This window comes from Micromys minutus, assembly GCF_963924665.1.
Source record: "Micromys minutus genome assembly, chromosome: 7".
Taxonomy (NCBI): Eukaryota; Metazoa; Chordata; class Mammalia; order Rodentia; family Muridae; genus Micromys; species Micromys minutus.
Genome location: NC_137976.1, coordinates 44,315,434 through 44,459,612, shown reverse-complemented (window position 1 = coordinate 44,459,612; position 144,179 = coordinate 44,315,434). Strand labels below are relative to the sequence as shown.

At 39.4% G+C, this 144,179-nt stretch overlaps 1 protein-coding gene and 1 pseudogene across 2 annotated transcripts; both read left to right on the top strand.

Annotated features, from left to right (window-relative positions):
* Window positions 1-6,424: 6,424 nt before the first annotated feature.
* Window positions 6,425-7,695, top strand: LOC308422682 (ribosome biogenesis protein WDR12-like; annotated as a pseudogene). Its single transcript has one exon. The product of its transcript is annotated as a ribosome biogenesis protein WDR12-like (transcript).
* Window positions 7,696-59,560: 51,865 nt separating this feature from the next.
* On the top strand, window positions 59,561-119,854 carry IFT57 (intraflagellar transport 57; the record flags this gene model as incomplete). Its single annotated transcript, XM_080918727.1, has 11 exons — window positions 59,561-59,772; window positions 61,413-61,575; window positions 62,684-62,802; window positions 67,051-67,141; window positions 72,455-72,523; window positions 86,588-86,710; window positions 113,415-113,486; window positions 115,165-115,296; window positions 116,768-116,830; window positions 118,399-118,465; window positions 119,534-119,854. The coding sequence occupies 11 exons, from the start codon at window positions 59,561-59,563 to the stop codon at window positions 119,710-119,712; spliced, it is 1,290 nt and encodes a 429-aa protein (XP_080774853.1). The 3' UTR covers window positions 119,713-119,854.
* Window positions 119,855-144,179: the final 24,325 nt, after the last annotated feature.

Below are 144,179 nucleotides of genomic sequence, written 5' to 3'. Positions count from 1 at the left end.
CGAATTTTGCATTTTTAAGGTATTTTACCCCTGAAGGCAATTTATAAACTGTATAACTGCTTCTTCTCAGTGTAAGGCTTATTTTCCTTTTAAATATCAAAACCAGGGATAAAATAATTCCTCCTGGCTTAGCTAGACTTTCTCTAGAAAAGTAAATCACTCCTTCTCTGGCTGGATTAGATGGGGTCAGTATGCCAAGCCGCAGGTAGCAAACTGCAAAGAAGGAAAAGCAACACAGTGCTAAGTTTTTGAGAAGTGGAAACAGTGACCAAAGGGTTTGGACCTTCACCTGATCCCTAATGGCCAAAGCTGGAAATTACAATCAGCCAAATAAGTTGTAGCATTAGATTGTAGTGATACGAATATTTGGTAGGGCGGACTGCTTCTCTCACTAAATAATTCCAGAGAATGTTTACTCCTAATGGTAAGTGAAGCTTAGTAGCTGGCTTTTTGAAGTGGGTTAACATTACCCATGACAGTGTCATGATGCAATCATGTATATTATGCATGTATTAAGAGTCCATGATAATGTCATGATGAGACCATCTACTACATTATACAAATGTACCACATCTGTGAGTATTCTGCCACAAACACACAGCCTCATTCTCCCCATAGAAAAACTATAATTCAAAGCCACATTTTACCTATAAATTACCCAACCAATATACCCTCCAACTGTCAAGGTAATAAAAACCAAAGCAAGACTAAAAACTTGAAGCTTAGAGAAGACTAAAGAGACAGAGCTGTTAAGCCTATTGAAGGATTCTGATTGGGTCCTAACACACATGGAAAAAAAATCTGGAGAAAATGGATGAAATTCAAACAAAATTGATGGTGTAGGCATCTATGTTGTTGTATCCTAACTATTGTATTGTGCTGTCCCATGTAAATGTCGTAAAGTGTTAGGAATGCAACATGAATGTTAGATGTGGGGAAAACCTGGAAAAGGTAAAGAGAATATTATTGTGTTCTTGTAGATTTGTCTGATCCTCAAATTTAAAACCATTGAAGAACTTAGAGTTAAAATAAAAAGAGAGAGAGAAAATAAAAATACTGGGTATGCAAATAGGCAAATAACAACTCTTTATGTGACATTGAGGAATTGTGTGGATGGCTAAACCAGGACTCAGCTGTGGCACCCATCCCCCCCCAACCCTCGAAGAACCAAAGCAACATCTATGGAATTGCATACTGGGTTGGCTTCAAGAGACTAGGAACACAACAGTAGAGAGAAGAAAGTTTTTTTTTTTCTTTCAGAAACACAACGACAGTAAGATGGATGAAAAGCAAATGCAGCAATCTTCAAAGACACAATCCACCATGAGTGTGCTCCTCCAAGAAGCCTACTCCAGGACAGAAAATTCTGCAATGAGCTCTCTTGGGGCAAATTCCACTCAGGAAATTCCTTGGAGGGCTAAGGTTGCTTAAAAGGAAGCAAACGCAGCCTTCCACCAGTGTTGTTAAAGAAGGGAAGAAGAGGAGGTATAGAATAAACCACTACTCAGGGAGCCTTTGTGCCTGCCAGCCTTCAGAGGGGTCCTGCAGCACTGAGTCCGTGATTAGCATCGTCACTGGCCTCAGAGGTAGAGGAAATCACTGAGGTTCAGCATCAGCTGACAGGCTCAGGGCTCAAGGATGGTGACAGATCTAAGAAGCAACAAATGGGTTTCCAGTCACTTATTCTTCAGCCTGACATCTGACCCCATTTCATGGCTGTCCAGAGTAATAAAGTTGCATTTTTCTAGGAGGGTCAAAAAAGGTTTAGTGTTAGAAAGATTTATAAATATGATTGACCACCTTGCATGCAAATCTCATGAGCCTCTTTAGATTGCATTGTCTCAACTGCTTTATTAACTGACGGTAATTGTGAGGAGCCATTCGTACTGAGTGCCAGGCCATTTTCTCTGAACATCACTTCAGAGCTAAGCCATTTAGCCCCACACCTGGAGAGCCTGGCTCGTCCTCATATTTCTGGAGTGAAATGAAACCCTTTACTGCAGAACTTGGGACATGGCATCCTGAACTGCCATCAAAGGGACTAGATGGTGAATTCTGAATATATAGGATAGTTTAGCTCTGCATGCTAAATCTGTATGTATATGTGTATATGGGATGCATGTAGGGATGTGTGTTGAAACACATGTGCATGCACGTGTGCGCACATACAAACACACACACACACACACACACACACACACACACACACATTACATAATGTGAATTCAGGCATGCCTGAGGACTTCAAAGGAGGTCATCAGCCATGCCAATCTTCCCCTTCTAGGGAGGGTTTCTCTCATTTTCCTACATTGTATTGAAGACTAGCTGGCTTTCAAGTTTCTGGATATTCTCTTCTGTCTGCCTCCTGTCTCCCATTAGACTGCTGGAATTATACATGCTAGAACTATGTCTCTAGAAAGCTAGAGCTTTCTTCTACATGGGTTCTGGGGGTTCCAGAACAAGACCTCATGCTTGCACAACAAGGGCTTCTAGCCACGGAACCATCTCCAGCAGCTGCAGAGTAAATACTAAATTAATAGGTGTGGCAGGCGAAGTCCTTCTCTGCCTGCCATTCCTCATCCTCATGAGATGCAGCTCTCTATTCAGTCTCTAAAAATGTCCATCATTCTGAGCAAATGTAACTGTCTGCCGCAAAAGTTTCCAAGTCTCCTCTCCACTGCTCATGAAGAAGTAACCAACATGAAAGCCCATCTCTCTCAGAGCCACCCATCCTACCTCACTGCTGTCTTTTCTGTTTCAGGTTCTCACCTTCAACATGAAAGGTCAGCATTTTAATCCTTGCCTCGGGTTCATTTTTTGTTTTAGAGAGAGAAAATACAGGCTCATAATTGAACAGTTTATAATTGAAAACCAATCATCTGAATATGTGCAGAAAAACTAAGTTTGAAAAAATAATTATCTTAACCCCATTATATGAGAAAGTACATTTTAATAGGATAAAAGCTAAATCTTTAAAAACTGAAACAAAGTTAGATGTAGGGAATTAGTAGAAATGCTATAGGTCAAGGACATAGACTTAGACATGAGTCCTAGTTTGGCAGCAAATATAATAACTCATTGGGTTATTATAAATGACAAGGACAGACATGTACTTCAGTAGTATAACTCACCAAACACAGTGAGCTGCTAAATTTGACCTTAAGAATTTCTTTGGGACTGGGAGTATGAGTTGATACCTGATGTATATAAACTCAATTATGGACACATGCACACAAATAAATAAAAGTAAAAGGTTTAGGATAAAGCAAAGCAAAAGCAACCAAAATATTCTGTTGGCATATTAAGAAAAGTAACATGAATGATGCTCTACCCCCAAAGGTAAAGATAAGAGGAGCAGACTCTAGCAGTCTAGACTGAAAGAATAATTTACCATATCCACAGGCAATGGAAGTTTGCAGGGTGGATTTCTAGGAGAGGGTTTTAATGAACACTCAGACCTAGTAGGTTTCTGGTTTGTTGACAAGTCTTAAAATTTTTTCCTAATGCATGTTAGGGTGACTTGGATCCGACCATCTTAAGGTCATATATAGAAGATAGAAACTTTGTGAAAGAGAAGAGAGTAAGGTCTGAGAGATTATCCTGGGTTTAATTGTGCCTTAAATCCCATTGAGAGTCAGAAAAAGAATATATAGACACACTGGAAGAAAGGTCATGAGAAGATAGAGATTGGCACTAGAATTATACTGCCACAACTCAGAATTATCAGGACACACCAGAATCAAGAAGAGGAAAGCAAGAATTCTCATCTGGAGCTTTTGGAAAGACTGTGTGCCCTAATGAACTAAGATTAGACATTAGAGTTTCAGAGTTGTAAAACAATGTGTACATTATTTTAATTTATCACATTCCTGGGGTCCCAGGAACCTCTACAGAACCTATATTTGGAACATTTGGAGAGTAATTTTTTTCTATCTAGAGTATGAAGTATCTTAAAACAAGATGAAATATGGACCATTGAGCTGACTCTAATCCAAGTATAGCTTACACTTAATACTATGCCTCAAACTTGGGGAAATCAAACAAAGTCCTAATAAACCACAGACACTACCCATAAAAAATGGTCTAAACACAAAAATGTGTTTTTAGTACATACTAAAAAGAAAATTTAATCTAGTTACTTCACATTAACCACACACTGCTTAATATCCACCCAAGACACCTAATTCAGGCTAAGAGGGATATAACAAAACATTAGCCCACAGAGTACTGTGGTATATGGGGAGGAGAGCGATTAAGGTTATCTTCATGAGTTTTAAAGTTTCAAATGCAGTGCCAAAAACAATTTAGGATAAGTTTATCACATGTATACTATATCAAACCAACTTGGGTATTTTAAGCAAAGATAACCATAGTCTATAAAAGCAGACATTTAAGAGAGCGTTACTGGAAAGTAATGGGAAGAACGTATACACAACCAAGGACTAAATCCAAGCCTAACAAAACAGTAAGTTAGGAGAGCATTGACAAGCCAAAGAAATGATCATTTTAATGGTAACCAGTGTGAATACATAACTTGAAAAACACAGAAGATACCCTGTTGGAAGCCACTCTTGAAATAGGAAGTTTGAGCTAGCCTGGTGAATTCAGAAGAACCGGATCAATTAGGTTTATCTTTAGGACACAAATGTGAATCTTAAAGTAAAAAAGCCATCAAATGGAGCAACTGAAATGCAAATAAGATAGAAATAGCCCTTAAAGTAAAAATAAAATAAAATCCTTTTACTCAAAGTAAGTCTGTCTTTCAGTAAAAGTCAATCCAGCATGCTCAGGACCAAAACAAGTACTAGTTAAACATTTGAACATCAAAAAGAAGAGGAGGAGAAAGAGGAAGAAAAAGAGGAGGAGGAGGAGGAGGAGGACGGTTTTCCATTGGAAGAAAAAGAAAAAATAACCTTTGGCTTCCACATAGAAGACAGTGGTGTTGCTGATGCTGTGACCAATACTCCATTCTGCTTTCATAGAGGGAGCAAGCACCAGAAAGAAAAAGCAGCACCTGAAGAAACTGTATACAAAGTGAAATCATTTCTTTCTCTGCCTTTACTGACCCAGCTATACAATACCTTTAGTGAAGCCTCAAACTGGAAACACAAACATATCACACAAACCCAACAACAACAACACAACAACAACAACAACAACAAAAAAAAAAAAAACTCCTCAAAACTGAAACCAAACAAACAAACAAAACAAATAATTAAAAAAAAACTGGAGGAACAGACATTATCCTAAAGTTGTAACCACTTTTAAAAATTCCATGTGACCAGAAAAATACTAAGGATGTTACAGTGACTTAATCTGAAGGAACTTAATATGGAATTGGAATTCAAAGACAGATGTATGGCTGGGAAGGCTTTCTCACTTGCCTTGGACAGAGTGAAGGGCATTGACTGTCAGAACCCAGGACTCCTCACCAGTAACCTGGAACAAATCAAAGTAAAGTTGGCAAGGCAAAAAGTTTTGTCAGATGGCTGATAAAGCATCTGCATCTGTCAACATTCTTGCAGTAAAACAGTGGAAGGGAGGCTAAATTCAGGATAGTGAAATATTTACTAGATTTCTAGTTACTCTTGGGTTGACACTTGCAGATCTGAAATAAATAATTAACCATACTCATCCATGAAAATAAAGTCAATGGAGATGATTTTTCTTTGGATCTCAAGTTACCATAAAGGCCAGGTTGCTATAACATTATATTAACATTCATCTCCCAATTAGAAAAACTACCACAACATAGTTATTAAGTGTTTGATTGTGTATACCATGAGCATATTAGACAGCTAGGGCAAAAATAAAATCTCTGCTTGTTAGGTGTCTGTTTCCTCAACCTACAATACAATTCAATAGTCTCCTGAATGAGAATATTAAACTAGCTTCTGAATGAGCAGCCAACACAGTGACTACTGAACTCACTGTGAAGGGAGGTGTGCTCAGAAATAAAACTCATTCAAATTGGGTCAAGAGAAGTAATAGAAGAAGGGTTACTGTAGGAAACTTAGAGAAAAGGGAATAATGTGCACTGCTTACTTGCAAGAAATGCAAGATTTACTCACCTTGAGGCTGTTGGAGTTGATGGAGACAGAACTCTTATAGAAAATAAAATTGCAAGACTTTATCAAACAGAGTGAAGCCATGCTAGGTCACCATCAAAATCCCCCAAAGAGAAGGAGGAGCAACACAGCCTTTCACATCAACAACCCCTCCCCAAAAAATAGGGATGTGAAAATCAAGAGGACTTGAAAATCTGAAGTGGCGCATCTCAACTTGTTTTTTTAAAAAAGACAGGAAACCCCAGGAAGATAACTGAAGCCTAGCTTCTGCTGCGCTTGTGGCACAGTCTACCTTAGAGCTACTTGATTATCGACACATACATTTTTGTGGAGAAGCCTTGTGTGCACTTTCCGCCATGGCACAACTCCAGGCACGCTTCTACACCGAGAACAAGAAATACGCAGTGGATGGTGTTCCTTTCTCAATCCCTGCCACCTCGGAAGTTGCTGAACTTAGTAACATTATCGATAAATTGCTGGAGACCAAAAATGAACTCCACAAACATGTCGAGTTTGATTTCCTTATCAAGGGCCAGTTTCTTCGAATGATCTTGGTCAAACACGTGGAACTGGAGGACATTTCATCCGAAAAGGCTGTGGAACTGGAATATGTGGAAAAATACACGGCACCCCAGCCAGAGCAGTGCATGTTCCATGATGACTGGATCGGCTCAGTCAGAGGGGCAGAAGAATGGATCCTGTCTGGTTCTTATGATAAGACTTCTCGGATCTGGTCCTTGGAAGGAAAGTCAATAATGACCATTGTGGGACATACAGATGCTGTAAAGAATGTGGCTTGGGTGAAAAAAGACAGCTTGTCCTGACTGCTGACGGCCTCCATGGACCAGACCGTTCTCTTATGGGAGTGGAACGCAGAGAGGAACAAAGTGAAAGCTCTGCACTGCTGCCGAGGGCATGCTGGGAGTGTGGACTCCATAGCTGTCGATAGCTCAGGAGCCAAGTTTTGCAGTGGTTCCTGGGATAAGATGCTAAAGATCTGGTCTGCAGTCCCTACAGATGAAGAAGATGAAATAGAAGAACCCACAAATCGACCAAGAAAGAAGCAAAAAAAACAGAACAGTTGGGACTAACAAGAACCTTCTTGGTGACACTCTCTGGCCACACAGAAGCAATTTCCTCAGTACTTTGGTCGGATGCTGACGAAATCTGCAGTGCATCTTGGGATCACACGATCAGAGTGTGGGATGATGAGTCTGGCAGTCTTAAGTCGACTCTGACAGGAAATAAGGTGTTTAATTGAATTTCCTATTCCCCTCTTTGTAAACGTTTGGCATCTGGAAGAACAGACAGGCACATTAGACTGTGGGATCCCCGAACTAAAGATGGTTCTTTGGTGTCGCTGTCCCTCACCTCACATACAGGCTGGGTAACGTCAGTGAAGTGGTCTCCTACCCATGAACAGCAGCTGATCTCAGGCTCTTTAGATAACATTGTGAAGCTATGGGATACAAGAAGTTGTAAGGCTCCTCTCTACGATCTGGCTGCTCATGAAGACAAAGTTCTGAGTGTGGACTGGACAGACACAGAGCTACTTCTCAGGGGAGGAGCAGACAATAAATTGTATTCCTACAGATACTCCCCTACCACGTCCCACGTGGGGGCTTGAAAATGAATGGCTGATAAGAAACTTTGTTGTTGGTTTTGTTTTAATTCTCAGTGTCTCACTGTTATGTCATAAACTCTGAATGAAGTTGGGGGAAAAAAAGACAGTTTTTTTTTTTTAATTTTTGAATGGGAGATACCTTAGGAAAAAAGACTGCAAAAGTATAACTCTAGGAAAAAACAAACATATTGAAAATATGTGTAGAATTCTCAAAAATTAGTCTAGAGGGATGGCTTAAACAGTTATGAGTATATACTGCTCTTGAAGAGGACCCAAGTTTGGTTCCAAGCACCCATGTCAGGTGATTCACAAATGCCCCTGCCTCCAGCTCTAGAGGATCCAATGACCTTTTCAGACCTCGGAGGGCACATCTCACTCATGTGTGTGTAATCAACCACACACACACAGAGATACACATAATTAAAAACAAAGTAAACGTTTTAAAAAAACACATGATAAAAGGAAAAAGAATCAGTGAGATGACTCTCAATATGTAAAGCAGCCTGCTGTCAACTGAGCCTGCCCACTTGTGTTATATCCCTAGGATAAATAACAAACCCTGTACTGTAACCAGATAAGTACAGAATATACCTCCTGAAATCAGAAGTCCTCCAATAACTTTTAAACAAGCATTATTTACCCCTGCCTTCTGTATTTTATCAGAACATTAAGACTTTTTATTTTTCTATTTAAAATAACCAGTAGTGTCTACCATGGTCTACCATGGTCTACAATGATCTTCCATGGTCTACCATGCCAACTTTCTACTGTCTGTTTTGTGATACACACACACACACACACACACACACACACACACACACACACACGTGATTTTAAAAGCCAATCAAATTTTGCCTAACATAAAATTAAAGTGTTAAGTAAAACAATATACATTTGATTTGATGGAATCAGGCTGAACTCTAGTGTTTAGATATAAACAGAATAGAAAGAAAGCTCATCCTTGGTCAGAATTCCATACCTTCTAGTAAAATGCTGGGCAATCCATGGTGCAAATGTCCAATGCATAACTAACAAGGTATAATGATGAATGAAAAGTGTTAGCCTAAAATCTCCTCTTCTTGGAATTTCACCCTTGCTCTTAGTCACTTTGAATCCAAAGTGAAATTCCAACAGTGACATCACAGGAAGCAAAAGGGTGCATCCACAAGATTGCATTTTGTTTCTCCTGCTATATGATATATTATCAGAACAACACAACATCTTGCAGCAGGCTGCTTGATAAACATCATGTCTATCGCAAAGATGACTACCTTGATACAGAATGATTTTAAAAGCTGCAATTCAGTGGCTCATAGTCCTATGTAAAAGAATCAGAACCCTACATCACCCACACCCACACCTATAACCTTTATTGCTTTCCTGATTGCTAGAATGTACAAGCTTAGCATATCACTTCATCTTATATGTCTTATCGTAGCAAAGCCTTCTCCATAAAAAATTCTCCCTCAGCTTGATGTAGAACTCATAGCACTGTGTTTTCTTTATACTAATGGTTCTCAATTTTTCTAATGCTGTGACTATTTAGTACAGTTTCAAATGCTGTGGTGACCTCCGTCCATAAAATTATTTCATTGCTACTTCATAACTATAACTTTGTTACTGTTACAAATCATAATGTAAATATCTGATATGCAGGATATCTCATATGTGATCACCAAAATGGTTGCAATCAAATAGGTTAAAAACCACTGTCCTCTACTATCTGCACTCTCACATCAGTGATAGTTATAATTTTCTTTCACTGAGACTCACTCTGTGTCTCTCTTTGTCTCTGTCTATCTGTGTGTCTTGGTGTCTGTGTGTCTGTGCATACTGTAGTGTCACATGTGTGCATCTCCACAATACACAAGAGTAGTCATGATCACTCAGACCGATTCCCTCAGCAGCTACCCTTGTGTTACAATGCTTACAACATAACTAGCATGCTGCAGATTATCAATCCACTTGCCTGTGGATTGCATGGGAGAAAAGTCACAAAAGCTGCAAAGTGAACCAAAAAAAAAAAAGTGTGAAGACAAGCACCTGGAGTCTTCTATCTGCACCAAGCCTCATGATGGCACACAATTCTCTTTGTCTCATGACTTCACCTTTGCACATCACTGACTACTCACTTTATCCACCTGCCACATAAGGCAGAGGACAGGTAGACATGAGAAACTCCTCTCTCTTCTCATTCAGCTCTCTCTCCACAACTCCATCCTGAAATCATCTGTACTAAGCTTTCCATTACCAACTGAACACTGATGTAGACGTTTCCGAGTCCCCACAGCCATCCACTCCAACTTTCATCATTCCTTATGATCTGTTATGGCACAAGATCAAACTGGAACTTCCTTGAAGGCTGCAGACTCTCCTAGCTTCCACTTCTGAATCCTTATGAACCATGTAGTTCCTGATACATCACAGCTACTCTTGAGTTAGTTTAGGGAATAATTAAGACCTTAAAGTATTAAAGTGTCAGCACAAGGCAAACACTTACATGGAATCTCAAACTAGAAGAACTAGATGTTCTTTGAAGATGTTTGAAGTTTTAGAATGAAATACTGTATTTATCCAGAGATATTTAATATACAAAGATTGTTCAGACTGAGGCTAAAAACAGAACTAACACTTTTAAAAACACCAATGGTTGAGTGATAAATCAGTTCATGCCAATGTTGATGACTAAGTTGGCAGCTTCAGGGTTTCTGCCTTTCCCTTGTAAGGTGTTTGCCACAACCACCCCAGTAAATGGTACCTGAGGAGAAGTGAGATGGACCATTAGGGAACTGGTTGTTAGCCACTGAAGTCCATTATCATTTCAAACATCTGTTTGAGTTCTCTTCTGCAAAGTAGCTCTTTGAGCCCTTCAAGGAGTGCCATATGCAATATTGTTAACTGTGATTATATCTATAATGTACGTACACCTATACCTATATGCCAGGGGAAGAATTTACAGAAACATTAGTGTTTAACCTTCATTAAATATATAAAACATATTAAGGAATGAAAGCATACTGTCATGCAACTTGAGGAGGGCTAGGAAGCTGCTGGCTGATGTCTCAGTGATCCTAATGGGCTGAAATTAATCATGTAACTGGAGGCTTCCAATTGTCAAGGCACGGCAGAAGAAAGCGAGTCTGGAGTCTGAGGCTGAGAAGGGGAATCATTGCTAAAATGCAGATCTTAAGTGGGTCTGAGGCGCGCAGGTTCCTCTTCATGTATTAGCCACTTGAAAGGTACATAGCAATTAATATTAATTCTACAAAGAAACATTCTCCTTCTATTCAAATTAATAAAAGAAACATGATGTGTCATAATTGCACATTTGCCTCCCCAAATGCTAAATGTGATGTTGTTAACACTTGTATGTATCCTGTGTCCTGGTCCATTGCTGTTTTGGAACTGCCACAGTAAGGCAGGTGTCCCCAAGGCCTTCTCCGTGCTTTCTCTCAGCTTTTCCCTGTTTTATGGCTACAGCTTGGGTCTACAATATCCCTAGAAGTTTTTAAGTTTGTAATGGGTTTTCTGTCAAACATTTTCGCAATGCTTTTGAGGGGAACCGCTGTGATAAACAAGCAGGGCAAAAGACCCTCCTGCGCCTTTTGGGGTGATAAATAAGACTGAGTGGGCATGATACTCATAACGAATAACTGTTGGTGTTTATTGGGCATTCTACTCGATATCTTCATACCCCATCACATTCCCTTGAGGCAAGTCTTGGCTTTACCTATTATTGAGTCAACTAACTCCACTGGAATTCCTGACATCTCAGCTCTATAGTGTGATTTTCCCGCTTTTTGTCCAGTGCATTCTTTTCTTCATAAGAGGACTCTTGAGAAGATGACATCGATGTTGATATCCTCTGCCATTGACGTCAGCCTATGGAGTCAGATTGCTCCTTATTTTGTGTCTCTAGTCAACAGTCCTCAAGGGTATTTTATGTGATTTGCCCATGGGGATAGCCAACTCAGCAACACACCCTTTGATTAGGTCTCCTCTTATACTGAAAGTTTTCCCTCTAGTCCCTGGATTCACTTCCCAAAAAACTGTACTTTTATGAAAGGTATATCCTGACCATGTTTCTTGGAGCACCCTCATTGAAACTGGGATACAATATTGTTTCAATTTCCCAATCCATTTTTCTTATTACCCTAACAATCCCCAGAGCTAAAGATCAATGCTTATTATATCCATTCCAGTCTCAGAAAAGACTACGTGATTTAATATTTAAACATGAAGCATTTACTCTCTTTATGTCCTGTATCCTTTGCATATATTAGGTGCCTAACTATAGAAAACTGTGGTTACCTTTAAGGCAAGCATTGCCCAGGAAGAAGAATGCGTGTATAAAAGCAGAGCCTGTCTGGAGACAACTCAAGAGAGCTGGAGTAGCTATCTTTACCCTGTGACATTTCAGTCTATAAAGCTTCCTGGCAAGCTCCTTTTTATCTCGAGTTTTCTAATAAGAAGTTAGACTTTTATTCTTATGGCTTCTTATTTTAGATGTGCATGGCTTATTTTAAGCAGCCTCACTGAACAGAGAAAAACATAAAAATATCTTTATAGATCTAAGGCTTATAATAGAAATAACATCAACATTTAGCAGCTGTAATAATATACACGCATGTGTATTTATTGAGATTTGCCCCCTCAAAGTTTTACTGGTAGGACATGGGCACTTGTGGTTGTCTGTTTCTTGTACAAAAAAAATTGAGAAATATTAACAGAACATCTAAAGTGAAATATCATATTGACATCAGCATGTTGTATAGCAAAGGAATGAAAAAGCCCTAACTGCTATTCTTGAGTTAGAAAGGATAAATTTAAATATAATAGAGCAAAATTCATTATGCTGGCTATCAAGGTTAGTTGGTCACACTACTTCTGAGATAAGAGCTCTTAAAGGTCACTCAGGATTCACACATTTGTTCACAAGAGTGGGAGGTTATATTTGAAGTAAAAATCACGAGGAAAGAAACAGGACTCCTGAATCTCAGCTATATTAACTAAAGTGTCTGTTATTCTAATATAACAGTCTATACTTACTCTGTGATTTCCCCCAAAAGTGTCAATCTCTATAGAATAAATAACTAGTATTTTACCAGAACATAATAGCAAATTATTTTACTTGTAAAAAGGGGCAAAATAAATTTTGGTTGTCTGCATGTTTGTTGATAGTACTAAGAACTGACCCTAGAGTCTTTAACTTTTCATTGAAATCCACCCCCAGTTCTCTTTTTACTTTGATGCAGGGTTTCATTACATTTCCAGAGCTGATTTAATTTACTCAGGAGCCCAGGCAGGTCTTGAACCTGTGATCCTCTTGACTCAGTCTATAAAATTGCTGGAGTTTACAGGCCTGCACCACTGGATCCGTCTGAACTTGTTTTACAAGAGAAATTGTTCCTACCTCTTTTTCTCCCTAGCTGCGTGGGGATCTGCAGCCATTTTAAACAACACAGTAGTTATGTGGTGCAGAAATTCATGGCCTACCAACTACCCCATTGAAACCACTGATGGTTGACAGCTTTTTACCACAGTGGGGCAATGATACTTAAGACAATATTTTTTGGAAAACAAGCCAAAATGTATAGACTATCCCAGGTAACATTTTTGAAACTGAACTCAGAGCTCATTTTAGTGGTGGCCAGACAATGAATAGCCTTCGATGTTATTTATGACTGGCTACCTGGACTGTGCAAAGAAAAATGTGTCAAACACTGACTTGCAAGGTTCTGGCTTGTGTGAGAATAAATCCCTTTGAGAAAGCAGAGGTAGAATAGAGGGGATCCGGGGGATATCAGAAGCCAGCGGGGCCGCCAGCAATGAGCAGAAATAAAAATTTTATGATGACTTTATCCATGGTAATTGTGTAAAAAACTATTCATAAGTGGATTGAAAACTACAAAGAGCGTGTGTTGGAAATTGACCTTGAGCTGGAGAGCTGGTTCAGTATATAAAGCACTTGATACATGAGCATAAAGACCTGGGTTGGTTTTCCAGAATCTACGTAGAGAATCTGAGGTGGATGCAGCAGACTGAGGAGGTGAAGACTGACAGATTCCTAGAGCTTCTTGGTCATCCAATTTGGCCAAAATGGTCGGTTTGGGGACAATAAAATGTTCTATGGCTGAAACTAGTAGCCAGCACCTAGATAATGTCACCTAAGGTTGAATGTTGGACTTCTTGCATACTAACTCATTAATGCAAACACATACAAGCACACACGTGCACACACATTTGCACACACAGTCTTTGAATACGTTTATTTCTGTAAGTCTACTCCCCAACCAATTTTATGTTCTATTACAATGGAAGTTCTCATACTTATCATGGCTGTCCATAGTCTCCAGCATTATTATTAAAATTTAATTGCTGTTTTCATGAACGTTGTGGCAAAGGCAAAGTTGTGATAGTATTTTCATCAGTGTGATTAAAATTATACATACTGAATTGTCACTAGTCACTAGCAATATATATATATATATATATATATATATATATATATATATATATATATGAGAGACAGTGACAGAAAGTGAATAGTAGGTCTGACAAATGGCTTCAGCTGCTGGGCAGCTTCAAGTGCTGCAGATGAACAATGAGAATCAACAGGATCCAGCAGGATCAACAGTGGGAAAAAAAATCTCTTTCAAACTCAAATTAAGCCTAAGATGTCAAGTAGTGGCAGACAGGGTGGACTTTATTGGATATGCATTATGAAGTCTTCATTCTGTGGGAAATTATATACTTGCTCTAGAAACAGGGCAATTATGTGAAAAGTTAATGAATACGTTCACACAAAAGAGGTGTCAAAATAGCAAAGTGGGATAGGATTTTATGAGGAGGTTAATTTATCAAGTCAGCAAAATCTTAACAATGTCAGAGTTACCTCTGAAACTTTCTTATGGAAATCTCTTCCTACATGTCCAGACAGAAGCAAAAGTCTATATATTTAAAAATTATTGTTTTCTTTCATACGTGTGTGTGTATGTATACAATGCACTGATGTATATTGTATAATATTTAGGTAAATATAAAATGATTCACTGAGGCTTTATCAAACGACCTTGGTGGGTTGCTATTCTTCTCACCCAAGTCCCCTGACCTATGGTCCCTTTATACTTCCTGGTTTCTGCTTATATGCAAATCTGAGAATTTAAGGTAGGAACTGGAGACAAACGAGAGCATGAGACATTTGTCTTTCTGGGTCTGGGTTACCTGACTCAATATAATTTTTTCTAGGTCAGTCTATTCATTTAACTGAGAATTTCAGGATTTTATCTTTGTTTACAGCCAAATAGTATTCTACTGTGTGATATATACACATTTTCATTACACATTTATTTATTAGTGGCCATTTAGGTTGTTTTCATTTTCTGGCTCTAATGAATAGGGGCAATAGACATCTGTGTGGGCATATTTCAGGGAGTGGTAGAGTTAGTAGTTAGTTTTAGTTAATATATATTAAATATTATATATTGTTGATATATATAAGACATGTACAAATATATACTTAAGACATATGTGATATATGTGTACATATAATATGTGCATGTATATGTATATTATATCATAGTTAAGACACTTGGGCTGAGAGTGCTCCCTACAAGAATCACAGAGGAACAAAAAGCTAAGCACCAGGCATGAGAAATCTTCTTTCAGATGATTGCTCATTTAGTTCAAGTGAATCCCAAAACCAAATGTTATAGATGAAGCTTTTTGGGCTAAGTGTTAGGCCCTACTGAAGAAGATACTACATGTTTAGGACACAGGACCTGTACAATAAAAGTTGACCTGACCTAAAAGCCTCTTTTCTGTAGCCTAGCTTCTATGGTTCCAGAAAATACTACAGAGACTTGCAAGGGAGGAAGCCATTAATTATTCCTATCCAGCTGCAACATCTATGAACCATGGCCTTTGCCAGTATGACAAGATATACATAAAGGTGCAATCAGTGATATTTGCAAGTGTGTGTGTCAACTAGCATCTGCTTCATTGGGCTTATGGCCCACTCAACAGGAGGAGAAGCATAGGTACTGGGAAAGCATAGGTACTGGAAAACTAGCCAGTTTCCTGGGACTAAGGAGGTCTTGGACCTTAGGAATGAATGCTACCACTTTACTAGATCAGCATAATTCCTAAATATATTCTAAGTTTTATCTTTATACCCACAAGTAAATATAGCTACCACCCCTCATCAAAGAAGCCTCAGTTTAGCAAATCTGATAGTCTACAGCAAATGCAGACTATCACAGAAAACTACAGCTGGACAAAATGCAGAGGCCAGTTGATCATGTAGAGCCCAGGCCAATGAATACATCTATATCATAACTCCGGAATCTAAGGCTCAGGGCACATGGTGGAAGAGAGGGTGGAAATCCCATAAGAGCCAGAATACTAGGACGTCTGTTGTGTCTTCCCCACAACTGATGACATAGACAGAAACAAAACAACTGCTTATTGATGGACATGTTAGCAGAAGTTAGCATGGGTTTGTTTGGGTTCCCAAGCCTGACCTAAGAACTACAGGCAATGGCTGATGGCTGAGCAAAGAATCAGTGTCTCCTGGGGAAAGGACAAGCCTCTTTGCGTGTTGTCCAGTGCAGAGCGGTCAGTCTTGAAATCATTTCCATGAAAATTACAAAAACAGACTTGGAAAGTTCTATTTCTATATATTTGTACACACACACACACATCCATATACACTTTCATATTGACATGCATTTGTATGTAATAATAATGAAGGAAAAGGCCACCAACTTGAGAGTAAAGAGAACCTAGAAGGGGTTGGAAGGAGGGTATCTGGGAGGGACTGGAGAGAGGAAAGGGAGGGGATTGTCCTGTTATTCTGGTTCAATAGAAAAAGGAATTGAGTAGGAAAGAAAGAAATTACTATTTTCTCGGGTGAAGTCTTGACGTGATTGACTTTCATTTAGGGGCTCTGCAGTACCAGAATACCTAATTTAAAAGCAGTATTCCTCTAATTACTATAAAATGACATCACTCAAAATTGTTCAGTGTGATTTTTAGGGAGAAAAAAATCAGAACATGATATGGTGCCAATTGCCAAAGATTGTTAAGAGTTTTCCTACAGACGAGAATGACAAGCAGATGCCACTCCCGACACCGACTTCTGAGTCTGAAAACCTGGGTCATTATTCCATGGACAGCGGCAACCAGTAAGTTCTGACCCACAATAAGGAATATCAGAAGGCTCGTAGAATTCTACAACTGGACCTCTCAGAGCTAGGACTCTAGGTCGTAACTCATGGCCGTCTCCTAAGTGAAGACACACTTCAAGTCATTGCTGGAGCTTCAGAATGAAGGATCCTTTAACATGGGAGCAGGTCAAAGTCTTAGGACCAGTTTGAGCAAATGCTTTCTCAGCAGACTTACATTTGAATCCTCTGAACACGTTGAACATGTATTTTGAAGGTACCCTGAGCCTCTTTGCCATGCAGTTGGCCCTGCAGTGTGGTGGCCAACAAGTCATTGACCAAGGCCCTAACCCTCACACGTGGAGGCACGCAGAGGAATGGGAACTTTATCAGGTGGAGGGGTGGTACTGGCTTCCTCCCAGACTTCAGCCTGAAGCTGGGCATGGAGCTCCTCGGCCCCTGTGGTTTTTCCTCAGCATCCTCAGTACCCCTTGGTTCTTCATCTTTCCGGCTGCCCAATAAGCAAGTGAGTGTTCAGTTCACTTGCAACTAGTGGTCCCTTCATCCAGAAGGCTGAGCAGACTGAAATCTATCCTGCATCTGTTCAGACGCACATCTTGCTTGCTTGTCCTGGGGACCTCAGCAGTCGGTTCTGTCCTTTAGCAGCCTGAAGCCACAGAAACATCCATTGCCAGACCTTTCAGAAATACCAGGTGTCCCACAGGGGACCTGACATAGCAATCCATGGGATGCAGATCCAGTATTTACACCAAGAATTTGCTGAAGGTCAGTTCCCAGATTGGCAGAAAGTTTAATGTCAGCATGGGTGTTACCTACCAACACAAAAGTTACCAACGAATTTAAAAGGTAAATTTGTATCCTTTTTGGACCAGAATCTGAAGAAGGATCAAAAGGTCCTTAAGAAAGCAGCTCTTGGAGTCTGAGGCTGCAGGACTCTGCAGATTGCTGAGAGCACTCCCTACAGGTCACTCTGAGGCTGGCCCTCTGCTGACACTGGAGAAGAAGCCTCATTTAAAAGACAGACAGGCAACACAGCACTGACAGCCATAGTCAGACTCCACTGTAATAATACACTGGGGACCTAAGAGAAGAAAGACAGGAAGCCCAGGCCTAGAGGAAAGCTTTCTGCCTTCCTATCCCTGCAGCCTTCGGTCATCAGAGATAACTGCAGGACTCCCCTGGAGATTGTGAGACCACCAGACAACAGACAGTGATGGATTTGCCAAGTGATGAGCTACTGCTGGAGAGCTAAAGACAGCATCAAAATAGCGTGGGGGATGCTGAGGTCCTCTGAGAGCAAAGAGAACCTCCTGTGCAGACACAGAGCCTGAACCTGACCAGTGGGGATGCTGAGCAAGTAAGTGCATTGAAATTGACAAGATCTGGACACATGAATGAGCCACCTCGGCATTAGAGGCAGTGATGCACCAGAACAGTGGCCAGTAACCTGTAGGGATGGATTCAAGTTTTCTCACATTCAGTTCCCAGGACCACGAACCCCTATGGCTCTTCAATACTCATTCGTGCTGCTTGCACTTGCTCTTGCTGAAAGCCTGTGTTTCATGTGCTATTAAGAGTTTCTGTGGTGCTTGCACATACTGCGTGGTGGAAGAAGGGAAGTTTGCCTTCTCGCTTCATTTTCCTCTCCATCTCTGGGCTCTAGCAGCTGTGGAGTTGCTTGTCATTCGGGCCTTTCCCCTCTTTTCAAAATAAACTGAAATGTAACAGTTTAAACATTGTATAGGCAACATCTCAGGTACTCTTTATCCAGTTTTTCCGGCAAGCTCCAAACTGTAATGGAGTATCCTAACAGTCTATTCATTCCCTTTGCTCTAGCAAAGGACCAAGGGCTGACTGACGGGAACAAAATGTCTCAAAATTGTCAATACTAGACGTCCAAACACAAGATGTCGGAGAGGTTATTTCTTCTGAGACATTCTTGGGTTTGCAGGTGACTGTTTTATCATGTAACCCACAGCATTGCTCTGTGCCTGTCCATCAAAATCACTCTTCTTCCAAGAAACGCAGTCATATTAGACAATGGCCCACCCCAAAGACTATTTTTCAGTTTCAATATCTCATTAAAGATATATATGGTTCCATTCTGATTTGCAGGGATTGGGGGATGAGGGGAGACATGGTTTATCCCAGAACACCTAGGTTACTGCTGGTCATACAGCAAAGACACAGGCCTTTCCATCACTATAGAGACACTCAAGTTGACCTTGGGTAGCTTCACTTCCTTCTTCCCCTCAACCCATTCAAACCTCAGCAATCATTCATCCGCTCCTCATGATTATAATTTTATCATTTCCACGCTATCTTTTAAATAGTATCCCAGTACTTAACGTTTTGAGAAAGGCTTTTTATCTAACTCAGTAAAACTGTCAAGAGACTCATCCAGGTTGCTGTCTGCGCACATCAGTGGTTCTGTTCTTCTTCTGGCTGGGTGGTGTTCCATGATCCCCTTCTCTTTCATCATCTATGAACTGAAGGACATTGGACTAGCTTCAGAGTTTGGAAATATGAGTCCTGATGTCATAAATATCTGTGTACAGGCTTCTGAGTGAATATATATCTTTTTTATTTCTCTCTGGGAAAAATGCCCAGGTGTACAATTGTTTTGATATCTAGTGTTTTAAAGAACAGGCCAAACTGTTTTTCCAGAATCCTGTACGATTTAAACTCTCACCAACAATACACAAAATCCACCAATAATTGGAGCAATCCGACTTTAAAAGCCCTCACCAGGATTTGATATTGTCGTTATTTTTTATTTTAGTCATTCTGTTAAGTGTGTAGTGATATCTTGTTGTGGTTGTAATTTGCATTTCCCTAATGTCTAATAATGTCGAACATCTTTTCATGTGCGTATTCACCATCTGTATGTGCTTTTGGGTGAAATGTCTCTGCATGTCTTTTGCCCATTTCCTAATTGGATTGTCTTCATACTGTTGAGAATTGAAGGTTCTTTATATACTCCAGATTTCATCCTTTGGCAGATACAAGAGTTTGCAAATATTTTGTCTCATTCTATAGTTTGTGTTTATATTCTTTTAACAGAGAGTTTTGCAGAGCAAAACCAGTTAATTTAAGAGACTCTGGCAGTTATTTTTACATTGTATTTCAGCTGCCTTTTTCTGACATAGCTCCAGCAGGGGAAGAACAAGAAGGCATTTGATTACTGCATACTGCAGGCAGACATCCAGATCCCTAGTGTAGTCTCCATCAATGCCCTGTAGAGGTCTGGAGAGCATAGGGTTCTTGTTACTACCTGGGGTGGGTTATAAAAGACCAGAATCTCCATTCAGCCTCCTGTACCACCAGCCTTGAGAGTGGGCACATCCTTGTAGCTGCCAGAAGAGAGAAATTGAAGCTCTCCAGCTGAACATCAAAGGCACCAATAGCCACTGCAATAAGATCTCATCTTTACCGGCATTTTTTGGTTTCTCTTATTTCCTGTTCCACAGCAAAGAACAGCTGGGAATCATGAAGACAAGCAGAACAGGAGTAGAAAGAATTGGCAATAGAGTCCAGGACTATGTTGCAAGAGAAGCATAGCCACCATAGGACAACTAAGGACCCCATTTTGACGTCATGACCCTTTAAATTTGAATAGGGATACATAGCCAGTATATTGTAGAGCTATAAAGCCATATGTCTCTAGGTTGAACTACTGAGTTAGAGCTACACATAAAGCAAATAGAAGCTAATATTCCAAAAGAATATACCTTCTACCCTATTCTCCCACCACACTGCCATGGGCAGATAGATGTGTCAGATACCCCTCAGCATTCCTGTTTCCCGTTTCTCTCTCTCAAGTTGGGAGTGTATTTCTTTTGTCTCCAGCGATGTGAAGGTTGTCTCAGTCACATGGAACCTATTTATCTCTCTTCATTTCGTGAAGAATACTTGTTTTAATGAGACCTCTATGATGGTGGTGTACATGTGATATGCTTTGAAAAGTATTAAATAATCGTTTCTTATTAAATGATTTTAAAGAGTTCAGAGTCTTGAAACTAGGGAACTGTAAGGCATATGATCACAACTCTGAGAATCATTTCTGGATTCTAACAAGTTCACAAAAATCTCAGGGGAAGATTCTATCACACATTGGCAAAATGCTGGGTAGGCATTTGATTACTACACTGGTCATCATATTTTAATATCTAATTTTTTCATAAATAATAAAAAAACCATACATGTGACCTTGTTTTATTTAAGTTGGAAATTTACTGTAGTCTCTTTCCATACTTTGAAAATTGAAAGATAAGATTCTATGAGAATGCTGTGGTTTACACAGAGCTCAGACACGAATGGTCTCCGTTACTACATGTTGAAGAGGCAATTTTGATGTTTAGAAATGTAGTCTTACTGACAGTCACTAAAAATGGCTGATCTTGGTACGTGGTGAGTGCTTACAGGAAATTCCAGGTTCTTGTGTCTGGCATAAAGAAGCAAATTAGAGAAGGGTAAACAAGGTAAGAAAGCAGAATTAGAAAAGATTATCCTCCAAGGAAGAAGGTAGGCCCAGGACAGAGAAAGTGTAAGATCTCAAGTGTTCATTTTTTTGTGAAAAGAGTCGTGTGTCTATGTCCCAAAAGTCCAAACTCTTGTCTTATTTGCATTGTCTTTTTTAGTTCATGTTTTGTTACATTCAAACGCTTTATACAACTTGTAGTTCTGCCCAAAAATATTTCATGGCTTCTTCTCAGATACTTAGAAGTGCCTCTGAGTCTGCACCAGCCATACACGTGCCAGGGGTGCCAGCCAGGTTTAGTTGACCATTGGCAGGGATGTTTGAGCCTTCCTCTGTGCCAAGTTGTAAGGCTATGCAAGTGGCCTTTTCACCTTAGCCCTCTACTTAATCTCCTACCACACTGCCACCTGCAGATGGGTCTGATAACCTTTGATGTTTTTGTCTCCCTATTCCTCTCTAGTGAGCAAATTCACATCCAGGTGGGAGTCTGCTTCTCTGGTTCCCAGTGGATGTAAACAATTTCTCAGTCACATGGAACTCATTTCCCTTTAATTTGTTTAGCAGACCTCTTCCAGAAAAAGGGTCTTACTTAGTCACCAGTGCCACCCTAGCACCATGGCTCACTGGCAGTCACTGGCATGAATTGGATGAAATAAATGTCAAAAAAAAAAAGTCCAGGTTTCCTCATCTCATCACGATAGATTGTATCAAGTTGACATAAATCAAGCCAACACTGGGGAATTCTAGAGTGTTTAGTTAGTAGAGTGTTTAGTCCCTCTTACCTGTTAAGATTCTGAGAAGTCTTAATTTCTTCTTTTCCTCTTTTTAATTGTATATTTTATATATTTACATTTCAAACGTCATCCCCTTTCTGCACTCAGCCCATTGTGGGTGATTCTGATCCTGAGCCAGTGGTCCTCGTCTTGTGTTATATAAGGAATCAGTCTGAGAAAGACTTGCATCTCAAGCCAGTAAGCAGCACCTCTCATGGCCTCTGCATTAGCTCCTGCTTCCAGGTTCCTGCCCTGTTTCAGTTCCTGCCCTGACTTCCTTCAGTGATGGACTACAATGTGAAAGTGTAAACCAAATAAACCCTTTTCCTCCCTCTCCACCCAAAAAAGAAAAGAAAGAACAAAAGTGGTTCACAGGAACACTGTGGCATTAGAATGTGGAGGAAACGCCTCAGAATCATCAGACACAGCCAAGGCAGATGAGTTGCGTAAGCTTGATAAGAAGGGATCTTTGGCAAAGGTCTTCTGATGGGAATATGTGGAAAGTTTTTAGTCCTTCAGCAGCATTTACTGGGATAGGATAAACATGAGCCTTAGAAACACATGTGCCCACTTTCCAGTGGACCTAATCCTGCTGTAAGAGCCTTCCGTGTGGTCTAAAATTGGTGCTCTTGGGAGCATGGAGAGAAAAAGAAAAGAAACACGGAGGCAGTAGCAGAATGCAATATGAGTCAACCAGAAAAGGATGAAACACAGCAAAGGCAAGGAGCAAGACAGCTCTGAGAAGGCAATGAGAAAAATAATACAATGTACATTGTGATATCAATTTTGTTTATTGGGTTCTATTTTTATCCATGCTGTCATTTTCATCCACAGAGGGCTTTTCCAATTTGGGGTAAGATGGTGTATTAATTAGTTCTATTAAAGTACCCATTTCTCAAATGGTTAGTAGGAAACACTTGGGAAATTTTGGCATAATAATAGTTACTAATATTTATTTTTGTACTAATATGATAGATTAAAGACCCTAAGCAATTTGTTTCAATTAAATATAAGAAAGTGAGTAGAAACATTAAAAAAATCACTCATGAGCTATCAATAAAAAGGTACAAAATTAAAGAATATGAAAATTTCTTAATCATTTACAATAAAGAACAGGACAATAAGATGGTTCCATAATAGATTTAACAGTCTCTGCAGACCTCTGAAGGTTCCTGGTATTTTGTGTGTGTGTGTGTGTGTGTGTGTGTGTGTGTGTGTGTGTGCTCTAATATGAGTGAGGGAGCTAACGAAGCCCCATGCCCAGTGCAGTTGGAGAACCCAATAGAAAGGCCTTGACTAAAATACCGATACCTTTAAGATATAAAAAGAAAGAATGCCGAGAAAGAAAAGATAAAATCAAGAAAACATACATCCTCAAACTTAGTTGTAGGGAACAAGTGCACCATGTACACAAGTTTGCCGCTGACTAGAGCCATACCAAGGACACACGTGCCTCAACCCACTAAGAGTATCAAGGGTTTCCCTTGGTACAAATATTGACTGCGTGGATAGGAAGTGTTGTCAGCAGCTTCTTCTAACGGAGATGACTGTAGCTGGGGCTGCTTCCCTACAAAGATGCCCTCCCAAGATTAGTGAACATGCCTTCTCCTTCGGCTGCCAGGACATTTCTCCAAGGCTGCTGCAGCTGAATCAGTTCACATGAACCCAGGGGTCTTTTTTTTTTTTTTTTTTTTTTTTTTTTTTTTTTTTTGTATGTGTCTTTGTTGGGCTCTGTCTCAAAGCTGTGCAGGTCATAAAACTAAACAGAAGTGCATTCCTCCCTGAGAACACATAACTACAAATTAGCCCTTTGGATCACAGGAGAAATTCAGGTCATCCGTGTTATGGAAGAAAATCCCAAGTACAGACTTTAATTAGTTACTGTCCTGGATAAGTCTACCTCTTGATGCTGATAAAACAAGCATCGGTTCTCTCAGAAGAGCTGACAGCTAGCTTAATAAGTCTACAAGTAAAATTCCAGAGAAGTTGAACACACACACAAACACACATCAAGGGGAAAAAATGGTAGTGGAAGTGTGCTATGAACTAAAACTGGGAGTTAGAATTATCAGTCAGAATGAAAGGTAAAGAGATTCTAAAAAGTAAGCTGGTAATCTATTGTATAGATAGAAATAGAACCAACATATTTAACACACAACCATAAGTGATGTGAGCAAAATTGGAATTTTTTTGGCAAATTCAGAGTAAGAACTTGACAAGGTTGATTAATTTTATTTTCTTACTGTGTATTCTTGAAGCATACTTTGAGGAGAGTTCCAATACTTACCTGGGAAGAATGATACACACATATAAAAGAGAAGCTACAGTTAATAGACTGAAATCCCTGCAAATGTCCAACTCAGGTTCCAAAGGAACATAAGAACTGGAGGAAGAGAGACAGAGAAAAAAGACAGCGGGTAACAGAAATACGTGCTGAACACAGCACAAAAGATAGTGTGATGCGGTTAGAGGGAGAAAAGAGAGTAATCTATATCTAGAGACATTCTAAGGAAAGAAGAAATGTGTACAAGGAAGCTGGAGCATCCTTAAGAACAGAGCCTTTCTCTGCTCTTGAGTGTTCTTTAACTCAGAATTGGGATGCTGGACTTGATGTTGTATCAGTGGCAGCCTCCAGGTTGGTAAGTGTCTTATCACAGCAATATAAATGGTGACTAAGACAGGAAAAGACCTGCTGGTTAGTCTGGTTGGCCTAGCCATTGAGGTATCCAGGGGCCTTCTTTCAGTTTTACTACTCAGACATTGTTTCCAGGCAAAAGGAAGAGATAACAAAGAACCAGGAAACATAACTCTCCTCTAGCACTCCTGGTCTCCACAGAGGATATTATAAGAACTGGTACCTTGAGGTCCCTGGACCTGATCCGTTTTATCTCTGTTTTGCATTGTTAAGAAGAACTCTGCTAGGGGCTGGAGAAGTAGCTCAGTAGTTAGAAACACTGGCTACTCTTCCAGAGGACCTGGGTCAATCTTAGCAACCACATGGCAGCTCACAACTATGTAACTACAGTTCCAGAGGGTCCAACACCTTCACACGGACAAAAATGCAGGCAAAACACCAATAGACACAAAATTTTAAAAAGTAGTTTTAAAAAAGAAGAGTTTTAGTGTATGAAGCTAAATAAATACCATTCAATGGGGTGGGAAACAGTTCTAGGTATAAAAATACCATAATGGTAGACATAATGCCCATAGCTAGATTGGCAACATAAACATCCAAATGTGTGTTGTTGAGGTCTCTCTTTAAGACAAAATCAGTGTGGTTTGTTAACAAGCTTTGCTCTGTGCCTTTATGATCTATTGGTGTTTGAGTGATGATAGCTCCTCCAAAGAATCCCAAACCAATAACTTAAAACAACATGGAACAGAAATACGGTATACTGCTCACTTTTCCTCATAAGGGTCACAGGTATCACCAACAATAGGACAAGTTTTTTTTTTTCATTTCTGTGGCTTCATCCTTGAAGATAAAACCCATTTCCATGGCTCTCCAGAGTAATTCTAGAGAGTGGGTAGTAAGAGGTTTGGGTCCAAGCTTCCGGTGAACAGGAGGCTGAGTTATCATTCCTTTGTGTTATGTGAGACAATAGTAATCCTTCACTGAAGTGGGACAACTTGAGCACTTAAAATTCATTATAGCTAGGCAGACAAGGAAAGCAGAATTGGCTGGCTACTGCAAAGTAGTATCTATGATCTAACTATGGGGGCAGGGGTAGTAAATGAGGCCACAGGGCAGTTTCAAAGTTGATAACCAGTATGAAACCCTAAGGTCCTGTTTTGGGAGAAGTGACAGAAATGGATGTCCTTGAAGGCTGTGACTCTGAGGACATTCTGAATCAAAGCCTATTAAGATCGTCCAACCCTTCCTCTTGAACAACGATTTTGACCTCTTGAAAGGAGGTGTTGCTTTTCATTAAGGGAAGCATGCTCTGAAGGATACAAAGGCTTTGTCCCATAAAGCATTTAGTAACTACATCACCCAAAGCCCCAGGGTTTAGGATTTTAGGATGACAATTAGGGAAATCATAGCACAAGGCAGCTGAGTGATACTGACAGGCTTGTTAAGGACTGGTGGAGAGTCGTTCCCCAGAGAACGCCTGAGAATCCGCAGACTTGCTCTAACAAGGACAAGGTGAGTCTCCTCGTGGCACGCCATCCTTTATTCAGAAATGTCATTCTTATTTTCTCCCAATCCCCTGGGAAAGTGTGAGATTCCCAGTGACTCCGAACCATTATAGACCTCACAGTGATATTCTCCAGGAAATCTTTAGGTCAGCTAATGCCATCAAGCAATTAGTTCAATTAACTTCAATTTCTAGAGTTTAATCCTCCTCCTCACTGTGGCATATGTGAGATAACTGGACAGACAGGGCACCGAGGCAGAAAGGTCGATGAAGCTACTCTCAATTCCTAGGTATTCCATGGAAAGTGATTATACTAAAATAGAAACTCCCTCTGAGAAGTAGGCACAAGCCTTTCTGATGGCCCCTAATTGAACCTAGTAACATCTTGCTGGTCATTAGATTAAGAGATGAGACTTGAGAATTCTTTAAGCAGAAACAAATAGTACTAAAAAATCCAAACAGAACTAGATCCTGGGCTGCCTTGAAACTAAAGGGAGCAATACTCATTGTGAGTGAGGCTGGTATGCACACTTCTCTCATGACTGCTGTATGCTACCCCAAGGAATCAGGTCTTTCTTGACCCTAAGAATTGCATGAGACCCAACCTACTTTATAGCACATGCACCAACCAGCCTCAAACCCTGTACACCACTGCTAGGAATGGTGTATGCAAGAAGGTGAAAAAGTAGCAGGCAAAAAAACCTCACAGAAGAGAGCTAAAGACCAAAGGCACATAAACCAGAGCACAGAACCCTAGCAGGCTTTCACTCAGAGTTGTTATGTATTAGATGTTAAGACAAAGATTATTGCTAGCACATATCAAAACAGGACAATAACAATAAAATGAATGCCACAGACATTAAACAAGTCACACAAATTTTTACACAAATTTGCTTAAGATTTGAGGGTCTTTGTCCTTGATATTTGCCTTAAGAATCACTAACATTGGAAAGATGTCTCAGCAGTTAAGAGCACTGGGTACTTACTCTTCAGAGGACCTAGGTTTGCTTTCCAGCACCCATTTGGCAGCTCATAACCATCTATATATTACTGAGCATCCAATGCCTTCTTTTGACCTTCACATATACTGAATTCATGTAACACAGATACACACAGCTAAAACAGCTGTACAAACAGAATAAAAGTAGCTCCATCTTGTTCATAGTAACCTTATTTATAATAGCCAGAAGCTGGAAAGAATCCAGATGTCCTTCAACAGAGGAATGGATACAGAAACTGTGGTACATATACACAATGGAATGCTACTCAGCTATTAAAAACAATGACTTCATGAAATTCCCAGGTAAATGGATGGAACTTGAAGCTATCATCCTAAGTGAGGTAACCCAGCCACAAAAAACACTCATGGCACATACTTACTTGTAAGTGGATACTAGCCCAAAAGGCTTGAATAACCAAGAAACAATTCACAGAACTTATGAAGCTCAAAGAGAAGAAAGGCCAAAAGTTGGATGCCTCAGTTCTTCTTAGAAGGGAGGGAAAAAAAGCTCTAGAAAGGAAATAAAGGGACAAATAGAGGAGAAAGAATTGGAGAAAAGATTATCCAAAGATTTCCTCACCAGGGGATCCACCCCATATGCAGCCACTAAACCCAAGCACTATTGCTGATGCCAAGTAGTTCTTACTGGCAGGAACCTGATATGGATGCCTCCTTAGAGGCTTTGTCAGAGCCATACTGATACAGAGGAGGATGCTTACAGCTAGCCATCAGACTGCACATGAGAACCCCTATGAAGAAGCTAGAGAAAGGACTGAAGGAGCTGAACGGGTCTGCAACCCCATGGAAAGAACAAAATTATCAACTATCCAAACCCACCACATCTCCCAGGGACTAAAACACCAACCAATGAGTTCACATGGAGTGATCCATGGCCCTAGGTGCATATGCAGCAGAGGATAGGATTTTCTCACATCAATGGGAGAAGAGGCCTTTTTGGTCCAGTGAAAGTTCATTTTCCAAGTTTCGGGGAAAGCCAAGGTGCTGAGGTGGGAGAGGGTGGTTAGAAGAGGGAGCACCTTCATGGAGGCAGTGGGAGGGGGAGGAGTAGGGATGGGATTGGGTGAAAGGCAATAATATCTGAAATGTAAAAACAGAATATCCAATAAAATAATCAACAGCAAATATAAAACATTTTGAAATTCATTTTTATAATTGAACTCAATGTTTTTAAAAAATTAAATGTTTCCAATAATTATAATGAATTTCCTGTCTTTTTTTCTTATAGTGTCTTTTTTTTCCAACCATTGATAAACATAATATTGATAATAAGCTTTAGTGGATTTGGTATCATCAGTATTGGCTTAAATCGCACACATTCTTCAGAGTCTACAAGAACTACTGGGCTAGTCAGCTTTGTCAGTGTGACTAAATTCCAATCTAGATAACAGAGTATTTTGTGGGTCCTGTGCCCACATCAGATCAAGCACTGTGCACCTGAGGCCTCAGGATGCAGATGCAGAGGAGGCAGAGGATGTGGAGAGCAGGGTCTCTGGTAATAGTGACGACAGAGGGTCCAAACAACACAGCAGACTGTTGCTTGTTGAACTAGTTTATTGAGATAACTAGCAGATCTAGCTAATATAGCATGAATTGGGGAAAAGGAGGGTAAAAGGGCACAGGAAGAATTGTTGCAGTGGGGACATGGGCCTTCCAAATTTATCAGCTAGACATAAACTGCTGGTTACATGGCTTCTGAGAAGCCAACTCTCTGGCAGGCAAACAGAGCCTAAATGGCATTTTTATGACATTGTAGGTCTTCAGAGAGTTGAGTAAGACCAAGCCTGATTTGGGGAGGGAGCAACCCCATACCTACTGTGCTCTCTGAATGATGTCCAGGGTATGGGCAATGCTGTACTGTTTTGGGAATCTGCAATACTGGCTCGGGTTGGTGATTTAGGGGCTACTGGAACTTGATCTTCTTGCTTTGAGGTTTGCAATAAACATAAACATTATGGTGAGAAGTTTGAGGTGGTAAAACGATGCTCACCCATGGTAGTCAATACACACACACACACACACACTGTCTCCCTCTTTCACACACACATACATACAGCCCACCCTTTTAGCAAATTCACAGGCTCGAAATCAAGTCTTGTATATTTGAAGACTTTGAAGGACATTTGAGATCCAAACTTTAACAATTACTCAAACAAATATTTTTTAAAAATCACAATCTTGTCTGTGTTGAATGTGGAGATGAAGAAAGAAATCTGGGAACTGTGAGGCAACTTTATCTCTTCTCATCTGTTCAGATACACACATGGAGAAGAGATGAATTAAATGAGCAGTATGCAAACTTGACAGCCGGAGGTGACACCAGCAGAGAGATTGTATGCTCGGTGCCTCTAATTCCACTGGCTGTTGTCCAAGCATCTCTGTATGCCAGGTGCAGATTTGAAAGCCAAGTTGCAAATAACATAATGGAAACCCTTTTTCTATAACCAGTTTCATCTTAGTGCTGGATCCCCCTGACTGCCCGGATACAGAAAAAAAAAAGTCATCCAATTCAGTAATTATTTCCAGCCAACTTCAAAATCACCTAATTGCATTCCTGTTTAAAGATCCAATTTGAAGGGCTTCTCCTCATTCTTGAGTTTCTCAGAAATGATGTCACTCATGGGGTAAAAGAGGAAGAAAAAAAGAAACGTTTATTTTCTGGCTCTCTCTTCGTAGCTGGTAGAGTCTAAGGGTAGTCTCCTAACGGGCATTCCATCTTATAGAGTGAGGGTTTTTCAGTACCACCCCTTTCCTTCCTTGTAGTTTCCCATTTTCCAGTGTCCTATGAAGACCTGGAAGAATTAAACTATAGCTTGGCTCTTGACTACATCCCAAAGGCCTAGGTGTTAATGATTGATCCATATAAAAACTGGAGACCTGGAGACATTAACTCCATCTTATTCTCTTTTGCTTCCTGGCCATGCGGTAAGCAGCTTTTTTTTTTTTTTTCTTTCTTTCTTTCTTTCTTTCTGTCACATGCTCTTGACATGGTTTGTATATGGCTGGAAATAATGGGATCACTCAATCCTAAACCGGATTTTCCAAAAATTAAAATTGGCTAAAACAAACTTCTTCCCCTTCAGAATCTATTATATAGGGTACCGTGTCACGGCAACAAATAACAACCTAATACATCAGGGTTAGGTAGCTCATGGCCAAGTGTGATCTATAACCTGACTTCGTATGTTTACTCTGCTGAGAATTAGAAAAAAAAATACAGAGAGGGAAACAAAGAAACCATATGTCTGCAAAAACTGAAGATAAAATTTTGTCTCCTTTTTCCTCCCAGTCCCTCTCAGGTTCAATTCTAGGGAACTGGTATTGTAATTCCTGATTATTAATGTTAACTCCTGAATTATTAGAGATTTCCTGAGTTTTCTTGATGTCAAACCCATTGCTGTATTAATTAGGGAAAAATGGACCCTCTCTAGCTAACCTAGGCTTATTTACCATTCCATCTGCCGTCTTTGCCTGAAAGAGCTGCATTAGATCTGACTGCTTAATAGACTCTAGAGCCCACCTTCGCTAAGAAAGCACCCACTGTCTACTGTAATCCCTAGAATAGAAGGGCATCATCTGTTTCTCTTATCTCTTATAGGCTCTACTCTAGTGCATGACTGTGGAGGGTTACTCAAGAGTTTCTCAAAAATAAAAGAAATGTAAAGCTAGACCTATTGCAGTCTCATTGTAGCTCCTTGAAAACTTCTGATTCTTCAAGTACATTTGACAAAAGTCAGATATGATCAAGTTACCCATCCTTTATACAAGTATAAAAAATGATAGGAACATCATATCAAGAAATTTCTTGATTTGCTACAATCTTGGTTTTAGATGCTAATGACTTCAATCTAGGTAGTGGTCTAATTATAGTTTGACTCTCTCCCTCTTCCCTTACCCCTCTCCCTCTCTGTCATAGAAAAATACTATACGGTTCAGGAAGACTTTATACTTATCTGCTACATTCAGCATCCATCCTAGGTAAAAAAAATATCTAGCTCGTGTTTTAAATAAAGATGAGCTAACTAAAAATTTAAATTACTTGTCATTGGCCAGCATCTAGGCAACAGGACAATAAATTTTGGATCATGGAAAAGTAAGAGTTCATAATGTAGTGTAGTGAGACCCGCCTTAAAATTGCCACTTGTGACATCATGGATACTTTTAGACAATGTAGGTGTTGATAAAATTGCATCTGTTGGGAAAAGGTTGAAAATAAAATAGTGTTTACCATTGTCTGCACTTGTTAATGCATAAGGAATCAATAACTTGAGAAAATATTGACTGACTTGTCAAAGTGATAAAAGAAAGAGAGAACTCTGGGAGTCTGGGAGCTGTAGGGTCAGGAAGTCACTTTTTATCTCAAGTTGGTAAACAGTAAAGACAGAAGTGGGGCCTTCTTAGAATTTACTGTCGCAGAAAAACTAAATCAGTGGTCAATTATTTCAGAACAGAAGTCGTTTTCAGTGAAAAGACATGATGACTTAGATTCTGACACCCAAATCCACATTCAAGCCAAGCACTTTCTTAGCTGAAGGCAGCCCAACTTTAAGAATGACTGTGCACATGTCTGTCTGCACAAGATGCTGCTTGGACTCAAACAAATGAGAACCAAGTTACTGTAGTGGACCTGGGAATGTGTTTGTTCACTCTTCTAAGGACTGAAGCATCTGCACTTTGTTCTTTCTTCTTGAGTTTCATGTAGTCTGTGAATTGTATCTTGGGTAATTAGAGCATTTGGTCTAGTATCCACTGATCAGTGAATGAATACTATGTGTGTGTTTTTTATGATTGTGTTACCTTACTCAGGATAATATTTTCCTGTTCCATCCATTTGTCTAAGAATTTAATGAAGTCATTATTTTTATTAGCTGAGTAGTACTTCAGGAAATAGAGAGACAATGTTTGAGCAGAGACTGAAGCAAACACCATCCAGAGACTGCCCCACCTGTAGATCTATCCCATATACAGCCACCAAACCCAGACAATATGCTGATGCCAAGAAGTACATTCTGACAGAATCCTGATATCGCTGTTTCCTGAGAGGCTCTGCCAGAGCATGTCAAATACAGAGGTGGAGGCTCACAGCCAACTGAGAATGTGGTCCCCAATAGAGGAGTTAGAGAAAGGATTGAAGAAGCTGAATAGGTTTGTAACTCCATAAGAAAACAATACCAACCAACCAGAGCTCCCAGGAACTAAACCCAAAGAGTACCTATAGAAAGATCCATGGCTCCAGCTGCATATGTAGCTGCATATGGCTTTGTTGGCCATCAATGGGAGGAGAAGCCCTTGGTCCTGCCAAAGCTTGATGATTCCCAATTGTTGGGGAATGTCAGGGTGTGGAGGCAGGAGAAAATGGGTGGGTGGGGGAGCACCCTCATAGAAGCATGGGGAGTGGAGATGGAATAGGTGTTTTATGTATGGGAAACTTGGAAAGGAGATAACATTTGAAATGTAAATAAAATATATCAAATATCAAAAAAAAAAATTGGTGGCTACTTGAACCTGAACAACTCACATGGTCTTTAAAGTTTGAGAAAGCTTTCAACTGTAAAATGGAGACATAATCTTCAACAGTCTTCTCATGTGTGGCCAGGATGACAAGGAAAAAAGACAAAATTTCCCAATGGTAAAGCCGGGGCAGCAGATCAGGCCCCCAGGACCCCAGGATGTGTCACCGAGTATCAATTAGAAACTGCCACCTCTGCCTCCGGGACCCCTTGAATTCCCCATTGATATTAGGATTATGAATTACTCTAGACCATGTTCCACCCTTTCCCACCTGAGCCATTTCTTACTAAAGCCACTTCTTTTCCGGATTCTTCAAGGTGCCCTGGTCATGGGAGCAGTTGGTAATTAGTCATCTTTCCTTACAGCTCTCCAGATAATAATTATCATTCAGAGATGCAGGAACTTCCACTTTGATAAACTGATTTGAATCGGTTTTTAGATACTATGTCTAAAAGAAAATGGCAACAATTTCTCATTTGCAAGCAAAAAGTTAATCTCCGGTATAAGCTCTATGGGGTTAACATTAGTGCTTTCCTTGTGTGACCATTTTCAAAAGAAATGGTGGGATTTTGTTTCCCTGCCCTTTTAGAAATCGGCAAAGGCATCATGACACCTCTTAGACAGAAAGTTGTTGGCAAAACCTATCATTTCCGGGCCAACCAATTAATTTTTACACCAGTACCTTCGAGGTTCTCTTCCCTTTGTCTCTGCAGTGCTTACATTAATAGCTTATCCATCAGGCCCTGAGTGACCATGACAGGCAGAAACCCTGTGTTGATCCATAGTTGACATGCTCATTTCTCACCCAAATGTGCAGCCAGTTTGAAGCCATAAAAATCTGGGAGATGTTTGCTACTGCAACATAGTCTAATCAATCTTGACTGATAAAAGAGGCAGATGAGGATCATAGAAAAGAAAGAAATGAGCACATCGAACTTATAAAATTATTGTCTTCAGATACATGGCTAGATAACAAAGACCTTTAATTTATTTTCTCTCTGATACTTGCAGTAGGAGATATTGATAAGAAATTAATATCTTAAAGGTATAATAAAAAGACAGGAACTCCAAGGGAGAAATAAAACTATACCAAGAATATACTGACAGAAAATTTATGGAAGAAAACCCAAAGGCTAGCAAGAATATAAAATGATCCCCGAGCTCATTAATAACCAGAGAAATGTAAATTAGGAAAAGATATCACTTTACACCCATTAGCCTGGAAATGGAAAGCAAAATTAATTATTAAAGGCTGGTAAGATTGTGACAAATGGGAATCCTTTTGCTGAAGGGGATGGATGATGGGAAACTTGACTGATCCAATCTTCCCAGGAGACAATTGGTCACCAGTAATAATCAAGTTAAGAATAGTTAAAACTATTTTTTGGTAATAAAATATGAAATAGAGTAAGCCAGACCATTTCTGTGAGTGAACAGATATGTGTTGAGCAGTACATATTTTATAAGGGTACTGAACAATCATTCAAATCAATGTCAGTAGAAGACAATAGTAGTTAAAATGAAGATCTGCTCAAATAATAAAAGACTTAAAATAATAAGGCACAGGGTAATGGACACCACCCTCTGCCCTTGAAATTTTCCTGAAAGGAAGCAATGTGTTTTCTTCCCTCACCTTAAAACCATAATTGTCATATGGCCAAGTGTTTTATGTAACTGAAAGAAATCCTAATAAATCCAAGATCCCTTAAGCATATAAGTAAATAAATCTCAGTGGCCGCAGTGGAATAAGTTAATTTTTAAACCCTAGTCTACTGATAAATATTTAACAATTGCATCTGGTTGAGGGAGTGTGGGTTTTGTTTGCAGGATTTGCTGATTTCTGTGGTATAACTATTCTTGTCCTGGCTGATTTTATACTCTCTATCATTGTATTAACCGATGGCAAAGCTCTTAAAATTGCAGAGGGAACTTTGCTGAGCTTCTAGGAGTGTGTTCCCACATGCTACCATTGAGGATCCTGAGTCAGAGCTGATTTAAACACAGATCATGCAAGGGTGTTGCATAAAACAAACACTTAGACGTTTTCTGTACACAGGCTCTCAGAAAGCACTTTATTTCCTTTGCACCGAATCTTTAATCTGAGCTAAGGGGACCTTCTTCCATCTTTCAAGTTGAAACATTTAACTGTTGTGTGTGTGTAAATCTCTTTATTAAATGGGAGCCAAGTGACAGCTGCAGTTGGGTCACAAATCCTGAGCCTTGAGTGGTACACTTGTTCCTAGAAGCAAAAAGGAAGAAGCAAGACTAAACTGTTGAATATTCCTCCAAGTTGGACAAGGGACCTGAAACAAGGTGAGGAGACAGAATGCCTGTATCTCACAAATGCCTTGCATTTTCAAAAACACAGGCACACATCAACGTATCAATAGTGCTCACGACTGACCTGTTCCCCAATATTCATAACCACAGCAATTCCACAAGGTCTCCAATGTGTAATTTTTATTCCTTGTTCTTTTGACACAGTTTTTTTGTCTTCCAACAATCTCTTCTTCTACTAAGTGATTATTACATAAGGACAGTAAAATCTTCTGAGACCTATTATGAAGATTAGAGGGGAAATCATCAAGATACCTTTTGGCATATATAGTACATGCTTACACAGCAGTTTCTTTTTTCTTGGTTTTCTCATTATAAGCAAGGTTACAACAACAACAAAACCCCAACAATACAAGAACAATATAAGATCTAAGTTAAGTTTTTTTACTCGGCTGACATAATCTTTGTGAATAATTAACATACTCCTCAAGGACCTTTACCATGCCACCCTGTATAATTTTTATCACCTCTCTTGCTGCCACCAGAAGTTATCAGAGAACATACATATGCAGTGTTAACAGACTGAAAAGCCAAACTCACAATTTGGCTTCTCCCCAGGAATGAGCGGGAACATGGATACAAACTGTGGGACCATCAGCAAGTCAGGCTTTGTAAATTAGGGAACATCTTGTTATCTTAGGAACATTACCTGTTTTCTGATAATTGGTGGTAAAGACATGGAAACTCAGACATTTGGTGAGTAGAAGACTAAGCACTTCATGTATTCTAATACCTACAAGAAAATCTCAACTAAGAAAATACTCTTGTACATGTTTTGGGTTTTTCTCTGGGGTAGGGTGTAGGGGGTGAGGTCCCCTAGGGTATCAAATCCACTACAAAATAAATCAATACTTTATTAAATAAAATACTGAAAATTTACATATATGCTTACAAAATGTCAATGTAAGTTAAGAGACTATTTCACAGTGAAAAGCTTAAGTGGAGTAAAGACATTATTTTTAAACTATTGGATAATTGACTTTCTTTCTGGTTTCTACCTACTCAATGTAGCATAGCACTTCCAAGCACATATTAGTTAAAAGTGCAGATGTGCAATTACTGCAGGAATTACAGGCAGATTGCAAATGTATCATAGATTTGGAACTCCCTTTAAGCGACTAGATGCCAAATATTATCAAATTAGGGGAACATATGGAAAGCTTACTGCATTTCACTACAAAAAGTGCATTAAAATTTTATATCCTTAGCCATCTTACATTGTTTTGCTTAGTACAAGAATAAAACTTTATGCTGTGAAAATAACAATACCAATTTTTTTTGGAGTTGTTTATTTTTCAGCGATTACTTCAACACAATTTCCAACCATTTAACAACCAATATTTTAAGTGTTTTATTTTGATTCACTCGAGAGTCCCAGTGGCTTACAGATAGATGAATATGGCTTTCTCTGGGTTGGTATATGGGACTAAATGTGTGCCCCAATATTTAGTAGAATTTCAAAACAGGAAACTTGACAATTTGTCACCATCATATCATGTATTGTAGTGTAAAAATCATGCCTCATATACACACTGCTCTCATCTTTAAGAACCTTATATTCTTGTCGAGTCTATCCCCGAAACAGTTGGCTTGGCATGTTACTTCTACTTCTGCTGAGGCAATGCCCTTACTTAGCATAAAAAAACAATAACAATAATGTCTTTTGCACATGCACAAGATCACAAGATGAGCATATTTATTTTTGTATCTACCCATCCTGATTGTGAAGGCTTTCTCAGAAATGTCTGTCAAAACCCAAATCCCAACCCGATGCACTGGTGTGAGCCTCTGGGAAATAATTTAAGAGGAGAAAGTATAATCCTCATTAACAGTATTAATGGCCTCATAAAAGAGAGCAAAAGGACCCTCTGGCCCTCTTTCAGCATGTGAGCACACAACAAGAAATTTTATTCTTTAACTTAAAAGGAATCCTTAGCATCCAACTGTACTGACATTCTCATCAGAAACTTCAAGCCTTTGGGAATAGGGGAAGTAAATGTTTAAGCCACTCAGTGGTCACTGCAGACTGGGGTGGTATAGCTTCAGCACCCTTGTCTTGCATGGAGTAGTGTTGGCTATTTTTACTTTCTTGATCAAGACAAAGGTATTGATATCTGATTGCTGTATTGTCTTTAATGTAATTAGAACTGGATATATACACACAGCCATGTTGAATTAATTCTAACATTTACATCTTTCCTTTAATGTAATAAAGCATTGTATTGTTATTTAAAACTCATGCACCCAGGCACATTATATATGAACTTCATGTTGATATACAAACATTTGTGATAAGGGAACACTGCAAACATGGGTTTGCATGAGTCTTGAAGTCATTCTTTGCAGTGAGGGTAATCATCATTCTAAAAGGCCAAACACCTGCCTATAAGTAGCTAAACAGAACTTTTCATTTTCCATCCTGCTGAACCGCCTACAGAAACAGCTGTCTTCCAGTTGATTTTTCACAATTAAAATGTAAGAGCTTCACACCAATTACAATGGCAAAAAAAAAAAAAAAAAAAAAAAATCCTAACAATAGTAAAGTAAAAAATAGTAACCACTACTGAAGACATAGAAGAAAACAAACACTTACTTGTTGGTGGTGGAAATGCAGAAAAGTATAGTCACTATAGAAAACAGTTTGACATCCTCTTACAAAGCTAAATATAGTTTGACCGTATAACCGAGCAATCAGGCTTGTAGATGCTTACTCAAATGATTTGCATATTCATGTTTACACAACAGTCTACTTGTCAGTGTCTATTGCAGCTTTAATCACAGTTAGAAAAAGGCTGGAAGAAGCCAATCTATTCCTCAAAAGGTTGTTAGGTAAAGCACCATGGTGGGTGACAGTGCAGCACTAATCAGGTTCTAAAAGAACTGATCTGTCACACACCACAGAATGTCGTGATGCATCACTAAAACCTAGAAGAAGATAGCCCAAAAAGCTACATAGTTGTGATGCAAGTTATAAGACCCAAATAATGCAGATCATAAAGAAAACCGCAGTCACCCCGCAAAGGCAGAAGGATACATGGGTGAAATATAGAACACGTTTTGTTTTCTAGGCGCCAATTATGCATAATTTTAATTATAGGTGCTCATCATTACATTTGTAAAGCTCACAGAAATTTATAGCACAAACAAGCATACACAAGTATTTACAAGGTCCAGTTGTCTCTGCATAGAATGCAGATTGTACAGAGAGCCTAAAATGTGCTGCTAATGTACCAAACAACTTCACTGAGGAGAGTGGGCGGTGACTCAGGAAATGAGTGGACCAACGCTAGTATAAAACACACACATAACCAAAATACAAATACATAATACAAAACCAGCACCTATTACTCTTGTTCATAAAGTTCATTCCCCACAATAAGGCTAAGAACAGGAACCAGGTCTCTTTATTAAGAGTGTGCACACAAAGTTAAAAGACTAGAACCACCTGTGTGTTAACAGACCAGACCATAGTTTGATATGTCATAATAAAAAAAGACTTTCCACCAGGACGAGATGTAGAAGGATAGCAAAGGACATCACTGATCCATGACCCTGGTCTGGTGATAGCCTAAAGATGACATGTTTTGTGTTAGCCTTAAAAAATATGCTAAAAATATAACCATTAAAATATTGAACTAGAAAAAAAAAGTCTGTGGATTAGGAAATAACAAAGGATGGTCTGTGCATACCTGTAAGTCGTGTTTGTGTTTTAAATAGCCACTATGTGTCAGACCGTTGAAATATAAATGTTTATGAAGCCAAAATATATAGTAAACCAAAGTTAGCTTACTACTGAAGGAACATTTGTTTATAAACGTTCAGCGCGTATAATGTACAGTGTATATAAAGTCTACTCACTGAGCACAGCAATGTCCTAGGTTTCCTGCTCACCATTCACGTGCTCCAACACTCATGATGATTTCTAGTCGTGGAAACCCCATTCTTCATAACCGTCCTAGCACATGTAGTAGTTTTTAAAACCCCTCTTCCATATATTTTCTCTACCTTTTCTTTCCCTGGGTACAGAAATATTCAGCATTGCCTGCAGTTTCCAGTGCAGGAGAACATTGTAAGATCTATATCATGAGAGCAATGAGCTATACTAGACAGTTCGAGTACCAGAAGCTGTACCACCTAGGCTTGTGTTCACCTTCTGATGTTTTCACAGTGATGAAATTTCTTAATAACACATATTTTTCTCAAATGTGTAATCCCATCATAATGAGGCATAATTTCATAAGATGTAAAATTGTAATGCTTTTAGTGTAAAGAGTTTGAAAGACGTCTTTAGTATCACAGATAAAAGTTTCTTAGATTGGACACTGAAATTATGATCCAGAAAAGAAAAATATTGTGATTTTGGGCTTTGTTAACATGTAAAACCTTCAGTCAGAGAAAGAATATAGTTGGAGACAAAGAAAAAGTATTTCTCTGTAGACCACTTACCTGGTGAAGGACTTGCATCTGGAATATCACATTTCAACAATAAAAAGCAATGAACATAATATTACAAAGGGCAAAATACACAGAGACATTTCTTAAAGGAGAACTAAGAAATTTTGTATGAGAAGATCCTCATCATTATTGGATATATGAGCTATCACCATACACCAAACAAAATGAGTATTATAAAAACAAATGACAACTCTATGGGGCAAAGATACTGTGAGACTGGGTTATTTGTACAGTACTGATAAAGATGTCTAAAAGCGTTTTTGCTAGTTTTTGTAAGAACAAACATACAACTATGATACTACTTAATAATCACCCCTAAAATTCAATCCTAAACTGACAGTTGTACAAAAACCTATACAACCATAGCATAGAGGCTTCAATAATCATAGTCCAAACCTGAAAACAATGTACATAATCCTTTAGGGGAACACAACTCAGCAACAGAAGTGAACCAACAATTTCTACATGCAACAGTATACGTGAGTGTCCGGGGAGCAAATTTCAGTTTTAAGACCTAGTCCCCAAAGATTTCCTACTGCGTGATTATATCCAGGCAGCATTCAACATTATGTTACACAACTGGAGTAAGTCTGAAGTCCCCAGGGATTAAGAGGAACGTGGACAAAGTTAGGAAAGGTCAAAATGAAGAACCCCTGTGGTGATGGATACGCTCTGTATCTGGACCATATCAATGATGGTACCTTAGTGATGATCTTGTGCCAGGTTTGTACAACATTAGTTACTGTGGGATATAGTGCGTAAAGAGATACTGAATCCTTACTATTTTTACAAGTGCATGTGTATCTATACTAATATCAAAATAGAAAGTAAAATTCAATTGAAAAATGCCTCATTAAGGGGCAATAAAATAACAGGCTGCTACTTTATTTTAGTTTGGCTTACGGTGAAAAGATTATGAGTTTGTCATTAGAGGTGCTGGATAAAGACCTATAGCATACCAACCTGTGCCTTTGGGCAATATGAACCTAGACTCTACATTTACAAAGTACTAAATACTTGTTAAGTTCAGCATGAGATCGTGCCTAAATTTGATACATAAAGAACTGAGTACTCCTACCCCTGGGGGCTGTGTCTGACGTACAGTTAGATTCAAATGCTAGCTAGCAGGGAATCAAAAGAATTACTTAGGAAGCAATGGTCTTCTCTGTCCTTTTCATTATCTTTGATAGTTGAGACTTGAATAGGTTTTAGAGCCAGGTATAAAAATAAAAGAGAAATCTAACCAGGAAGACAACCAAAGATGGAGATATATGTATCCACAATAAAAATGATCAAATACAGTTTTCTTATATTTAAAATACTGAATAGTTATAAGGTATTTAGAAAATGAGATACAAAGCGCAAATACCACAATAATCTGATGGTAATGCAGCTGCTAACACGCTCATCTTGTTATATTTCTAGAAGACTGACATTGTTCTCTTTGCACACTCGTGAAACCCTCTTTGTGATTGCATGAGCATTTTTCCTTGTCATTAAGTATCCCAAAGCATCTCTTCCAATGTTGTGTAAGTAAGCACCATATATTCAATGGAATATTAACTATGTACGACTGGACATGCTATTTGGTTCCAATTATTTTTCCATTGTACAAACTAATAGAAAAATTCTATTTACATAAAACTTTGCATTGACGTTGATGTAGCAATGTTTTAGGCAGAGGGGTTGTTGAAGGAAAAAGATATACACTAAATTCTTGATTTGCCTGATGAATTCTTCTGAAAAGAAAGAAGCAGAATTTTTTTAAAGCTTCCTTTAAAAATGGGGGGGGGTGCTTTTTCTTCCTAAATTAAATTTACTTTGTGGACAAATTACTTCATTTGGAAGAGAATAAAAACTCTGAAAAAAAAAAAAGAAGAAAAGAAACAAACAACCAAATCTATTGAAATCCCACCCAAAAAATGTCAAGAGTGTTGCAAAGTGTACCAAGTACTAAGGAGGTTTATTTCAAAACAGCATATTTCAATTGCAGACATCTCACTGTGGTGTGAGCCAGTCTGAACTAGTGGAAGGTTCAACTACACCTCAGAAGCATAAAGACAGGCTAAACAAACAATGCAGATGTAGTTTCAAGGAACTAGCTATTACTAAAACCAATAAAAGGCTTCTTCAGGAAGTTAAACTTAGAGTTGCAGAAATAGCAATAAAGACAAAACAGATCCCACAGCTCCAAGAATAAGATGTTTTAAAAAGCCGTCGAGTGAAAGAAGGCAGAAGCACTTAATTTTGTTTTTGAGTTCTTTCTTCATAAAAAAAAAAAGTGTTTTACTGTAAGGTGGAAAGTTAAAAACTGATGGAGCAAATTGATCATTCCGGGAAGAAAATTTACATCTTGTGCAACACAGAACTGGGAGGCCAAACAAACAAGCTGTATTCCTGAACAGGATGGTAGTTATGATTTCTTATCCATAACTGCAAGATGCTAGACAGAGGCAGTAATGTTCTTGGGAGAATGGTATAACTCCTAGCTACATATGGGACTCAGATATAGAAACTTTAAACATACATTTATCAGCCTCCATCCAAACATTGTAATTTAGAAGATCCTTATTCAGACATTTGCATAGCAAACAGACACTTAGCCTGCATGTTTAAGAAGACAGAAAGAACCTAAGCCCTTGGGGCTCTCAGAGACTGAACCACTAACCAAAGAGCATACAGGCTAGACAACACACAAACATGTAGCAGATCCGTAGCTCATTCTTCGAGTGTGTCCTGAACAATGGGGACAATCCCAAAAGCTGTTGCCTGTCTTAGGATATGTTCTTTTAGCTGGGCTGCCCTGTCTGTCCTTAGTGCAACAGAATGCCTGTAGCCCTGCTGAGACTTGATGTTCCAGGGTTGGGGGATACCCAGAGAGGACCTGCACCCTCTCAGAGGAAAAGAGAATGGTGGAGATAGGGAAGGGATTGTGGGGTGAGGGTATGACCAGGAAAAGAGCAGCAATCTGGATGTAAAATGAATAAATACATTTTAAAAGAAAATGTATAGGCAGAAAAAGATGATAAAGAGGAACACCAAGGAACACCAAAGGCTGGTTTAAGTACCTAAAAGGCTTCTTGGCTAATTATACTTCTACAGTTAGGACCTGAGATGTACCCCCAAACACTCACATTTTAAGCACTAGCTTCCTGGCTGATAGCACTGTTGTGGGACATGTTGGCCCAATAGAAGGTCGGGCCAGGCCAGATGAAGTGCACTCCTAGCAGCAGACCTCTGAACTGAAAATGACCAGTGCACACTCATTCCAGACACTGTTTCCCAACCTTTGACAGGCTGCCACAGACTCCACACACTGACAGAACTGTCCCACCTGTGTACCTTCTCTGTCATAGTGAGATCTCACTAAAGCCAGACCCCAAAAAATTATTTCTCCCTTCAGCTTGTGGCAGGTAGTTTTGTTCATGGTCACATAGTAACTGGTTCATACACCAGCACTGTTCCTAGAGATGCTGTGGACTGAATCAATAAATTTATATACTTCTAAGTATACACACCATGACTGCACTATCAAGAACTCCCCAAATTCTCAAATCTTCTTTTCTTTCTCATAGACCACACCAAAGCCAGATGTAGCTGTCCTGTTTCCTTTCTCCTCATAGCTTAGAATTCATATCTAACCAAGATGTTTCTGCCCAACCGGATCTTTCTGGATTCATTGCATTATTCGCTATGATTTTAAGTTGTTGCTTCAGTAGCATTTGTGCTAAAACAATGAAAATTTATGTTTTGTCCCCATGAGATATTTTCTCTCTGCCTAGACCACTCAAAGTGAGGTAGAGGGATGGAGAATGTGGGTCCCTTCATTTTATTCAAGTCTAGCTATGAAAAAAAAACAAAAACTCAGATGACAGCACATGCTGGCAAGGATGCAAGCTAGAGGAACACTCCTCCACTATTGGTGGGGTTGTAAACTGGTACAACCACTCTGGAAATCAGTCTGGTGGGTCCTCTGAAAATTGGACATAGTACTACCTGAAGATCCAGTTATTATACTTCTGGAGATATACCCCAAAGATGCTCCAACATACAATAAGGACACATGCTCCACCATGTTCATAGCAGCTTTGTTTATAATAGCCAGAAGCTGGAAAGAACCCAGGTGTTCTTCAGTAGATGAATGGATATAGAAAATGTGGTATATTTACACAACGGAGTACTACTCAGCTATTAGAAACAAGGACTTTATTAAATTCCTAGGAAAATGAATGTATCTTGGGAATATCATCCTGAGTGAGGTAACCCAGTCACAAAAGAACAGACTTAATATGCAGTCACTGATAACTGGTAATTCAGAAAGCTCTGAATACCCAAGAAAACAATTCACAAACTATATGAAGCTCAAAACAACAGAAAGACCAAAATGTGGAAGCCTCAGTCCTTCTTAGTAAAAATAATAATAATAAGTGTATCACACCCTCTCAGAGTGGGGTACACCTATACTTGAAACCATTGATAACTCAAGAGCTAAGAAGATAGCCTTGTGGCAATTTTTGGTTGTTAAAAATCATTATGTTTAATCTTTACATACCAAAAAATTTTGACTATTTCTATGTTACATTTTGTTTTACATATACTTTCTGATCTTTGTAAATAGTAAGATTCCAACACATATTATCTAACCTTAAAAAAAAAACAAGTACTGTGAAAAATATATTTGTATATATTTATGCAAAAATGTTTTTAATAATTTGTATATGTATCTCTGTTTTTTTAAATAAAGTTGAAAAAAAAAAAAAAACAGAAGCATGTGGCAGGTAACTCCTGATCCCACAAGTGATCCCAAGATCTCAAAACAGAGAAGCCAGAGTTCAAACATTAGATCCTGTACACTATAAAGTAAACCTACTAGTTTATTAAATCAATAATAAAAAGCCAGACTGGTATGAAAATTATTGTTTTCTAACGCCAATGCATCTTTCTCTTTAAAACTCTATGCATTTCTTCAATTACTAAACAATGACAATTGTCGCCAGAAAATCAAAATAGTAAGTAACTCAAGTCTTTTTTTTTCCCACTAAGATGCGGATTTTATCTTTACTGATAAGACAAAGCTAAGTTTCCAATAAGGATTTAATTTATGATATAGCTCCGTCCTGAGTTTTAGCGAGTCCCTGAGCCAATTTATTTTAAGTGGTGGATTTTCTTATCTTCCCAACTAATTTTACTTTGGAAAAACTGGCTTCACTCTGATACCTCTGAGTTCTCTAAACAATATTGCAAATTAGTCGGCTCTTCAAGTATAAATGACATGAAGATTAAGCAAATTGAAGGCTGATTTGGTGCACAGTCACGAGGTGTATTTTGGGTTGTTCTTGTTCATCTCTCTTTGTTTCTTCTGATGCATTGCATTTTAACTCCCAATCAGACAGGAATTAAATACTTTAATCTGTGTCGTTATCTTATGCCCATTTATACTTAGGTAAGATTTCTAAAGGAAAATGAGACGATTGCAAGGCCCACTACAATTAGTGTCCTTCAGGACAGAATCTTTTCCTTTTCTCACTCGGGGTTAGGGCATTGCTCTGTAATACACCAAGGAAGCTATCTCAAAACCTAGTTACCTGTTGAAGGCCATTTAATTGCTTTTGGATAGGAACTCAGCTCCCCAGTTCCCATTTCGAAAAGGCCATTTCAGAAGGCAAATTTGGATTTTATTATTTTGGAATTATATGTCAGCCTAGAGTTGAAATGTTAATCAACCATTTCAGAGGGAAGAAAAGAACCCCCAAAACAGCTCCCTGTGATTTGTTTTGGGGGTAATTCTTGCTTTTCATCAACCCGTATTTAATAGAAATGAGAAGAAAGGAAAGTTAACTCTTATGTTACTCGCTGAACCACATCAACTTTTTAATTTTATTGTCCTAAATTGTATATAATGATATGTAAATTAGTAGAAAGACCAGATGGCAGGATGCCTCTTAAACACCTCAGAAACAGATGAAGCAGAACATAGAAGGCAGAAACAAAAGTAAATGAAAAGTATCAGTGTTAATCATCATACATGTAAATCCAGGATGCTAATAGCAAAGCGCTGTAGAGCAACAAAGGCCCTTTTCTTCTAAAATAATGCCTACATGCATACAAGCCCACATCACACAAGCAGGAGTCAGGGCGTTACCCTCAGAACTGAATCCTGATAGTGCTTGATCAAGGCAGTCAGAATATATAATTCAGTATGTAAGGACTCACTAACATGGGGATTCTTAAGACTTGTGATTTAGTATTCAGGCAAGAACCTTAGAATGGCTAACTTACAGCTGCTGTAGTTCCTAGAAGTCTGACCAATGCTCAACCACATAGAAACACCTAAGATGCCCTAGCAGAAAGTAGGTGAAGGAATGAAAAAGCTAAGGAAAGTTGATGCGTGGAACAGATATATGGTAAAAGGCCAGAAGACTGATATTATTATGTCTCTCGGGAGGACTCTGAGACCACACCCTTCACAAACATTATCAAGAGTGTGGTATAGGGCAGAAACAAATAATTCTGGGATGCGCCTTCCACAGGCCAGAGACTATAATCCTAGAAATAGCCATGTAAGAGTGATTAACATCTATGAAGATGATGAGGTTTTCAGGTATTAGAAGCCTGATATCAGTATTTATCCTGTGTGTTCCAGGTGCTTGCACTTATCACAATCACTGGCAAAGCTTTGGCCTACAGGGAGTGGTAGAAATGGTTAATTCAGCGTAGATATCTACAGAACAGCCTGGCAGAGCACAAGCATGCTGTTCAACAGCCAGAAGACAAGAACAGATGAGAGGGAGCCGAGAGCAAATCCCTGGCACAGCCCTAATCGCCTGCTCAGTCCTCAGACCATGACACCTTTTCACATCTGTGACCCACTGACTAAACAAAGAGATGGGGCTAGGAGGAAAGACTGCAGAGTTCCTAAAAGCACCCATTCCAATTTAGACAACGAACAGGTGGAATGGTCCGTCATCATGCTCTGAGCCGGTGAAGAGCTCTCATAATGGAGAGAGCTCTAAAACTTTAAACCACAGATAATACATTGTCTCACGAAGAGATGTGGCAAAATAAATTAATAAGAGGTGTATCTTCGCTGCATAGTTCAGAGATACAAATGCTGGGTCCCGTGGGGGTTCTTGTCATTGGTTAATATGCTACCCCAGTTTCTTCACAAACCAGACCGATCTGGAAAGTTATTGTAGACTATCACAAATGTAGCTTAGAAGTATCATAGATTGTAGCTTCTGTGATATGGGGTGGTATGGTTGATAGAATAAATTGATGTAGTCTCAGATACACAATAGGCAGTTGTGTGTCTGGGGAATGCATCCTATCTAATCTCAACCGAGAAAGGCAAAAAGAAAGAAAAATCAGTTAAGAGCTTACATTCACACGGATGGAGAGCAACCTTCATTTAAAGTATTTCCTCTGCATATTTTAAGTAGGCAAGCCATACAGAGAACAAAGGATTCTAAACCTCAGGACACTGTAGAGAATGTCTAGTTGATCTATCACATTCATGAAATATTGCTGATAGAAAGGGGGCAAGAGGTTGTCGTGAGACTGGAGATGTGCTAAGATGCATACACAAGGGAGGGAGAGAGACTGAGCTATAAAAATGCGTACCAGTCATATCAGTAGAGTGTTAAGGATCCTGTGATTAGGAACATGCTGATACAACCCCCTCCCCAAGTAAAAGGTCAGTTTATTTGTTTTTCGTGTATAAGTATACTAGCATGTGTGTGGGTACATGTATGTGAATGTAGAGATCAGAAGTTAGTATGGTGTATTTGCCTCCGTTGTTCTCTGCTTTGTTTACTGAGGCAGGGTCTTTCTCTCTCTCTCTCTCTCTCTCTCTCTCTCTCTCTCTCTCTCTCTCTCTCTCTCTCTGTGTGTGTGTGTGTGTGTGTGTGTCTGTGTCTGTGTGTGTCTGTGTGTGTGTTGTGTGTCTGACTGTCTCTCTCTGTCTCTCTCTGTCTGTGTGTGTGTGTGAAAGAGAGAGAGAGAGACAGAGACAGAGATTGTCTCTGAATTTGGAGCGCATGAGTCTTGCTATTCTAGACAACCAGCTTGCTCCAAGGATGCCCTTTCTCTGCCTCCTATTACTAGGATTATAGAAAAGCTACCAAGCCCACCTGCCTTGCTTCTCTGTGCATACTAGGGATTGGAACACCCATTCTCATGCTAGTCAGGCAGGCAGTTTTCTACTGAGCCATCTCCCCAACCTCTGCAAAATACAAATTTCTGAATCTTAACATCTTACATGAAAGAAGACATTTAGAAAATCTCTTTTGCTTCTGGAGGCTGCACATTCCAAACTCAGGTATATTAATTTGGTGGGCATATGAGATGACATGTAAGGCTTCCATCTCTAAATGAGGTCATTAAACCTCCTGGCACCACAGAGTCTCTTCTCTCCAAACTTCCTTCTTTTAATTCTTCTCTTGGCATTCCTGTTGTACCAGGGTCTGACTGCTGTCCTAGGCTTTGCCAACTTCTTTCCCATTTCCTATCTCAGGCATACAGCCTAATAAAATTCTTATGTGTCTAATCCCATTTTTGGCCTCTGCTTCTTGGAGGGCTCAAGCTAGCATAAATACTTTAGAGAAAAATCACCACAGAAATAAGAAATCCACTGTTCATTTTAAAAAGGAGTCTGCAGAGAAAAACCAACGGGGGACCAGGAGTCAGCGAATGAAGAATGGATATTTATATGGGGGAAGAAAGATTATGACAAAATAGCTCTAGCAACTCCTGCCATTAAATCCTCTCCAGCCACAAGTGGGGAAAAGCTAGACCCTTTGGTATGAGGGACATAACCAGTGGCCCTGTCAGCATGTTGTTAGCTGTGTTAACTACATAGCCAGAAAAAACTGTAAAGAGATATCAAACCCAATCAACCACCATTAAAGTTTTACCGAGAATGTGGTTCATCAGAACAGGAAAACTCTTAGAATATTTCTTCGAGAGAGTGTTGAGTAGGTGAAAGAAGTTAGCTACCAGAGTGGCATGTAGTGACCTTATGTTGTAGAGACATAATTAAATTGATTCTATTCAAGTAAGCTGAGGGTTAAACCTATTTGAAATCAGTGTAGATGGAAAATGATGGACCCAATAGCTCCTCTCTAAAGGTAACTGTAAGAATGATCCAGGATATTTCTTTCCAATTAGAGAGAAATTCCCTGGATGAACTCAGCCATCACAATGCTTGACTTTAGTCAGCAATATCTGGGCTATCGTGAAGTCTAGCTTGTCAATTACTCTAGCCTCCATTATCTTCTTCATTCTGCTCATTATTTATTGATCCCGTAACCTCAGCTCATTTGAGATAATTAAGAGATTCCCTTAATAGAGAAAATATACCAGGAGACTGGTGGAATTAATACCTTAAGGAGGCTCATCCTTAGAAAAAAAACAGCCCTTTCAAAAACCTGGAAGCTGAATTAGAATTCAAAAGTTTGTAATTTTTTTTCTTATAATTCCTACCCTCTGCTGTATGAGCTTCAGGCCTCACAAAGCCCGAATTTGTCCCAGGAGACTTATATAACAAGCTAAGAAATTTGGCCGATGTTCTGTCCTGAATAGAGGGACCATGAAATGTGAGGAACAAGCCCACATTTGCATTTGCAGGAAGATTACTTTGGGGACAATGCAGACAAAAGACTAAAAGAGGATCAGATCTGGAGGAAAAAGTATGAGGAAGTCATCACTGTATTTCAAGTGAGAATAAAGACCTTTTTGCTTTTTATTCGACAAAGGGAGCCGATGTTTCCTTTGAACCAGCCTACTCCTCTGGGGGATTTCTAATATGACTTAGGAAAGCACTCCTCCCTCAACCCTATTTAGGAAGTGTTATACTTCCTCAAAGAACCTGAGTAAAGACTCTGAGAGTCAGCCTTTGCCTTCCAAAAGTAAAGTGTGAAATTTTCAAACTCAACACTGCTACCTTAAAGGAAATAGTGTCTGTCTTAAAATAGGAAACAAGCAAGTTTTTCAGTGGCTTTTCACTGATGTCAAATGAGAGACAGATAGTTTAAGTTATGCATTCTGGGTGGTAAATTAAATTTCTTTAAATGTATATTTATAAAACATGTTTTAACATTTATTAAAGTGGCTTCTTCAGGATGAATAGATGTTGAATATCAAGAAGACAGAGCACTGAAGAGGTAGGTTTTTCTACCAGACATTTAATCTTATTTTAAAGTTACAAAGAATAACCACTGGGACACACACACACACACACACACACACACACACACACACAAAGTTTTACAGACCTCAGCCAAAAAATTCACTGAAGTTAACTCAGATTTGAACTCTGCAAATGGACTAAATAAGTGTAAACATTCAAAAAATAAATAAATAAAAGTAGTCAAGGCTTACAGTTCAGAAATGCTTTTTATAGTTAGATGATTTTCAAAAATGTCAGAAATCCATAATTATGACATTTAACATTATTTATCTTTTGTTGAGACATATCTGCTCCTTACAGTTCCCCTTTGGTGGACTTAACAAAGAAATTGAGCATCTCTACCTCTAGGTGAGGTATACTTTGTGGCTAGGCAGCTGCTGGGCAGAAACTTCCGATTTTGTCTACAGACTAATACTGTCCAGAAAGGGACACATTATGCAGAATAGTCAACTGATAATTTTTGCTGAGCCAAAATTATTAGCCCTTCAAGATTTCTGCATTTCAAAGTTGGACATTGATCCTGGGCCAGAAGGCCAATGACTTACTCTCACATGCTGCTAACAGGGGAATGCTAGTGGAGATTTGTCTCTACAATCTGCCTCAGCTCTGGAAACCGTATTAGGCTTTCTGTGATTTTAGATATTTGGCCACTCTGATGGAGTTGAGACTAATTTAGTTTTATAGCTTACCCATGATAATTAACACAGTCACTTAGAATATTTTCAGATTGTAATAGTTGTACACAGCTTACATTTAAAGGTAAAGTTTTGTTTTTTTAAGTAAACAGAAAGAGCAATGTGTAAATTTATGTTAAGGTGATACATGATTGGACAGGAGAGAGGTAGGCAGAAAAAGGTCTAGGAAAGCGGAAGAGGAGGCAGGAGACAGAGATGGAGAGGATTCCAGGAGGAACGGAGATGGAGGCAAATGTGTATATTTCTCTTGGTGCATCTCTAGCTTGATAAGGTTGTTATTACTATTTCTAAGGGTTTCTCATATAAAAGGATAGTTTATATCTTTGTCCATTGGTTGTAAGCTTATTGTGTAGAGGGTTGTAGGATTGGTAATTTAATATATAAACGTTTTTGATAAGTTACCGGGCTGTGGAGTGATGCTTGTACTGGGCGGTGAAGGGAAGGAACACACTGGGGCAGTCTTATCCACCTGGGAAAAAGCAACAGGGACAGTGGAGTGAACCACACCAGAGTTTATAGAGGCCACATAAGGCTTCCAAGTTAGATATCCCCGTAGTGCCAGATGGCCGCATTGGAACAGGGTTCCAGACTCAAAGAGAGACAGCTGAGAGAGTGTGGGGACAGAAAGTGTGTGCTCACCTTTGCAATAGAGTGGCATCCTCGGAGTGACACCCCAGGGCCTGGCAAAAGTTTAAGCAATCCTTTTAATATTTACTGCAACAACATTCACATTAATTTTTTTTTTTAAAAAAAGGATGAGCTGGTAAATGCTTAGCTAATTGTTAGCACTATAGGGTGAAGAAAAAGCCATCTACCATTGCTTCATGGGTGGAAAAGCTGTCCAGTCTTCCCAGGGCTTTAGATAGCCACACAATCTATATACAACTAACTGTAAAAATTCTTCTTCTCAATGTATTTCTACCTGGGGTGTCATGGAGAAGAGAGATCCTAAGCAGGGGTTATGAGTATGCCCATGAAGTTTGCATTATAGTTTTTCCAAGTGAATGCTTGGCATATAGAGCGTGCCAAAGAAATATTGAGCAAAAGGGACAAGTGTTGTTATGAATTTGCAATAAGAGATGTTTATGATTCTCATTTGGGGCTATTATGGAGAATTTTCTTTAGAATATACTTAAACACACTTCCGTTTGAATTATCAGTGGCTAGATCAAGCAAGTCCTGCCATTTCTAGGTGACAGAACTACCTGGCTGAATATGCTGCATTGTTTACTGAAGGTGACAGATGCACAAAAACAAGTCAGCTCATGGCCCCACATCAGAAGCTGGAGGGCATCCCTTTTCCCCTTGGTGGGCATGTAATGGTGGATCCAGGAACTTGGCTCTGAAGTTTGACTCTGGATTCCCTCTAACTGTTCTCATCCTTTGGAAATAAGAACAAATACTGAGATTATTAATGGAGATCATATCCCAAGACATGAGAATAGAATGGAAGAACAGCCAACTCTTTTGTGGAGAGCTAAGGTAAAATATTCCCCAAATTTGGCTTACTCCTCCACACATTATTACAAATGCAATTTCCAGCAAGATATGTCTCCACAATAAAAAATGACTTTTGGGCACAGAGACCAGGCAGATGAGTTTTTGTATGGTTCATCCCCAGTGCTTAACATGTTATCTGTATCCAAATATTTGTTGTGAAATACAACAATGCTAAAAAAAAAAAAAAAAAAAAAGAAAGATTCTCTGTTGGTGTCAAAAAGCAACTGAGTGAGAGTGCATGCATGTGTTTTGATTCCAACACCCACATCTTCATCATTGCAGAACTCGTTTTTATTCATAAACTGTTTAAGTATAGAGTAAGTCAATATTCACTAAAGATAAAGGAACAGAATTAAGCATTTAAATTCAACATTTTACTATTATGTGATAGCTTGGAAACAGACTCTAAAACCCAAGACTAGATGTCAATTACTGTTTGTAAAACGGGCAAGCAGAAAGGCCTGCATACTGAGCGCTGAGGTAGAGTTGAACTATGAAGGTGTGTAATTCCATGTGAGGGAGCATCTAGTAGACATTTTTATTAGGCTCTAGGGAGCCTCATTAAGAAATGTTCCTACGATGGCATTTATTATTTACTCCTCAGTTTAAATTAATTTTTCCCAGAGTCAAACCACTGTCCCTGGCTATAAAGTAATTGGATCTTTTAAATCCACCTCTTGAGAAATAAATGAGTTCCTATTTAACCTTCAGTACGCTGACAAATCATATCAATCCCTGTTAGCACCCAATATATATCAAATCAAAGTGCTACTATCATTTGTGGTGGATTGGAAGTCTCATTGGACCTTTAAAATGAATATTTGAATATTTGGAGAGTTGTTTGATGTGCTCTTTCTGTCTGACAGTTTATAACTTATCTTTTTTCTTTATACATACAAGAATATCTACTTTGATGGGTATATATCCTCCCTCCTTTCATTCCTTCCTTCCTTTCTTCCTTCCCTTCTTCTTTTTTGATTTGAGCCAGATCCTCACTGTGTACCTCTGGCTGGCCTGGAATGCAATATATGGACCAGGCTGACCTGGAATTCTCAAGATATTCTCTTGCCTCTCCATTTTGAATAATAGAAATATGTTGCCAACTACTGGAGCCATAGACACAGTCCAGTAGTGAAGATTATGTTCTGTCCTTGCAGAGAATCCAAGTTCACATCCCAGGATAAGATGTCTTGAGATAAGATGTCTTCTTGTGGACACTGTAGGCATCTGCACTCAAATGCATACATTCCCACATGCAGACATATATACATGCACATAACAAAACATTGACCTAAATCTTTAATACCAGCCGCTGTCTTAAACGTTGACATCAGCTTCTTTCACTAGGGTCCTGTTGCCATTCCCCAGCTATTAAGAGCATTGCATGATGTGTTCATAACTGCATCTTTCTTATCCACGAGTCACCTAACAGAGGTGCTTGGGAAAGCTCAAAGCATCCAAGGGGACAAAGCCATAAAAATTAGCTGGTTTGAACATTTGAAACCACAAAGAGCATCCCTAATGATATGTTTGCTCCAACGAAGCCATATGTACTCTAAGAAGGGCATACCTCTTAATCCATGTCAAGTGGAGCCACTCCCTAATGGCCAAGCATCCAAATCTATGACCCTATGGTGACCATTCTTATTCAAACCACCACACATTATATAAGAAAAAGTTATAATAGAAAAATACATCTGAAAAAAGTCATCTATCTTAAGTCGTTCTCCCTGACACACACACACACACACACACACACACACACACACAAGGGAGGGGAGAGAGAGAGAGAGAGAGAGAGAGAGAGAGAGAGAGAGAGAGAAAGAGAGAGAGAGAGAGACCCTACTTGAATTCCTTAAATAATCATTTCCATAACTATACAGATGTTACATACTCAGCGCTTCACACCTATGGTTCATTTTCCCATAAGAAAATTAAATCATTGAACCCATCAAAGCATTGAAGAATATGACGCAACTGGGTGATATTTGCTCACCTTGAGAGTTAAAATTAGTTGACACAGTTAAGTGTAATCTTAATGGGGTTAGAAAAATTCCATTAGAAGAAAACAACTGCCTGCAGATTAAGTAAGCCCAAGGGAATGGGTTATAAAATTATTTCCCTGCCTAGCACAGGGAAATAGAGCATGTTAGGGCTTGGTGCTTTGTGGGAGAATCTATTCTACATTCAAACCAGGACTCTGAACACACTGAATGCGAAACTCTTAAAGTCGCAGTTTAAGATGACAATTTATTTTCAAGATTGGGCGTATTTCATTCATGGAAAGTTATGACAACAAATACAATAATAATAAAAATCAAACACATAGTAGGGATGATTATGCTAAGAATTATCTGTGAATAATTAATATCAAACTTTTTGTGGTGTCAAAATGCATTTTGGACAGTGGTGCTCAACCAGAAATGACCCCACCCCCAACCCGCACTAAACACACACCCTTAAAGGCTAATTCACAATATCTAAAGACATTTTTGGTCATCAAAACAAGTGTAGGTGTTACTGTAGTCTAATGGGTAGTAGCCAGATATATTTTCAAAAGTCCACAGAACAGAGTAATTCCCACACAGGTACACAAAACAAAAAACTATCAGTCTAAAATGTTCATGATATCAAATCCATAAAACTCAAATCTAGATCACACAGGTCCCTTAACATGAATTTGTAAATGATCACTTTATGTGCTTTAGAGACTAATGTATGGACATCTTCTTTCTATGTGGGTCACAAATACCTTTCTTCTGTGATTATTACCTATTCCAATTTTCATACTTTTGACACTAAGTTATAATGCATTTGCCTTTTCAATTTTTATACACTTTTAAAATTGTTATAAAATCCTTCATCAAAGGTAACAATTCCCTGGCTTCCTCTCATATAACAAATATACTTTATAACGGTGTCTTCAATACAAGGGGGATTTAAAAGATGGGATTTAGAAATAAAATGTGACTGTTTCTATTTGGATGGCCCATAGCTTCTCACTGTGTTGTGACTAAGTTCCTCTCTCCCGTCCTCACCAGTGGATTTCCATGGAGAGCCATGTCTTTTTCCAGGCCATTCCCTCCTTACCCCTGTGATAAAAAGTTTCACTTTTATTAAGCAACTAATTCCTTCCTTGCATTCCTCTAACATATACTTTCATGTATAAAGCACCAATTCATGTTCTTTGAGTGACATGGAGTTTATAAAACTTGGCAATACCACTGTTTTTTCTCAATCATAAAAACTGTATTGTGCATTTAGATTTCTGTAAGGTTTAAGCCTTTTCCCCATAAAAAATAATAGATTTATTTCCAGACTTGTACATTTTTCCCCTTTAGTCTGTCTATGATACATGGGAAACTCTGAGCTCTCTCTGTAGTTTCTTTCTACATGCTTTGGATTCCCATGCTCCCGTTATCTGCGGGTCCAGTTGGAGGACACTGACTATGTGCTTTCATCCTGCTTAAGGGGATCATTCTAACGTTCACATTTGAATATGACCTTTTTCCTTTCGAGAATTTTCACAGCACTTACCAGACTGAAGGAACTGAAAACTTTCTGCCCACATACTGATGTGGAATATTGATTGGCTTGAGTGGGTGGCACTTGAGAAATATCAGACACAGGCACTCTCTCTCTGACCTCAGTTACTACTTAACAGCAGATCTGAAATTTCCCACGAGACAGTTTCTACCCCATACTAAGAGAATTGTGCTTTTATTATTGCACATCAGAAGTTGCTGCTGAAATGAATGTGTATGGAAAAAAATATTACAACAGCATTTATCTTTCATTAGTTTTAAACACATATTTCCTTATCCTACAATTTATCACCCTTAGAAGCTTAAATTAATTTTCCTTTGTCTTACAACTTTGTTGCAAATATATCATTCACATTTGTATTAATGAAAAAATTAGAGAGTATATATGTTTTTATCTCAACTGCTTATTTCTAAGCAGGATTCCATATGCACAGATTGCTATTAAATAAAATGTGTGTGCCTTTTCTTCTGTTAAGCTATCAGTGTGTAACTTAATTCTCCAGCCTAGGCCTAGTCACATAACCCAAGAGGGACCAAAAACATAAAGAATTAAAAGTTTTCAGCCTTATAGTTTCAATTAGAAAGACATTTTGTTTAATTCGTGATTTTTCTGATATTTTTGAATTTCCAATGGGTGGTACTGAGCATTTTCTGGGGGAAATAAAAGGTATTTTTGTTTAGTAGATCCCTGTTGATGTAACAGAGCAGCTGAGATTAAGAAACTTATAAAAATTGATTGTGGAGTCTGGGATGTCCAGGAGGATGGCATACCTGTTTAAGCAGCTTCTTGTGAAGATCTCTGGGTTTGCCAATTCATGGCAGAAGTCAGAAGTCAAACAGAGCATATGCAGAAGAGAGAATGGATTGAATTCCCACTCTAGCTAATCTATGCCTCAGTTAAGACCATTATTACAGTCAGGAGAGCTCTTTCTTCGGGACCCAAAACCCTCCCACTAGGCTGGCTTAACAAAGAAAGAGTTTGTTTTTTAAGCCTGCCCAATCTTGCAGGACTTATTCCCTGAATTGGGAGGCTCACCAGGAAAGCCTCCTTCCATCTTTCAACTTCTCCCTTTTGCTATCAGCTTTACTAAGCACCTTTCACGGAAATCCATTTAGCTTAAACCAGCTTTGGCTGGGATTCTGTTGAGTTTTCTGAGATTAGCTTGCATAGAGACATAGAAAGGCTTTCTCAATGTCTTATAAACTACTCCCAATCATTTCATAGATAGTGTATAAGAAACGAAATGATCTCAAGCCTGACCACAAATAGTGGTCAAGAGGGCTGTGAGGATAAGTCTGTGTAGGAAGTATGCACTTCCCGCCACATTCCAATATCCTGAAGCTCAATCTAACCCCTTAGTCAAAGGGTCAGTCTTGCAGAAAAAATAAACTATTTAAAATGCGGTATGAGACTTCCACGTGGCTGAGAATATGAGTGGATTCAACTACTTCCATCAGGAAAAGGGCTGTTGGCTGTTGGCAGCTCTCACAGATAAATAAGAAAATGTGAAAACATTTGGGCTTATTAAAGTTGAATGATGTCTCTCTGCTCTTTCTTGTTTTCCCTCTGTGGGAAACCATAATGTGGTGAAGAAGAATTGGATGTTTGCTTTTTATTGTCTATGTGCTGGAGTTATTGGGGATAGTTTATACTTTAGTCCTTCCTTCCTTACCTCCTTCCCTCTTTTCTTTTTCTCCTTCCTCCCTTTCTTTTTTTTTTTTTCTTTCTTCACATTTTTGATATAAAACTAATTCTTTACCTATTTGCAAACGAGGCCAAATCATGGAAGGAAATGGCTGAATTCTGGGGGAAAAAAGTATTATTTCCCCCTAAGTCAAAACACATATAGAAAGCCATCCAGAAAGCAGCATTTCACTGTTTCCTCCGGTGGCACATGACCTTGCAAAAGTGTCAGGACATCTTATGTAGGCAGCATGCTCTGAGTGAACACCCACCCCTACTATCCCAGATCCTTTAGAGAATCATTTAAAAAGCCATGAAACGCTTGTTGTTGTTTGTATGAATATTTGTGGCTCTTATTTTATTTCTAAAAGGCTTCATCTCCATCTTGTAACAAACATTGTCAACATCCATATGTGGTCATTGGATATGGTCTTATCTGGGGGTAATCACTGTTGTAGGATAGCTAAGAAAATTGAGGCCTAATTTGACAGGGGGATAGAAGCAAACTCAATTTTGCCATTTGTCCTAACTAATAGCCACTAGCTCATGACTTACAAACAAACGTTATTTAAAAAGCAATTTTTAGGTTATGGCTACAGCTACGTGGGTAAATATTATGCTACGGGTATATATACAAGTTATGTTCTCCAGAACCTATATAAAGATGAGGACTATAGTGTGGGTTTATAGTCCTACAGAAATATAAAAAGCAGAGATGGGAGAATTCCCCCAGACAAGTGGCTCTCATAGTGCTAAGACCCTTTAATACACTTCCTCATATTGTACTGAAGAACCATGTCATTGTTTTTACTGCTACTTCATATCTGTAATTTTGCTACTGTTATGAATCATAATATAAATATCTGATATGAAGGATATCTGATATATGACCCCACATACCTAAAAGGGGTCTTGTGACCCATAGGGCTGAGAACTGCTGCCTTAGAAGTTTACAGAAAAGTGGTCTGTCTCAAGGTAGTAGTTGAGGGCAGATACAGAAGGCTGTCCTCTGACCTCCACGTGTGAACCATTGCATGTGCATACCCTACTCACATATGAACATACACACACATTCACTACGGAGGGGGGGAGAGGAGAGGTGGGGGAAATTCAAAAGAAATAACATTATCCACTTATCCTCAGACCTCTTCCCTTTATTTTATTTTCTATATAAATCAGTAGTTTTATGTGTGTCTTTTATTTGATGAATAACATTTTCATTTGGATAACTTTATTAGCATTAGAAACAAGGCTGATTAGATAAACTCTTCATTTTATCACAAGGGTTTTACAAATATGTTTCAGATTTTAGTTAATCCGACAAATGCTTGACCTCTTGCTTCTGAGTTCTCTTAAGAAGTACCTGGGCTCTTCGCCTCACTTCCTACTTTTGACTGTTAGGTAAATTGCCTGATGCAGTACTTTTCTTAGAATTGTAAGCATAAGTCACATCTGTGGTCATTTATGTCTCCATGTGTTTTCTAGGTCGTCAATACCTGCAGATGTAATAGAAAAACATGTTATCTGATGGGACTGCTGCAATTCAGAACTTCCTTTCCAGATACTATATTTGGTCGGATTTCATTAGTACTCAAGAGTGTACATCTGGATGGGTGGGAACAGATGAAAAGGGTGATGTGTGGGCAGTATAAATCCTTTCCAATGCCACCCTCTTCCAAGCAACCAGTTTCCTAATACTGGAGTGATATAAGATCCTTGTAAAACTTCAAGTCTTATTCAGAATATACTAGTAAGTCTAGCACTACCTAACAAACGATTAAGTTGAGAAATAGACAAGCAGTCTTGTGGATGAAATTTCTGAGGTAAAATGAACCTAAGGACAGTGAGTTTTACCACAACTATATAACTTTCTACGTGAGAAAATAAAACAAGAATCACTGAGCAAGCAGAGCCTCCAACACCCTGCCCGCTTCGTTTCAGTCCTTTGAACTGCTACCTAAATGATCAGCTGTCGGTTCAGTCAGGAGCCCTGAGCAGAATCCCAGGCCCTGAGCTCCACATGGCTGTACTGAGCATACAGAGCAAAACAGCCCAGGCCTTTAAGACAAACATTAGAGTCGTTGAAGGGGCGGGGGAAGGGACGCCACACCCATAGGGCGGAGCTACCGCCTAGGCCAGGGACGGACTTGGCGTGACGTCACGTAGGAATCCAGCTTTGGTTGGCGAGAATTTAGAGAGGCCGGCTGAGCGCAAAGGAGGCGGGGTCTGGTTGTCATGGTGACTGTCTGCCTTGCGGTCGCCTGGTAACGGTGGCGACTGTGCAGTCTGCGGGGTGCGGGTGGGGGAGGCCTCAGAGGTCCTATCCCGAGCTCAGCCGGGCCCTGTGGGTCTGAGCAGCGATGGCTGCCGCGGCCGCAGTGATCCCGCCGTCAGGCTTGGACGATGGGGTGTCTCGGGCTCGCGGGGAAGGTGCAGGGGAGGCGGTGGTGGAGCGCGGACCGGGAGCGGCCTACCACATGTTCGTGGTGATGGAAGACCTAGTGGAGAAGCTGAAGCTGCTCCGCTACGAGGAGGAGCTACTCCGAAAGAACAATCTGAAGCCCCTGTCCAGGTGCGTGCTTTGCCCCAGCGCGGGGTGCTGGCTGGGCCCCAGGGGGACGCTCCCCCTAGGTGAGGCGAAGATCCCGCGCCGGGATCTGCACATCCCTTCCTCTGTCTTCACTGCTCAGGAAGTGAACTTCTGCACGGAGGAAGGTGGAGTGTTTTCAGACTTGGTCATTTTGTGGAGAAAGTAAACAAGTTTTGAAATGGCAGGGAGGCCTGGGGAAGACAGCCTGTCCATTCTTTAAAACAGACACGCACCATCTACCAAACACAAATCTTGTTTTAAACATGATAAAATACCCATAGTAGAAAAATTAGAGAAACCTATCTCTGAAGAGGAGTGGCCTTATCATTTAGATCTCTTTCTAGTTTTTGTTGTGCTTCGCTAGACTTTGTAAACTAACAACTGTGAATACTTAGGACCTTGCGGAGGAGCACTATTTATGTAGTAAGTAAACTTGTGGGCTAATTGCCATGGTTCAAACGACTAAATGCTTTTGCAACAATACTCTCAGAAACTAGAAAGTGGAAAAGGCAAATGAAATAAGTGTTGGAATGGCCCTCATTAGAGGACCTGAAGTTCTGTACTTGCAGCGGTGGGAAAAGTTTGGAAGAGCCATTAGTTGCCAAGAGTGATAGACAAAACAGCCTGATGTAATCATGGTAGCTGAGTGATAACTGTGTTTTATTGCTTTTCCTTCACTTTAAAGCTTATGTTTGTTTTATACTGTAAGAAGAAATTAAAAAGAATTATCTATTGTACTTTCTTTTACCATCTATAGGTAGGCTCACATTATTTCTGTTGGCAGTTTTGAGCTCTTACTCTCTTCCAGACTCGTGTGTGTGTGTGTGTGTGTGTGTGTGTGTGTGTGTGTGTGTGTACTGTGTGTGTACAAAACATAAGTTATTAATCTCTTAAATTCATATGTATGTATATTAGTAATAATGATAACTACATAAAGACTGCAAGGCAGATCTCTGATTCTACTTTTTGAATGCTGCTACTTGTTTGTACCTTTTATGTCCTCCATATTTCTGTATAAATCATATCTAGTACAGTAATGGAATTAGCAAATTTAGCAGGGTGATGCAGGGGGACATGAGAGAGGTTCTCGTTCTTTTCTGCAATCCTGGACCATCTAAGCTGGAAGCCTCTGAAATACCTGTGTTGGGTTCCATTCCCAAAGTTATCGGTGTGCAGGACTTAGGGAGGCTCCTGGCAGCACTTTACGGAGTTGACTTGAATATGCAGCAGAGAACACCTGCTTGACATAACTGTTAGTCTACAAACAGTAAAAACACGATAAGTTATTAGTCACTTTAAGATTCTCATAATCCACAGTTGCCACTTGTAGGGGACCATTGATGACCAGTTAATTTTGACCAAAGCTTCATGTCATTCTCAAAAATGGCTGCCTTCCATTCCCGGGTTGTAGAGGTTTTAATCAAACATTTTTGTGTATTGTAGTGATTGTCCCTTGACACTGGTTCAAAATTTTGTGGGTGCCGTGAATCACTAGGTTGATAGAGTTCAAGAGTACTGATGCAGGCTGCTCGAGAGGAAAATTAGTAACTTCAGACTGTGTGACGTTTTCACTGTTGGTTTGCTTTACCTCATCCATCCCATCCTCCCTCGCTTTGGAACAGACACTACTTCGCTCTGCCTACCAACCCCGGTGAGCAGTTCTACATGTTCTGCACTCTTGCTGCGTGGCTAATCAACAGAACCGGCCGAGCCTTTGAGCAGCCTCAAGAATACGACGATCCCAATGCAACTATATCTAATATACTGTCTGAGCTCCGCTCCTTTGTAAGTGACATGCCCTCTTCTCTGTGCTCTCAAACTGGAGGTCACTAGTAACAGCTCAGTGACAGGTGCTAGCCTTTTAGAGGACTCTTTTGAAAGAGTGGACAGACGGACCGATAATTGACTGATATGAGTGACTTTTTAATTTATCTTAAAGTTAAGACCTTTCCAGAATGGTTGATATTATATGTAGATATTCCCCTTCTAGAAATGTGATAGACTCTGTTTATGTCAGATTAATAATAATTTTCTTAATTTTTGTAAACCATAAAAGTAAATTCTTAGGTAGTTGGTCAGCTCTTCCCCTCAAGGGAGGATTCAGAGTATAAAGAAACCAACTTACTTAGAAAGGATTTGGGGTTTGCTAGGAATTCTCACTTTTCCTTTCATTTCTGACTTCTCCAGGGGAAAGGCAATAAGACAGTTTTGACACAGGTTGCTAACTTTCAATAACTGGATTACTGTAACCATTTTAAAATATGCATTTACCATGTCAGTTGTTTTGCTGATAAATTTTTCAGTACTGATTATTTTTTCCCTGATGAAACTGCCTTTATTTATATTTTAGAAATTACAGAAAGTTGGGTCTTTAGTCCTGTATGTAGGTAGGCTACAGTACATCCTTTAAAGCAGAGAAAATAAGTTAAGATACTAAAAAATGACAGGAAAGATTTGCTGGCTTCTAGATTGAAATGGTTTCAGAGACCACCCCTCCAGCCTGCCTCTGCATGTTTCTCAGGTGTGATGGGGGAACACAAAGCAGAGTCTTCTCCACACACAGCAGTCTAGCTGGTTATGTGACTCCTGGTTCTTAATGAAGCTGGGCCTGAGCTGGTCACAGGGGTGGGCTGGGGGTGCAAGGACCTGAGAGGTCTGGGAAGCATGTATGATGGGGTTTACGTGCCTTTTAATTTGGCACTTTGAACATAAACTATCTGTACTTTGTGTAAATATATCAGTGGACTGAAAAGACTTAAGAAATGAATTCCCAAAGGAACGACCGTTACCTTGTCAGTTGAAAAGTGGAAAGATTATACATGTGCTCCATAGGTCTTTGCTGGAACAATCTTGACCTCTGGAATGCAACTAACAAATGTCTTTATCTTTTCAGGGGAGAACTGCAGATTTTCCTCCTTCAAAATTAAAGTCTGGTTATGGAGAGCATGTATGCTATGTTCTTGATTGTTTAGCTGAAGAAGCATTAAAATATGTTGGCTTCACTTGGAAAAGGTAACTATTACCTCACAAACAATACTGAGATTACGGGAATAATGGGTTTTGTTGTTTGTTTGTCTGTTTGTGAAGTGCAGAGCTGTTTCATTAAACTGGCACGAGCTGACTGATCTAAACTAAAGTGTCACTAAAGATTAACTATAGACAAAATTCGAATGCTTTCCAAATCCATTCTGAAACAGTCATCCACTCCAGCACCTTTCCTGTTCGTAATCATTGTAATCCTTGCCAACTTAGAAAAACATCCCAAAGTTCTCTCTGTGCCTGTATTTATCTATAACCACAGCTATTCTGTGTGCATATCGAGGTAACCGAAAGCCTCATAGTTAAGTGGAAAAGGAAAATAACATAGTACTGAGTGTGGAACTTTCTTTTCCCCTTGTTCAGTGACAAGAATAACACTGAAGAAGCCACTTAAAATCCTCTTGGACGGTGTCCATTGCTTTTCTCTGATCTGAAAGTACATTGTTATTTTTTTCTGAAATTAAAATAACGTATTTATAGGTATAGCTTTGTTGCTACAAATCTTGCCAATCATTCATCATATGTATTCTTTGGTATTAGCATTGTACTTAGTTTGTCATATATTTTTGGCAAAATTGATGAATAAATAAAATCAGAAACTATTGGCTTTATAGGGAGGGTATGATAAGATATATACATTCATCTTTTGAAAGCTGATAGGTTAGATTTTATTTACTGATTTTTAGATATTATTTATTCATAGGTGAGAATTTAAAAGACTATACAAATACAATATGACTTAAAATTGGATTTTAGATTTGAATAAACTGCTGAAGCTAGAAAGAGGGATATATTATTCTACATTAATATAGTAATACATACACAATTGCATTTATGTAGAAATCCACTTCCTTTAGTAAGTACTTCTAAAACGTTTGAAAATGTGTGTGCGCGTGTTTGTGCGTTTGTGTGTGTGTGTGTGTGTGTGTGTGTTGGTGTATATATACAAGAAGCATACAGACTGAACAAGCCATTTATGAGTGTTTGGAAATACTTATGCACATATGTATGTAACAACAATGGAAGAAAAGGTGGCAATGATTCTGAAAGAGAACAAGGAAGGTTTTGAGGGAAGAAGGAGGAGGGGAATGGTATGATCTCAAAAAATATTAAAACTTACATGATTTAAGCATATTCAATAACCAATATCCATTTACTTTCAAGGTAAAACATGGCAGTTCCCTTTGCTTCAACCCAAACATTCCCATTCGGTTCCTTTTAAAGAATGGCTCTACCGTCCCTAACACTGTTGGTTAGATTTCAAGGAAAGACGAATTACATGACTTGCTGTCCTAGCTTGTCGGTCACTAAGTCCACAGCTCGGTCTGTCACTGCCGCACTGCAGGTTATTACTGTTCCAACCACCATTCAGCCTACACTTCCTTCGTTTCCAGCATGGTCTTTGTCTTGGCCTATGGGTTTTGACTTGGATAATTTGTAGGAAATTATATACATGGAAGAAGAAAGAAAAACATTTGACAAGTAATAAACTTTGGAAACTGTCACTTGTAATATATACATTACATAGAACATTCTTATTTATAAAAGATTTTTATTCCTAACTATGTCAAACAATTTTTGGAAAAACTTTGTTTCGGAGATAGTTTTCTAATTCTAACTCATAAAAATTGGAAAATCTATTATACAAGATTGGTTTGGTTGATAATACTTTTTCTTTCTATTACATGTTAATCTGTACTTTTTGTTAAACTATGTGTGATATGTGTTTTTAGAATTGGTTTTCACAATAAATGCAAATATGTCTGGGTATTTTTTAATGTGGAAATAAGTACATCTTAAGAAGGAAATGGTTGAGTTAGAACCACTAATTGGACTTTAGAAATAAGAATCAAGCTTACTATCTCTATAAAAATAAACTGCGTATTTGAGCTATATGAATTAAAAATTAAAAGTATAGACATACTAAAAGATCAGAGAGACATAGAGAGGTGTGGCTCAAATAAATGCTTTAAATATATAATATTAAATCAAAGGTATGGACAGGAAAATGTTGCCAAATCTATCTAGTAATAATTATAACAGTCTTTACTATTCATGATTCTAAGTAGTGAAACTAGGGGACCAATTAGATTAGATAAACATTAATTTTCTTTTTTTTTACACTGGTCAGTTACATGGTTTATTATCAAATATTATATAACCATGCTTACACAGTTGGCTAATTACAATGTTTACATCAGCTTTACCACAGACATATGACGTGACCAATAAATTTCTCACACAACATGAGAACTTTGGGCTTCATGTCAATCTTCTGGGATTATCAAGAGTGTATAAAGTACTAGCTAACCTAAATCTGTCTTTATATCTGGTATTAATCATACCACTTAACTCCATTGATTGAACATCTGTCACCTCAGACCCTACTTACCCCTGGTCACTCTCACAAATATGTTTAAGATCTGGGGTGTTTGAGGATTGATGCCCATCTCTGTTTTGCATAGATATTTGCATTTCTTCTGGACAGTTTCAGTGTTGCTTAATAGTCCTGTGTCTACGTCACTCACATCGAATGGTCCAGCAAGCATCAGCTATTGTCTTTTTTTAATTAATCATTCCATTCGTTTACATCTCAAATGATATCCCACCTCCCGGTTACCCCCTCCCTCAAACCCCCATCCCATGATATTTCACTTCCCAGTTACCCCTCCACCAGCCCCCAGATCCCACATCTACCCTCACCTTTGCCTGTGTGAGTGTTCTCCCCCACCCACCCACACTCTCGCGCCCCACAGCTCCAGCATAGGGGTATGCTGGGGCATCAAGCCTTCCCAGGACCAAGGGCCTCCCCTTCCATTGCTATCAGGCGAGGCCATCCTCTGCTGCCTATATATCTGGAACCATGTATCCCTCCAGCTACACTCCTTGGTTGGTGATCTAGACTCTGGGAGAAGTGGGTGGTCAGGCCAGACTATGTTGTTCTCTGATCCTTCAGTCCTTCGCCAGCTCCCTTACCAGGTTCCCAGAGTCTGATGGTTGTTTCCAAGCATCCACATCTGCATTGGTCAGTTGCTGGCCGGACTTCCTCTGGAACCGCCACACTAGGTTCTTGTCAGCAAGTAACTCTTGACCACGGCAACAGTGTTGGGTTTGGTGTCTGCAGACAAGATGGGTCCCCAGGTGGGGGAGTCCCTGGTTGGCCCTTCCTTTGTTCCAGTTTTTGTTCCTGTTCTTCCTTTGGACAGGAACATTTCTGGGTTAAAAACTTTGAGGTGGGTGGGCCACCCACTCGATCGGGGCCGTGCCTATCTGCTGGAGGTGGTCTCTACCGGATCTACCTGACCTTCTCTGCGCGTTTCAGCTAAAGTCCTTCCCGTTGGGGCCTGGGAGCCTCACGTTTCCCTGGTGTCCAGTGGCTACCCCAGTTCCTGACCCCTAGTACATATTTCTGTTTCTGCATCTCTCACATCTCCTCCGAGTCCTGATGCAGCCACCCTTGTTTCCTCCTCCTTTCTCCCTCCCCGGTCCCCCTAACCCTCCATTTCCCACAATCGTCCTGTCCCCCCCTCGATGCAGTTTAAGTATGCAAATGTGTGTTTTCACTTAAAAAAAAAGTATCATCCATTAAAGTATATAAAGTTGCTCAATCACTTTTATACTTAAGAAATTTAAAGAAACACAATGATATTTTCACTCGTTTCATTGGCACACATTATTTTTCGCATATTGATAAAAATATTGAAACAGATGCCATCCCTCAGTATTCTTGGGAGTATAAATTAGGATAGCATTTTCTAGGCCAATTTTGACAATTCATTAAAAACAACAAGTAACATGGAAAAAGTTGTCAATATAGCCATTCCATATGGACACATTTATTTTTAGAAAATCTGCCTAGTAATTTACAAATATGCTCTTTACAGCATTATATAGTAAACAATAGAAATGACCCTAATGTTTTAGTCATAGGCTGAGAGTTTAATTCTAGAACTGCTGTCCAGTGGGATGCAATGCATATGATGTTATATGTGTGTATGTGTGAATGAATGTGTTAGATAACAACATATATAGTTTCAATTTATTTTTGTAAATGTGCTTTTTTACATTTAGTGGTGGATATCTTTGCTTTTTTTTAACATTGCAATTTACTGGAGGTTAACAAAGGAAACAGTCCCATATGAAAGCATCTTTCCCATTCCTCACAAGACATTTTTGTCTTACTAAGAGTTTCTAAGCATTCGATAAATCTTGTTATTTCAGGCCATCATACCCAGTGGAAGAATTAGAAGAAGAAACTGTCCCGGAAGATGATGCCGAGCTAACCTTAAGTAAAGTGGATGAAGAATTTGTGGTAAGTGTATAGCTGAGCTGCCCCACAGCCTTGCCTGTGGTTGCTTTCCCTCTGCTATCTATCTCTCCTACTTTGTGTTTCTGGAATGTGTTTTGTTTCTAAGTGCAGTGCCGTGGTCAGTCCTTAGGCCTTTGCGTAAGTTGATATTTGTGATCTTGAGTCAGTTTTGGAAGAGGTTCTAAATGTGTGTATGATTATCACCAGGTATATGAATAATGCTTATTAACAAAAAGCCATATCTTGCAAAACATTTAGGACAGAAAAATAACACTCAGTTCATGTTTGGCTGAATGTGAGGGCGCATACTTGTGATCCCCAATTTTGGAGTCAGAGTTGATCTGAGTGCTTTAGAATGTGTCCACATAATCTGAACTGGACACACCTGGGGCAAAGAACTTAGTGTTTTTTCAGTCACAAACTAAAAGAAGATTTCATGTTTTTTCATCAATAGGCAATCTACTCCACATTTCAGAATTAATAAGCTAGTACAAGCTATACATTGGCTGGTTGCTGGATTATCTTAATATTACAAGTTAGTATCTGAGCATAAATAAATTGGATTATATCTAAACAAAATCTTATGAAGCTGATACAAGTTATTTACAGACAATAATGCCATGAGAGTGACAGTTTGTGCTTTGTTTTACAAAATTAGCTGTCATCATGACATCATGACCATTACCATGTAAAATATGTAATAGTGTCAGTATATTAATATTTGTTATAAATAGAACAATTATGGTAGGCTCTGTTTAATATGTCCTCGTATTTGAAAGTATTTACATATATACTTTATTGGAAGTATTGAGAATACTGTTAACCATATTAAGATACATGACTCTACATGACTTTGCTCATTGTTTTAGCCCCAAGGATGATCTCACCGTACCTAGGCTAGCCTAAGACACTCACTATATAGCCATAGTCAAGTCTGGCCCTTGGTTCACAATGTAGACCCAATCAAACCAGGCAGGTGTTTTTAAATATTCTTAGCATGATAAAACTTGCAAGTCGAGGTAAAAACCGCAGTCTTCAGTTCTGCATGCAGCTATTGAAGCCCTGTGTGGAGGAGACAGTAGAGAGCTCATGTTCTATAACCTGAAAGCAAGAAGGTGCTTTGTGTGACCCAGGAACTTTGAGAAAATCACAGCTTGTGGAGATGAGTCAGGTATAGCTTCAGATAAACTGGAGAGATAATTTGGGCATTTAAAGAGGTTTAAACTTTATTGTTCAATAGACTTTCCACTCAGGATCAGAAAAAAGATATCCTTATACATTCTCATTTATGTAGCCATTTCCCCATTTACTTAGCTATTTCTATTGTCCTTTTAATACAATTAATGTATCAGTCTATACTTGGTCCTAGTATGCCAACACTTAACTTCAAAATTGTCCCTCAAAAGTACCCATCAAAAGAGAGGATAAAGACTATTCACCGGGAGGGTAAGCCAAGCCGATGCGTCTCACCTTGCTCTGTCATGGCCCCGTTACTGTGCTTCATTTGATAGGTGTCAGGTTTTCCTTGTTTGGCATAGAATCTCTCAGGATATTGTGCAACTTCTCGAAATCTTAGCTATTTTTTCCTTTGTGTCTTTTAAATTTCAAAGCAGAATTGTTGTGTTTATATAATTAGGGAAAAAGCTAGACAGCAGTCTTTTTATGCTGTTCTTGCAAACCAAAAGGTAAAGACCAAACCGCAGGCCTCCCTCAGAGCAGGGCGCCTCTGGAACGTTTGTTTGCTTTTGTCAAGCTACTTGACATGTCCTCAATTTTCTTCCACCGCCTCATCCTAAGCTGACGTCTTCTCTCTTCTTCCCCCACCATTGCTGCTAAGAAAAGCTGGGTTGGTGCCTACAGCCTTGCAAGGAACCCACTACGAATCCTGTTTCAGAGCTGATTGGGTGGGTCAAGGATGGTAAAGATCATTTGTGACAAACTTTTGTTTTTATAGAAACTAGCGACCTTCAGCTAGAAAGTGCCAAATCAAAATAAAGTCACATTGGCAATGTTTTTTTAAATTGATAATGATGCAGAGTATTTTTGCTTTATACGATCATATCTTTAGTAACAAGCAGGAAGGGAATTAGTGTCAATTAAACAAGGAGATGGTAAGAATTGTGCTTTCTGAATTATGGAGATAAACCTTTAGGAATTCTAACTTGTTTTAAGGTCTTTTCTTCTAAGCATATGCTTGAATTCTCTGAGTGTTCTCATCGTACTATTTAGTAAATGAGGTTCTTTTTCTACATGTTAGTCTAGATTCTCTATAAAGCAGGACCAGTAAGACACACATGCGTGTGCACACACACACACACACACACACACAAACACACACACACACACACACACACACATCTTTAGAAAGAAAGTCTTTGGCTTTGCTCTTTTTTCTTTTCTGGAGCACTGGGAATTGAACTGGGGCCCACACCTCACACATACCGTTTGAGTATTCTCCCCTGAGCTGAGCTAGGGCCTTTGTGACATGGACTTTTTCCAAGTTACCCAGACATAAGTTGACCTTAAACACATGGTCAAGACAAGCCTTAAGCTTTTGATAGTCCTCATCAGCTTCTTGGTCTAGCTGGAATCACAAGTCTGCACTACAAGTTTGGCTGAGAAAAAGTGTTTATGTAGAACTGAGTCATGTGGCTATAGGGGCCATGGAGGACCAAGGTCTGCTTCTGACAAGACCCCAGGATAACAGATAATATAGTTACCGTGTGAACATGAGCACTGCAGGGAGAGCAATGCTTCCAAGTCTCTGTCTGCATTTTATACCTCAGGCAAGACAAGACTAACGTTCTGGTTTCTAGGAAGGTACAGGCAGGAGCATCTGCTGGAGTGCTCCTTGCTTTTCCTGCTTGGGCCTTTCAGGCAGGATGAGACACGTCTATTTTGAAAAATTCAGTCCACTTTACTCAATTCTATTGATTCTAATATTTATTCCACCTAGAAATACCCTCAAAGACACATGAATAATATTTAATAAATTATTTCGGCATCCCATGTTCAATCAAATTGATAAATTAACCATCCTGCTTCAATCCCTTGTCAGCTTGGCACCCTTTAAATCACATTTAATCTCCATAAAGGCAATAGCAGGATCATAATTCTGCTTAATTATATGAAACAGTCAAAGTATCTTTTATGAAAAAGGTGATAAAAAAGAAAAATATGTTTGCAAACAACTATGGAAGAAATATGAATGGCATAGAAGTTGTGTAGTTCCAAACTACTGTTTATTACTACCTTCATCCACCACATGGTCGGTATTCTCTTTGCTGTCAGCACCTCAGCTGACAGTAGTTATTTACCTGGTGACTTAGCCAACCTTCATTCCTAAAGCGTCTGAGTCATCAGAAGTCTGTCTGTATTAGGTCATAGTGTATAGAGTAGTTTTCCACTGAGGGTAACCACAGAGTGTGGCAGTACTGAAGGATACAGTGAAGGGTTACCTGTTTTCCAGACATCCTCAGTCATACTTCTGTGGTAATATCAGTCATTCCAGCCAGCACAGTGACTCTTCTCTTGCCTATTGATTCAGAAGTGTGAGGAGCCCAAAGTATCCAATTAGTGTTCAAGCATGCAACTCAGTAGAGCCATCATATGTTTCCTGGTAGAAGTGTTCTTCCATTTGGAACAAGGACCTATAAGCTAACAGAATAATAAAGTCACAGGAACCAGAAGCAAAGATTTTGCCAATGGCTAATTAGAAGTAGTGGTGCCACTAATGTTTGTGGCCCTTAATTCCTGACCCTGCGAGTTCGGGCTTTGAGAGAAACATTACCATATACTGATGATGGCTCGTGCTAGGTCTGCTATTAAAGCTTTGTCCTGCTAGTGTTCAATAAAGTACAAGTATTGGCTGATCGCCTATGTAAACAGTATATGATGAGGTCATGGTAACTTTTCTGTAACCTTGTTTCTTCACAGAGCAGTGAGTCATTAGCATTTTAATGAATTACTCTGGTTATTACATAGTACAAACACAGAATACACTCATGCCACTTTTCAGAAGTATCAATATTTACTTGACTCCATATATAAACAAGTGAGCTGTGTCTGTTCCTCTGTGCCCCAGTGTTTCCTACCCTAAGAAAAACACATGTTACCCAAGCGTACAGAGTCTATCTACACTGTCTTCTGTGTTGCTGAACTTGCCATTCTTCAAGGCTGAGGGCCACAGTTCTCAAGTCTTGCCGTAGTGGGATAGATCTCGGATGGGTCCTTACACTTTCCATTCCAGCACGTTCCTGGGCCATGCTTTTGTTACTGATCTCAGAGTCACATTTCGAGACCACTGGCTTACATTCTCAAATCTGAAGGTTAGGGTTATCTTTGAACTCTCCCACTGCAACTTTGAATAGTCCTACTTGTGGAACCGTTTGCTCTCTGATACTCACTTTTTTGCCTGGTTTGTGTTTCTGTTTACAAGATCATATTACTCGAGGTCCGAATTTTGAATTTTGTTTACATTATTATATTCAGTGTCCATACAATTGAGATATTCTTGTTAGATTATTTTACCTACTATGTCACCACACTGGCATTTGTTTTATATGCTAACAGACCCTCCTGCTTATTTTCTGTGTATAGCAGATTGAATCTCAAAGGGTCACTTCCTATCCACACCCCCACAGCCAACTGTACTCAGGTGAGGATGACGTTGTAATCTCTTTGGTTTGTCCTAAATGGATGTGAGGGCTGTGCACCACACATTACTATTATTGGTTACCTTAACAAGCTTGAGCACCTAGTGTGTGTCACACACAGTGTGACAAATGCATCTTCAGTGCTGGAGAATTTGTTCTATGGCTAAAACCTTGATGTTCTTTCCAGAGACCTGACATCCAACGTTCTGCCTCCTGTGAGCCCTGGAACACGTGTAGCATGCACAGGCACACATACAGATACAAGCACATAAGTGAACATTGTTCCTTCATTTTGTTTGCATGTCCCTCTGCTTGCTCAGAATTCCATAAACTTGTACTATTTCATACATGCCACTCGGGCCTATTTGTCTATTTTTATGTTCATCAATGAACTGTAGCAATTACTCCTTCCCCTGCCTTTTCCTCCCTCCTTTTTTCAGTGTCTGCAGAAACAGGTTTTTTAAATGGCACCATCAAAACTTCAAAGAACATATGAGCTGTTAATAATTGTGAGCCCTACTTTATGCATATTTATTAGACTTTTAAATATGCTTTACTGAGTCAGTCATATTAAGCTCAGCATACCTTAAGATATTATGTATTTAGAAATCTATATTTAAATGATAGGTTTTTTAATTTGAAATATTTTTATTTTTCAAAGGAAGAGGAGACAGATAATGAAGAAAACTTTATTGATCTCAACGTTTTAAAGGCCCAGACCTATCACTTGGTAAGTGTCACTGGGTAAACAATAAGCTAACATGTTCTGCTGAAAATCTGGCCATTTGCCAGACAATATTCTCTGTGTCGCTTGCAAATCAGTTATAAAAATTGTTTTCTTATATATAAAATGTTACAATTATAACAAACATAAAACCCGGAAGGGTGAGTGAGGCTGCCTCCTGCCCATGGAAACCCACACAGTGCCTCTGGGCAAACTGAAACGTATTTGCTGGATGGCATTTTTAATTATGGGAAGCTATGAATTGTTTTGTTTCAAGGTATTACTGAATTAGACTAGGAATAGATGATTTTGTTTGTAGGAAAATACTTGTTATATTTCTATGAAATAAAATAAATTTTGTTCCATTGTCAGGCATTGCTTTCTGAAAGTTTCTCTCTGTTATGACTACAAAATAAATCTAGTCTGTAATAGTATACTTACTGCCACTGAGCTATTTTAAATGAACATTGTGGCACTTTGCCTTTTAAATGTCTATCATATTTCCATAATGTCCATTCCTACACACTCTCGAAAAACTGTACCTGCAATATATTCTTATTGGTCCTCGATTTTCATGTCTGAATCCGAAAAGCCAGTTTAGATCTAGTTTTTGTTTCATTTGAAAACTTCCTTGAGCTACCACAAGATGATCTCTTTATATATTACGTTCTGCCTTGGTGTTCATTGATTTTTCAGTAGTTTTAACCCCTGTGTGTGTGTATGTATGTGTGTGTGCATGTGGGTTCACATGTATGTGTATGCACATATGTGTATGTGTCCCAGCTTAAAAGGAGATGTAATATTGTGCCAAGTGTATAGCTTAAGCTCTATATTTTACTATGATTCTAAACTTGGGCAAATTTCCAAGCTTCTTGGTAATGTTAACCTGTTTTTAAGTTGCTATGATTTTAAGTTAGATGCCAAGCATTATGAAAGTAGCATCTGTCACATAGAAATGTTTACTAGATGCTGGCTAAAAGCATTGTTAGTTATCTTCATGTTTCCTTTGCAGCTCTGATTTGTAAGTTCCCTCCTGACAGGGATAATTGTCTTTTTTCACATTTCTCATAATATAAAATGCAAAGTACTGAATAAATACTTCTTTTATAAATGAATATACTATAAACTTATTTTTAATTTTTTAACTTAAAATATAATTATATTGTTTACCTCCATTTACTTTACTTCTTCCTCCAACTCCTCCTGTGCCTTTTATCCTTAGCTCCCTCTCAAATATTTGCCTCTTCTGTGTTATTCACACACACACACACACACACACACACACACACACACAGAGAGAGAGAGAGAGAGAGAGAGAGAGAGAGAGAGAGAGAGAGAGAGAGAGCTTTAAATACAACCTTCTGAGTCCCTTAAGTCTTACTTGTATATAAAATACTTTAAGAATGGTCACTTACTATTGCATAGCCAATAAGCAAGCTTCTCCCTTAGTTTCCTGTAACTATTTGTCTAAGGGTGGCAATCTGTGAGATTTCCCCTCCCACGTTAACACATCTGTGGATGTTGTCCTTGTTTGGGTCTCATTTGGGTAGTCATATTGAAGTGTTATGTATGACGCTTTCCTGTCATTTCTAGAAAACATTTCACAGCAGACTTCCTGGTCCTCTGGCTCTTACAGTTTCTGTGTCTCCTATTCTGCAGTGTTACTCTGCCTTAGGTGCAGGAGTTATGTTGTAGATGTATCCACAGGGCTGGTACTCTGATCAGTTGTCTGCACTTTGGTTGTGATGGTCTGTAATGGTCTCTGTCTGTTGTAAAGAAACCTTCTTTAGTGAGGGTTGAGAACTACAGTAATCTGTGAGTACAAGGATTAGTACTTAGGATGCAGTTAGAATTTATGCTAGTTTAGTGAAGTGATAGTAGTAAGTTCTCCTAAAATCAATGACTTCACAAACCTCAGATAGTTTGCTAGGTTTCCAGTATCAGGCATGATATTTTTCCTATTTTGTGGACCTTAAATCCAATTAGAGAGCTGTTGGGTACTGCCAAGATATGAGTGCTACTCTTAGATTTTTAGGGACATCTTGCCATGTTGGTTATTGTGGTTCACAGTCATGGCATCTGGTGAAAACCATTGGATTTTTTTTTTCCTCTCTTGGCAGTAAACAAACATTCTTTGTCTTATATTTCCTCCTTTCTTTCTCACCTTCTGTTATGGCTTTCCTCCCCTTTCTTAATTAAAGCCCCCAATTTCCCCATTTCCCTCTGAATAAGGGTACTTAAATTTTAACAATTAAAAATTATACTACCTAAGTATACAATGTGCCTTCAAAGTCCAGGTCTTTTGCGCTCTCTATGATAATAATGGGTTTAGCAAAGTTTAAACATGGTGTGATTCTTACCTGGAGCAAGTACACTGTGGTCCTAGTGTTTGGTTGGTGTATATATTGGAGATGATGACACTTGATTATAAAATAAGGAAAACAAAGTGGAGATGAACTCACAGTTGCTCTTAGAAACTGATTTGTGTTGTTTATGTCTGTGGATAGGTAAATAGTCTGTGAAGGTGGAATTTCCCTTTGAACAGATGTTGAGAAGGACAAAAATATCTTAAATTTGCTTCTGCCACTAATTTATTTTGTCACTAAAATTAGGACATATGAAGAAGGGTTCCCTCTTCCTATATGTGAGCTTATCAATTATTTAAATATTAGCTCGTTTGGCAAAGATTGTATAATATATATTCTTTGGAATTAAAACTATGTGACATTTTCATGGAAGGCAGAAGTCTAAACACCAGGTGTTTGTGGATGGTCAACCATGAAGTACTAATGAGACAGAAAAACCCTTTCAGATTTTGAGAAACCTGGCATGCTTATCATATTGCCCACTAAAGCCATCTGCCTGGGACAGCTGTGACTGACTCCAGCTTCTAATGGCTCAGGCTGTTCTTTCCCCAAGACAGAATTACTGTGTAGGTTAGTAATATAGATTTAATATCGTATGTTTAATGCAGCAGGTGGACTCACAACACAATAGAAATACTCTTTCAGTAAACTTGATGATCTGCATACCAGCAAAAGAAAAAACAATTTACCAAATGTGTGTGTGACTGCATTCTGGGAAGGTGTGGGTGACAATCTTTACCTGTGACTTTAAAATAGTGGCTGCTTCTAACATCATTCTTTATCTTCTCATACTGCCTTCTTTTTTAAGAGACCCGATATCCTATTTTAGTGATTACTGACCTGTTGTTCATTGTATATCTCATCTTCAGAATGCCTACTACTCTATAGCCGGGGAGCTCATTACTGCGTTGTTTTAAAACCTGTGCCTGGTGTGTGAAAGCTATTCAGTAATCAATAATACCGAGTGAACATGTGCTGAGTGTATAACATATATGGAATTGTGTAGGCAAGATGTAACTTAGTTTTCATAAATGTACTATGTATGAAACGCAGAGAGAAAGGTGTGTGTGCGTTTGCATGTGCACATGTGGTGTGTGTGTGTGTGTGTGTGTGTGTGTGTTCCTTTTACTAAGTAAAATGAAGCCTAGACCCTAAAGGTGTACTAAGTAGCACAGTTCCAGGATCTGGAAACCTGTCAAGTTTTGGTCAGATGAAGCAAGAGGAAAGGCCAACAAGAAGGACATGTCAGAGGTCATTTTCTCAAGATGTAGTCAGTGAGGACAGAGACGAGATGCTCATTCGATTAAAATGATGAAAAGTGATGAAAAGAAGGGGCAGAGAAAGGAGTCTAATTGTGGTACATGGTAGACATCCTGGGGAGGAGCCCTGGAACAAGCCATCCACCTGGCTCAGTCCCAGGAGGCAGGCTGCCCTGGAAGGACTTGCTTCAGGGTGAAACAGCCCGAGATGCAGACAACAGCAGGCCATCTGCTGCTCACATTCCCTGAGAGAGGACCTGGTGACCCATCTTCTTTAATAACACAATATATTGAAGGCTGCACCTGCTAACTAGAAGAATAGGTATGGAATTACTATCCTCCTGTGGGCTTAACTTGTAAAGGACTGCCTAAGCAAATCACAGCACAGCAGGAATCTCTCAAGTACTGAAGGAAGCAAGGCTCTTCCTGTGGGTGGTTAATGCTGACAGTTGATTTGTTTGGGAGGATGCCTGCTGCTCCCAGTGTCCCTTTGCTCTGAGACTTAACACAGTGTCATTAAGGCCATTCTTTCTGTCCAAGTTTTCCACCTAGCTTCCTTATCCCTAAGTACAAACTTGCCAGGCCTACTCTTCAGGAAACAGCAACAATTAATGAGGGATTTCCAATTTTCCAAAATTTCACCTGTAGATTGGTTATCTGAATTTTGGGATACGTTTTCTTAGAAGGAGACCCTTATGAATGGTATTTGGCCTTAAGGCTGGACCACAAATTTCTACATTCTCTAATTTCAGAGACTTCTTGAGACGGATATTTAGCTAAACTCACCTAATGGAGGATTCTAGTGCTCTGTTGAAGTTTCTAGGGCAGGGCACCTGTTGAAGGTGTTGGTGTAGAAGGCAAAGGAACTGCAATAGTGTTTCATGGATGACAGTGGGCAGGCCTAAGGAGGACAGGTTCTTGTAGCAAGGTGTCAGTGAGGTTTGCTGATCATTCTGGTTCCACATCACACTTGTCACTGAGGAAAGCTGCCAGTGCTTCCTGGTGGCTTTGCTGGCACTCCCCTTCATTCTGGAGCCACAGTGTCCTGTCTGCATAATGCAGATGTGGCACTCTCCAACCCAGCGACAGAAGAGAAGCGGGAGCTGAGCGCTTTCTGCTCAGTTCTATTTTTAACTGCCCATCACTTCATTTCAAAACAGTTTTTTCAAACATGCCATAGATACTATTCTTCCTTGGGTTGCTAAATTTGAGGTTTGAGAAACCCAATCCCACGTTATGCAGCATAAAACCAAATCTCTCAAAAGCCTTAAACACAATTGGTTTTTAATTACTGAGCAAAAAAGAAAGGAAGAAAGACCCTCATTATACCAAGAATAAGCAACTTTTTAACTTAAAAAGCAAAAGCTGAACAGAGGTGAAACTGAGGCCTTAGAATGCAGACTTCACTTAGGTTTAGACTGTCATCCAGGCAGGTCTGTTGTGTTGTGCTCAATGCAAGGACAGACATGGTTTGCCTGCTAAACGCCAGGGGTAATTTGATTTTTCTTTATTATACCTTCCTACTCAACAAACTCTCCTTTCTGAGCAGTATGGGGGGAGCTCCGGTTTACCACACAGCTAGTCTCATAGTCTTCCTTTGATTCTGATTCCAGCTTAAACGAGCCTTTCCTCCCCTTTCCCAAACCATTTGCTTTGCGTCGTAGGCAGTCTCTGTTGTAAGTGAGGTCTGTGGTCGGTGTTGTGCCAAAGCAAGGATTAAAACACCTCACATTTGACTGCAATGGGACATTATGACTAAGTAAATGCTTTTATTTCTCTGGCAGCTAACCTGTACCACCCCATCAGTTTTACATCCACGGAGAAGAGTAGTACAAGCTAGAGAGGAAAGACAAGCTTCCCTCTCTCAGAGAAGGCTCAAATGGCAGTTCTTGCTGGGTGAGAAAGACTGTTAGCTGGATCTTTAGTTAGTTTTTGAATCTCCACTTGAATGGACATCCTTATTTCCATTTTAGCCTTTGCAGACATAGCAAGGAGATGGAACAAGGACTTTCCAAGGTCCCTGCTCAGCCCCAAGCCCAGGCCTTAACTGTAGTTGCAATGCCGGAAATAGCCTTTGATGAAAGTCCTGACTGTATGTTCTAGCCACAGGACCCTAGCAAGTTAATTAACCTCTCCTTGACGCTGCTTTCTTATCTCAAATGTGGGGACACAATTCCTCCCAGGCTTCTTTTGAGATTAATATAACCTAACCTGTGGACAGTCTGCACCTGGCGTGGTGCTGGCATAGAGCATACGCTTTCTGTATTTCTTATTTTGTAGGAGTGTTCACCTTTCCTAAAGGCTGGAATCAGTTATGGCATTTGTGTCCCCAGCAGGAAAACTAAAATGGCGTAGATAAAAACAGCTCTTTAGAGTGCTGTCATCTTGATAAGAAGTCTATACAGTAAGCTTGCATTTCAGAGTATACTGGGGAACCTGGTCATACCGTAGCGTTACTTTCATAATCTGATCTGTCTTACAGAATTGACAAGAGAATTTAATGAAAAACAATGTATTTGTTTTTCCAGTATCATTTTCAAACTGTTTGTATATAAATGATCAGGTTACATTTCCTGAATCAACACTAGAAGTAAATATTTATTATATGATTGAGTGTATTAAATGGGCCCCCATTAAAATTAATGTGTTTTTAGTCTTCTGCCCACTTCCTGCAGCCCGTCTTCATGACTCACTCTAGAATGCTGGTATATTGAATAGTGACTGATTTATCTTCCCTGGCGACAGCAGTGGGACCACTGTGACATGCGGGCACTACGTGTTTTATTTCCCCCTCTCAGCTGTGCAACGCCGTGTTCTCCATGAGCTGTCTGAACCTTCAAGACGGCGTGAAGCTCTTCCATACTTCTCTGCAGTCCCACCCTGCCCTTTCCCAAAATACTGTCACCCAGCCCCTTTATTTGAATATCAATGCACTTTTATAAGATTATTCTGGTTCAATGACTTTGAGACTTTTTTTCTACCTGCAAGTTTATGTACATAGATTGAGAAGCACTAAGGCTTTGATGAGGCTTCACTCTGCAGTTTAGCAACTGTGGTTCATGCACCTAGCCTTGTGCTTTCTCACAAACTGTTATGATCCAAGGAAAGCCAGCTCTTTCCTTGGCTTTCCAATTTTTATAACTCTGCCTGTCTCTATGTCTGTCTGTCTGTCTGTCTGTCTCTCTCTCTCTCTCTCTCTCTCTCTCTCTCTCTCTCTCTCTCTCTCTCTCTCTCTCTCTCTCTCCCCATCTCCCTCTTTTTCTCTCTCTTTCTATGTGTATGTGTGTGTTCTTTATATATTTCTCTTTGCCTCTTCTATCTCTGAGTGTGTGTGTGTGTGTGTGTGTGTGTGTGTGTGTAGCGGGTACATGCGATTGTCCATGTCTTCGAATGATAACCTAGGTTGTCATTCTTCACATATTACCAGCCTTGGCTTTTACAATAAGATCTGCTGTTCTTGACTCACAGGCAAGCTAGGTGGGCTGTGCTTTGACCAAGTTCATCCATCTCTGCCTCCTCGGTACTGAGACCAAAGCACGTGCCACCGTGCTTGGTCTTTGTTACCTGGCGTCTGGGGAGTTAAACATAGGTCCCGAGCTTGCAAGGCAAGCACTTTACAGACCAAACCACCATTCCTGCCCTTTCTTTATGGATTCTTTTGACTTAGTATTTTGTTTAAAGTCTTTATCTCTACCTGATGAGGGTCAGCTCATCCCTCCTCGGTGACACTTCTCATTGAGCTCCACCCTATTCAACCCTGTGCTCACAAACCTGCAACACATAGATCTTTATGAAGCAGAAGATAGAGTGCTTGTGACTTCTGCAGGGAGGTTTCTGTTTGATTCACTGTTCCCAGGACTAGCACAGTCTGTGGCAATAGTAGACATCAAGTAAATATTTACCTGCTCAGTGAATGAAGTCAGCAAACCTTATTCGTACTTCTCCCTCTTCCCTAGCCCAGAGGACAGAGGTCACATTTCCTGACCTAGATTATCAGACAGCATTCTTCTAAGTCCCAGCTCACCCTCTCATTGTGATTTTACAGGCTGTGTTCATTCCTATTTCAGTGCTCTGGCTCATGCTATTTTTGTCACTGTAAACACCTGACTTTGTCTCTCCTCTGCCGCTCCACATCCCATACACTTTCATAAGGAAACATTAGGTCTCGTTGTTGCCACACACAGGTCCTCTCTCATTTAAACACTAAAGCCTGCCCCTCCTAAATTTTATCTTATTTTTACCCCTGCTCTAACACAGGCACATACACGTGCACAAGTTCGTACACACACAGGCACAGACACACACACACACACACACACACACACACACACAGAGAGAGAGAGAGAGAGAGAGAGAGAGGGATTGAGGGAGGGAGGGATCGAGGGGAAGCGGGAGGGGGAGGGGCAAAGCTAGAGAAAGTGATATTAATGTAGTCACCTCATTTGAAAGCTGAGGGAGGAATTGCATACCTTCAATTAAAAGGAATGGGGAGGATGATGAGAACAAGATTAGTTATGCACATGATCAGTTGCCGAAATTGCAAATTGAAGCCTAACCAAAACTTTATTGTTGCCGTAATCTATGTACATGTGAATGTAGGCAGAAAAAAAAAACCTTCAAGTTTTGTTATTTAAAAAACAAATGTTTCCTATAAATTAAAAAACACAAAAGAGTACAGCAGGGAAAAATGTGAAAATATCTCTAAATATGAGCATCTAGATTTAAACATCACACCTTTTATTTTCCCACTACCCTTGGTTTATGTAAAAGCCCGCTGTTTTGGGATCTGGATGAAGAGTACATAGAATTGTTTGTGCTTTTTATCTAAGTTGAGGTGGGTATGGGTGGCTTAGAAACAGAGCAACCAGTTTAGGATCCTTGAAATACTCTAAATATGTGGTAATATTAACATATGAAAGGAAGTCCATCCGTGATACACATTGAGTCTTGAAGCTAACCTCTGGTGAAATGATGGGCTGCTAATGTGGAGAGAGAGCCTTCCCTCACTTTCTGTGCCTGTGTAAACTCCACATGTGTCACAGGGGAAGGGAAGAGAACAAAAGAAACAGAGAGAAACATGATTGACAAGTGTTAACCCCTTAGATGTACTGATACATGATAATACATAATGAAAAATAACAGGGGCTGGAGAGATTGCTCAGTGGTTAGGAGCACTGACTGCTCTTCCAGAGGTTCTGAGTTCAAATCCCAGCAACCACATGGTGGCTCACAACCATCTGTAATGAAATCTGATGCCCTCTTCTGGTGTGTCTGAAGACGGCTACAGTGTACTTATATATAATAAATGAATGAATTTAAAAAAAAAGAAGAAAAATATCAAGGCATAAGACAAAATACTAAAAAATTTAAATGCAAAACATTACAACTTTATAGTAAGGAGCAGTGGGGAGGGGTCCTCAGAAAGTTAAAACTCAAGTAATACGAGGTGGGGTTTGCAAACTGCCACTTTATCACATACAATGTACTATTGTGACTCTCAAGATGGCTTTGTTCTCTCCATTGCATCTGGGGACTATTTATTTTCTCTTTTTTATTTTGGACAAAGATGCAGATAGACTAAGCTGGTCTGGAACTTGCTCTGTGGCGCAGGCCAGTCTCAGTCTCATAGTTGCATTTCATTAGCCAGCCTCAGTGTTAGAATTGCAGACGTGTGTACCATACCTGGCTAGGACTATTTAATCCAGGCAGTTCACTCCACTTGAAGTTTATCTTGGTACGGTCATGGATTGAATTCTTCAGATAAATTAAAGTTTATCCAAAAGGCGGGTATGCATTTATATGTATGTATTCATATTATATGTACATTTATATTTGGAGAACACACACACAAACACAGTGCAGTTTCTCTATAGATGTTTAACCATCTGTCTTTTTAACATTAACCTGGAAGAGAGACTAGTTACAGACACAAAGCTCTGAGAAGGCTATTAACACTGCATGTTTGATCTTCGAACTGACTTTGATCTTATCCCTCACTATTTGAGGCCATGGTTACTTTGTGGGACGGTTTGGACAATTATCCTCAATGCTTCCTCTCACAGTGAGGATCACTTCTCACTTCATCTATCCATCCTCTTACCTGAGACCAAATTTCACCCTCATTAACTGACCTCAAATGCTTCCTAAGACTCTATAAACCCCTTGCAGGCAGGAATTAAAGTCTTTTATCTTTCCAAACCATACACACACACACACACACACACACACACACACACACACACATGTCACCTGGATTCTTGCCTTGAATGCTCTAAGAATTTAACAAATGAAGTATTGGTTGAACTAATTAATTATAAGGGAAAATACTGGATAGCCTATTTCTCCCAAGCTTTTAATTGCCTGTTCCGCTGGAGTAACTAAAGAATACAGTTTCCTGAGAGCCAGGATTAGTTAATATTGCTTCAGAGAGGGATGCAACGTTTTGATCATATCAAAACAGTAACTTTGTCTTTTACTAATAGCACATGTAAAATTCCATTTATTAAATGAAACGTTTTTTCCCAAAGTGTTCTAAGGCATGGTGCAGAACTTTTGCATGATTTATCTTGTGTGCAGTTGCCAGTTGTTAGAAGATGGTGAATGAGGAACAAGGTTATTGTCTTAGTCAGGGTTTCTATTTCTGCACAAACATCATGACCAAGAAGCAAGTTGGGGAGGAAAGGGTTTATTCAGCTTACACTTCCACATGCTGTTTATCACCAAAGGAAGTCAGGACTAGAATCGTAGCAGATCAGGAGGCAGGAGCTGATGCAGAGGCCATGTCACTTACTGGCTTGCTTCCCCTGGCTTGCTCAGCTTGCTTTCTTATAGAACCCAAGTCTACCAGCCCAGGGATGGCACCACCCACAATGGGCTGGGTCCTCTCCCCTTGATCACTAGTTGAGAATATGCCTTACAGCTGGATCTCATGGAGGCATTACCTCAACTGAGGCTCCTTCTCTGTGGTAACTTTAGCTTGTGTCAAGTTGACACAAAACCAGCCGGTACAGTTATTAAGTAAATGTGCAGATGTTCAAGTAGAAGCTGAGTAAGTTACTGGTACTCGCCCAAGCCTATGATGCTCTTGCTGCCTTTTCTTAACCACCACGCTGTTTCTACAGTAGATAAACAGCCTAAATAAGTGAAAATGCTTATACTGAATTAAATTACCACAGGACATTAAGAGGTAGCAAATTAGTCCAAAAGAGAACTAACTAAGCAGGTGACGGCAACAACTTCTTTTAAAGGGCCAATGTTAAAGTGCATGTGTACTTGAGTATCCTAAAGCAGTGTTTGGTTTTCATCCTACAAATGCAGGGTCTGGGTCATAGTCATACAGGGCCACCACTGCTTGAGGAAGAAAGAATAAAAAGGGAAGGGAAGAAAGAAATTACTGAATTATTATTTACATTAAATCCTATGTCCCTGCCTAAAGCGAATGCACCAGGAGAGATGTCTTTTATTTTAAATCAGACTAAGTCATTCTAGAAATTATCCTTTTTAAAACCTGGCAAGGAGAAGAGGCAAAAATGAGGGGATGAGTTTGGACAGCACAGGCTCTGGATTTAATGTACTGTGTGTGGCTTCAGTTAAACTAAATGATGGCTCCATAATTCAAGAATCTTTGTATCAGGGACCACAGCATGCTACTGAGAAGACAGGTCCTCTTATTTCAGTCTGGCTTCTAAAATTGTGACATTGGGGCCCTTAACCTTGGCAAAATCAGCCTGCAAAGCTTTGTGTATCCTGCAAAGCTTCACACATTAACACGTGTATTTCCCCATTGCAGGCAGACACATGTCAACCACCCCTGCTTTTCTAATTTGTTTGGTGCAACTGAACCAGTCAGTTTGGGCCTGTGAGAGCCAGTCCATGTAGCCAGATGTGCTAGTGAGTGTGCACATGTGATACTTCCAAGAGCACGCACATTATGAGTGCCAGTGCGAGGCAATGACAGAGAATCCTTTCCAGCCTCTCTTTGGGAAAACCACTCTCCTTCCCTGCCCTGCATGCTCCTGTAGACACCACACCTGTCTGCTTAGTGAACATTGCAGCCCCACCCCACCCCCGCTCCTAGGCAGCACTGGTGCTCAGTGCTTCTGTGCTGCCCTGTGTTCAGCACATACAGCAGTCTCTTAAGTGCTCAAAACAAAGGATCCAATATGTAAATGGATACTCTGGTTGTCTGAGAGTCAGTCTTGGCTATTTTAACTTATGTGTCCACATTTTGCTTTGATGAATACTTATCGTTTTTTAAAAAAAGGGTACTTTGAGCCCTTCCAAATGGAATGCTACTGAATAAATGCCGAATGTACATAATACAGTATATGTCCCCAGATAATGGAGATAGAAGTATAAAAGCAATATCCATTCTGCTTAAGGTTCTGCGTCTATGTGGACTTGCTAATAGGTGGCAGACACATAGCTCCATCAGAAGTGCTGCTCTCATGAGTGAGCTCAATAACCAGAGACCCCAGGCTTCTACCAAAATGCGAAACACTTCAAGGCAATCCACTTAGAGTTAGACATTTAAGGAATGTCATTCCGTGCATAAAATTCACATTGAGAGTGTCATTTTACTATGATGTTTACATAGTTTTTAAGGGTTTATGTTTCCTTTGTGTTTATTGTTGAATTTTATATTACAGAGCATTTCAAATGTAACAAAATTAGATAATGCCCCTTATGCACCATTGCCTGTTTTAGTTATTAATACTTCTTCAGTCATGTTTTAGCTAAGCTTACTTTTTTGTCCTAAAATATTTTAAGGTAGATTTCAGACAGTATTTAACTCATCTGTAAACACTCAGCATATATGTCTGGCTTATAAGGTTTTTTTTTTTTTTTAATATTAATGCAATACTAATTCTTACCTCCAGAATTAATAACATCCTAATTAATATCCAGCAATTTCTGATGCCTTGACTGTCTCAACCCTATCACTTAATGAGGATGGCAATGTGGCTTAGTCATTAAAGTACTTTCCATGCAAACCTGAAGAACTGAGTTGAAATTCCAAGCACCCAACATACAATCAGGTGCAGCGGTTCATATCTGTAACCCCAGGAATGAGGGATAGAGATTCATTGATCCCTGGAACTTGCCCACTAACCACCCTAGCCCTGTTGGTAAGCTCCGAGTCGTGAGAGGTGGCCTTGGAGAAGTATGGTGAACGATGCTAGTAGTCATACAGTGAACATGCACACATGCATTGGTTCTTACAATGCACATGAGCACATGACCTCATATATAGCATAGAAGATACACATATAACAACCACAAATAGCATTTTACAAGGGGAGCAAAGGGACAGAAAAATGCCTCACAGGTTAAGGTTCTTGCTATTTAAAGATTATGACCTAAGTTGAATCTTCAACATCCAAGTAAATATTAGGGGTGGTAGAAAACAACTATGACTCTAGTGTTAGAGGGTTGAATTATTGTACTCAAGTATCATACATCTGATATGCAATGTGTGTATGTGTGCATGTATGTGTGTGTGTTCATGTGTGTGTATGTGTGTGCATATGTGTGTATGTGTGTGTACATATGTAGAGGCCAGGGGTTGGCATTGCTTTCTACTTATTTTCTGTTTTTTTAAGACATCTTTTGATTAACTTGGAGCTAATAATTTAATTGGAATTCATATAGGATTCATGTAGTTAGCTATTTATGCTTCTTGTATCTCTTTTATTATATATAAATATTTATATTTTTCATTAGAATCACTTATAATTAATCAAGGGAATTTAAAGAGAAAGAAATGCTTCTAAAGTTAATGTTTTGAACTTTATTTTAAATAATTAGTTTATACATTTTCTACATTTTCAGATTCATGATATTTAATGCTAAAATATGAGAAAAGCAGAGATAGGGAAGATTTTTTCTTCTGTGATTAAATGACCATGAATTAATTCTGTTACCCAAAGGTCCTTATCCTTTGGAGATTAAGCATGCCTGTATTATGTCAAATTTTAAAGTTTTCTATACTTTGACCTACCCAAATATCATTCTAATGATGAATACATAGTTTGTCAATAAACACTTTATGTCTGCAATGTATCTCTTTTTTCTTTAACATTTTGGGTTTATGTTTCTATATCATAAATTCAAGCATAAGTATTTGTATTTCTTTGCTTACACAAGTTTGAATCACTAAATACTGTGTCTATTTCATACAATCATTGAGTTCAATCTGATATTTTCAAAGCACTGTCCTTTGTAAACTGATTAGACCATATATTTATCTCATTTCTAATATTCATTTTTGTTATTCTACCAAATTCTCTTGCAACCCAGGTAGGAGGGCAGAGAGGAATTTCTACTGCACTGTAATTTTAACACTGCTATCCTCAATTTAAATTGTGCAGTACTGCTTAAATGCCTCAAGATTTTTCCAGTTCTTTTTATAAACTTCAAATCTTGTGAAATCTTTCCTTTCTTAGGACACAAACGAGTCTGCCAAACAAGAAGATATTTTGGAATCTACGACAGATGCTGCGGAATGGAGTCTAGAAGTGGAACGTGTACTGCCGCAACTGAAAGTCACGATTAGGACTGACAATAAGGTATAAAGAGAGAGCATGTCTGCTCCAAACCACCGTATGAACTGCTTCAAGGTTGAGAATGCCCACGATTTTAGTAATGGGAGAAGAATGGTAGGGGTTCAGTGTCCAGCAAGCTGGCCTGTAATTTTTCTGCCTCAGCAACTCCAGTGGTGAAATTATAGGTATAAGCCTCCTTGCCTGACCTGTGCTTTATTGTAACAAAATTTAACAAATTGAATGAACACTGTAATACAGTCAGAAGAGAAAAAAATATTCAAATGGATTTAGAACATACATATGCTGTGTCACTTGGGTTGTCTTAGTCAGGGTTCCTATTCCTGCACAAACATCATGGCCAAGAAGCAAGTTGGGGAGGAAAGGGTTTATTCAGCTTACACTTCCACATTGCTGTTCATCACCAAAGAAAGTCAGGACTGGAACTCAAGCAGGTCAGGAAGCAGGAGCTGACATTACTGGCTTCCTCCCCTGGCTTGCTCAGCCTGCTTTCTTACAGAACCCAAGTCTATCAGCCCAGGGATGGTACCACCCACAATGGGCTGGACCCTCCCCCTTGATCACTAGTTGAGAAAATGCCTTACAGCTGGATCTCATGGAGGCATTTCCTCAACTGAGGCTCTGTGAATAGCTCCTTTGTGTCAAGTTGACACAAAACCAGCCAATACATGGGTTGAGAAATTTTTCTCAATAACTTTCATGTACTTTATTGAAAATCACATTTTCTTGAGATGACCTGGAATTCAGTGGTCACACCAGGTAATTAGAGTTGGAAGATGTTTTAGAACTTGCTGTTTTGTATTACACATAACTGGAGGTTACAGCCAGGGGCAGGGCCTTCTCCCTGACTCCCCAGCACTTAGGTGGCATATATATATATAAGAATATATCCAGGAATATATAAGAAGACAAGGAATATATAATAAGACAAGGAAGGATTGGATGACTGAGAGGGTGAGCGGCTTCTAAATCAAGGTACTGCTGTTTTTTGCCTACGGCATTGTAAATAATGGCTTTGGGGTATCCAAAGGCACATAAGAAAGCCATTCTGTTTTCAGTAACGTCAGTAATAATCTCATCATAAAAGGGTAAAGAGACATTGAGGTAATGGAACTAAAGGGAAATTTCATCTTTAGGGGGTTAAACATAAACTCGGAATTAGGACACAACATTCTACAGAAGATCATTACTGAAAACCATGGTTTTGTGTCTATCCTCAAAGTAGAAACTCTACAAAGATTGCGATTTTCTGAGATTCTTGAAAGAATATTTGTCCTTTAGATATGTCCCATGACCCTTAAGAAGTAGCCTATGCTCCTGTGGCATCTGAGAACAGGATAAGTCTAAATGAGAGACAATTCTTTCAAAATCAGTGGGAGAATCCTGCAGCCGGTCCACTGCCTACTGAGTAGCATATTAGAGGTGAATGCCTGGTTTGCACATCATGTGTAAATTATCTATTAATAAGAATTTCTTCACTGATTAAATTTCTGCTAGAAATGAAAATTTTCAAAAAAGTTATAGTGTTCTTCTTCTATTGCTTTCGCAAAAGAAAATGCCCTTTCCAGTTCTTTAACTTTTGTTAGAACAAATTCTTTTTATAAAATAAAAATTGCTATTGTGATTCTAGATATAATAATGTGTTAAAATGATTGTGTAGTTACAAACGGTTTAATCCTAGAAGAAAGCAAATTTTAGTTGTTTGCTTTCATGCCAAGTAAACTCTAAGAAGCAGACATGTCCCTGAGAACCTAAGGGTTCTGAGTGGGAAATCTTAGCTCTTTCCACACACTGGCGCTAACCAGGAAGGAAAGTGTACCCATGGCCCTAACACTGACTGCTTGGCAGCTCAAACTGCAGGGTAGACTCTAGAGTGCACCAATTCAGAATTCTGGGCTGTGAAGAATCAGGACAATCTCAATTGTCCTTCTTTCTTGGGAAATAAATAATTAACTAATTTAAAATTGAACACTGGCTCCCACCACATGCTGCCAGCTTCTCATGAGGGTTGACTGTGCCAAATTATTTATATAATCAAGTGTGTGATTAATATCCCCAAGAGTAGATTGATTTTTATTTCTTGGTATTTCTTAGGACATGTGGATATTATTTTGAATTTTGATTCTTTTTTTTTTTTACAAAAAAAATTCCCAACTTTATTTTATATTGGCTATTTTATTTGTTTACATTTCAAATGTTATCCCCCTTCCCTGTTTCCCCTCTGAAAATCTCCCATCCTATGCTCCCTGCTTTTGTAAGTGTGCTCCCCTACCTCACCCACTCCCACCTCACCACACTAGCACCACCCACACTCTGGGGCATCGAGTCTCTACAGGACCAAGGGCCTCCCCTCCCACTGATGGCAGATAAGACAATCCTCTGCTACCTATGTGGCTGAAGCCATGGGTCCTTCTATGTTTACTCTTTAGTTTGTGGTTTAGTCCCTGGAGTTCTGAGGGGTCTGGTTGGTTGATACTGTTGTTCTTCCTATAGGGTTGCAAACCCCTTCAGCTTCTTCACGTCTTCCCCTAACTCCTGCTTTAGGGACCCCGTTCTCAGTCCAGTGGTTGGCTTTGAGCATCGGCATCTGTATTGCTCAGGCTTTGGCAGAGCCTCTTAGGAGACAGCTATACCAGGTTCCTGTCAGCAAGCGCTTCTTGGCATCAGCAATATGTCTGGGTTTGGTGTCTGTAGATGGGATGGATCCCTAAGTGAAGCAGTTTCTGGGAGGCCTTTCCTTCAGTCTCTGCTCCACAATTTGTCCCTGCATTTCCGTTAGACAGAAACAATTCTGGGTAAATATTTTTGAGGTGGGTAGGTAGCCCCATCCTTCAACCAGGCGTCCTGCCTAATCACTAGATGTGGTCTCTACAGCTTCTCTCTCCCCTTTGTTGGGTATTTCAGCTGATGTCATCCCTGTCCTGTCCTGGGAACCTCTTGCTTCCCTGGCATCTGGGATTTTCTAGTTGCTATCCTCAGTTCTCCATCCGCTACTGCTACACACCTCTGTTCAATATCCTGGCCCTCAGTATATCTCTCCTGTGTCCTCCCACACCTGATCCTGCCCCCTCCCTCTTATGGTTAAAACATACTGATTGAAGCCATAATTAATTGCTTTGTCAGAATTCTTCTCTGGGTCATTTGGTCTTTATGGCTAGTGTGTCACAGCATCTTTTCCCCTCTGAGCCTTTCAGATGTACCAAAGGGGAAGAAGCATACCATTAGGATCAATATTTATTTAGCTTAAGAAAAAACTATACTGTGATTTTAAAACATTAAGAATAGAAAATGGATTCTTATTACTTACTCAGAAATTACAAAAAAAAAAAAAAAAAAAAAAAAAAAAAAAAAAAACCGAAAGAAACAGTAAGCAGGCCGCATGTGAGTTATCTTCTCAGGTCTTATGTTCCTGGGAGCTGCTGCAGTTTCACACATATCCTCCCTCCTTTGCCTTGATTCTTGACCCTATCCAGTCACAGCCTTTACTTGACCAACACAGTGTTTGTCACTCAGGCCAGGCTACTTGAGGCATTTAGAGACCCTTCTTATTTTATTTGATGTTTGAGGAAGAAAAAAACAAATTAAATATTTCTCCATCAGTGCATTTTACTGGTTATCATGTATTAATATTTGAGCACCTCAGAGATTCTGGGAAACACATAATAAAGGGTCTCATTATTTAAACTTATTATAAATTTAATTTAAACAACTTTATATTAGTAAATAAATTTCATATTTGTCTGCCGTGGGTTAAGGGGTTTTTTGTTGTTGGGTTTTGTTTTGTTTTTTTTTTTTTCTTTTTCTTTTTTTTACAGTGAGCAAAAAGTATATGTAATACAGGGTGTAACCCGGAATTTGTCAATGTGTTCTTGGTGTGTAAGGATTGAGCATGACTTTTTGTTTTGTTTTGTTTTGTTTTTTTCTTGGACTTCACACTGTCTGTGAGTTGTTTCTGGGGCAGTGCGAGCCTCTGGGGTTAGCATCCCACTATCAGTGACTGCATATTATGTCTGTTCTTTTGTGACTGGGTTATCTCACTCAGGATGATCTTCTCTAGATGCAGCCATTTTCTTAAGAATTTGGTTAAGTCATTGTTTCTGGTGGCTGAGTAGTATTCCATTGTATAAATGTACCACAATTTTTGTATCCATTCATCTACTGAAGGACATCTGGGTTCTTTCCAGCTTCTGGCTATTATAAATAGAGCTGCTATGAACATTGTGGTGCATGTATCTTTGTTGTATATTAAAGTGTCTCTGGGGTATATGCCCAGAAGTGGAATAGCTGGGTCTTCAGGTAGTACTATAGCCAATTTTCTGAGGTATCGCCAGACTGATTTCCAGAGTGGTTGTATTAGTTTGCAACCCCACCAACAGTGGAGAAGGGTTCCTCTTTCTCTGCAACCTCACCAGCATCAGCTGTCATCTGAGTTTTGGATCTTGGCCAATCTGACTGGTGTGAGGTGGAATCTCAGGGTTGTTTTGATTTGCATTTCCCTGATGGCTAAGGATGTTGAGCACTTCCTCAGATGTTTCTCAGCCATTCGATATTCCTCAACTGAGAACGTTTTGTTTAGCTCTGTACCCCATTTTTTAATAGGGTTGTTTGATTCCCTGGTGTCTAGCTTTTTGAGTTCTTTGTATACTTTGGATATTAGGCCTTTATCTGATATGGAGTTGGTAAAGATCTTTTTCCATTCTGTTGGCTGCCGTTTTGTTTTCTTAACAATGTCCTTAGTCTTACAGAAACTTTGCAATCTCATTAAGTCCCATTTGTTAATCTTTGACCTTAGAGCTTGAGCCATTGGTGTTTTGTTCAGAAAATTTTCTCCTGTGTTTATGTGTTCTAAGGTTTTCCCTACTTTCTCATCTAATAGTTTCAGTGTATCTGGTTTAATGTGGAGATCTTTGATCCACTTACACTTGAGCTTTGTACAAGGAAATAAGAAAGGGTCTATTTTTATTCTTTTGCATGCTGAGTGCCGGTTGGACCAGCACCATTTGTTGAATAGGCTGTCTTTTTTCCATTGAATGTTTACAGCTCCTTTGTCAAAAATCAGGTGACCATATACATGAGAGCTCATTTCTGGATCTTCTATTCTATACCATTAATCCACGTGCCTATTTCTGTACCAGTACCATGCAGTTTTCAGCACAATTGCCTTGTAATATAGCTTGAGGTCAGGGATAGTGATTCCCGCAGATGTTTTCTTGTTGTTGAGGATGGATTTCGCTATTCTAGGTATTTTGTTATTCCAGATGAAATTGCACATTGATCTTTTCAACTCAATAAAGAGTTGGGTTGGAATTTTGATGGGGATTGCATTGAATTTGTAGATTGCTTTTCGTAGGATGGTCATTTTAAAATGTTGATCCTTCCAATCCATGAGCATGGGAGATCTTTCCATTTTCTGAGATCCTCCTCAATTTTTTTTCTTTAGAGGTTTGAAGTCCTTGTCATACAGGTACTTCACATGCTTAGTTAGAGTCACACCAAGGTATTTCATAGTTTTAGTGACAATTGTGAAGGGTATCTTTTCCCTAATTTCTTTCTCCACATGTTTGTTCGTTTGAGTATAGGAAGGCTACTGATTTGTTTGAGTTAATTTTATATCCAGCCACTTTGCTGGACTTGTTTATCAGCTGTAGGAGTTCTCTGGTGGAATTTTTGGGGTCACTTAAGTACACTATCATGTCATCGGCAAAGAGTGATGTTTTTATCTCTTCCTTTCCGATTTGTATCCCCTTGATCTCCTTTTACTGTCTAATTGCTCCAGCCAGGACTTCCAGTACTATGTTGAATAGGTAGGGGGAGAGTGGGCAGCCTTGTGGAGTCCCTGATTTTAGTGGGATTGCTTCAAGTTTCCCACCATTAAGTTTGATGTTGGCTGTTGGTTTGCTGTATATTGCTTTTTATGTTTAGGTATGGACATTGGATTCCTGTTCCTTCCAGGACTTTTAACATGAAGGGGTGTTGAATTTTTCAAATGCTTTCTCAGCATCTAGTGAGATGACCATGTGATTTTGTTCTTTGAGTTTCTTTATATGGTGGATTACATTGATGGATTTCCTTATATTAAACCATTCCTGCATCCCAGGGATGAAGCCTACTTGGTCATGATGAATGATCGTTTTGATGTGTTCTTGGATTCGGTTTGCAAGGATTTTGTTGAGTATTTTTGCATCAATGTTCATAAGTGAGATTGGTCTGAAGTTCTCTTTCCTTGTAGGGTCTTTGTGTGGTTTAAGTACGAGGGTTATTGTAGCCTCAAAAAATGAGTTAGGTAGTATTCCATCTGATTCTATCTTGTGGAATAGTTTGGAGAGTATTGGTGTTATGTCTGCAATAAATGTCTGATAAAATTCTGCACTGAACCCATCTGGACCTGGGCATTTTTTGGTTGGGAAGCTTTTGATGACTGCCTCTATTTCTTTATGTGTTATGGGATTATTTAGATGGTTTACTTGGTCCTGGTTTAAATTTAGGATCTTGTATCTGTCTAGGAATTCGTTCCTTTTCCTCCAGATTTTCCAACTTTGTGGAGTATAGGTTTTTGTAGTAGGATCTGATGATTTCTTGAATTTCCTCCGTTTCAGTTGTTATGTCTCCACTTTCCTTTCTGATTTTGTTAATTTGTATACTTTCTCTTTGCCCTCTAGTTAGTCTGGCTAGGGGTTTATCAATCTTGTTGATTTTCTCAAAGAACCAACTCTTGGTTTTGTTGATTTTTTTCAATGGTTCTTTTTGTTTCTATTTGGTCTATTTCTGCCCTAATTTTGATTATTTCTTGCCATCTACTGTTCTTGGGTGTATCTGCTTCCATTTGTTCTAGGGATTTTTGCTGTGCTGTCAAGTTGCTGATGTATGCTCTCTCCAGTTTCTTTTTGCAAGCACTTAGGGCTATGAGTTCTCCTCTCAGTACTGCTTTCATTGCATCCCATAGGATTGGGTATGTTGTGTTTTCATTTTCATTGAATTCTAATAAATCCTTAATTTCTTTCTTTATATCTTCTTTGACCCTGCTATCCTTTAACAGAGCATTGTTTACTTTCCATGTGTATGTAGGCTTTTTGTTGTCTTTGTTGTTGTTAAAGGCCAGCCGTAGACCATGGTGATCTGAGAGGATGCATGGGAGTATTTCAATCTTCTTATATCGTTTGAGGCTCGTTTTGTGTCCAATTATTTCGAGAAGGTACCATGGGGTGCTGAGAAGAAGGTGTATTCTTTTACTTTAGGATGATATGTTCTGTAGATATCTATTAATTCTAGTTGGTTCAAAGTCTCTGCTAGGTTTACAGTGTCCTTGTTCAGTTTCTGTTTCCATGATCTGTCCATTGGTGGGAGTGGGGTATTAAAGTCTCCCACTATTATTGTGTGGGGTGAAATGTATTCTTTGAGCTTTGGTAGGGTTTCTTTTATGAATGTGGGTGATTTTTTATTTGGAGCATATATATTAAGGATTGAGAGTTCCTCCTGCCAGATTTCCTTGGTAATGAGTAAAAAGTGTCCTTCCTTATCTTTTTTGATAACTTTTGGTTGGAAATTTACTTTATTCGATATTAGAATAGCCACTCCAGCTTGCTTCATGGGGCTGTTGCCTTGGAAGTTTTGTTCCCACCCTTTTACTCTGAGATAGTGTCTGTCTTTGTCTCTGAGATGAGTTTCCTGTATGCAGCAAAATGCTGGATTTTGTTTATGTATCCAGTCTGATAGTCTATGTCTCTTTATTGGGGAGTTGAGTCCATTTATTTTAGTACATATCAAGGAATAGTTGTTTCTGTTTCCTGCTGTTATTGCTTTTGTAGGTTGAGTTGTGTCTGTGTCTTTTTCTTCTTTTGGTTTTCTTGCTTAGGAATTTTTTTGTTTTTAGTAGGAAGTAGTTCCCCTCATTGTATTGGGTTTTCCACCTGTGATTCGTTGTAGTGCTGGGTTTGTGGTCAGATATTGTGTAAATTTAGATTTGTCTTGAAATATCTTCATCTCTCCATCTATGGTGATTGATAATTTTGCTGTGTATAGCAGCTTGGGCTGGCACTTGTGCTCTCTTAGGGTGTGCATAATGTCTGTCCAGGCTCTTCTAGCTTTCATAGTCTCTGTTGAGAAATCGGATGTGATTCTGATTGGTCTGCCTTTATATGTTACCTGACCTTTTTCCCTTACTGCTTTTAGTATTCTTTCTTTGCTTTAGGCACTTGGTGTTTTGACTATTATGTGTCGGGAGGTATTTCTTTTCTGGTCCAACCTATTTGGAGTTCTGAAGGCTTCTTTTATGCTCGCGGTCATCTCATTCTTAAGGGTAGGGAAGTTTTCTTCTACAATTTTGTTGAAGATATTTACTGTGCCTCTTAGTTGATACTCTTCTCCCTCTTCTATTCCTATTATCCTTAGGTTCAGTCTTCTCATTGTGTCCTGGATCTCCTGGACATTTTGGGTTAGGAGCTTTTTGGTTTTTGCATCTTCTCGGACTGTTTTGTTTGTTTTCAATGTTGTCTTCAGCCCCTGAGATTCTCTCTTCCATCTCTTGTAGTCTATTGGAAATGCTTGCTTCTGTGACTCCTGATTTCTTTTTTAGGTGTTCTACCTCTAGGGTTATCTCTTTTAGTGTTTTTTTTTTTTTTTTTATTGTGTCAATTTCCATTTTAAATTCCCTCTTTCATTCCTTCATCTCTTTGGTTCTGTTTTCCTCTAGTTCTTTGAGTTCTTTGTGTTTTTTTCTTGTTTCCTCTTTAAAAGCTTCTGATTCTTTTTGCTTTTCCTCCCGTTCTTGTTTAAGTCTCTCTATCAGCATCTTGAGGTATGATGTGAGTCTGCGTCTTCTTTTTCTGGAGTGTTTGGCATTCCAATGTCTGCTGTTATGGGAGAGCTGGGTTCTGGTGTTGCCAGGTTGTCTTGGTTTCCTTGGGATATACTCTTTCGCTTTCCTCTTTCCATCTTGTTGTCAGTAACATGTTCTTGCCTTTCCCTTGTATCTGGTCTGTGTCCCTGGATCTCCACTGGTCCAGGTGGCAGCTGGGCTGAGCCCTGTTCTGTGCCCCAAATTTGCAGGGTAGAAACAGAGGTTCCAATGCTGTGTTCCTGGTCCCTGGATCAGACAGGGTTGGGGGCGCGCTTTCCATGCGCACTCCGCAGAGATCTCTCTGCTACCTGGCTGCCCAGATCTCCTACTCACCAGTCTCTAAAACTTTTTTGGGTTCTGTTTTTTTATTTCTCATTTTTCCTCTCAAGCTAAGTTTATTACTTCTGTGGTTTCTTGCAGGTAATAAAAAATTGTTTAAAGACAGTTCTTTAGTTTGGGAATATGTTTTTTAAATGTTCTATTTGTGTCCACCAGATTTCATTATTCCTTTGGAAGCCTTTCCACAGTGGTGCAATCAGGTTCTTTCTGCTAAAGTAACCTTATCTATTATATGGCACTACTTGCAACTGTTGCGTCTTTCTAAAGAATAGAAACTAATTTTAATATTAGCATAAACAATATAGAATTAAGAAAAATATATGCCAAAAATACAAATAATATTGCTTCTCAACTGAAGACAAAGTCTCATTAGATGCTAACTGAATAAAATTAAAAAGCTCAGACTACACAGGAAATAAGCAATTGAAGAAACAAGCTATAGAATTGGAAAAAAAAATCTCTGCAAGCCACCCATCTAACACAGAATTAGTATCTAGTATCCATAAAGAACTCAAAAACCTTCCAAAGAAAACACCTTGTCAACAAACAGACTAATGAGAAGAAAAGACTGATTCCCCAAATGACCAATAAACATGAAAAAAAATCAATATTCAGCAATCATAGAAATGCAAATTAAAACTACATTAAAATTCTATCTCATGGCAGTGAAAATGGCTATCCTCAAGAAACATACAAAGCTAGCAAGGCTGGGGCCTGGTAGGGATCCTTACTCACTGCTGAAAGAACTAGAAACAGATGCAACCTTATGGAACTCGGCAGGAAAGTTTCTCAAAAAGCCAAACCTATGATGAGCAGTATTTTATGGCACAGCTGTGAAGCACCTGGGCATAATCCTGGAGAATGCTAAGTCAACATACCACAGGCACACTTGTACATTCATGTGCACTGTGGAGCTTTTCACCTATACAAGATAAGGAAACAGCCTAGGCATGCCTCAATAAATACTTGGTATATATGCATGCTAGAATTTTATTCAGTCATAAATAGTCATTGGCAGGAAAATGAATGCCACTGGAAGTCATCAAATTATGGAAAATAGAAAATAATTCAGACAAAATTGCATGGTGTGACATAGATACATAAAATCATATTGTGCTGGCTGGTTGTATGTCAACCTGATACAAGCCAGAGTCATCTGAGAGGAGAGAGCCTCAATTGACAAATTGCTTCCATACTGTCAGGCTGCAGGCAAGCCTATAGGGCATTTTCTTCATTAGTGATTGAGTGAGGCCACCCTGCACTAGTGGACCTGAGTTCTATAAGAATGCAGACTGAGCAAGCCATGAGGAACAAGCCAGTAAGTAGCACTCCTCCATGACCTCTGCCTCAGCTCCTCCCCAGGTTTCTGCCCTGTTTGAGTTTATGTCCTGACTTTCTTTAATGATGAACTGTGATATGGAAGCATAAGCAAAATGAACCCTTTCCTTCCCAAGTTTTCCATGATAAAATAACATGGCATTTTACCACTGCAATAGAAACCCTAAGATACTCTCCCTCACCCCCCCACACACACAAACACAGACACACACACACAAACACAGATTGTTTGAGGGAAATGAGGAAATTAGCAGAGGAGGGAGGGGCAAGACAGATGAGGATATGAAGGAGAAGTTGAGATGGTCAGAAAAGAACAGGATGTACTCTGATAAAATGTCATTATGAAAACCATCATTGTGTATAATGAAGATACAACAGTACTTTAAATTCAGTTTTGTTTTTAATTATGAGAGAAATATGCAAGCAATGTTTCAAAGAAGATCAAGCCAGAAGTGTGCTGTGATTGGATCCAAAGCATATTCATTTTCTAGTGATTTTCGTCCACCTGACACACCCTGAACATGTCTTGGAAGAGGGAATCTTAATTAAGAAAATGATTTCATAAGATTGGCCTGGCAAATCTGTAGGGCATTTTCTTAATGACTAATGTGGCAGCTCAGCTCATTAGGAACAGTTCCACTCCTAGATAAACTGACCATGGTACTTTAACAGAAGAAAAATAAGTAACTAAGAAGCTGTTACCAGGGAGTGGGCTGCTGTGACAAGCCTGACCGTGCTACTTTCTAGAGAAATGTGGGAAACTTTGAGACTTTGGACTGGAATAGCTGTGGAGGCTGTAGGAACCTGGAAGGCAAGAGTGCTGAGAATAATGTGGACCACAGAGGCCCAGCTCAAGAGTTATTAGAGGGAGTAATAGTAATAGGTGGGCCAAGGACCATTCTTTCATAGTTTTCCGAAGAATGTGTCTGCCTTTTCCTTTGTCTTAAGAATCTGTCTGAAGCTAAACTGAAGTTTTGTACTAATATCAGTGGCAGAGGAAATTTTGAGACAGCTGTATATTGTTATTAGTAATCAATCATTCAGCTATGCGATAAAAAGAAGCAAGTTGGACAAAAAGAAATTTTAAAATGTACATTTTGAGATGAAAAAGAACTATAAGAAATTCAATGTCAGAGCCATGGTTTGTGCTGAAAGACATGGGGAGAGATGGACTAAAAAGAACAGCAACCTTGGAGAGAGACTGGCTAAATTTGTTACTTGTGTAAAGAAAAGGTCTACAGAACTATTGTTCATAATAGAGCAACAACAAATCAAAGTTTGTACAAATGTAATTCAAGGAGAAGCCTGTTCCATCCCCAGCAGGCAGCCAAACTTGAAAAAGTGATTATGTAGAGTCATGAAGGATACAGGAGTAAAGATGTTATGGAATCATTCTCCAAGGTTAAAGAAAGCTGCAGAGGCAAGACTTGTACATTGGTGGCCCAGCAAAGGCCATGTGTAAAGAGTTAGAGTGAAGCCTGGACTGAGTTAGAGACCCCAAGCCATGGGATATCTGTGAAAGAGAAATGTAGACATGGAGTGGAGACAGACAGGCAGACAGCAGTCAACAAGGCTTGAATGCCAGAGGTATCTAAGCCCTTTGACATTGGAAATGGAGCTACAAAAATTTGAGATTGACCTGCTGGGTTTGTCTTGCTTTGGTCTAGTATGTTCTTACTATACCCCAAGTCTTTCCTTTTGGAATGGTAATGTATATTCTGTGCCATTGTATGTTAGAAGTATGTTATTTGATGTTTGATTTTTTTAAACAAGGGTTTCAATTAAGAAATTACCTTGAATCTCAGAGTCAGAAGGGACTTTGAACTTTGGACTTATAAATTTGAGACTGTGAAAGACAGTGAAGGACTCTTGAAGTTAGAGTAAATACATTGTGTAGCCCCAAGCCTATGGGGACCAGAGAATGGAGCATTGTAGTTTGGACTAGAACAGCCCCCTATATGCTCATATGGTAGAATGCTTTATCCCCAGTTGGTGGGACTCTTTGGGAAGAATTAGGAAGTGTGGTTTTGTTAGAGGAGGTGTGTCACTGAAGGTTTCAAAACCCACACTATTCCGAATCAGTTAGCTATTTCTCTCTGCCTTATGTTTGTGGGACAGATGTAAGCTATCAGCTACTCCTCTGGTACCATGGCTTCCTACCTGCTTCCAACCACTTTGCCATAATTGTCATGAACACCCTTTGGAAATGTGAGCCCCAAATTAAATGCTTTCTTTTATAAGTTGTCTTGGTCATTGTGTTTTGTCACAGGAATTTTTTAGAAAGTAAGACTATAAGACAATATGTAGTCAGTATATATTACTACTACTACTACTACTACTACTACTACTACTACTACTACTACTACTACGAGTAATGTTTCTGTCATTTAAGGAATATATAAAAGCATCTGCATTATATTCTTGCATGAGTCTAACCAGATTCATCTCCTTATCCTTTGCTAAGTCCTTCCAACCACTCCCTAGTAACTGTATACATTATAAAGCGTCACTGTAATAATTGGGTTTTACCTTTTACCATGTGCCAGGAAGTAATCCTGGCACTGAATGTGCCTTATCTCACTTAACCCTTTGCCACCACTCAGAAAGCAAGTAAGTACCTTTTACCTCAAATGAGAAACTGTAAACAGAAAAGTACTTTGCTTCTGGAAGTGATGAAGATAGTACCTGAATGACACAGCAGGCATTTGGCAATTCAGGTAAACATGGTGTAACGTGATTAAAAGCAGAAGTTATAAATCTAGGTCCCTTGACATCAAATCATAGTCGCAAGTGGCCCAACCATACTGCACCTTGGTTTCCTCATCAGGAAACATGGAATTTGTTATAGCGCCTCCCTTAAGGGGTTACTGAAAGACTAAGTGAACGAGCACATTTAAAACACGTAGGAGGGCATCAGAGGAGCCACTCTGTGCTGAGCATTATTCTGTACATTTTATTCCTCCAGCTGATACTATACTGAGTTTCAAAAATATTGTAGCCAGGTGTGGTGGCGCAGACTTTAATCCAGCACTTGGGAGGCAGAGGCTAGTTGGTTTATGTGAGTTCAAGGCCAGCCTGGTCTACAAAGAGATTTTCAGCCAGAGATATTACACAGAGAAACCCTGTGAGAGATACTTGCATTTCATTATATGTCTTCCCACACTTGTTCTAAGATAGGAATGAATGGTCTCCATGACCGTTGGCAGTCTTTGCAGGTATCATCAATACCCAACTGATTTCCAGGTGGAAGAGCTAGCTCAGCAGGTTGGAATCGGAGGGGAATGTGGGTAGCATTGGGCAGGAGCTAGGGTTTTGTTTTTGTGACTGTCTCGGTATTCATGTTGCCCATGTGTATATTTGTTGACCTAAGCTAAATGACTTCTTAAAATTACCAATTCTATTCGCCTCTATTAGAGGAATTCCTTTTTATTTCAAGTTAATGGTATTTTGTTTATTTTATAACAGTAGAAACCCAGTAAATACGAAATATTGTATTCCTCAAAAATAAAAACAGGAAGTGTAAAACCAGTTTTCAACTAAATTTTACCATAGACTGTTTTCTTCAGTAATGTAGTGCTTATTTCTAAAAGATTGTACATGACGATGATTTAATATTAGGTATTTAATAGAATGAACAAATGTTCTCATATGCTTCAATGCCCTATGGATATAGTAATTAAAATTTTGATTAATTTTTTAAATAGATTTTCCAAATTATAACTAAATATTTCCTGCTTTGTTTTTCAAAGAGATAGCTGAGAAGGTACCTCTTTCATTTTGCCAAAGTTTCTCTAGTAATTACATAATAAATCTTCAAATTCATCACAAGGAATTTAGATAAAGTGATTATTTTAAAGGCTTTGGAAATATTACAGCATGTATTTCTAATTATTTCAAACCTTTGAGTCACTGAACTGCTTTCTACATCCCTTCCTGTTCTACAGTATCTCAGACTGCCATTGTAAAAAAGAACCTGAAACTTTAAACTGCAACTCCAAGCAATTGAGTTTTGTGTTAAAGTAAATAAAGCACTCAGGTGTTGCCTTGGGTGCCTCACAGCGGAGACCTTTTGGGAAGAGTCATTGTGCTTAGGATGAAATCACTGCAATAGTTTTGAGCCTTTGGGCTTCTTGGTCACCATGAGAGTTAACACCGAAGAGGAAAAAGAGGAGCCTTCATTAATCAGCAGGTAGAATTCCATTTAAATGAACCTTGAGGGACCACAGAATTACTATATTGGATCTCAATCTCTTCAAATTGGAAGCCAAGTCCTGCAGAAAGTAACAGGGGTAGGCTTTCTCTTTTTATTATTGCAGACAAATTTGTACCTCAGAGCAATGGAGAGCCCATCTCCCATTCCAAAGCAATAGAGAGACTAGCTTGCTTTGCCTGTCCCTATACTGCATTTGGATACAGCATGAGAAGGTGGTAGCAAAAGTTAACATTTCCGAATATTTATATATTGTTATAGTTTGGGAATAAGATCATTTCTTAAGACATTCTCTAGTTTGGGGTAGGAAATATTAATAACATTCTTGCATTCACAAGCCAAGATATATAATATATTCTGTGTGCTAGAATACAGGAGTGAATTTTATGTATATGATCTTTATTAAAATGGAATTCTGCCTGTTATTTGCATAATGGAGAAACTACATTTATAATTCTTAGAGATTTTCTACTAGACCTTCTATTAAAAATATTCATGTAATTTAAAGAAAAATAAGACACCCAATTTTAAAAGTCAGCTTTTACAATTATAGCAACAAATGTAAATACAGGTGGCAATGAGTTGATCTCCATGAGGCTCCATGCAGGAGTAATAGCTCCAATTACTGTCACAAATGTTTGTAATTGTATCTATTGCTTGCCAGACAATAAATGCTTTTTAATATAACAGGGCCATAAATGTACATGCTGCTGTTGTTTAAACAAAATACAATTTTCAGTAAATTTATCCTTGAAACACCTGCTATAATCAAAAAGAGGTGAATGCTATCAAAATAAACTGCCTGAATTAACTAGACACACATACATTTTTAGAACAGCCTGCATGATTACTCAACTGCCACATTATCTCAGAATGAGGGAAAATACTCACTGATGGACTTTTATAGCTAGCATTCTTCAAAAGAGATTGCGCAAAGCAGCTATTCTTTGGGACTGTTGTATTATTTCAAACAAGATGTTATTTTGTGGACTGGAAGTTGTATTTGCAAGGTCAGCTGTTTGCTTTTGATTTTGTATTTGCTTTGTTGTCTGTGGATTGTGAATAGATACCAGATGGTGGGAAAGGTTATTGTGCTTAAAATTATACTGAATAATACAGCAAAGAGTGGAGACAAAGTCAGTCTCTGTAGTCAGTGACAGGATCTTCAGTTACTTCTGTCAAATTCCTGCCCTGCTGAAGGCTCTGACCATTGTTTAAGCATGGCGGATGATGCCTTCCTCTCTGTAAAGGGCTTATATATCACTAATTAAAATAGACAAAGAATGGTTTGACTTAGTGATTACCATTAACTGTAGCTAAAGAGCATCAACTGTGGTGCTGATTACAAGGAAATAACCAGTGGGAACTGCATGCTTCGTTGATGCTGCAAAGGCAAGAAACCAATGCCTCACTGCCCGCAGACCTCAAGTAGACACCTGTGATTGAGAGTGGTGAATTAATATATATTGATTATAATTAAAATGTCTAGACTGCCTAAATATTTCATTATTGTAAAGTATGATTTAATGTTTCCCTTGAATTGCTTAATATAAAATATGAATTGGAGCAGAAACCATTTGTCACATGGACCTTCATGCAAAATGTAGTTTTTATTGGCTTGACTCATTTTTTTCCAAGCCAGTGTTAGAGTCATTCTCACTATTACTGTGTTTTATTTGAAATTTCGTAGTATTTGAACAAAATTTTATCCCCAATGGCTTTTGTTCCATTATTTTTGCCTGTTTCTTTATTTCAAAGAAATGACGTATGTTTCTTGGTTCTTTAAAAATGTAAGAGATGAGCGTTTTTTGTTTGTTTGCTTGAAGGATGTTTAATGTCAGTCTGTAATGTAAGTTTTGATCATCAGATTCTTAAACCTAGGTGTAACTGATGTTGGAACTTAGACACAAAAACAAGAATCACCTGGGAAGAGAGAGTCTTAATGGATTGCCCACATTAGATTGGTCTATAGCCATGTCTATGAAGAATTGTCTTGGTTGTTGATTGATTTGGGAGAGCTCAGGCCACTATGAGCAGTGGGAATCTGGGGAAGGTGGCTATGGGTAATGGAATAAAGATGTCCGAATTCAAGCCTTCCTTCATTGTTTCTGCTTCAGGTCTTGCATAGTTCACTACCCTGACTTCTGTCTGTGATGAACTGTGACCTAGAAGTATGAAATGAACACTCTGCTTCCCTAAGGTGCTTTTGGTTATGACGTTTATCACAACAAGCAAACATACTGGAACAACTGTCAAGCATATTCATCAGGTCTCCATAGTAATCACTCAGTATCACATGAAATACTCACTTCTAACTTGACCTGTGAGTACTTGCCTTGTGAGATCTCTTCTGGATCTGTCTTTCTGAAGCCTCTGAGTCTTCAACAATGCCCATGTAGTCATATACAGGAGTTTGTACTGGGATAGCCATAGTAACAGGTCTTAGAGTGGGAAAGCTCCTTAGAAGCATATGCGGTAGTCAGTAGTGATAATCTCTGTGTACAGTTAGAGTGTGATTATTTAACAAGTTATTGTCTTTAGACACTCTGGATCTCTAGTTTGAATTCAATTATAGGCAGGTGTGAGGTTGTGTGCATGGTTGGATGTTTCTCTACAATGAAAAGAGTATCTACAAAAGAGAAATTTCTCAATGAAACATGTCTTTACTAATGGTGATTATTCCCACACCCCCCTAACAAATTGACTACAATATGCATTCCACTTACATATAACAATTGCCTCCTCGCCCACAGTGTGTTCGAAGCTTGCTAGTGGACACTTGAGCCTTGCCTCTGGTTTGAAATCAGTATAAACATCCAACCATAGATTAAAACCAGGAGTCAAAAGAAACTTCCCCCTCCTCTTAATTTAATTTAATTTGTTTGTTCTTTACTTATTCACTATATATCCTGCTCATCCACACCCCTCCAGTCATCCCTCCCACAGCCCTCCTCCCCTTCTCTTCTGAGTGGGCAGGGGCCCCTTGGATATCTCCCACGGCACTTAGAAAACTTGCTTTTTAGTTGATTTTTAAGTCATCTGTCAAATTGATGAGAAGCTGACTAATGCAATAGCTTATTCCACTTAACATAATGTCCTCTATTCCACCAATGTTACTGCAGATACTAAATCCCCATTCTTTGTAATGCTACACAACAGTCTGTGGTGATTATGCGCATTGTCTTTATCATTGCTCCCATCTCTGTATTCCCCCACCATGTGCCCCTTTCAACTCACGCTCTTTTTATTTAAGAACTCACTAAGTTCAACTAATACTAGATTATATGCACATGGTTTGGAGCACACCCCTATAGAAAACTGACTCTTCTTCTCCAGAACCCATCTGTTGTCGATACCTACTGTGCTAGGGGTAGAGGCTTCCTTGCCCTCCACCTTCATGCCAGGATGCTGCCTGACATGATTGTGTGCAGATATTGTTAGGCAACCACTGCTGCTGTGTGTGTCCACAATACATGGAAAATGCATACCACAATGTGCATTTGGGAGGTGAAAGGCCAACTTCATGGAGTTGGTTTTCTCCATTCACCATTACGTGAATTCCACAAATCAAACATTGGTCATGAGGCTGGCTGGCACAGCAAGGACATTTACCCACTGAGACCTTGTGCTGGTTTGATAGATTTCATTTGATCATGGTGGGGGGGGGGGGAGTCTGTCTGTCTGTCTGAAATACATACATGCAAACATGTAAATACACCTGCTTGAGACCAAGACCTTTTGTAGACCTGGAACTCCGTATTTCCGTTAGGCTGGCTGGCCAGTGTGCCTAGTATCTACCTGTCTCTGCTCACCCCCAACACTGGGGTTACAGGTCAGTGCCTGTGCTCAGCATTGGCAGCATTCGCAGGGGCTCCCAGCTGAGGTCCTCATGCTTTGCTACCAAGTCATCTCCCGGCCTATTCTACTTTAGATTTTATTGTGATCTGTTTATATGTGATAAATTTCTTGTTCAGATTAATGTTCTTTTCCTTATTTTTAAAAATCATCATTTGGAATTGTTCTTTTTTTTTTTTTTCAGACAAGTCATTTTATGGGCCATTGTTAGAAAGTTACTGTGTCCATTTGAGGCATTATTTCTCCTTCTCCATCATGCTGTACATATGGTATTTGTGCATCAGATCTGTTGACTCTCAATTCATTAGAGGGATATTGTAACAAAAGGCTTTTTCTCATGTTAGCATGTCCTATGATATCAGGTGTGAATGGTCCATTGACTATGTCTACCGTGGGTGTGGTGGTACATATATTTTTTAGGGTGTAATCTGTACTGGCAATGCCTGTATGTATCTAAGTGGCCTCCACTGACGGAATGTGTGGTATTTCCTGCCCAGCTAAGATGCACCAGCCTTGGATGGGGTAGGTCACCAGTGGTGTCAGGATGATAAGCAGCAGTGAAGCCAGGGTCTCCATGACTTTTTGAAGGCCACGCAGAGAAAGGGTGGCACAGATGGGTTCATGTAGGCATGATATAATAGTTTCAATAACAAACATGGAGTACCTATAATATTAACGTATGGATGCTGAGTGGAGAATCAGGCCATTCTGGTGGTCCTTGGCAGATAGAGTGTTCCTAACAGCAGGAACAGGATATTGGTTGGTATTTGATGGCCACTTGATCTGGACACACCAGTGGCTTAAAAGGGGAGAGGATACCTGCTGTAGACAAGGGCTGTAGACATGTTTCTGCAAAGGCTGCAGTTGGCTGTCTCCCAGCACCCCCTAAACTATACTCCATCCTCTGAGGGATGGGTGTAAGGTTCTCAAATAACAAATGTTTCAAGAGTTCACAGTATTTGTAGAAAATTATATTGCCCTCCTGTTAACCCAGTTGCTGTCAAATGAAGTCCCTCTTGATTCAGGATCTAAATTAAATAAGGTGGATGATATGTACTTTGCTCCTTCCTTTTCTAAAGCTCTATCTCTGCCATATCATTACTGGACATCAATATTCCTCAAACATTCTTGGAAAATAGCAGATTTTTTTTTTTTTTGGTCCTTTTGTGTTAAAGAAAGTATGTCAAGCTCCCCTCATTAGCTTCCTTGCTGATGTCATCTTTCTTATGAGTATTTTTTAGTGTGAAACCAACTTTGCATTTTGAAATAAATTCAAAGTAAACATGAGTTATTTTCTTTTTATCTTTTTCATCACTACATTTGATTTGCTAATATTTTATTTAGTAAATTTTTAATTCTTTTATAAAAGGTATTAATCTATGATTTGCTGTTTGATTGGTTGTAAAGTTTCAGTGTAATGATGAATGAACCACATGAAACAAATTGATGCTTTCCTTGCTTGCCCCCTTTCTCCACTCCCCTTCCTTACCCCTCTTCCCCCTTTCTACCCCTCCCTTCTTTCTACTCAGCAGTAGACTTGTACAAGATTATTTCCTATTTAATTAAATGTTTGAGAAAATTTACTGATCAAACCATCTGAGTCTGGATATTTCCTAATGAGAATGTTTTTAATTGTATTTTCTGATCCTGTGAACATTTTCAACTCATTTCTATGGCTGTTCGTATATCGATAAGCTCTTGAACTATTTCAAATATTAAGATCTCTGTTGTTTGTCCTAAAATAACAGCAGTATGATAGCCAGCTTCCATAGAGAAAGGCTTGTTTGGGTCACAGCCCAGGGGCTTTCTGTTGGCCCTGCTGCTGTTAGGGGGCAGCATATTATAGTTCACTTTTGTTCTAGAAGTGTGGTAAACAGCTCACCTCATAGCAGGAGCGTGGGAAACAGAGCAGGCTGTGATCCGCCTGCCCTTCTCACAAATCTGCACACAGCAGTCCAAATTCTATCTCTCTAGGTCCCACTGAAAGTTTATTTCCCTTCCTAATGCCTTCTAGAAATCAAGGCCTATGGCTGGAAACTTTTAGACTCTAAAGTTTAGAAACTATGAAAATCCAAATTTTACTACAAATCAGATTAAAGTCATCCTTTCCCCCTTTTCTCTTGTCCTTATTGGGAATCTGTATTTTGATACTCCTGTGTCAGTTTGTGCTTGACAATGGATATTTACATGTGTGACTCAGGGTGGCTTCTTAATTTCTGCATCTTAGCAAACTCTCTAAGCAAAATATATGTACTGATATTCCAATAGTTGTTAGCATAATGTTTCCATACATAATGTTCCCACACATTAAATGCTTGTAAACATTTTAGTTGTATTCATTCAATTTAAAGAAACCATACAATTCATGTTACTGTTGAGATCCAATTCTACTCTAAAGCAAAGAAGTAGAAAGGCTTCTGACTAGCCAATATGTGTGTATACATGTATTATGCATGTGTGTATCTGTATTTTATACTGAATATGCACATGCATACATCATGTACATATGTGTTTGAGTGCATTATATTATATATGTATAATGTGTATATGTACATATATATGATTGTGTATTATATGTGTGTATGTGTGTATGCATGTGTATATATAAACATCTACTACAGCTCATTTTTTAATCTCTCTTACAACTTTATTTAAAAAAGAGGGGTACATATACAGATTTTTAAAAGCATTTGGCATAACACTATATGAATAATTTTTGTCAGTACTTAATTCTTTTAGACATTTGATAGCATGCATTGAAATCCCACTAGTTCCCATAAGCATAAAGAACATGTAGGACAGAACATAACATGGAAACAGTCAGTTTTCTTGGTGAGTATAGATTAAGCATAATGATCTTTGAATACCCAAAATTGCCACAAGGCTATATTCTTAGCTCTCGAATTATTAATGATTTAAGGTCCAGGTGTACCGCACTCTGAGAGGGTACTATACATTTATTTTTTTTCCTAAGAAGAACTGAGGCTTTCATTTTTTGGCCTTTGTTTTTGTTGGGCTTCATATGACCTGTGAGTTGTTTCTGGGGTGTTCAGAGCTTTCTGGAGTTAGTATCTAATTATCAGTGACTGCATATTATATTTGTTCTTTTGTGACTGAGTTACCTCACTCAGGATGATATTCTCTAGATCTACAGCTCATTTCTTTGTACAAAAGTCCCATAATCTGTCTTGGAAAATTATACTTTTGTTTTAGAGATAGTCCTAGTAGGGTTGCTCATCTGGAGCAGATTAGAAGCAACAAGATTCTCTAATGTCTATACTTTAGCACAACAACAGGAAAATTATTTCATTCAGTGTGCATGTTTGAATAGGGAGTCCTCAGGATCTCTGTTTTTCTTATTGAAATTGGGGGACAGGGTAAGAAAATGAAAGCAACTACTTGATGTGAAGGGAATCTGTCTGAGACAGAAAAAGACATTTGATTTCCCTTTCAATTAACAACAAACTGTGAAGATCAAACTTCAGTTTGTTTCCCAGCCTATGAGTTGGGGATTTCTTTCCTTACACACTACAGTAACCATAAACACTTCCAGAGAAATTCTGAATTGAAACCAAGCTTTAATGGGAAAATGAGATTAACTGTCTAAAATAAGAGCTCTAATACAGACTTTTATATTTATTAAAATGCAACTGCAAAGCGGTATTGCATTGAGATTTCACTGGTAATTATCCATAATGGAGCTGGGGCAGAGACAAGAGGGCAGAAGAGAAAGTTAGGCAGATGGCAGAACAGAGGAAGCATTGCTGTCCTTGGGAATAGTGATTCTAGATACAGCAGTGACTTGGGCCCTCCTCCTGCTTTGAGGAAGCAAGTGCTTCTACTGGACCCTGTTAGCCTGTTGGTTCTTCTGTGTTGTGTCATGGATTTCTCAAACACCTAGAAGAATGCATCTCAGCACACAGAAGGATCCTGCTTTGCCTTTTGTGTGATGATTTTTGCTTTGTTTTGTTTTTTAGCAATGTGTCTGCCTATGAGCAAGGAAGCCCAAACTGGATTTCAGATGGAAGGGAGAGTCTGACATTTTACAAGTTATATGTTAATGAAACTTACACATACAGCCAATCCTAACTCATTGTCTAATCTTTGCCTCCTTTCCTGATAGTTTCAGAGAAAAGTTTTAGTCATTGAATTGAAAACCTCTTCCAACCCCTACAAAACAGAGAGAGAGAGAGAGAGAGAGAGAGAGAGAGAGAGAGAGAGAGAGAGAGAGAGAGGAGGGAGGGAGGGAGGGAGGGAGGGGGAGGGAGGGAGGGAGGGAAGGAAAGGAAAGAGAAAAAAAAGGGGAAATTATCAAGGCACAGTCACAAGCAAAAGCAAAATAAATCTCTAACTGTCCAGTGTCTGGGATCCACTCACGATCTTCTGGGCTTCTCAAAGGGTTTGGGTCACTCCTCCAGCTCTGCCCTCTGTAGCACACACCTTGTCTTCTAGGCTCCAGCTGCCTGTTCTCCACTGCCACTGCTGCTTCTCTTGGCAGTCACCCCATGGCACTGGCATCTCCAAAACTCTGCTGTCCTCCACTGCAACTAGGTTTCCCCAATAGCCTCTCACAGGCTTTCCTCATGGTGCCAAGCCTCAGCTCCTCTGCCTGACCCCTTCAATCCTGGAGCATTCATTGCAACTGAGGCTGCACCTTCACCAATGGCCTTCCATGGCCTCTCACAGTTCCAGGACTACACAGAAAAACCCTGTCTCAATACAAAAACAAAATGTGTATATGTGTATGATCTGCTTTGCAACAAAACCTCCTCCAAACCACAGTGGCTTACACTAGCAACAGCGCATCATCCTCAGGCCAGGCAACTGATGTGTGGTCAGCTGCAGCTCAATTCCGGTGAAGCCCACACTTCAGCCCCAAGCTCAGGCTCAAGGCAGCTTCCTTACTTTAGCTGATAGGACATAGACACTGTTTTAGGAAGATACCTCTCCCAATTTCTTTTTTTTTCCCATAAAGTGCCAGAGCAGTGGTTCTCAACCTGTGGGTCCTGACCCTTGGATGGAATAGGGATGGGAGAGTCGAATGACCGTTTCACAGAGGTTATGTGTCGGACATCTTGTGTGTCAAATATTCACCTTACAATTTGTTACATCAATAAAATTGTTTTATGGTTGCAGGTCACCGCAATATGAAGAACTATATTAAAGCCATGTCAGCATTAGGAAGGTTGAGAACCACTCGCTATAGGGAAGGGAGAAATGAATCAGAAGAGATGATAGCGTCTACTTATCTCTCCAAAGCTTTGCATTTTAAATATGTAAAATTACATTAAAGTGGCTGTAACTTTATGCACTCTCCACCAATATTTGAATTGCTAGCATCATTAAATTGTTGCTTTTAATGTTACTTATTACTAGAATGTAGGTGGGCTTCCAGTCCTTACATATCATTAAAACCCATCACTTCTCCATCCTTACCAGAAACCCTTTGCAAAGCTTTCAACCATCTCAGTTGTCGGGTCTCAAATGCATGCCTCCCTTTTTATATTCATGTTTTCAAACTGTTAGTTACAGTCAAAGTCACATCCTACTCTGTTAAAACCTGCTCAGAAGCTTCTTGGACAACTAAGACTTTTTTTCCTTCCTTTCTCTTTAGATAATTAATGTGATAAAATTTTCTAGAAAGCTAAGCAAATTTTAAAGAATAAAAATTAGACTTAAATTGTTCTATATTCAAGTTAATGCTTTAATGTAAAGCACAACATATATAATACTAACTTTAAAGATCTAGTCTTTTGAGACCGTGTTTTCTATTATCTGTATGCTCTTAAGCATACATTTCTGCTACCATTAAAGAAACAGGAACTTAGCATTTAATATATGTTAATGTTTATATAATACAAACTACAAACTTTTAAATCTCAAAAATAAAAAAGCCACTTCCCTGATGTGGGTTTTGAGCACCCAGATATTACCTATGTGTTCCGCTGTCTTTCCCCGGCCCCTTTCTTGGTAGCTACCATCCTCAAGTCTGCAGGCTCTCTGTAGTTGCTTCCTCTGTTTCTGGGTATTCTTACCTGTGTCTGTCTCTGAACAGTGTATTGCTGAGTTCTTGGTTTTGAGACTTATAAAAAATACTTTCAAACTGTGTGAAATATTTTTAATAGTAGAGTGAATGATACAATGTTAGCAATATATTTTCTGATGTTTTCCTTTAACAGGAAATGTGTGCTTGAATCTATGTGTTTCCAGTTTAGGGTGGGAATATTTTCTCAGAGTTAAAACTGTTGGATTGAAAGATAAGAATATTTAAATGCTTGTTTGCTTTGTTAAAAATTAGTTTTCATCAGGAAATATGTCCTTGAATATTTTAATAAGATACATACTTAGATTTCTTTCTGGTAGATATTCTAAATCATGACTAGCTTTGTATTTAATTGTCTAGAAAAACTTCAGAGAAATTTAACAAGTCTAACACCAGATTCCTTAGTATTGTTGGCTTCCCCCAAAGTCTGTCCTGTCCTTGTTACATGTTGCATGACTTTGTATTTCTTTCCTTTGTCAACCTGGGGCCCTTAGTGACTATTCTTCTCCTTCCCACCTCCACCAACCACAGGCACCCCCACGTCACCTGGTAAGAACATCCTGCCTGCCTTGTCTCAGCAATGTCCGTTGGATGTTTCCCTCTCTTCCACTTAAATCTATGTCAGCTGGACCCATGCACGGCCTCCTACTGGTCTCCCACCAGTCTTCAGATCTTGATCTTTCACCTATCACTTTTTCAAAACACAGACTTGACTGGAAAATTCAAACCAAAACCTAAAATAGCAAACCCTTGTGTACATGGTAGAAGTCATGCTCCTTGGGGGTTAGAAACAAAGTCAAGTTAAATACAATTTAACCCACCTCTTCCTTTGGTTTTATTTCACCATGATTAATCCTGTCTACCTTCCACTTCATAATTTTGGGTTTTATACTTGAACCAACCTACACTGATTGATTTTCTTGTTTATATTACTCTTTCAACCTCAAATGCTCAGAATGTTGAGCTACCTAATTGTTAATGGTGAGGGGGCAGTCTCAAAGTTGCTTTCCAGCCTTTACAGCTTAAGATGTTCAGTTCAGGACACAGAAGGACCCAGGAACAGGTAGTTCTTGTTCCTTCTTAGTTTTGTCATTCTTACTAGTATCGAGTGGCTAGTTGTCCTCTCCTTACCACTGAAGTGTCAGTAGGTGACAGTCAGGGACTTAGATTGCTATGTATATGTCTTCATCTGTGCCCTCCTGTGTAGCTAGGTTTCTGCTAGCAAATTGGTGTGAGACTACATGATTCTTGAGGCTGTCTGCAGCTTAAATATATTATAACTTGATATTTGATATGTTTGAAGCACCCAGGACATTTTTATACCCTGTTGCTATGGCACATTTCAGAGTAAAAACATCGGTAGAATGAACTGTTCACATTACTTCTCTCTTCAGAAGATTATGCAGCCACAGCAAGCAAGCTTATGCAAACAGTGAGACTGAGCCTAAGACCTACCACTGTCCTCAGCTTACCTCTCATGATAGACATTGCTGAAGTCATTTAATGTTTTGACTTATAATATAAACTTAAATAATTTGAAGGTATCTTTAGGGAATTACATAGTTGAGATTAATTTAAATGATTCCAATAGAGTAGTCTCTAGTAATCAGTACAAACTTCCTTCATTAAGCATGAAATTCACAAGTCTTGCTGAAGATTTCTGAATGTAAGCCCATTTTTATTTCCAAGAGACAAACTAGTCTTTGATATGTGATACTTAAGTAAAGAGTTGAGAGTTGCTTCTGGCAAACATAATCGTTACTGCTTAAGCAAGTATTTCTTTGCTAATAATTAGATTTTTTTTATTTTGATAGGTAGTCATAAATATTAACCACCAGCAGAGCAAAAATAATTTGTATTCAAATTACCAGATATCACTCTGTGAACACATAAAATAATTTACATTTACTTAGGACTTTTATCCTAAAGTGCCCTATGCTCCCTTTACATTCTGATTGCAAGCTATATATAGGACTCTGCCACCTAAAATAGGACAGCTACCAAGCAATCAAGGTAAAGGACACAACTCTACAACAGACAGGCTAAAGAGGAAAATGTGCTTCATTCCTATGTTTGCTTGTACCAATAGGATTGGAGGATCCATGTTGACCAAATGCACCAGCACAAAAGTGGAATTGAATCTGCTCTAAAGGAGACCAAGGTATGTGGATGGCTTTAGACATAAAAAGCAAAATGCATTTATTCGTCTAGGCCTATGTGACAGAACATGAAAGGAGAGCAGATATAATCCTTATCTTTCGGGATATGATAATTGAATATACCACAGAACATCTTCACGGTCCCCGTGGTTACACCAAGTAAAGCAAACTAGTTAAATAAAAGCTACTTATAGTCAGACATTAGAGTTATGGGATCCTGCATCTGCTCCACTACAGGGGACAGCTGCTCAGGGAGGCAGGATGTGGAAAGTTCATAGTGCTCACACCACACTATCGTCGGGCGGGTGTTGAGCCCCGGGACACCGTTCCCGGGTGGGAAAGCACAGTCTGAGGTGCAGGACAGCTGGAGCTGGCTCATGGGACTCCCCCCCCCAGGTCTGTAAAAAAGCCAGGGCTGTCTGGTTCTCAGGCTCTCGAGCACCCAGGCACCGCTGGGAGCTGTGGAACCAGGTGACCAAGGGGGAAGAGGAGATGTCCGGCTGGTCCCACAGCAAAAGTGTCCCTGGCTTGACAGTGGCGGGCTTGGCTGGCTATGCTTGGTGGTGGCCATGGCTAGGAGCACAGAGACAGACCTTCTACTGCAGATTAGATGGCGGCTCCACAGGCGAAGGCCTTCTCCAAGGCTCCATGTGATGAAAAGAAAATGTCTGTGGCTTTAAGGCGTTTACTGACATGGCAGAAAGTGGATGTGTAGAACCATACCCCACTTTCAGGGCAGGTCTCTTTTGCAGGAAGGAGTGTGTGGGAAGGAAAATTTTATTGGCTAAGCCTCCATGCCTTTAGGTGCCTCATTAAAATGGAGATCTGTCTTGAGCCTACGTGACCTGTATTCATGTCCTCTACCTGTGGAGGGATTTGGGGTGTTGCCCTTACATGACTGATGACCACAAATCTATGGAGGGCTGCAGCTAGTGACACAGGCCTGGTGCCTGGGAGTCCCTTCAGAGTGACCAATGTTTCAAGCCTTAGCTCAACTGGGAATCAGGGTGTCTTTTGAGGCACAAGACATGGTAGTATACGCCTACAATCCATTTGTATTCTAAATATGTACATAGCTGTCACGCATTACACATATATATCTAATAGATGTTTTAGATATGTATCAATCTTTCTCTTGATTACCAATGATGTATGAACCCTAGACTGATAATAGCTAGGTCTTGTAGCTCTCCCAGCCTTGTTGCCATGGTAGACCCAGGATCTCTAGAGAATGTCATTAAGAAGCAAGCTTGAATGCAGACCTGTGGGTCCCAGACTAGACTAGCTCCAGGTAATCATACTATTCCTTAGTTACTTTGATTTTGATGTTTATATACAACTTAGTGCAATAACAGAAACCTTAGGTGTATGCATGAGAACAAGAGGTCACTGGCACTACCAAGCTCCTCTCTGAAGACAGGGTCCATGAGCAACCCAGGGATGATTCCCTCCATTCAACCTCCACAGTCCTTGGATTACAAGTCTGAACCATCACAATCATCAAAAAAAATTATGGTGTGACTGAAGAGTTTCTCATCACAAAGTTTGTTTGTGGTTGAAGTTTCAAACTGTTTTCTTTTGCACATATTTGTGGATTGGGTTGAAGAATATTTAACTTACTTTTGCTAGTCTTGAAAATCTTATTTATTCTTTTATCTTCTAACTCTCATGGATTTCTAGGGGTTTTTGGACAAGCTCCATAATGAAATTAGCAGGACTCTGGAAAAGATTGGCAGCCGAGAAAAGTACATTAACAATCAACTTGAGCACTTGGTTCAAGAATATCGTGGGGCCCAAGCCCAGCTAAGTGAGGTAATTTAAGAATGCTTTCCAGGGATTAATTCCAACACATGATCCTAATCCCTAAAATGCCACAAGACATTTTGTTTATGTATTTTAAAATGGAGAGAAGGGAGGGTTTGAGGTAGATGATGATCTAAAAAGATCCCCCTGTGAAATGAACAAAGAATATATAATGTTTAAAAATGTTCATCAACAGAATTATGTATTCTCTGCCCACTTGAAATGGAGGGAGGGTAAGAGAACGTCCATTTTATCTGAGATAGAGATGGTTATCCCTCAGGAGTCCCTAAACACTATGTCATTTTATTCAGATAAATACAGGTTTGTTGTTGGCAATCATGACTTAGAAGAGTGTCTGGATGCTGTATCTTATTTCCATGTCTGTTCCTTAGGCATTGCTGCAGGTAGAAAAAGAATTGTGTGCGTTTCTGTGTGGCACAGGGAAAGCATCTCTGGCCACAGTGGCTTCCAGATTCGTACTAAGAAAGATGAAAGCAGGATGAATTCAGAGGCAAACAATTTAAGTCAATGAAAACAATTTTTTGTTCTCTCAATATTTTTTTCAGAATTTTGATCAGAAAATAAAATCTCTGGCTTCTGAAAACACCTATTTGAATCTCATAGCTTGCCTTGGGAATGTATAAGGAAAACCCATTTTGTCCTGATGTTAAGGTAGAATACATGCAAATAAGGGGGCTCAGCAGAAGGGGAGCCCAAGGAGAAGGCAATGAGGGTAAAATGACCAGAACGCATTGTATGCATCTACAAAATTGTCAGTGAGTCCTAAGTTTAAAAAATACTTGTAGAAATAAAATGAAAATAAATATAAGATCCTTCATTTTCAGAAGTTCTGAAAAACCAAGTTGAAAGCAACTTTTATTTTTTATTATATTCACTTTGAATTCATTATTCCCTCATATATACATGAATTGTTGAACATTTTTTTACTTTAAAAATGCCCTCTGGTTAAAGCCACTGTGTATCTAACATTAATATTGAATAATTGATTGCCAGATTAGTTTCCGAGAACATATTCTAGCTGGCTGCACTGTCATCCACTTTATTAATCCTTATTAATTGCTGAGCTTCAGACTCTACTCTGATTGATTTTTTTTTTCATTTTCGAACTGATTTTCTCTTGCATGGCACACAAATTAGATTGATTGAGAGTCACCCTCCCAGAGTGTTTAGAGAGGGCGGAGGACAGTTTTTATTGTCAACTGTGCCCATGCGAGTTCCACAGCTGCCATAGGAAGGCTGTGGCAGTTCATCATTTTATACTGCTTCCCTTAAATGCGTGGCGACTATTAATAAGGACATGAAATAGCTACAGTTAAATGTCACTTTCATAAATATATTCACAAATAAAAGGGCGTCATAAAATGCTGTGCAGAAACTGCACACACACACACACAGAGGTCATATTTAAGTAATCTTCCGGGTTAGGATTTGTTCTTAAACATGGTGTTTTCTTCCTCAGGCAAGGGAGCGCTACCAGCAGGGCAATGGTGGAGTAACCGAGCGGACCAGACTCCTGTCCGAGGTACATAGCAGCACGGTGCGGCTCACCTGTCAGCTGGACCCCAGCCGTCAGAGCCAGCCACTGCCTGAGTGCCGCTGATTTCCATGAATGTCACTCCCAACACCCACTCACTGACTTTAGAAGTTCACTAACAAGTGAACCGATTATCCTTCTCTTGTTTCCTTAAAATGTCTGAGGTTGCTGGATTAAATTAATCATAAAACTTGCTGTTCTTATCAGCACAATGCTAACCTTCCTAATCTCTGATTAAAATAGTAATTAATAGTAGAAGAACAGGGGGAGGTACCACCTGAGGAGTCTGTAGCCAGTTGGAATGTGAGTCTTGAAGAGATAAAGCTATTGTCAGCGGTTGCTGTCAACAGTGTGCGTGCTCTTGAGTGTGGCTCTGTCTACACCAGAGATGACTTGCAACCTCTTCGTTCGGAGACTTGGGAAATATTTGAGTGTCACTGCATTTGTTTTCATGGTGTTACAGAAGAAGAAAGACCTGATGTATATCCTCATTTTTCATCATCTATGAGACTAAGATCTAAGACTCTATAGTTACTAAACAACCCAATTTTAAGCTTTATTGTTCAGCCAGTAAGAAATTACGTTTCTCTTGTAATGAGTATTTCAGAAATATTTATTTTACAATATGGCATTATAAATATTTAGGCTCTAGGCAGATAAAGCATTCCTTGGAAGGAGACTGCTCACTAACGTGGGGTAAATGAGCATTTGAAGGTGTCTGGGGACCACTTAGTTCTCTGGAGTCAGTGGTTGTCCCCAGTTGTGATGTTTCAGGTGCCTGCAAGAAATTAATTTGCTTCGCCCTGATGAACACTTTATTCCCTGGGAAGGTTTTACTCAGGAGCGTGATAGGAATAAAGCCTACTAAGTACAGTAATTACAGCATAGCCCTAGATATATAAAACATTCACAGATTTTAGAGATTATATACTTCCTATATCATTTTAGAGGTTACTACTGGAATAGAGTTCTTCCAGGAGAGGCTGCGGCAGTGTAATCTTGAGATCAAGTGTAGATTCATCTGGAATCTTTATGTCAGCACTTACACCCTTAGAGTTCAGAGTTGCTGGGCTGGGGAGCTCAACGGAGTATTTTCCTGTCTCTCCAAAGGGTACAAACATTTCCTTATGGCCTAGGCAGGAGAGGACAGTCCTCTAATAGCTAAACTCTTGAGGAAGATCCCTAGAAAGTCAGAGCAGGGGTCTGGTAGCACTGTGTTGACTAATAACCAACCGTTGTAGCAGCATGGTAAATGCTAGTGATAATCGCAGTTTGAGGGCTTCGTACTGCAGACAACTTCATTTTCATTCTGCAGTATCGCAGCAGGAGAAAGTTAGTGTCAAAGTAATTTGCTGGTGTTTTATAAGCAGTTCTTAAAAACCCAAAAGCTTTGTGTATCCGTATATGTTGTCTTTTAATTGAATTATATCAATAATATTCTTAATGTTTTATTTTCTTGTATTTACATTGATTTTTCTCAATGCAGCATTCAGAAAATTTCAGGGTTCATTAAAATTCGGCATTCATAGGTTTTTGGTTTTTGTTCTCAATGACAGGTGACAGAAGAATTAGAGAAGGTAAAGCAAGAGATGGAAGAGAAGGGCAGCAGCATGACGGACGGCAGTGAGTACTCCTTCACTTAGGGGCCGAGCTCCAGAGCCACAGCCGGGTACTGCGGGAGCAAGCATTGTGGGCCGGTAGTGTGGCTAAGTGGGTAGAGGTGCTTGCCACTTCAGTCTGGAGGCCTTAGTTATATCTCAGTTCCCATGATAGAAGGAGAAACCAGCTCCTGAAATCTGTCCCCTGATGTCTACACATTCACACAGAGATAATATATAAATAATCTAATTTTACTTGTTTTAAGACAGATAAGTGGTACAAAAATGATGTTTGATATCAGACTATTGTGTTCATTATAAATCAACTGAAAAAAATTATTTTACTCTAATTTAGATTGTATTGATTCAAACTAATAGCTCAAAGATAGAGTAAGAAATATGTATGTACTTTGCCTCTGACTGTTTAAAAATACATTATTCTGTTTTCACCATTTATATACAAAAAGGCCTTAAGAATACCCCAAATGACACCAGACCAATGATGCGATGACATTTGGGGTTTCTTCCCGCCTTGCAGGAGGCCCTGGCTGAGCTGGGTTCCAACAGAGAATTCATTTCTCAGTAATTATCCTCCATTACAAACTGTTCAGCTTGACCGGGCCAGTGGTCATCACCTCTGGCTTGTGTTTCAGAAAGATCGTCCGATGCCTGATGCTCTGCACACAGACTGGGGGTCTAGAGTGGGATGTGGGAATTTTCTCACAGTGTTTTCAGTGGGCTCATTATTTGGATCTCAGATGCATCTGTCTTCCCTCTCTGCCTCTTCTCTCTGTTCCTTAGACAACCCTGTGCTGAACACATCCTTAAATACAAATCCTTAAATACTTAACACTGCTTTCCTCAAAAAGTTAGAAAATCCAGCCTCAGTGCATCAAACATTGAACCAGTTCCCATCCCAAAGCGCTCAGGTGTTTCAAATACCACTGCGGAGCTGTGTGAATGTCAGCAAGTCATTGGCTGGGTTTTAACCCTATTTCTGGCTTAAGACAAACTGAGGAAAATGTCAGGCAATTCTCTGACAAACTGATACTCCAAACGAACATTTTCATCTCATGCCGGTTTTCTTCTCCAGCTCCACTGGTGAAGATTAAGCAGAGCTTAACCAAACTGAAGCAAGAAACGGTTCAGATGGACATTAGAATCGGTGTTGTGGGACACACGCTACTTCAGTCAAAGCTCAAGGAGAAGTGTAACATGACCAGAGACATGCATGCGGCTGTGACCCCAGAGTCAGCAATCGGCTTCTATTAAACACATGGACTTTCATGCTCCTGATTATTTGTTTTTTATATCAAATGATTTTTTTAATGTTGCATGGATTTCCAAACACAATTTATACTTCTTCAAGCATATTCAGTGGGTATTTTTGCACATGTTCTATCATGGTGATTATGATGGCTAAAGCCTTTACAATGAATATAGTATTTAATAAAGAACTTAAAATTATCATGTTCAGAGAAGCTCTCACTGTGTTCCCAGTGGTGTCCTGCTGCCTGGTGGTTCATTAGTATTTCTTGTAAAAACCGCCCATGAATCATGTGTATCCTATGACACTCTGAATGACTGACTGAAGACCCGTACGCCTGACGATGCCCAGAGCTGGTGCCATTCTTCAATGACTGCTAGTATTTAACTTATTAGTGGAGCTGAGAATAGGTCTTAGAGTTCTTCATAGAGTTTACCTCCTTAACTGTAAAAATACGAAGGTTCAGTATCCATGTTAACGTGAAATCTGATATTTGAAATAATAGTTCAGCCATATTTGGCTCAGCTGCTGTAACGAGGAAAAGCACACCTGTGCCTGTGTCTGCATCCTGTCCATTTACATGGAGTCAGCTATGCTAAGCACGGTTCTGTAGAAGCCACCATGATGAGTCCCGTGGTCGGCATCTGGCACTGACACTCTTTTCTTAGGCAACCTACTCAGCAGTTTTTCTAAACAAGGATTTCTAAATCAGCCAAATCAGCGTTGTTGATGATATCTGTTCTGGGCTGGCTATATGGCTCAGTTACCACAGCTCTTGTCTAGCAGGCAGCCCTGGATTTGATCCTCAGCACTGTATAAACAAGTTCGTGAAGCACACCTATAATGTAGCACTCAAGGTGAAGCAGGAGAGTCTGAAGTTCAAACTCATGGACCTGCAAGATGGCTCAGTTGGTAAAGGTTCTTGCTATTCAGCCTGATAACTGGAATTTTATCCCCATGTCCTGAAGTTTGTCTACATGTGTGTACGCCTAGACATGTGTACATACATAGATACACACAATAGATGGATGGATGGATGGATGGATGGCTACCCTTCATTAGCTTTAAGAAGTAAAAAGGACTTCATAGTAAATTTTGAATTAAAAATGCCTGTTTATTTTATGCTTAGGAACAACATATTAAAATATAATTTTAATCCTAATACCTTTCTCTCCTAAATTATTATTTTTCTTAGCCCTTGCTTTCTAGATATATAATACACTTATACACATACACACACCTCTTTTGTGCTCAATAAAACTCTCAATAAGTTTAAATAAGAGAAAAATTGATGCCTGTCATAAATTATCACCTGAAACAATGACAATCAATACAATGGCAAATAAGACCAATTATTTAATTTGAAAAGGAGACTAATCCACATTGGGATGATAGGCAATATGAAGTGCTTCCACTGTACTCAGTGGAAGAGCCTAATAGAAAACAGAGCCGTTGGCTGGGAACTTCTTTTCCTAGGTTCTGTCTTAGCTGTGGATGCCAGAGGTCAACATTATGTGTCTTTTTTGAGATAAGGTTTCTTACTGAACATGGATGTCACCAATAGCTTGATTGAGTTCCATGGAATCTTCCTGTCTCCTCCTCTGTCTCCCAGTGCTGGGTTCACAAACACATTTGATCACAACAGACTTTGTATTAGGTGCTGGGATCTTCCTACTTGCACAGCAAGCAGTTTACCTACGGAAACATCTCCCTTTCCTGTTCCCTAATCATATCCTCTGCAAGGGGCTAGAGCTGTGGTTCTCAACCTGTGGGTCATGGCCTCATGGGATGGTCATCTAGGATCACTGAAGACACAGATATTTACAATTAATAACGGTAGAGAAATTACAAAGTAGCAATGAAAATAATCTTACAGTTGGAAGTCACTACAACATGAGGAACTGTATTAAAGGGTCACAGCATTAGTAAGGTTGTGAACAACTGGTCTAGAGGCAGATTTCCCAAGTGTACAAGTCTGTACAATGCCTAGAATTCAAACCTTACTATCTAAATTACTTACTTAGAATTTAAAAGAATGAAACCAAAGCATACCTTTTAGAAAACTGATTCACAAACTAGGGAAAGAAAGTATATATGTAGCAAAAATATCTGGATCTGCCATAGAGTACTCAAAGAACGTTGGGGAAATGTCCAACGGACAGCTAGATACAGAGACAAGTTGAGCATCATAGCTATGAATTGTAACTTCAGAATCACCACAGGCTCAGACAGATAAATCCAGATGAGCTGGGTAGATGAGGAGATTAGTAGGATAGCAGCTGGCAACTCCCATGCCAGCTAATTGGAGTGAGCATCATCAGTGCATGCTAAAGTGACTAGATGGAAACCTGATGATAAATGGGGTGACTGCATGGTTTCATTGCAGGAGAGGTAATCCACAAAGAGAGAAAACGGTCAATACACACTAGAAGATCTGGTACACATCACTTACATTAAGTTGATCAAAGTTAACATCACCAGTCTTGGGCAACTACCATTTACCACCTGAAGAGGGCACACAGTGGTTTGGGTCCAACTAGAGATGCATAGCATGAATTTAGTAACAAAAAGACAGGCAAGTTAAGAGGCTTGTACAAACAGTCTGTGTGCTCCAAAAGTGACAGGATGGGGCACAGCGTCCAAGGAACTGTCCCTGAGTACAGAGCACAGCAGAGGCATGGCAACTGAACGCAACACTGCTCTAGACCCTGGGTCAGTAAGAATATGCACACTGTTGCTACAAAGAACATTTTAGCATAAAAGGAAACAGTTGAGTAAGGTCTGTAAATTAGAAAATTGCATCTTAATTTCTTAAGTTGGGTTTGTGGTAATTGAAAAAAATTCATGTAACATAGTACACATAATGATTTGGCCATAAAGGGTCATCATAGCAGCAGGGTAAATGGTTCCGGGAACAACCATGTGTGTGTGTGTGTGTGTGTGTGTGTGTGTGTGTGTTTAAGCTTGTATACAGAAAGAGGAAAGTGATGAATCGTACCATAATAGTTAAATCCTGATTACCTTGATTGGATTCTAGCACACATACAATGTGCTCCATTAATATGTACAACTAACATGTTAATTTAAAAACCTAACAGTAAATAAACTTCTTTGCTGAATGTTTTGGATGCTATTTTACAGGTCTCTTCCCAGCAGGTGCCTAAGATTATACTAAATTTAAAAGAATCACCATGACATAATATTGTTAACTAGTCATTAAAGGCTTTCACAAAAAACAATGGAAATTATGATAAATTGTTAACATCTTGAGTATCTCGGTAAAGGATATGTAGAAATCTGTTGGACTATTTCAGCTTGCCTGTAAATCTAAAGTAAAATGTGCAGGTGACATATGCTTCAGGCAACTGGGCATCCTCTTCCACAATCAAATATACAATCCATTTATTAAAACATTATGACCTTCCATTGAGAGTCTGTAGTTCACTGATCAAGCATAGTTATGATTGTATTCACTAATCAAATTGAACAAATTCTTAATCACTCCAAACAAGTGTTTTGGTTTTTTTTTTTTTTTCCTATTTCCCTTTTTCTTAAATTTGCAAGCAGTGCTTAGGTTTTTACTACTGTTGTTTGTTCTTTTTTTAAATAGAGTCAGAACCTTTTTTGTTAGGGTTCACAAATAGATGTGATAACCATATGTAATCTGATTCTATGTTCCGTATATTCATGGGTTCCAAGAGCCTGTGTGAGAAGATGAGATGGCTATGGATTTGGCTTAGAGCTCCAGCATGGTGATTAGCAAGCATTCCATGCTCCCTTAGCACAATACAGTATGAAGATGTTGGATATTCACTGGTCATCCTAAATACAAGGCCATACCTATGAAAGGCCTTGAGGAGACTGAGTGTAGCTCCATGGCAAAATGCAACGTTATCACACAAAGGGCCATCTATTGATCCCCTAGCAACACCCCCTTTTAATTTTTATGTATTTAAAACAATATTACAATACAATTTTAGAAAGTAGAATACGTGGGACCCCATTTTTGGTCAAATTACAGTGATTATAACTTTTTTTATTTCAACTTAATGTGTCTAGCAACTAAACCACAAACCTTAAACTTCTTATTATTTCTAAATTAGAAATTTACTCTCTTAAATAAGAAAGAATTATTTGAATTCACGTTTTTATAAGATGTTTTATAGAATTTACAGTGCAAGAGAGGAGAGCAATGACCACCTCATATTAACATATCAACGTAATGTCTCAAGCGTGAGAGTTCTATAATTGTGTAATTTTATTTTAGACACAAAATTCTAATCTGATTTGCTGATCCGCACCTAGCACCTTTTTTCAGGCCCAGAATGTCCCCATTCATTATCTGTCCTTGCCCTAAGTAGGACACTAACACTTTCAAACTGGCCATCAGACTGCATCCTACAGCCATCATTGCCTGGGCATCTAAACCTGTGGCCCTCCCTAATTAAGGAGCTACTGGCAATTGTCTACTCTGAGAAGGAATTGCTGGTTTGCAAAAGAATAGGCTTCTGCTTTTTGACTGGTCCTGTTGGGGAGGGCTGTTTGAGAAGGATGGTGGTCTTGTAGGTGGCTTGTCACTGTCAGGGAACTTTGAAGTTTTAAAAGCCCACTCCAGGTGGCTCTCTCTTAGTCTTGTGTTGGTTGTAAGCTCCCAACTACTGTTCCAGTGTCATGCCTGCCTCTTGCTGTCAGGGTGGTCTCCTCTCCCTCTGAAGCTGTAAGAGCCAGTAAACTCTTCTGTAAGTTGCCTTGGCTGTGGTGTCTCCTCACAGAAATAGAGAAGTAAGATAGAAGGAGAGAGTTGGTTCTACCATGTTCCAGGAGATGGCCATATACCAATTTGTGTTGTTTTGGGCAACACAAATTGGGCTCAACGGATCTAAAAGGAAAAAAATTGGTTAAGGAAGGCAGATCTAAAGGGAGTTGGGGTAGGAGAAATGATTGTGATTAAAACACATTATATGATATTCTTTAAGAATTAATAAATATATTTTTAAATGCCTAAGAGCTAAGTCCTCTTCTCAGTTTTTACCTCATAGTCATGGTATTTTATTTTTTTAGTGGGGGGAGGGAATTTTTAAAAAGCTAATCAGCTAATGTTGATATTCGATTATATACAGAATCACTCATCTAAAGGTTCCCCTGACCCCCATACAAGTAAGCAAAACATTTCAGTGTGAAGAGACTTTTAAAGAACTAAACTCATTCTTCTTCAAATGTAGCCTATGGATTGCGTTAATATTCACCTCACCTAATAAGTGCCATAGATAAATTAATACACAATGTTAAAAACTCAAGAGAAATGAAATGAAAAGAGAAAAAGAGATCAGCAGCCCCTTTGAAAAACAGTCTGTTGCCATCATCACTGCTGTGAAGTAGTTCTCCCAGCTTGGCCTCCGTGGAGGAACTTCAGGTCCACAGCCCCTCCCACTCACCCTGTGCCAACCACATCCCTTATCGAGACCAAGCATCCTGTTTCTACATATACCCCGCGGGGACCTTCCCCAGCTCCTCTCTCAAACGCGTGTGCACAGAAGAACCCTGGCTCAGAAGTCCAGCCACCCAGGTTCCACTTCCAAGTCTGTTAGTAGGAAAAGTATTTTTTTTTATATAGTCACAATATTTCTGGCATCTAATATGTGGAGCTGTTCACACCAACAGCCAGTTTCTTCTGTCTTGTACATGTCCCCTTGCCCTGCTGACACGTTGTGGTGCAGCATAAAGGCCCTGGTCAGAACAATGAATGTTCTTGGACTTCTCAGTCAGAGCCATGAGCCAAAGAAGCTTCTGTTGTTTTTGAGACTGTGTCACCCACACAGTGAGGTCCACCAGGTAGAACGTCAGAGAGTTAGAATCCTCAGCTCTCCTCATGTCTAAACATTTCCACATGTTCTCCCACTTGCAAGCCTCAGAACCCCTTCAATGTTTTTTTGGTTTTTTTTTTTTTTTTTTTTTTTTTTTTTTTTTTTTTTTTTTTGAGGAGTTTCATTATGTAGGCGTGAAAACCTCAAAAGTTCTAGGAAACTGCAAACTATTTGGAAACTCTGTGCCGATCGTTACAGCCAAAAGTCAGACTTATTTCTTCCTGTGTCAAAATTTCTCAGCTAAGATCTTCCTGTGTGGCTTTTGGGTCACTGTTTATCCTCAGTTTTCTCCTGCAAGGTTGTGTTTTCCTTCCTGTCCAGTTGCTTTTCTTTTACCTTCTGTAAATTCGTATGCAGGGGACGCTATCTATGAGTCCCAATATCCTAGTAAAAGCACAAAGCATTCATAGTCACCAGTAGTGCTGGGATATTCTAAAGGCTTCTGGTGATGCATGTGAACCTCTGTAAAACTTGAGCACTAGTTTGTTGTAGACTCCTAGAGTCAGCTCCTACCATCTCTGAAGCCAGTTGTTTGCTATTCGGAAATTTTGAAGAGAGCTAGGTAACTGTTGATAGTTTCCCACCATTGTGAATGTTTACACCACAGAAATAGAAAACCACTACAGATCAGACCTTTAGACAAACAGCCAGTTTACTCACACGCTGTCAACAATGGCAACATAATGTTCTACAAACCAGACATAAATTCAGGAGATATGCAACAGTCTTTTAAGGTACATTGTTACAGTGCTAGTTGAATTAGGCCAGATTTGTAAATTGTTCTAAAAAAATCACGAAGTCTACATAAAGCCACTCAGTGTATCAGATGTGTATCTCTGAACCATTTTATTGATACTACCCCATGGCCCTTCCTAACTATTACCTTTTATAGCTTCTCAAATCAATAGGCTAAAGCAGTCCAGGCATCTTGCTACACGGTAGATTCTAAGATCATGCTAGTACAACTGAAATGATGTAGAATGCACAGCTAGACCAATTATTTGACTATAAAAAAACTAATTTAGCTCATTGCATCATTGATCCACTTAATTGTACAGAAGCTTCCTATTGATAACAGGAAATGTCCCGGCCCAACTGTGCTGAAAATGGAAATGGCCAGTTTTCCATAACCATAAATTTCAATAAAGACTCTATCTTATGTGTAGAGACTTTTAAAAAATTGTAACCAGGACTTTCTTATTTTACTGATCTCTTTGTCTTGCATATGACCTAATTTCTTGCACACTTTCTGGACTTTGTAAGTCATTAAATGTTAGCCTTTGTTTATGCACATGCCTGAGTGTTTTATTTCAGATAGATATTGTGATGAATCTAAGCTATCATATTCATTCTGCCCTCGGGAAGCATTCAGCAATCCCCCAGCCTCAGAGATGACTGGTGACCTAGAAAACCTCCTTTTATGGTATTTCTAAGAAACGTCGTGGTTCAGGCAGTTCCTGTTCAGTACACATATGTAGGGTGAGTTAATAAACATTTGACAGATAACCACTTGTTTTCCTACAGTATGAGATATTAAGGGAGCCCAATGCAAATGAGGCATAATCTCTTTCTCCAGCACCTCACACTCCAATGAGAAAGATACGCATACACAGTTAAATTGTTTGTAAGAGTAAGTTTTATGATAGAGAGACGAGCAAAAACTAGAGTGAGAAAATCATTCTAAGTTTAAGAAAACAAACACTATTCATGAAATTAGAAAGATGGTAGGATTCCAAGATCAAGGAAAGTAGCCAGCAGACAGCAAGAAATAAAAGAAACTGTGAAGGTGTGGGGCACACCATGGGGCCATAGGGCTGGATGTTGACAGAACACTCCAAGAAAAAAGATGAAAGGGAGAGACTTGTAGGGCAAGTCACCCAGCAGGAAAAGTTTACAGAAATGACATGACAGAGATAATAAATTGTGATGATAAAGTTGCACAGCAGAACATAGTTGAACAGGTGTATAAAACGGAAACTTCTAGAAATTTTCAAATTGAAAAAGCTAAGAAGTGACAGGATATAGAAGCAGGATTCGAGAAGATGCAAGGTATAAAACATGGTGAGCTCTGCAGGGTGCTAAATGTGTTATTGTTATACTTGAAGTGTCTTTGGAAAGCTGTGTGTTAAATGCCTGGTCCCCAAGTTAGCAAGAGGTCTCAATGGGGTGACAGTGCTTGCTGCCAAGCCTGATGACCTGAGGACAATCCCTAGGAGCCATAGGAAAGAACCAGCTCCTCAGACCTCCACAGAGGGCACAAATACATACACACCAGAGGTAGGGGAGGGAGACGGGGAGATGGAAACAGAGACAGAGAAAATATATACACATTTTATATTTATATTAATGAAAGCTTGGTCTGAACCTGACACCTCAGTTGGGAGGTGTTAGAACTCTGGAAGGTGTTGGTGGTAAGCCTCTGAGGATTGAAGTTATCCTTGACACCTATCTCTTCTTCTTCTTCTTCTTCTTCTTCTTCTTCTTCTTCTTCTTCTTCTTCTTCTTCTTCTTCTTCTTCTTCTTCTTCTTCTTCTTCTTCTTCTTCTTCTTCTTCTCCTTCTCCTTCTCCTTCTCCTTCTCCTTCTCCTTCTCCTCCTCCTCCTCCTCCTCCTCCTCCTCCTCCTCCTCCTCCTCCTCCTCCTCCTCCTCCTCCTCCTCCTCCTCCTCCTTCTTCTTCTTCTTCTTCTTCTTCCTCCTCCTCCCCCTCCTCCTCTTCCTCTTTCTCAAGGGCACATAGGCTTTATCTATAATCCCTTCTCCACAGTGATATCCAGCCACATTCCAGACTCAAAGCAACAGAACAAACAAGCACAGACCTCTGAAACAAGGTGATTTTTTTTATAAGTTGTTTTTCAGGTCCTGTTTTTATATAATCCTGAAAAGCTAACAACATCTACCATCTCATGTTTTATTGTGCAACTCAGGGGGCATCATTTCCTTCATGCATCTGAAAATGAGATCCAGAGTATCTAAAACAAAAAATGTCAGTCATCAAGTCTTGAAATCCACTGGAAGAATCTGCAGAGGTATGAAAAAAAAAAAAAAAGCATACAAAAACAATGTTTCTTCCATGAAAGGTCTATGTGGGGCACTTTAACATGAAAAATAGTAGGACAACCTGGTTACAAATTTAACTGGAATATGAGGACCTGGGCCAAGCTTCTACTTTTTCAGATGAGGCGAACAGAGGGTGGAACACATCTACCCAGGGATGTGCAGATTAACTCCAGAATCAAGAAGAGGCAGTCCCAGAATTTGAGTCAAGGAACAACAAAAAGCAGGAATCAGAGGCAGCCTGGTACAAAATGCTTAATTTGAGGTAATGTCAGTATTTAGAATGAAAGTAAGAGATATGGTCTTCCCTGGCTAAGGGCTAGGAGGGAAAAGGGAAGGAAGGGACATCAGAGTGGGTGTGAATCTCTGTTATCAAACTGCGCGCTCTCCTCGGAAACTATTTGTCAGCGTGAGCTATCCAGATGATGTAGGTGGCCTAAAGATGCTACTTTAGTCATATTCTGACCTTGGTTTAAACATTTGGTCAGACGTCACTGGGACTGGCTCCAACACACACCAGTTACCCATTAGCAATTAAGCCCCATACAGTGAAAATGCTGGTGGCAGCTGAGTGTGTCAGGGTTGACCAGACTATGACTTAGAACAGAGTCAGGAGGAGAGACACATTTTTCTACCTGGGAACTGCATCTTGAGCTGAGAGTAAAACTGCTCAAAAATGCACAGGGCCGAGGGCTGAGAATCCCTGCTCTGAAGGACTGCTCAGAGGAAGGAGTGGGCTGGATCCAACAAAGTGAGGACAATATGGCTTCCTAAGTCATCCTTGCCCTTCGTCTCCTAGGTATCACAGTATTCTCAGCTCTGCCCTGTAAGTGGAACAGAACTTCAAAAGGAAACCGCCTTCACTGTAAAACAAGAGCAGCGCTGCTCTCTCCCAGGGAGTCACATGGGAAAATGTAGTAGCTGTCCCTTCGACCCTGTGCTCCTTGGAACCACCTCCAATGCTGGGGCCCCGGCTTCCCCTTCCCTGAGGTTACACATCTTACTCACGGTGGTTTATTAGGCCTTTGATCTTATCATCAAACAGAAGCAGGGTTAGTGAACTGGGTGTGGGTGATTCCATCTGGTGAGAGAAAAGGGGAAAGAATCAAGCCTTTGGTTTCCAAATCAGCTATTACCGGACGGACAGACGTTGGAAAGGCGTTCTCTGCCACTGCCCTTTCCTTCGTGGGTGAGACATTTGGGGCAATCCGGGGAACTGAAATGCCTCTTCAGTTTCCTTCCTGTTGCTTAGTGTTCGGGAACATCTCATGGAGGCAAAGAAGCAAGACAATGAATCATTTAGTGCTACTTATCCTTCTGATAGTGGAGCAAAGCAGTTTCCCAGAACCCTCGAGAGAGGCCCGTGGCTTAGCAGTCCTGCTTCAGTGTGGCCGTCACGCCGCCCTTATTAGACGCGGCTTGGTGTTCATAACAGCGCTAATCACGAGTTCTGCTCCATAGACTCACCTATCATCTGGCTTGTGTGGTTTATCTTAGAAACCCACGTGGCCTTCAGAACCTTTTTCCATTACACACATTAGCTCTCTTAGGACCGAGGGATCCAGGATAGCTGACAAACCCTGAAGAAGTTAAAGCGTTTCTGAAACGGTATCCGCTGTTTTCACTCCGTACAAAGCAATGTCCACTTTTTCTCTGGAGATCAAGTGTCGCTCGGGGAAATAAGAGCATCTAGTTCATTTCGTGCCACCCAGGTGCTTGAGTGATAATCAGCGTCCCATGCCATCCTCTGTCCACCACCACAGGACACCAAGGTCCCCAAGAAGCCCACTCCAGCTTGGTAAATGTGGTTGCACAGGAACTTATACATACACACTAATATTCAGAAAAGGAAAAGTTCCCTTTAAAACCCACACGGAACAAACATATTACCTCAGTCCTCCCGGCTCCCTACTGTTTCCTGGAAACGAAGCAGCTGCGATTCTGAGTACTAAACACGGTGAGAGTGGATCTTACAAATGCTTGTCTTACCTGCTTTACTCTCCCGGCATTCTCTGCCTGGTGCCGTGGGCGTTTAAGTGGAATCTAGGGAATTCTCACTTGCCTACTTCACGGTAAGAACTACCATAGCTACCAGATCAACAGACCCCACTTAGCCAGCCACTGAAGTAAAAAAGAAAAAAAAAAAAAAAAAAAAAAGATCAATGCATCATTTTTCTATTCTGCTTCCCTAGAACTCTCACAGGAGACGGTATCAGGCTCCTGAGACCATCCAAAGACCTTGGGTCTGTCCCCAGGAAAGGAGCACTTTCTGATAGGAATTAAGCTTTGCCCTGGTTCTTTGACATGTCTTCCAGGATTGAGGAAAAACACCTCCCTTCCTATCTGAGTTCCATATGAAGCAGCTGAATATAACTTTTTGTTTATCCCAGAGTTTTTTTTAAGTTAAGGTCTCACCACATAGCCCAGGCTAGCCTGAAATTCTATTTGTAGATCAGGCTTCCCTTAACTTCACAGAGATACACCTGCTGCTTCCTGCCCAGTGCTGGGATTAAAGCTATGCACCACCATGTCTGTCTGGCTCCAAATAAACTTTCTGATCTTGCTGATTGCTGCTCTTGGCACATTGGCATCCTTATTTTTTGAATTCATATTGCATATAAATATGTATATATTGTACATATATACATGTATATACATATGTGTATAGATGGGCACATATGATTGCTATATATCAAAGTAGAGAGTGTATGTATGCTAGTGGTGTGTACATTTATATGGTTTAATTGAAGGCAGTGAACTTCAGGTCTAAACTTGTAGGCCTTGTTTCTCAACATCAGTTTTCTTTATAATTTGAGAAAATATTCTGGGTAGATATCAGTAATAATTGTAACCTTTAACTGACTTTCTGCTGAACATATTTGAGAAACAGAGATACTCACTGAGCCATGAGATGCATGTGACATGTTCTGTATTTGTGTTGAAGTCCCCAGGACAGAGCTGAGGCTCCTGCTCAAGGACATAGAGGTTTTTTTGGTGGTGTCACAGAAGATTTGGCTTTTCCTGAGACTGGGGCACCCACCAGAATTGAGCGAGTGTTTTATAAAATGTCTGCTGCATGAATAAACTCTGAAGTTCCCAGAAGTTCATCTATAAGAAACTAAACCAGAACCTTAAAAATGCTTATGCACTCAAAACTTCTGAAAAGTTCAGTGATGTTGTATTGGAGTGAGAGACTTAAAGCAGTTGTCAAGGTAGTCTACAATAAAAATGGTCACAGTTTAAATGTGCCCCATTATCTTAGTGATTCTATAACCCAAGTTTATCATGAACTTTAGGCTTGAGTAGCTCAAATAGCATTTGACACATCTGTCATTAATAGTTACCACCACTCCCTTCAAGGACGTGGATGTGGGTCTCTATCTTCCCATTTCCGTTGGATAGGTGGCACAAAAAGAAGCATTGTGTGTGTGTGCGAGTGCGCACAGGGGTGGGGGTGGAGTAAAAATTGTACACCTGCTTGGTTTTAGAGCATGCTGTGCTCTCCCTTGTAAGAGGAAATGCTGACATAAAACGAAGAGGAGACTGTCCTTTCAGCCTAATGTCCCCAGAGAGAAAGTCTGATCAAAATAATAAGCTTGAAGGCCCAAGCTATGATGGGCATGAAAGCCTATGGTGAAGAAAGGTTGACTAAACAGCATTATGTATTGGTCTGGATACTAAGATGTCTCTCCAAATATTAAAAACACAGATGTGTGGTGTTATTCAGTGGCATTAAAACCTAAACCACACGGGGAAAAGCCAGCTTGGTAATTTAAGCAGGGACCACCTAGGAGCTGGGCTTTCAGATTTGATTTCTGTTGTAATCATTGGACATGATCTTGAGTGTCCTGGTACCAATTTTAGCAATTATGACATGTCACAGTATTGCTTTCTGAAGAATCTCTGAGTTTTCTGGGGTTTGTTGTGTTGCTGTTTTATTTTTTAAACAAGCCAAAGGCACCTGACATTATCAATCCCTGGAAAGACTATGAGAAGTGTCCTGCACAATAAATCTGTGCTTATTCAATCTTTACCACTACTATCAGAAACATTTGTAGGAAGACATGGCTTTTTAAAAACTCGTGTTGTACTTGTAAGGACTTCACTTCACTAATCCAAGCATCTCAGAATCATTGCAGTGATGTTTTTTAACAGCAAAGATTCAGAAACAGTGCAAGTATTCATGAATTAAAAGCTACTAGGGTAAAATACTATACATCCATATATATGCGATATATATGAAATACATATATATGATATGTATCCCATTATCAGCTCTAAAAAACAAGGTGAACTTTTTATACCAATAAAGAGTGATCTCTGGGGTTCACAGGATAGGAAATATAGTAGCATGAACACATTTTTCTACATTCAAGTGAAAGCTTTGAGTGAACATTTTCAATCATTTCACATTAACTTACTTTATATCTGTATCTGAGGAACTGTTCTGCTAATGGGGATGGAACAGTCAGGAAGAAAATAGACCAAAATTCCTGACCCTCAAGGAGCCAATGCATATTTAGATCTAAAGCATTTTTAACATCTTAAAGAAGACACAAGAAAACTGTAATGGTGAGTCCTCCTAAGAAAAGCAGAGACAAATTCTATATTGAACTTTTGTATTTTTAAAATAGTTAAAACAAAGAAAATACAAGTTAAAAATGAATAGGTAAATAGTATTCTTCTTATTAATTTAATATAAAATTGCATTCACTAGTTTGTCCAAATTTTCTTGATTTTAAAATTATTTTGAGATTATAATATAATTATATCATTTCTCCGTTTCATTTCCTTTTTCCAGTCTCTTTTATGTACCCCTCCTTGATCTATTTTAAACTCATGCCTTCTCTCTATTTTAATTTTTGTCATAATGCACATGCAATGATCTTTGTGTGTGTGCATGTGTGCCTGTAAGTATCTCTGTGTGTGTTTCTAAATACAGAAATACAACCTGCTCAGTCCATATAATCTTATTTGTATATGTTTTCAGGGCTGCCCATTTGGTGTTGAATGAGCAATTGGTGTTTTCTTCCCTGGGGAAGACCATTCTCCCACTCTAGGTGTTCCTTAGTGGTCTAAGTTGCCCTGTGATGCTGAAGCCTTATGAACTTCCCCATCCACTTTAGGATGCCTACTGGTGCCTTCCTTGTTCAGGTCATATTGAGAAACCATGTTGAGATTTCATAAGTGTAGCTTCTCTGAAGTTTCTAGAAGGTACAATCTCACATCAAACTCCTCCATCTTCTGGCTCTTACTGTCTTTCTGCCATCTTTCACAATGATTCCCAAGTCTTAATGCATCAGTTGTGTTGTAGATGTACCAATTGGGACTAGGCTAAACAACTGCACTTTGGCCAGTTATGGGTTTTTTTGTACTGACCTCTCTCTGTAGCAAAGACATTTCTTGATGAGAGGCAAGAAACTACACTTACCTATATAAGATATAAGGATATGTATTTAGATGTGATTAAGGATTGTGCTGGTTCAGTAAAGTGATCCTCTTGTATGACTTTACTAGCCTTGGCTTGTTGGCTGGTTTCCAGTACCAGGCATAAGTTCTCTTGTTAAGTGGGCTATAAGGCCAATTAGAGAGATGTTTGTTGCCACAAAGGTATGTGTACCAGTACTGAACCCTTAGGCTGCTATCTATCGTCATGTTGATTGTTGTGGTGTATAAACAACATAGCTGGGTAGAACTATTGCTTGCTTTCATGCTTTGGAAGCTTGCATGGTGTCTCCTGGAGCCGCATTACTAGTCCTCAGGGAAGAGGCTTTCAGGTCAGCTCCAGATCAAGTCCTCTGAGGCCTTTGTTTAAAGTCAGCAACAGGAACTTGACATTTACCTCTGGGGCCAACCAAGAACACTCACAATAGCACACACACACACACACACACACACACACACATATATATATATACCTATTCTAGCTCTGATTTCGATCTGTGCCCGGAGCTGGCCATGGGCCACAGCTCTCTGTACCCAGATCCCACTGGAAGAGAGCTGGTCTCCCAGAAATGCTGACACACCTGAGAGCAAAGTGAAACCACCCTTTTTGCTCAAATTTCTGGCCCAAGAGGAACCTGCCCAGAGCCCTCAGGACACAGGAGATAACGACCAGTTAACACCAGAGATAACCAGATATAGTGAGAGGCAAATGCACAAACAGAAGCACTACTAGGTCAAAGGTCAATCAGGTGCCTTGATTATTTTCCAACCTTCTTGTTTGAACCAGTCTTTTAATGAACCTGGCGAGCACTAATTCAGTGAGTCTGGCTGATAAAAGAGAACCTGGGGTCCTTTTATCTCCTCTTCCACCCAGCCAAGTACTGGGTTACAGATCATTCTGCATAGCAAAAGAAACAATGAAGCAGGTGAAGGGGAAGCCCATGAATGGGAGAGAATCTTTGCTAACTATGCATTTGAGGGAGGATAAATATTCAGACGATATAAAGGACTCAAACGATGAAGAGTCAACAACAAAATAAACCATTCAAATGAAAGGACATGGGATCTGAAGAGAGAGTTCTCAAAAGCAAAAAAAAAAAAAAAAAAAAAAAAAAAAAAAAAAAAAGAAAGAAAGAAAGAAAGAAAACAGAAAAGAAAAGAAAGAAGAAAGAAAGAACAGAAATTAAAATTACTAAGAATTATCTCAAAAAATATTTCTTTTTACTAGCAATTAGAGAAATGCAAATCAAAACTGTTTTGAAATTTCATCTTACTCCAGTAAAAATGGTAGGAATCAACAAGGCAACCAACAAGAAATGCTAGAGAGGGTGTAACCAAAAGGGAACCTCATTGGTGTTGGTGGGACTGCAAACTGGTGCAACCACTAGAAATCAGTGTGGAAAATCCTAAAGCAGCTAAAAATTAATTTACCATATGACGTAGGTATACCAGTCACTGGCATATGCCCAAAAGATCCAACATCCTATTTCACAGATACTTTTGTCATGTTCATTGCTAACCTATTCACGATATCTAGGAAACTACCTATATGTCCTTTAACCGATGAATGAATAATGCAAATATGTTATATATACACAATAGAAAATTGTTTAGCTGTAAAGAAAGAATAGATCGTAGATTTTACATGTAAACTAATGGAATTGGCAAAGATCATATTAACTGAGGTGATCCAGAATCAAAAACACAAACCACATATTCTCAGTCATCAGAGGTTCCAAATCTTCAGGTGTGATCATGTAACCTGGAAAACCTGCAGAAACCAGGGAAGTGAAAAAGGACCTTGGGATGGGGCAGCAATAGAGAGAATAGCAGGATATAGTTTATCTGAGAGGGAAATGGGGAACTACTGGGCTTTAACTAGGAAGAGAAGAAGGAGATAAATATAAAGGAAAGAGGAGGGCAAAAGAGCATTAAGGATGCCTGGAAAAGTTAAAAAGAACCATGAGTATGAGTTACCTATGGAAAAATACCTATAATACATGTGTATCTGTGTATGCATATAGTGTAAATGAGATTTTCCCATTGTGCTGATCTTCTTGATGGATTCACATTAAGTGCTAGGCCCTTTTAGCATAGCCTTTTCTATGTATTTCCTTTTGGGAATTAAATAACGTAGGGTCCTTCTTGTTTATACCCCTAGAAATGTCCCTTTTGATTTCAAAAGCCCATTTTCATTTCATAGGCTGAAATTCAACAGAGTCTTTTTGTTGCCCTCACCCCATGCATTATTCTATAATGCTTAGGGCAATTTCCTCTTCGCTTCCAGTAACCAAAGAGTTTTGATTACTGGTAGCAAATGCCTGATTTCCATCATGCTAATTACATAAGTCGATTTAAATAAGTTTCCCTGCTTATAAGAAAGACAACTCAAACCCTACTCCTTTCTCCATTAAACCCACCAGCCATCTTCTCCACCCTCCCACTAGCCTCATTTTATCCATAAATGTCTTTCTCTTAGAGATATCTATAGAATGATCACTCTAACTTAAGACATCCTCATGCTGAATTCTTACAGTTTCCTCCTCTCCTCCTGTCCTCTTGACATCTGCATCTGAGGATGAGGTTGTGTCTGTGTGTCCGTTGTTAAGCGATGTACATCAGCCCAGATCTTAGGGATACCATTGTGCTTTTTTGCCTTTCCTCACCCATACTTTTATTTATTATCATCTTCTGCCCTTCTGCAGTGCTCAAAACTGCTTGTCACAGGTGGCAAGCTATTATTATTAAAAGTGGACTCAGTTCCCTGTTGGCCTCTGGGATGCATGGTCGCCCACATACCACCTCTGAAGGATTCTTGTGTTTCAATCTAGTTTGGAGACATTTCTACATCCATTATAAATGACACTTCAAGCTCTACCCACATCCCCTGGGATGGTTTCCTATAGTGACCAACTATCCCATCTGCCCAGGACTATGAGTTTCCAAAATGAAGAATTTCTTTCAGGGTTATATGTGAGCACTGTAAAGAAGACCAGGATTTATTGCCCGTCCACCCTCACCACTTCCACACACGCTGCCTAGGGTACATATCTATCCCCCAAACCTGTCAACTGAACTCTTATCAGACGACTTCCTGTGATCCAACCCTCTGAAAATGCTCCTCAAAGAGCAAGAAGAAAGTGAGAGTCTGTGCATCTCTCGGCTTCACAACGACTGTCTTCTATTCTTCACCAGTGACTGAAGGGTCAGGTAATTCAGGTTCTCCAGGGTCTTTGACCTTGTTGGGGACAAACACAAACATGACTGATAGATACTGGCTCCAAGGCTCTCTGACATTACGTTTTTACTGTTTTCCCCCACAGTGTTGTTACGCGCCATTTCAAAGTTTCTCCAAAACTTTCTTCAAATAACCACTTCCTGTTTTCAGAACCAGCATTTGAAACCTTAACGGTGCTCATGAAAACAGTCATTTTTTTGACATTTCACAATCTAGTAAATTGACTGCACTGCATGTGTTCTATGCCACATGATGACAGCTGGAACTGTGGCCATCTGGGGGCTCAACTGAGCAAGGCCAAGACATCTTGTGCTGTGATGCTCGTGCGCTTGAAGCTTTTAAACAGTCCTGTTTATTTTACTTAGAGTCTCTCGTGTGGCTGTGCCATTCAGCAGTGGGGCTGTGGTCATCTGAGAGATTAACCAAAGGTTTCTGTAAAACATTGGTCTTTATTCATTTTCTATACATTTTCAAGACTTCTCTTCTAATTTTCTCAGGAACCACAAACTGTTGGCCATGAAATGACAGATGCCTACACTCTCACCGTTCTGAATGCTAGAAATCCAAAATTAAGACGTGTTTCTGAAGGCTCCAGCTAAAAATCCCTTCCTGGCTTCTAGAGCTGCTGGTGGCTGTATGCAGTTGTGATGTTTCCAGTATCTGTTTGTGGCATCACAAGGTCTCCTATGCTTTGAGGCTACTTTCTGAGAAGGAAACCATACCTTGGATTTGGATGCATCTGCCTCAGTTGAACTTCATTTTAATTTTATTAAGCTCATGAAAGAAAATCTAAATATTTTAATTAGAATTTTAATTTAATTTAATTAGGAGAATATTGTTCAACTCAGCACACCTACATGAATTCTTGGAAGTCTGGTTTAGGTTTTCAGAAGCACCAAAGTAAAAGCTACTAGACCTTCTAGAGAGTTTTCAAGTGTTCAGAATGTCTTTACCATTATGCTACATGCTGAGATTACCATAGAAACAACAAAGGCAACACACTTGAACTAGAGAAAATGTCTTTAAACATTCCTTAAGCCAGGAGCCTATTACATGACTTTGGGCAGTGTGGAAAGAAGAACCAACTACACTTGGAACCTACATTCTAACTTTGCTTTGGGTTGCAGACATAATAATAGATAACACAATCTTTTCCTTGCTTAATCGCTTAATAAATAGTCCCTGAGACTATTTATTCAGATATATAATAATGAAGAGTGTGAAGTAGACAATCTGAGGTTCTTACAGCCCCTGACGTATCTACCACTTACACATCTGTATTCTTTTGTTCAAAGATGTTCATAACGTCTTTGTGACATCTAGGAGGTGAGGAGCAAGCTTATAATACTAGTATTCAGTAGGTTTGGGACAGAGGATTGCCAAAAGTTCAAAGCCAGCCTAGGACACATAGCAAGACTCTGTCTCAGACTAAATAAATCAAATGATACAAGCAAACAAGATGTCTTTGGAAGTATTTGATACTTATAGAAGATTAAGGAGAGAATTAGAGACATAAAACGGGACAATTAACAAGGCCCTTCGTAGCTTCAAACTGTCTCTTCCCTCCTCTGTACCCCTCCCTTTTATTTTCATAAACTTCCATTTGTGACACTTCCCCAAATTATTAATGTACATCTGCCCAGTGTGTGGTTTTCATCTCAACTGACCCATTTGGCAGGAGTGACAGGCAGCAAGTTGTGATCTGGGGTGACATCATATGATATTTTAAACCTTTTCAATCTCCAGCATACACTTGTTTCAGAGACCAGCAGGTGCTGGTCAACAGATGTTCTGGGAATTTGCAGGAAAAACAGGTAACTGCTCTTCTATGCATCTTAGAGCAAAACATAATGATGCCCATTAATACTCCTTCTTGGGAGGGTCCTAGAGATCAGCCCGTGCCGGGCATGTGTGCACTCTGTGCCAAAGAAGTAAGTGAGGAGGAAAATATAGAAGAGAGTTTTTGCTTTCTGTCTTTTTATCTTGTTTTGTTTTTATAATATGTGTTAACATTGTTTTGAATGAAATCTATAACTGTGCCAGTGTTAGTTCAAACTCGAATAAAGGAAACCTGTTTCACAGTGACAGGCTGAATTCAAATTCAGATTTCTAGGCTAGTCTCAGAGAAGAGCAGCTTGTGTTCATTTCCCCCACATGCATTGAGAATGATCCTTACAACTAGCTAGCATGTTCCGTGTGATTCTCTTACTCCATGCTTTCTTCAAGGTCTCTTGCATTTCAGGCCAGATATTCACACACGAAGGAATCAGCCCAGCAGGCAAGATCACCAATAGCATTCCATTGTCATCAAACCCCCATTTCTCCATCGTCACCAACACTGTGGGGGACACAAAATCCAAGAGTAAAACAAGAAGAATGTCTGAAGAATCTCATCAGCCAACTAGGTCCCAACATGAAGACAAAACAAAACAAAAAAAAAAAAAAAAAAAAAAAAAAAAAAAAACTGGAAACCTGTTGTGGTAATTTAATAAGGCGATGCCCGGTTTCTGAGTGTTTCCCACTCCAAGTGCCTGCCCTTGGTTCCCTCTGGCCTGGGCGGTCCATGGGCCGCTCCAGTGCGACACCCCCACTGCTTTCACTAACATGGAACCTCGTGATGCTGACCCAGACTATGTTTCTTGCTGCCATGTGCTGATGGCCGTTGAAAAAAAAATAAAAAGGAGGATTGTATGAGCCCTTCAGAGTGATGTTCTTCCGTGAGATATTTGGAGTATGTTTCAAAGGTCAAAAGGTAGATGTTTGACCTAGAAAAGAAAGTTACAAAATCCTTGAAATTGATTATTAGTATTCAAAGACAGAAGCCCCACTACGGGAGACCTGACATATTAGACTCCACCACCCACCAATTAAAGAGACAAGTTGTAGTGGGAGGCAGGGAGACATTAATTTTATGTCCTCACACTGGAGAATATAGATAAAAAGATCTAGTGACCCCAATTCCACCTTTGCGGTACTGGTGTGAGCTTGAGGTTTAAACAGGGGAAGAATAGTGGCAGAGCAAGGGGTGAGTGTGGTAACTCACGCTTGGTAAAAGCATGATCTGGTTGATTATGAATTCATCTCTTGTTCAGCAAGTTGGTCTTGCTCTTGCTGAGTAAATGTCTAGAAATCTGTGATATTCCTGGAATTCAAGATAGCTGTAGGTTTAAGACAATGACCGGAAACATCCAGGCACATTTGTTGAGATTCTGAAATAGGCCAGTGGTGCTGCTTAGATATCTCAGTCATACCACCATATATAAGATGGCTTACATTGCTGATCTTGGGATGTTGATTTAAGAAGATTGGGAAGAGAGGCTAAGGTAGGAGGATTCCAAGTCAAGGCCACCCCGAGTTACATGGCCAGGTACTATGGCACCAAACTAAACCAAACGAAAGAGGGGAGAAGGTTTGAAGAGAGGATAACAATTTACTTTGGAGTGGATTGAGTTTGAAATGTTTCTGAGACATTGGAGTGCAGGTTTTTGGAGGTGACTGAAACTGGGAAATCTGGCATTTTGAAGGTACCTTTTAATAGTGACTGAAATCACCTCGAGGACTCTACACAAATGAATGGAAGTATGCTGCACTGGTTCAGGGCTTAGAATCTCAACTAAACTGCTTGTACTTGTGTGCACCATTGCTACATCCTTGCTATGTGTACCTACATAAAAATACTAACATATCCTAAATGAAATTTCCTTTGTGTACAAAACAGAAATGAAACACTCACTACTGTTCTTTAATGGTACTGGGAGTTCTAAATGGTATGAGTCATTTAAAAGTTGTAGCACAGTTCTAAGTACCTGGTAACTACTTTACCAATCACTCAATAAGAGCCGATCTCTGCTTTTTGAGAACACACAGTAAGAGTGACCCAGGGCCAAGTGTTGAGGAGAGCCAGTGTTTTATTGTTATCTAGAGAAGGGTTGGTGTATGCTAAACTGCATCTACAAGCAAAACGCTCTAGTAATCACAACGGAGTCACTACAGATAGCAACAATATATTGTACATTTCAAACTGATGAAAAGATTTTGAAAGTTTTTCCCATAAAAAAATGACAAATATTTGAGAAGACGGACATGTTTAAACTGGATTAAACACTATATAATACATGTAAGCATAAAACATTACCTAGAAATTTAGCAATAATTTTGTGCCAATGTATCCATTAATGTATTTTAAGTCACCTGATACAAAAATTTTATCCTAATAGTATCAATTTATTTATACTACACACCTTGTTTTAATATGTTATCTTTAAAGGTGTACATCCTTTTTCAGGTTGTATTATGTCAAATAAGAATTTTTTTCCTTGATCTACAATCCAGCTGAGAGAGTTTACATTATTCTAGAAATGTTTATTGAGATGTAAATGTTTATTGAGATGTTGATAATGTTGGTAGTAACTTATCATCATCAGTAACCCAATCAAGTATATTGAGAAAGAGAGAGAGGGGGGAAGAAAGGGAGAAAGAGGAGAAGATATAGATAGATGATAGATAGATAGATAGATAGATAGATAGATAGATAGATAGATAGATAGATAGATATAGAATAAGGAATGACAAGAAAACATAATTTGGATTGGCATCAAATGTGTACCACTAGAATTAATATTAGTAAACAAAGTGTTGATACTGGTTTATGCTACTGGAAGTCTATTTCCATTATAATGAGAGCTTTTATTTTCCCATTAGATTGATGGATTGCCAAAGGGAGCAAAAAGTGATTCTGTCTTGGTAAGCAAATCTCGTTTTACTGCATGTGAACTTTCTTGGGTCAGGCTCTGATGACGAGACACTCAAAGGTTGAATACTGAGTAGTCTCTAGCTTAGGTCATTACCAAAGGCAAGCATGGAGCATGGGGTACTTGTTTAAAGGCAAAAACGGCATCGCCTGGAATATAACAAAGATCTTGAGAAATATCTAAAGAGACTAACAGCACTGCTAAGGGTTATTTTCCCCCTGAACAGAAATGCTTTTCTGAAAGGTCTTCGGACGGACACTGTCTGTTTACGTATTGATTGCCTGGTTTCCCACTGTGCCAACCACATTGTGGCCACCTGGGATGCTGTCAAATGCAGCTCGTTTATTTCTTTAATCAGGACAGTCTAATGTATTAACGTCAGGCAGCTACTGATGAATAGCTCTTTCCACACCCACTCACGGTTGTACACACTAAGGATTCCTTCTTCCTCATTCCCAACCTCTACTCTGCCCTGCTTTTCTTCAGGAACCCTTGCTTCTTTTGAGGTTTGGGGGCAAGGCAAAAACCACTCTAAGCATCATGTCCCTTATGGTTATGGTGCCAAAGGAAAAGGCAGGGGAACAAGGCAAAGTGCCTGTAAAGAGAGCATCTTGTGTATTGTATGGATGCCTCATCTGTCAATTAAAAAGCCTATGGCCCATGGCTTAGACAAGAAATAGAGGTGGGACATTGAGAGGAATTCTGGGAGATAAAAAGGTGGGGAGCCCAAAAAGAAGTTAAGAGACAGGACACATGAAGACATGATACCTGAGCACAGATAACCAGCCACACAGCAAAATGTAGGTGAAAGAAAATGGGTATCTTTAGTTATGATCTAGTCAAAGCAGAGCCAAAATGGCCAAGGAATTTGTAAATATAATTTCAGTCTAAGTCTTATTTCTGGGAGCACGGGACTGAGAGGCAAAGCCAAGACTTGACAAGTGTCTGCTTTACTGTGTTGGCGTAGGGTTGGGCAATGCGATACAGTCTGAGCACAGGGTCAGCAGGGCACATTTCACCATAGAGCACAGGATTATTACTTAAGCCATGCAGGAAAACCAGCTGAACCCAGTTTCTACACCAGCATCCAACATACCTCAAAAACATGCCTAGTCACTCACCTACACGTGAAAAGGAGTTCCAGAGATGGAGCTGGAGGTGGTTTACCATAGGAAACTTGCGACAGGCTTGTATAACGTCTGAAAAAAGATCCCATAAGAAAACTAAAACCAGCAATGACCCCCCTCCCCAGAAAAAGATGAGTTACATGGGAGAGGCAACTATGTCCTATTCAAAAATGGCGCTGATGATTGGTTACTTTTGGAGACGGTCTTCTATTTTAACAGAAATAACATACAGCCTTTACTTTCTTCTCTGTCACATCAAGCACTGTTTATAATGGGATATATGGATATAGAGTTCTACAATGGGCAAAACTTTACTGAGGTAAAGTTTAATTTTTTTTTAGGGTCACTGTCTTGGTGTTGTGAACCTTCTTTTTCTTTGGGAATCAAAGGATTTCTAGAGATTGGCTAATTCATCTTCTCTAAGAAGCTGATGCAGTTTGCTATAAATGTGTTTTGCTCTGCAGACAATAGTGCCGTGATGGAATGGTTAGTCAGAGAGCCTGTGAATAAATGAATAAATCACACACCTGTTAAATCATGTGCTGTGCAGAATGAAAGGTTTGTGATCAGTTTTTTAAAAGCAAAATGTTTTTTTTCTTTCTACTTGCCACTCCTAAAGACTTTCTCAGTGCAATGCCTTTTTAGTGAACCTCAAAATACTTCATAGTTTTTAACATATATTGTCTTATTTCTTATTGGTCTATGATTATTGTTATTATTATTATTATTATACAGTATCATGCTATATAGACCTGGCTATCCTAATATATGGTGTGTACTCAAAGGTAGGCTCAAACTTGTGGTAATCCTGGCACTTAAAAGTGCCAGGATTATATGCATGGGCCAACATGCCTGACACATGCATGCGGATTCTAAATTATTGGTTCATCCATTGGTACCATCAATTTTAAGAGTTGCAAGTAAGAATACTAATCAATGTCCTCATCCTGTTCTGGGTCACAGGGTAAGCCAAAGATGGAGAAGTAGAAGAGA